Below are 126,266 nucleotides of genomic sequence, written 5' to 3'. Positions count from 1 at the left end.
GGGAACCCGGCGAGCCCCTCAGCCTGGTTCCTTCCTCTCGTTTTTCTTGGAAACACACACTCGTGTCCCGAAATGACTCAGCTGTAGTAAATCTGCAACACAACGTGCAATACGTTCACGTTCGACACATTGCACAGAATGCAAAATTTTACTTTTTTTCTTTACACACTCATGTTGATTGGCACTCACGTTTGTATTTTCTGCTGCTCTGCTTTAATTACGCAGAATGTTTCTGACAACCATGCCTTGGAATCCAGTAATCGTCATTTTTAAAACGTGGCGCACGGATGTAAAAGGCTGAGGCCATTTCAATTTTGCTAGTATTATTAATAAATGTTGCTTTATTTAGGAAGAAAAATGACTCCAATAGTTTGTTTTTAATTATCTTTTCATTGTATATCTAAAATTCAGTGGTTGGGGGACGGGCAGGGAGAATTTTAATCAGCAAAGAAGGATTACAAAAAAATTTTTAAGACAAATTAGAAACTACTGAAATAGTCAACTTACTTTCTAGTTGGTTTTGTGAACCTTGAGGTATCTATGGCAACTACTCATCATACAATGTCTTGGCTTAAATTTAACCAGGGACAATATGTAAATGGAATGATTGTGGCTGTATTACAAACATTTATTAAAATTATATAAAATTTTAAATGTATGTAATTTTCACATACCATGAAATATTATCTTTTCATTTTTTCCTCCATTTAAAAATGTAGGCCAGGCTGGGCGCGGTGCCTCACACCTGTAATCCCAGCATTTTGGGAGGCCAAGGCGGGTGGATCACCTGAGGTCAGGAGTTCCAGAGCAGCCTGACCAACATGGTGAAACCAGTCTCTACTAAAAATACAAAATTTGCCAGGCATGGTGGCGCACGCCTGTAACCCAGGTACTCGGGAGACTGAGGCAGGGGAATCGCTTGAACCCAGGAGGCAGAGGTTGCAGTGAGCCAAGATCGTGACAAGAGCCAAAGAAAGTCCATCTCAAAAAAGAAAGGGGGGGCTGGCACGGTGACTCATGCCTGTAATCCCAGCACTTTGGGAGGCCCAGATGGGTGGATCACCTGAGGTCAGGAGTTCCAGACAAGCTTGGCCAACATGGTGAAACCCTGTCTCTACTAAAGATACAAAAATTAACCGGGCATGGGATGGGCGTGGGCCAGGTGCAGTGGCTCATGCCTGTAATCCCAGCGCTTTGGGAGGCCGAGGTGGGCGGATCATGAGGTCAGGAGATCGAGACCAGCCTGGCCAACATGGTGAAACCTCGTCTCTACTAAAAATACAAAAATTAGCTGGGCGTGGTGGCGCGTGTCTGTAGTCCCAGCTACTCAGGAGACTGAGGCAGGAGAATCACTTGAGCCCAGGAGGCGGAGGCTGCAGTGAGCCGAGATCATGCCACTGCACTCCAGCCTCGGCGACAGAGCAAGACTCTGTCTCAAAATAAAAAAAAAAAATTTGCTGGCCGTGGTGGCACACGCCTGTAATCCCAGCTACTCCAGACACTGAGGCAGGAGAATCGATTGAACTGGGGAGGCGGAGGTTGCAGTGAGCTGAGATGGTATCACTGCCCTCCAACCTGGGCAACAGAGCAAGACTCCGTCTCTAATTAATTAATTAATACAAATAAAAATGTAAAGGCCATTGTAACCTCACAGGTGTACAAAGCAGATGCCAGCAGGGTTTAGCTTGCTGGCCACAGTTTGTAAACCCCTTACATAAAGTAGTAAAAGCAGAGGTGCACTTAAAAATAATGTAATGAACCTCCCTCACTAACCCCCTCCTCATAACTTTGCAAATGAAAGAAAAGGTCCAGAGAGGCAAGTGGTTTACCCAGAATTACACCTCTATGGAGTAGAAGTAGCATCCAGAGGTTCTGACAGCAAGCCAAGAGCTTTCTCACTTGCAACTCTTGCCTCTTCTTTTCTCTCTCCTCTTCCTCCTCCTTTTTTAAAGTTTATCCACATTTTCCCTTCACTTCGAACAGCTACAGAAGTTAGCTGGGTGTGGTGGCACATGCCTGTAATCTCAGCTACTTGAGAGACTGAGGCACGAGAATTGCTTTAACCTGCGAAGCAGAGGTTGCAGTAAACTGAGATCAAGCCACTGCACTCCAGCCTGGGTGACAGAGTGAGACTCTGCCAAAAAACAACAACAAGAACAAAAAACAAAACAAAACAAAACCTAGCTCCCACCTTGGATCTCTTGTTCAGGCGAAAGCTAGTCATCATGTTTCAAGACATTCTAGCAGCCCTGTGGAGAGGCCCACGTTGAGAGGAACTGAGACAACTCAGACCCCTTCCCAACCAAGGGAGAGCGGGTGTGGTTATAAAAGTACAACATGAGGGACACTTTTGGTGTTGGAACTGTTTTGATTTTTGACTGTGATGGTGGATACAGGAACTACAGGGTGGTAAACTGAATAGAACTAAACTTACCTATGATGTCAAGTTGATGGCTGGGTAAAAAAAGAAAAATAGAACCAAACTTACATACATATGCACAGAAGGGACCTCAAAAAGTTCATGGAAAAGTGCAATTAAAAGAAAAATTAAAACCACAAACTTTATTTCTCAACATAAGCTTTATCAAGTTCCAGGCACATTGAGAACATACAAGTGATACCACACAAATGATACTGGGCATTTAGTTCATCCCTAAAGAACTGAGAGTCCTGGGAATTTAGCCATGTCAATGCAGTCTTTTTTACATTATGAACTGAAGAAAAATGGGGCCCTTTACATATTTTTTAAACATTAGGAAACAAAAAGAAGGCAGAAGGAGCCAAATTAGGACTGCAGGGTAGCTGCCTAATGATTTCCCATCAAAACCTTTGCAAAATTGCCCTTGTTTGACGAGATTTTTTTTTTTTTTTTTGAGACAGTCTTGCTCTGTCACCCAGGTTGGAGTGCAGCGGTGCAACGTCGGCTCACTGCAAACTCCGCCTCCCAGGTTCACGCCATTCTCCTGCCTCAGCCTCCCCAGTAGCTGGGACTACAGGCACCCACCACCATGCCCAGCTAATTTTTTGTATTTTTAGTAGAGACGGGGTTTCACCTTTTTAGCCGGGATGGTCTCCATCTCCTGACCTCATGATCCACCCTCCTCGGCCTCCCAAAGTGCTGGGATTACAGCCATGAGCCACCGCGCGCGGCTATTAGAGTAATGAGCAGGAGCATTGCCAAGATGGAGAAGGAATCTCTGGTGAAACTTTCACAGATGTTGTTCTGCTGAAGCTTCAGCTAATTTTCTCAAAACACTCTCATAATAAGCATATGTTATCGTTCTTTAGCCCTCGAGCAAAATGCCTTGAGCATCCCAAAAAAACTGTTGCCATGACCTCTGCTGCTGACCAGTCTGCTTTTGCTTTGACTAGCCCATTGCTGTTTTCTTGGTAGCTATTGTTTTGATTGTGTTTTGTCTTCAGGATTGTACTCGTAAAGCCCTGTTTCATCTCCTGTTACAATTCTTTGAAGAAATGCTTCAGGATTGTGATCTCACTTCAAAATTTCCAATGAAAGCTACTCTTGTCTGCAGCTGACCTGGTTGCAGCAGTTTTGGCACCCATCAAGTGGAAAGTTTGCTCAACTTTAATTTTCAGTTAGAATTGTGTAAGTGGAACCAATTGAGATGTCTATGGTGTTGGCTGCTGTTTCTGCTGTTAATTGTTGGTCCTCTTCCATTAGGGCACAAACAAGATTAATTTTTTTGTTTTTGCAAACTGATGTGGATGATCTGCAGCTGTGGGCTTCATCTTTTACACTCTCTTGTCCCTTCTTAAAAAAAGTTATCCATTTGTAAACTGCTGATTTATTTGGGGGCATTGTCCCCATAAGGTTTTCATAAAGCATGAATAATTTACCATTATTCCACCCAAGCTTCACAAAAAATTTGATGTTTGTTCTTTCTTCAATTTTAGCAGAATTCATGTTGCTCTAATAGAGGCCCTTTTCAAACTGATGTCTTATCCCTCTTAGGGCCTCAAACTAGATCCTGTTTAGAAATGTTATAACAAGTTAGTATGAGTTTATTTCGTTAAAAACATTTGAAATCCATGCATAGTTTTTTCATAATACACATTTTCCATAAACTTTTTGAAGACTGTGTGTGTGTGTCTTCTAAAGGCCTATATGCAGAGACACACACACATGCAAATGAACACAAAACATGTATCAATGTCAATATTCTGGTCTTGAAATTATACTACAGTTTTGCCAAAAGTTACCATTGACTGGGTGTGATGGCAGGTGCCTGTGATCTCAGCTACTCAGGAAGCTGAGGTAGGAGGATTGCTTGAGTCCAGGAGTTTGAGACCAGCCTGGGCAACAAAGCAAGACTTTGTGTCAAAAAAATAAATGCTGCCATTGGAGGAAACTGGGAAGAGTGTGTGAGGGTTCTTTCTGCATTATATCTTACAACTGCATATGACTCTAGAAGTATCTCAATTTTTTAAAAAGTTGCTTCAAGGCTGGGCACGGTGGCTCATGTCTTAATCCCAGCACTTTGCAAGGCTGAGGCAGGCAGATCACATGAGATCAGGAGTTTGAGACCAGCCTGGCCAACATGGTGAAACCCTGTCTCTACTAAAAATACAAAAATTAGCCGGGCATGGTGGCACTAGCTGGGAGGCTGAAGCAGGAGAATTGCTTGAACCTGGGAGGCAGAGGTTGCAGTGAGCCAAGATCACACCACTGCACTCCAGCCTGGACAACAGAGCAAGACTCTTTCGGGGCAAAAAAAAAAAAAAAAAGAATGTTGCTTCAAGCCAAGCATGGTGGCTCATCCATAATCCAAGCAATTTGGGTGGCTGAGTAGGAAGATCACCCAGGAGTTCAAGACCAGCCTAGGCAACATGGTGAGACCCTGTCTCTACAAAAAATGAGGCAGGAGAATTGCTTGAGCCCAGGAGGTCAAAGCTGCAGTGAGCCATGTTTGTGCCACTTGGGTGACAGAGAAAGAACCTGCCTCAAATAAATAAATAAATAAATACAAAGTTGCTTCACACGACCACAGTGGCTCAAGCCTGTAATCCCAGCACTTTGGGAGGCTAAGGCAAGAGGATCTCTTGAGCCTAGGAGTTCAAGACCAACCTGGGCAAGATAGTGAGACCCCGTCTCTACAAAAAATTTAAAAATTTGCCAGGTGTAGCAGCGAATGCCTGTAGTCCCAGCTACTCAGGAGGCTGAGGTGAAAGCATCACTTAAGGCAGGAGGTCGTGGATGCTGTGAGCTGAGATCGTGCCACTGCACTTCAGCCTGAGTGACAGAGCCAGACCCCGTCTCTTAAAAAAGACAAAAATATTGCTTCACATGTTAAGAGCAGTGTCACCAGGGAGAAAAGGTTGAGAATGGCATCTTTAGGTGTGTGGTTACTGGAAATAGTCCTTGTCCCAATTTCCCAAGATCTTTATGTGTTCCCACTGGACCTGTGTGGGGACCCAGATCTGACGTCCTTGCAGATTATATAAGCATCCAGGAGAAATGTGGAAAGCTCCATGTCAGCAGTGACTGTTGGGTTTTCTTGGGCAGCGGGGAGGGGGGAATACAAAACAGCAGTAGTGGACTGACAAGACTCCCATTCCATCTGGTTATCCTTCTGATGTTAGAAGAGTCCACTCTGATGTTTAAAACCGTCCACTCTTCTTTGGATTAAATAAGCCCCTTGTGATTTAGACATATCAAATAAAAATAACTCATACTCATGTGTGCCAGGCACTCTGCCATGCAACTTTACATGAATTAGCCTCTTTCAGTTCCTGCATTGAGCCTTCCTTACCTTCAAGCAATATTGATTGAAATCTATCATAAGTAGAACACTATTATAGGCCCTGGGGATACAGCAATGAAGAAAATAGGCATTCTGTTGGAGATCTATTTCAGTAGCAAGATAATAATGACAAATAACAATATAATATATCAGGTGGGATACATTCTAAAAAGGAAAATAAGGCAAAATGAGGAGATAGAGAGTGACGGGGAAGGTAAAAAGACTGAGCAGTGGCTTGAAGGTAGTGTGGGTGTTAGCCATGTAGATATCTCGGATAGAGGCTTTCCAGGGAAGTGCAAAGACCCTGAGGCAGGAGCTGACTTGGCACGTTTGAGGAAAGGAAGGAGGCAATGGGGCTGGAGCAGAATGAACCAGGAAGAAACTGATGGTACATGAGTGAAAGAGGTAGTTAGATGCCAGATCATGAAGGACCATGTCATGGTAAGGACTTTAGATTTTACTTCTATGCCAGGTGTGGCGGCTCACATCTATAATCCCAGTATTTTAGGAGGCCATGGCAGAAGAATCACTTGAGTCCAGGAGTTTGAGACCAGCCTGGGCAACATAGCAAGACCCCATCTCTACAAAAAATGAAAAAACTAACCAGGCATGGTGGTGTGTGCCTGTGGTCCCAGCTACTCAGGAGGCTGAAATAGAAGGATCACTCCAGACTGGGAAGTCAAGGCTGCTGTGAGTTGTGATTGCACCACGCCTAGCCTGGGTGATAGAGCAAGATCTTGACTCAACAACAACAAAAAATTACTTCTGAGATTAGAAGACACTGAAGGGTTTTGTTTTTTGTTTTTTGAGATAGTCTCACCCTGTCGCCTGAGCTGGAGTGCAATGGTGCAGTCTCGGCTCACTGCAGCCTCCGCTTCCTGGGTTCAAACAATTCTCCTGCCTCAGCCTCCCAAGTAGCTGGGAGTACAGGCACGCACCACAACTCTCAGCTAATTTTTGTATTTTTAGTAGAGACAGGGTTTCACCATGTTGGCCAAGCTGGTCTCAAACTCCTGACCTCATGATCTGCCTGCCTCGGCCTCCCAAAGTGCTGGGATTACAGGTGTGAGCCACCATGCCTGGCCAGATACTGAAGGTTTTAAATAGAGTAATGAAATAATCTCATCTGCTGTTTTTTGTTTTTTTTTATGGGATCACTGTGGCTGCTTTATGGGTATCAGACTGAAGGGGGCAAAAGAGGAGGTACGAAAACTAGTTAGGAGGCTACAACATTAATTCAAGCAAGCAATGATGATGGTGTGGACTAGACTTATAGTGAGAAGTTAGATTTTGGGTATATTTTGAGAGTGGAGTCAACAAGTTTGGCTGATAGATTGTGGATATGAAAGATAAAGAGGAATCAAGAATGACACCAAAGTGTATGGTCTGAGCACTGGCTTGAGATTGGGAAAAATGAGGGATGAACAGATTCGGAAAACAGCTGGTAGATCCAGAATTCAGTTTTGAACATGAGAAGTACAAAATGGCTTTTAGACATTGTGGTAGCCAGTCTCAAGATGGCACACAATTATTTTTGCCTCTTATTATTCACATTCACTTGTACTTTCCTCTCACACTGGATTAGGGATTGTAACTTCTGACTTGGATCTCTTGTTCTGGGAAAGGCAGTCGCCATATTGCAAGACTCTCAAGAAATCCTGTGGAGAGGCCCACACTGAGCGGAACTGAGACCTCTTTCCAACAGCAAGGACTAGCTTTTCAGCTTGTGAGGGAGTCATGTTGGAAGAAGACCCTCCGGCCCCAGCCAAAGCTTCAGATAAATGTTTTCCTAGCTAACATCTGACTACAATCTCATGAAAACTCATAAACCAGAACCACCCAACCAAACTGCTCCAAAACCTCTAACCTGCAGAAACGCAAGAGATAATAAATGGTTATACTGCCAGGCGCAGTGGCATGTGCCTGTAGTCCCACCAACTTGTGAAGCTGAGGTGGGAGGATTTCTTGAGCCCAGGAGTTTGAGTCCAGCCTGGGCAACATAGTGAGATCCCTGTCTCTTAAAAAATGGTTATTATTATTATTATTATTATTATTATTGAGACAGAGTTTTGCTCTTGTTGCCCAGGCTGGAGTACAATGGCGCTATCTTGGCTCACTGCAACCACTGCCTCCTGGGTTCAAGTGATTCTCCTGCCTTAGCCTCCCAAGTAGCTGGGAGTACACGTGCATGCCACCACACCTGGCTAATTTTTGTATTTTTAGTAGAGACGGGATTTCACCATCTTGGCCAGGCTGGTCTCAAACTCCTGACCTCAGGTGATTCAGCCACCTTGGCCTCCCAAAGTGCTGGGATTACAGGTGTGAGCCACCGTGCCCGGCCCTGGTTATTAATGTTTTTAGCCACTAAGTTTTGGGGTAATTTGTTAGGCAGCAATAGATAACTAATATAAAAATTCAAGTGGAGATGTCAAGTAGGCAGTTGGATCTTAAGTCTGAAGTTCATGAGAGGGGTTGGGCCTGTAGTTAAAATTGGAGACTCATCAGCATGTAAATTGTGTTTAAAGCCATTAGCCTGGATAAGATCACTTAGCATATGAGTACATCTGGAAAGGAAGGGCCAGTAGAGAAAAGGTGAGGAATATTAAGTAAATTGAAGAGGTATGGCCAATAAATCAGGAAAGAATAGACAGAGAAGAAATATGTTTCAAGAAAGGAGTTTTCAAATACGTCAAATGTAGTTCATAGGTCAAGTAAGATGAGAACAGAGAATTGGCCATCGGATTTGACAGCATGGAGGTCATTGATGATCTGGACAATTCCATGGAGTACAGCAGGTAAAAGGTTGAGGAAGGCTGGGTGCGGTGGCTCATGCCTGTAATCCCAGCAATTTGGGTGGCTGAGGCAGGAGGATCACAAGGTCAGGAGTTCGAGACCACCCTGGCCAATATGGTGAAACTCCATCTCTACTAAAAATACAAAAATTAGCTGGGTATAGTGGCACATGCCTGTAATCCCAGCTACTCGGGAGGCTGAGGCAGGAGAATCACTTGAACCTGGGGAGTGGAGGTTGCAGTGAGCTGAGATCACGCCACTGCACTCCAGCCTGGGTGACAGAGCTAGACTCCCTCTAAGAAAAATAAAAATAAAAAAATAAATAAAAGGTTGAGGAGAGGCTGGGCATGGTGGCTCACACCTGTAATCCTAGCATTTTGGGAGGCCGAGGCAGGAGGATTGCTTGAGTTGATGAGTTTGAGACCAGCCCGGGCAACATATTGAGACCCTCATCTATACAAAAAACAACAAAATTAGCCAGATGGTGCACTCCTGTAGTCCCAGCTACTTGGGAGGCTGAGGTGGGAGGATCACTTGAGCCCAGGAGTTTGAGGCTGCAGTGATGTAGCCACTGCACTCCAGCCTAAGCTACAGAATAAGACCTTGTCTCAAAAAGATTTAAATAAATAAAATAAACAAATAAAATAAAATTAAAGGTTGAGGAGAAAAATGGAGAAGACGAATTAGAGAAAGCATGGTAGTTCTCCTAAAGAGCTTTACTGTAAAGGGGAGTAGAGCAATGAAGGTATTGGACGGTACTGGAAGGGTATTGTGGGATAGGGCAAAGGATAGGGTTTGTTGGCATTTTGTTCAGTTTGGTTTTGCTTGCTTGTCTGCTTGCATTAGGTTAGAAGATATGTGTGAATGCAGACAAGTATGATCTAGAGAGAAAAAATCTGATGATGCAAGAGGTGAGATAAGAAACTAGAGGAATAAAAGCTCTTAATGGGCAAAAGACAATGGGGTCTAATGTACCAATGGAGCATAGGTCTTAATAGGAGCCCTAATTGTTGTTCACTGTAAGTGACAAAAAGAGCACATATTAGTGGATAGAGGTGTGATAGTAGATGTAGTAAAAGGAAGTCATGAAAGTTGTATATTAATTGCTTCTATGCTGTCAGTGAATGAAGAAGCTATCCAGTAGAATGTGAGAAGCGGATGCTGGATGTTTGAAAAGAGAGGTATGAGGAGAAAAGTATATTTGATTTCTCAAACATTTTAAGCTCACTTGGGAGGCTGAGGCGAGAGGATTGCTTGAGACCAGGAAATCGAGGCTGCAGTGAGCCATGAGTGCACCATTGCACCCCAGCCTGGGTAGCAGAGTGAGACCCGGCCTCAAAAAAACAAAAACAAACAAAAAAATTAGGCTCTTTCCCACTTCGTGCCTTTGCACTTGCTAGTTCTCCTGCCTGGAACTCTTTTACATACATCTTTGTGTGGCTGACTTTTTTTTCTCAACTCAAGTATCACCTCTTTGGGATGGCCTTGACCATCCAACTTAAACCATCACCTCACTTCCCTCCCCTAGTTACTCTCTATTGCATCATCCTGGTTTATCTTCTTCATAGCATATCTCACTATATAAAATGTTTTTTTCATTTATTTGTGCTCTCTCTGCCCCACCCCATCTAGAATATAAATTTTCACGAGGTCAGGAATTTTGTGTTCTTTGTTAAGTTTGTTTTTCTGTTTTGTTTTGTTTTGTTTTGTTTTAGACAGTCTCTCTGTTGTCCAGGCTGGAGTACAATGGTGCAATCTGTACTCACTGCAACCTCCGCCTCCTGGGTTCAAGTGATTCTCCTGCCTCAGCCTCCCAAGTAGTTGGGATTACAGGCACGCACCACCATGCCCAGCTAATTTTTGTATTTTTAGTAGAGACAGGGTTTCACCATGTTGGCCAGGCTGGTCTCGAACTCCTGACCTCCAGTGATCTGCCCGTCTCGGCCTCCCAAAGTGCTGGGATTACAGGCATGAGCCACCTCGCCCGGGCTTCTTTGCTGAGTTTTATCTGTAGCACTGAGAAAGAAATCCCTAGGACATAATGGAGGCTTGGCCAGGCACAATGGCTCACACCTGGAATCTCAGCACTTTGAGAGGCTGAGGTGGGAGGATCACTTGAGACCAGATGTTTGAGACCAGCCTGGGCAACATAGTGAGATCCTGTTTCTCTAAAACATTAAAAAACAAGCTGGGCATGGTAGTGTGCACCTGTAGTCCTAGCTACTTGGGAGGCTAAAGTGGGAGAATTGCTTGAGGCTGGGAGGTCAGGACTGCAGTGAGCCATGATCATCCCACTGCATACCATCCTAGGTGACAGAGTGAGACCCTGTCTCAAAAAAAAAAAAAGATGGTTAATAAATATTTAATGGATAATCTAATATAATCATCTATTTACTAGAGATGATTACTAGATGAGTACCATGATTATCACCATGCTACAGGTGCAGACAGGTCAAGGTCACACAACAAGTTATGGATGGGGGCGGGGTTCATGATTCAAAGTCAGGCAATCCCACTCCAGAATTCACAGTCTCAGACTCTATATGGAATAGGATGTAGAGGAAGATACTAGACTTCTGGCTAATAAGATATTAGGGATCTGACCAATTACTAGGAAAAAAAAGGGTATGACCGTGGTTGTTTCTCCAGTTCATACAGTTTACACCAGTCTAATCTTATTGATACAATAGAGGCAGGAATCTTAAACTTTGGAAATGCACAAAAATAAATTCTAAAAAAACTCAGTGAGGTTGGAATCTCAATAATATATGATTGGCTGTCTTTACCTATTTCTTTATTTTATTTTATTTTATTTTTAGACAGAGTTTCGCTATTGTTGCCCAGGCTGGAGTGCAATGGCGTGATCTCGGCTCACTGCAACCTCCACCTCTCAGATTGAAGCGATTCTCCTGCCTCAGCCTCCCAAGTAGCTGAGATTACAGGTGTGTGCTCCCATGCTTGGCTAATTTTTGTATTTTTAGTAGAGACGGGGTTTCACCATGTTGGCCAGTCAGGTCTCGAACTCCTGACCTCAGGTGATCCACCTGCTTCGGCCTCCCAAAGTGCTGGGATTACAGGCGTGAGCCACCGCACCCAGCCTACCTGTTTCTTTTTCTCCCTTCTTTTCTTCCTTCTTTTCCCCTTTTCCTTCCTGTCTCCCTCTTTCCCTTTCTCCTTCCCTTCTTTCCTTTTTTCCTTCCATCTCTTGTAGAGCCTTTGGACTGCTCCATAATGGTGATGCTAATGGTGGAGACATTAACAGTAGTGGTGGGTAGGTTGGCTATTTAGAAACCACAAGCTGTGTTTTGATGATTCAGGTGTCACGTTTCCCATATGAGCCCATGACACAGCCTTCCATCCTCTGTGGAATGTTGATGAGATGGCAGGCTGAATCTTGTGGGTTCTAAGTCTGAAGTAGTATAGCATGAGTTAGTGATTTTTAATTTCTGGGAGTTACGAATATACCACTTTAGAAGAAATCTAGAAAACAGGGATTTCTTAAAAATTTGGCACCAGAGAAGTACAACTTCTTTAATTTGGTTACATTTATCTAAATAAAAAGGCAGTTTCTCTAATTATCATGGCTACTTGTTCTTGTTCCTAGCTCATGTCAATCAGATTTAGAATTTTCATTAATTAACTGACCAAACTGGCTTCCAGTAGTTTTAACCTTTCCCTTCTTCCCTCCCTCTCTTCCTCCCTCCCTTTCTCCTTTTCCTTCCTTCCTTCCTTCCTTCCTTCCTTCCTTCCTTCCTTCCAGCTTAATATTTCCTGAACACTTACCACATTCTAGGCACTGGGCTAATCATCTTGGCTGAGCTCCTTTTATTCTCATAGCAAGCATAAGAGGTAGGTATTATCATTATCTCGTGGGTCCCATGATAACCCAGAGGTCCGAGGGTTGAAAGAACTTGCCTAAAGCCATAGAGCTAGCCTGGGACACAGCATCAACGCAAACCCAGGCACCTGACTCCAAAGCCCGTGAATGCAACCACCACCCTGACCCTGCCTACCTCTGCTGACCCATTAGCTTTGTCTGAAGTTGCATGCAGAGCGACCCCAGCATCAGCTAAACCTGTAAGTCCTAAAAAATCCTACCTTCGAGCTGGGCGCGGTGGCTCACGCCTGTAATCCCAGCACTTTGGAAGTCCGAGGTGGGCAGATCACGAGGTCAGGAAATTGAGACCATCCTGGCTAACAGAGTGAAACCCCGTCTCTACTAAAAATACAAAAAAATTAGCCGGGCATGGTGGCGGACGCCTGTAGTCCCAGCTACTGGGGAGGCTGAGGCAGGAGAATGGAGTGAACCCCAGAGGCGGAGCTTGCAGTGAGCCAAGATCTCTCCACTGCACTGCAGCCTGGGCGACAGAGCAAGACTCCATCTCAAAAAAAAAAAAAAAAAAAAAAAATCCTACCTTCTTCTCTTTATTCTTCTACTCTTCGCTTGTGTCAATTAAAAAAGAAATCTGTTTGCCATTCAGGAAGCATACAGGTAAAGGCAGAACACAGATGTAGAAGAAAAAAACATTGAAAAACAAAAAGTCCCTAAAAGGGTAGGGAAATAACGCTATTCATTGAATGCCACACGCCTTAGGAGCAGAAGCATATAAAGAAGTTCCCACAATTTTTTCCTCAGAGAAAGAACCTTGTCATCTGAAGGTAGGGAAGCTAGGTAAATATGCACGAAAAACCAATACAAAAGGACTCACAGACAAGCTAAAACTAATTATAGCCTTAGGGATCTAAATTTAGAAATGCTAACAAATTACCAAATTGAGCAGAGTGACCAGTGGGATGGGTTTAAAAATAAATCGGGGGGGTCAGTCGCGGTGGTTCACGCCTGTAATCCCACCACTTTGGGAGGCTGAGGCCGGTGGATCACCTGAAGTCGGGAGTTCAAGACCAGCCTGACCAACCTGGAGAAACCCTGTCTCTACTAAAAATACAGAATTAGCTGGGTGTGGTGGCGCATGCCTATAATCCCAGTTACTAGGGAGGCTGCGGCAGGAGAATCGCTTGAACCAGGGAGGCGGAGGTTGCGGTGAGCTGAGATCGTGCAATTGCACTCCAGCCTGGGCAACAAGAATGAAACTCCGTATCAAAAAAATAAAATCAATCAATCAATCAATCGGGGGAGGCTGGGCATGGTGGCTCATGCCTATAATCCCAGCATTTTGGAAGGCCAAGGCAGGTGGATCACCTGAGGTTAGTAGTTCAAGAGCAGCCTGACCAATATGGTAAAACCCTGTCTCTACTAAAAATGCAAAAATTAGCCAGGCATAATGGCACGCCCCTGTAATCCCAGCTACTCAGGAGACTGAGGTAGGAGAATTGCTTAAACCCGGGAGGCAGAGGCTGCAGTGAGCCGAGATTGCACTACTGCACTCTAGCCTGGGTGATAGAGTGAGACCCCGTCTTGAAAAAGAAAAGTTAAAAATAAATAAATCAGGGAGGAATTGAGTTTTGTTGTGAGGTTTTGAAGAATGAATGCGATATGGTTTGAAAGTTGTAAAAGGTATAACACACAATTACATTGTGATAACTAGCTCAGTTAAGCCAGGGAAGAGATTATTATGGGGCACATGTAAGCTTTTTCCATTTTAATCAGACTAATGTTTATAGATCAATATTAAAAATAGCTGACATTTTAAAATGCTTACTATATGCCAGACATACACACATACATAAACAGAGTTTATACACATATTATTTCTTTAATCCTCAAGCAATCCTAAGAGTTACACATTATTATCCCTATTTCACAGAGTGGTTAGTTGAATTGCCTGAGGTCACCCAGCTAGTAAATGATGATCTCTGTCTGAATCACAGCCTAAGTTCTTATCCACTATGACATCTTTCTAAATTCTTTTGTCTAGAGGGTATTTTACATAGGCTAGCAAATAATTGACAGTTCCCAATTAAAAAGCCATATTACTAAGCTGTAACACAAATATTTTCTAAGTATCTCTTGAATCTGTCTACATTTATCTATCTTTACTGTCACCACCATAGTCCAAGACCACATCACCTTTCACCAGGACAATTGCAATACCCTTCTGTTTCCACTTTCGCTCTTTTTCAATTCTTCCTCAGAATGATTTTTATAAAATACTAATAGGGGCCGGGAGCAGTGGCTCAGCACTTTGGGAGGCTGAGGCTGGTGGATCATTTGAGGTCAGGAGTTAGAGACCAGCCTGGCCAACATGGTGAAACCCCGTCTCTACTAAAAATACAAAAATTAGCCAGGCGTGGTAGCAGGCACTTGTAATCCTAGCTATTCTGGAGGCTGAGGCAGGAGAATTGCTTGAACCCGGGAGGTGGAGGTTGCAGTGAGCCGAGATTGCACCACTGCACCACAGCCCGAGGGACAAGAGTGAGACTCCGTCTCAAAAAAAGAAAAAAAAATTCAAATAGGACCATGTCCCTTCCTTGCTTAAAATCCTTCGATGGCCTCCCATTGCTCTCACTGGTTTAATGTCTGTCCCTTCCACTAGACTGGAAGCTCTCTGAAGGATGTGGCAGTGCCTGTCTTTTTCTTTTTCTTTTTTTGAGTCTCACTCTGCTGCCCCTACCAGAGTGCAGTGTTGGGATCTCAGCTCACTGCAACCTCCGCCTCCTGAGTTCAAGCGATTCTCCTGTCTCAGCCTCCTGAGTAGCTAGGACTACAGGCGTGTGCCACCACGCCCGGCTAATTTTTGTTTTTGTTTTTGTTTTTGTTTTTTGAGACGGAGTCTTGCTCTGTCGCCCAGGCTGGAGTGCAGTGGCGCGATCTCGGCTCACTGCAAGCTCTGCCTCCCAGGTTCACGCCGTTCTCCTGCCTCAGCCTCCCGAGTAGCTGGGACTACAGGCGCCCGCCACTACGCCCGACTAATTTTTTTGTATTTTTAGCAGAGACTATGGTTTCACCATACTGGTCAGGCTGGTCTCAAACTCCTGACCTCAGGTGACCCACCTGCCTCAGACTCTCAAAAGTGCTGGGATTACAGGCGTATGCCACAGTGCCCAGCTGTGCCTGTCTTTTTCTTTTTTTTCTTTTCTTTTCTTTTTTTTTTTTTTTTGATACGGAGTCTTGCTCTGTCGCCAGGCTGGAGTGTAGTGGTGCGATCTCGGCTCACTGCAAGCTCCGCCTCCTAGGTTCTGGCCATTCTCCTGCCTCAGCCTCCCGAGTAGCTGGGACTACAGGCGCCCGCCACCACACCCGGCTAATTTTTTGTATTTTTAGTAGAGACGGGGTTTCACCGTGTTAGCCAGGATGGTCTCAATCTCCTGACCTCATGATCTGCCCGCCTCGGACTCCCAAAGTGCTGGAATCACAGGTGTGAGCCACCACACCCAGCCTATGCCTGTCTTTTTCAAATGTTGTGTCTCCAGCATCTAGAATAGTGCCTTGTACACAGGAGAAGCTAAATACATTTTGTTGAATGAATGAAATTCAAATGATCCTTAAAACAGGAATCTTGGTCACTTATGTTTTTGTTTGTGTGTGTGTGTGTGTGTGTGTGTGTGTGTTTTTGAGACAGAATCTCGCTCTGTCGCCCAGGCTGGAGTGCAGTGGTTCAATCTCGACTCACTGCAAGCTTCGCCTCCTGAGTCATGCCATTCTCCTGCTTCAGCCTCCTGAGTAGCTGGGACTACAGGCACCCGCCACCACGCCTGGCTAATTTTTTGTATTTTTAGTAGAGATGGGGTTTCACCATGTTAGCCAGGATGGTCTCGATCTCCTGACCTCATGATCCACCCACCTCGGCCGCCCAAAGTGCTGGGATTACAGGCGTGAGCCACTGCACCTGGCTGTTTTGTTTTTTGAGACAGACTCTTGCCCTATCACCCAAGCTGGAGTGCAATGGTTCGAACATGACTCACTGAAGCATCAACCTCCTTGGCTCAAGTGATCCTCCTGCCTCAGCCTCCCGCCTCAGCCTCTCAAGAAGCTGGGACCACAGGCATGCACCACAATGCTCAGCTACTTTTTTTTTTTTTGAGACGGAGTCTCGCCCTGTCACCTGGACTGTAGTACGGTGATGTGATCGTGGCTCACTGCAACCTCCACCTCCCGGGTTCAAGCAATTCGTCAGCTTCAGCCTCCTGAGTAGCTGGGACTACAGGTGCGCACCACTACGCCTAGCTAATTTTTGTAGTTTTTAGTAGAGGTGGGGTTTCACCATGTTGGCCAGGCTGGTCTTGAACTCCTGACCTCGTGATCCACCTGCCTTGGCCTCCCAAAGTGCTGGGATTACAGGCATGAGCCACCGTGCCCAGCCAGCTAATTTTTTTAATTTTTATTTTTGTAGAGACAGGGTCTCGCCATGTTGCCCAGGCTGGTCTTGAACTCCTCAAGTGATCCACCCACCTCAGCCTCCCAAACTGCTGGGATTACAGGTGTGCAACACCATGACCAGGCTCAGTCACTTAAATGGGAAAATTACAAAAGTTGAATTTGGAGACATGAAGGCAGGTGTTTCATAATTTCTAATAAAATACTTACTAGTTTATTTTCTAATTTAATGTCTCATGCCCTTTAGACTGTAAGCTCCATGAAGGAAGGGACCATGGTCTGCCTTGTTCTTGACTCCATCCTAGCTCTACGTCAGGTTTATGGGAGGTACTCAATAAATATTTGTTGTATGAATACTTTCAATTACCAATGTGGATTGGAAGGTGATGAATCAAAGAGATGAAAATAGTACTGGTTAGGGCAGAATTGGGACAAGAAATTATAGCTATAGTTATAAGAGCTGTGGAGGATGAGGATTCTTTCATTCATTTAATAAATATTTATAAGGCACCTGCTATGGGCATGACATCGTGCTAGGCACAGTCTCTGCTGTTATGCAGATTTTAGTCTAGTGATAAATAAACAGGCAATTCATGAGATGAAATTTCCAAGGCAAGGGGTGCTTCGGGGAACATCTAGTGGGGAGCATTTAACTCAGACTTGGGCTGTCAGGAAGTGATGACTAAATGGTTGGTAGCTAAAGGAAGAGGGTATGGAAAGTGAGGGAGGCAGCCTAGAGGCAGGAGAGCCACTGGTAGCCTAAGGTTCCTTCTTAACTTTTTCCTTTCATCCAACAAATTTGTATTGACCCCATATCATATGCCAAGTATTGTTTTAGGACATCATTGAATTTGTATTTCAAAACTAGTTGTTGAAAAATGTAAAAAAAAAAAAAAAAAAGTTCTGTGTGTATGTGTTTGTGTGTGTGTGTATTCCCTTCCCTTAAACCCTTAGGTAGACACGCATCTGGGCTGCGTTCCCCATCCCCTTAAAGGGTCCCCAATCCCTTAAAGTGCATTGTAGATGCTTAATGTTTTACTGTGTTAATAAATTATCACATGTGAGTAACTAATTTGTGGTTTTTTGTTGTTGTTTTTTTTTTTTGGAGCTGGAGTCTCACTCTGTCACCCAGGCTGGAGTACAGTGGTGTGATCTCGGCTCACTGAAACTTCTGCCTTCTGGGTTCAAGCAATTCTCCTGCCTCAGCCTCCTGAGTAGCTGAGACTACAGGCACATGCTGCTACGCCCCGCTAATTTTTTTTTTTTTGTATTTCCAGTAGAGGTAGGATTTCACCATGTTGCCCAGGCTGGTCTTGAACTCCTGAGCTCAGGCAATCCGCCCACTTAGGCCTCCCAAAGTGCTAGGATTACAGGCATGAGCCAGGGCGCCCGGCCATTTGTGTGTTTTGTTGTTGTTGTTGTTGTTGTTTTTTGAGATGGAGTCTCACTCTGTCCCCCAGGCTGGAGTGTAGTGGCGTGATCTCAGGTCACTGCGACCTCTGCCTCCTGGGTTTGAGTGATTCTCCTGCCTCAGCCTCCCAAAATTCTAGGATTATAGGAATGAGCCACTGTGCCCGGCAAGAAATGAATTTTAAATTTTATTTATTTTTAATTAATTTGAATTTAAATTGCCACATGTGGCTAGTGGCTACTGTATCAGACACCATATATCTCTGTATGGTAGCATAGTCTTTTTTTTGTTTTGTTTTGTTTTTGAGACGGAGTCTTGCTCTGTCGCCCAGGCTGGAGTGCAGTGCTGCCATCTTGGCTTACTGCAACTTCCACCTCCCGGGTTCAAGTGATTCTCCTGTCTCAGCTTCCCAGCAGCTGGTATTACAGGCGTGTGACACCACTCCCGGCTAATTTTTGTATTTTTAGTAGAGACGGGGTTTCACCATCTTGGCCAGCCTGGTCTCGAAACTCTGACCTCGTGATCCACCTGCCTCGGCCTCCCAAAGTGCTGGGATTACAGGTGTGAGACACCGTACCCGGCCAGTCTTTTTTTTTTTTCCTTGAGATGAAGTCTCGCTCTGCCGCCCAAGATGGAGTGCAGTGGTGCGATCTCGACTCAGTGCACCCTCTGCCTCCTGGGTTCAAGCAATTCTCCTGCCTCAGCCTCCCGAGTAGCTGGGACTACAGGTGCGCGCCACCATACCCAGCTAATTTTTGTATTTTTAGTAGAGACGGGGTTTCACCATGTCGGCCAGGCTGGTCTCAAACTCCTGACCTCAGGTCATCCGCCCACCTCGGCATCCCAAAATAATGGGATTATGGCCACCGCGCCTGGCCCTGTTTGGTAGTATTCTAAATAGTCTGAGTCAGGCAATGGGACCAGGTAGGCTTTCAGCCTCTCGCTTAAAAATGGAGATTGTTGGCCGGGCACGGTGGCTCACGCCTGTAATCCCATCACTTTGGGAGGCTGGGGTGGGCGGATCACGAGTTCAGGAGATCGAGACCATCCTGGCCAACATGGTGAAACCCCGTTTCTACTGAAAATACAAAAAGTAGCTGGGCGCGGTGGCGCGCGCCTGTAATCCCAGCTACTAAGGAGGCTGGGGCAGAAGAATCGCTTGAACCCGGGAGGCGGAGGTTGCAGTGAGCCGAGATCGCGCCACTGCACTCCAGCCTGGAGACAGAACGAATCTCCCTCTCAAAAAAAAAAAAAAAAAAAAAAAAAAAAAAAAAAAAAAAAGGAGATTGTTGGCTAGGTACGGTAGCTCACGCCTGTAATCCTAGCACTTTGGGAGGCCGAGGGAGGCAGATCACGAGGTCAGGAAATCGAGATCGTCCTGGCTAACACGGTGAAACCCAGTCTCTACCAAAAATACAAAAAATTAGTCGGTGTGGTGGCGCTCGCCCGTAGTCCCAGCTCCTCGGGAGACTGAGGCAGGAGAATTGCTTGAATCCGGCAGGCCGAGGTTGCACTGAGCCAAGATCGCGCCACTGCACTCCAGCCTGGGCGACAGAGCGATACTGCGTCTCAAAAAAAAAAAAAAAGGAGATTGTTAATACGCGGTTATACAATGTCTAAATGCTGGGCTGTTGAATGCCACTGACAGTAATAAATATCTGTGCATAGTGGCAAGCCATAAGTAGCACCTCAGTCACCGAATAGTAATTAACTGCGTATCCTGGCATCCCGACAAGCAACCAGCTCTACCGGGTGAAAAGGTTGATGGCCAAGGGACTCCAACCTAACCAGGGCGCACTCGCGGCATTCGGCGATCCCGCACTGCATCATGGACTTTGTAGTTCAACATGCCAGTGACGTCACTGCCGGTTCCCCTCTGAGTGGGCCTATCGGGTAGACTTCCGATAACCCGTTTTTCTCTGGGAATTGTAGTCAGTCAGCGCCTGCTGGGTGTCTGCTCGGGTGGTCTGGGAACTACAATTCCCGGCGGGCTCTGAGATGCCTTGGCTGTAGTTAGTAAGGAGCCGGATGATTGCCTCAGCAGGTGTGAAGCGTGTGCTTTAGTTTCGTGGGAGGCCTGGCATCCCCGAGAGGGAGGGGAAAGGTAACCACTCCTTTGTGGAGGTCGCCAGGGTCATTGTCGTGGATTTGCACAGTCGGCTGGGCGGTGCAATGGCGGTGAGTTTGAGCGGGAAGAGTCCGCAGGGGCCCTGGAGCCGGACTGGCCAGTCTCTAGGGGCTCTCCATGTGCTGTCCTGAAGGGAAAGTCTTTTCTAAAAGAGAGCCACGCTTAAGGCGTGCCTTTCGTAGAGACTTTGCTTTTTCTTGCTAGTTTATGAACCAGGAACTGATGTCTGTTAACTTTACGGAGTACTTGGATATTATATTTGTTATTTCTCTGGAGTTTCTAAAATCGAGGTGGAGAGCCGGGCACGGTGGCCCACGGCTGTAATCCCCGCACTTTGGGAGGCCGAGGCGGGTGGATCATTTGAGGTCAGGAGTTCGAGACCACCCTGGCCAACATGGTGAGACCCCGTTTCTACCAAAAATACAAAAATTAGCCGGGCGTAGTGGTGCGCGCCTGTTAACCCAGCTACTCGGGAGGCTGAGGCAGGAGAATTGCTTGAACCCAGGAGAGGGAGGCTGCTGTGAGCCAAGATCGCGCCACTGCACTCCAGCCTGGGTGACAGAGTGAGACTCCGTCTTAAAAATAAAATAAATAAATAAACAAACAAATAAAGCCGAGGTGGAGAGAGGAGTATGTAAGTTGATTCCTACTTACAGCAAAAAAAAAAAAAAAAAAAAAAAATTGAGCTCCTCTTCGTAAAACAGACAAAAATCTCTCTTTTCATAGTGTTTATGTGTGTGGGTAAAATACACTGTGAAATATTGTGTCAGGTGCTGATAAATGCTGTGGGGAAAAAATAGAGCAGGAAAGGGTGCTAGGGAGTGTACGGTGGGGTAGTACAGTTGCAATTTTTAAAAATTTTTTTAAATTTGAGAGATGTTCTCACTCTGTGACCCAGACTGGAATGCAGTGGCGTGATCATGGCTCACTGCAGCCTGGACCTTAGGGCTCAAGCGATCCTCACACCTCAGCCTCCCCACAGCTGGTACTGCAAGCGTGCTCCATTACACCCTGCTAATTTTTTGTATTTTTAGTAGAGACAGGGTTTCGAACTCCTGGGCTCAAGCGATCCTTCTGTCTCAGCCTCCGAAAGTGCTGGGACTACAGGCATGAGCCATCCCGCCTGGTTTTATTTTTTTTTGTTTTTTGTTTGTTTGTTTGTTTGTTTCTTGAGACGGAGCCTTGCCCTGTCGCCAGGCTGGAGTGCAGTGGCGCGATCTCGGCTCACTGCAACCTCCTCCTCCCAGGTTCAAGCGGTTCCTCTGCCTCAACTTCCCGAGTAACTGGGACTACAGGCGCGCGCCATCATGCCCAGTTAAATTTTTTTGTATTTTAGTAGAGACAGGGTTTCACCACATTGGCGAGGATGGACTCAATCTCCTGACCTCGTGATCTGCCCGCCTCGGCCTCCCAAAGTGCTGGGATTACAGGCGTGAGCCATGGCGCCTGGCCTGTTGCAATTTTTAAAAGGATGATCAAGCAAGGCTTTGCCAAAAAGGTGGCAAAAACGAGACAAGAGAGCAACCTATGCAACTATAGGAAGGAAGAGATTTCCAGGCAGGGGCAACAGTGTAAGTGAAAAGCAGGGATCCCGGGTAGAAGCCAGGGATGCTTCTAAACATCCTGCAGTGCACAGGACAACCCCTGAAAACAAAGAATTATTTGGCCCAAAGTGTAAGTAGTGCCAAAGTTTAGGAATATAGCCTTTTGTTACCAGTGAGGAAGTTGAGTCTCAGATTGATCAAATGACTTGCTCAAGGTTATACAACAAGTTGGTGTTTGGGCCAATATCAGATTTTATTATACTTGATCTTTGAGGTTTTGAGAAACAAGTTTTTCTGAGAAACAGAAAACTCAAAAGCTTTCTTGCATTTGGCATACTCAGTACAATGAAAAGAAACACATAGTTCTAAGTAATTTGTAAAAGACTTGTTTTCATAGTCTTCTTTACAATGGGTGACATGATCATATTTTTTATTTTTATTTTTATTTTTTTTTGAAATGGAGTCTCGCTCTTTCCCAGGCTGGAGTGCAGTGGTGCCTCCCAGGTTCAAGTAATTCTCCCACTTCAGATTCCTGAGTAGCTGGGACTACAGGTGTGCGCCACCACGCGCCGCTAATTTTTGTATTTTTTGGTATAGTTGTGGTTTTTACCATGTTGGCCAGACTGGTCTTGAACGCCTGACCTCAAGTGATCCGCCCACCTTGGCCTCCCAGAGTGCTGGGATTACAGGTGTGAGCCAATGCACCTGGCCATATTTTTTATTTTTTGAGACAGGGACTCGCTCTATCAACCAGGCTGTAGTGCAGTAGTGCAATCATAGCTCACTGCAGCCAGCCTTGACCTCCTGGGTTCAAGTGATCCTCTGGCCTCAGTGTTCCCATGTCCTGCTCATGGTAATTTTTAGGTAAAAGATATTTGTTACATAACTTCTGTGTCTATGGCATTGTACTTTGTGCTAAGGTGACTATAAACGATTTAAAAGTTCCTGCCTGTTGAGAATTTACAGCCCAACTGCATAAATGTCTTAAGATCATTGGTTGCATTTAACAGAAGTCAACTCAAGTTGGTTAAGGAGGAATTTAGTAATAAAGTGGAAGTTGGCCGAGTGTGATGGCTCAAGCCTGTAATGTCAGCACTTTGGGAAGCCAAGGCTGGTGGATTGCTTGAGCCTAGGAGTTCAAGACCAGCCTAGGCAACATGGTGAAACCCTGTCTCTACAAAAAAATACAAAAACTATCTGGGTATGGTGGTGCATATGCCTGTAGTCCCAGCTATTCAGGAGGCTGAGATGGGAAGATTGCTTGAGCCCAGTAGGTCAAGGCTGCAGTGAGCTGGTGCTTGCACCATTATGCTCCAGCCTGGGTGGCAGAGGGAGACCCTCTCTCTCTCACACAAACACACACACATAAATACAGTGAAATTTCATATTACCCATGACCGTAGGGAAGGAGATATGACTAGGCTTCATGAGGCCCTACATACTTTTGCCTTTGTAGGTGGGTCCTTTCCTCTGTAAAAATATTAGAAATTATATTTTACAGACCGGGCTGGGTGGCTCATGCCTGTAATCACAGCACTTTGGGAGGCTGAGATAGGTGGACCACCTGAGGTCAGGAGTTTGAGGCCAGCCTGGCCAACATGGTGAAACCTCGTCTCTACTAAAAATACAAAAATTAGCCAGGTATGGTGGCACGCACCTGTAATCCCAGCTACTCAGGAGGCTGAGGCAGGAGAATTGCTTGAACCCCAGAGATGGAGGTTTCAGTGAGCTGAGATTGGTCTTGCTGTGTTGCCTAGGCTGGAGTGCAGTGGCTCCATCTTGGCTCACTGCAAGCACTACCTCTTGGCTTCAAGTAATTCTCCTGTCTTTGCCTCCCGAGTAGCTGAGATTATAGGCGCATGCCAACGCATCCGGCTAATTTTTGTATTTTTAGTAGAAATGGGGTTTCGCCGTATTGGCCAGGCTGGTCTTGAACTCATAGCCTCAGGTGATCCACCTGCCTCGGCCTCTCAAAGTGCTGGGATTACAGGCATGAGCCACCACACCTGGCCAAAATAATTGTTTTTCTTTTAAAGAGGAAGTCTTTCTATGTTGCCTAGGCTGGTCTCAAACTCCTGGCCTCAAATAATCCTCCCTCTTCAGCCTCCCAAAGTGTTGGGATTGTAGACATGAGGCACTACATCCAGCCAAGTTACTTATTAAGAAGAGGTTTTGAAGTGAGAGGGGGCAGTGGCGTTGATAGTCTAAATGAAGGTGGTTAGTAGCAGGAATGGAAAGGGATGAACAGATGTGCAGGCTTATTATTTCTTAGAAAAGAAAATACCTTATACAATCACTGTTTTATGGAAACTTGAAAAGAGTCCAGGTATTTTTTTTTTTTTGGTGGGGGGATGGAGTTTCGCTCTTGTTGCCCAGGCTGGAGTGCAATGGTGCGATCTTGGCTCACTGCAACTTCCACCTCCCAGGTTCAAGCGATTCTCCTGCCTCAGCCTCCCAAGTAGCTGGGATTACAGATGCGTGCCACCTTGCCTAGCTAATTTTTGTATTTTTAGTAGAGATGGGGTTTCACCATGTTTTCCAGGCTTGTCTCTAACTCCTGACCTCAGGTGATCCTCTCGCCTCGGTCTCCCAAAGTGCTGGGATTACAGGTGTGAGCCACCGTGTCCAGCCTGTTTTATTTAAATTTCATATGAACCGTTCTTTAACAATTTTGGAGAGAAGTTCTCTATCAGTATCTTTGATATTCATGTATTTTAATTAAATAGAAACATTTGATGACAGTGTTACATTGTAGTATATAATTTTAAAAAAGCATATCAAAGCCTTTTACATATTTCAGTAATTGTTGAACCATTTCTTTGAGGTTTGAGGTACACAGGTCATGATAATCCTAATTTCTTTTTTCCGACGGAGTCTTGCTGTGTCACCCAAGCTGGAGTGCAGTGGCGTGATCTCGGCTCACTGCAGCCTCCGCCTCCCTGGTTCAAGCGATTCTCCTGCCTCAGCCTCCCGAGTTGCTGAGATTACAGGTACCCGCCACCAAGCCCAGCTAATTTTTGTATTTTAGTATAGATGGGTTTTGCCCTGTTGGCCAGGCTGATCTCGAACTCCTGACCTCAAGCAATCCACCCGCCTCGGCCTCCCAAAGTGCTGGGATTACACGCATGAGCCACCGCGCCTGGCTGATAACCCTAATTTTTAATGTTCATTTAAATTTCAAAATAACCATGGAAAAATCAGTCTTTATCAGTGAGCAGCTCAGTTCTGTGAACCCAATTCTTTTTTAAAGCAAGCGTGCTGAAATACAGAGTGGATTATTCTCTTTGTGTCCAATAGGAAAGAAAAGGAACAGCCAAAGTGGACTTTTTGAAGAAGATTGAGAAAGAAATCCAACAGAAATGGGATACTGAGAGAGTGTTTGAGGTCAATGCATCTAATTTAGAGAAACAGACCAGGTGAGTAATAGTTTGTGAAGTTCTGCACATTGTATTTCCATATATATATATATATATATATATATATATATTTTTTTTTTTTTTTTTTTTTTTTTTTTTTTTTGAGACCGAGTCTTGCTCTGTTGCCCAGGCTGGAGTGCAGTGGCGCAATCTCGGCTCACTGCAAGCTCTGCCTCCCGGGTTCATGCCATTCTCCTGCTTCAGCCTCCCGAGCAGCTGGGACTACAGGCGCCCACCACCATGCCCAGCTAATTTTTTGTATTTTTAGTAGAGATGATGTTTCACTGTGTTAGCCAGGGTCGTCTCGATCTTCTGACCTCGTGATCCACCCGCCTCGGCCTCCCAAAGTCCTGGGATTGCAGGCGTGAGCCACCGCACCCGGCCCTGCACATTGTATTTCTAAAACCGTTGGCTTTATAGTACAGAAACAGCTTGGTGGAACCCATAAGGTAGATTGTATTTATAATGCCTGAAACAGGGTGAAGGAGGTGACTTTCACTTTCTGCATATGAATTAGGATCTTTTTTCTTATGGGGTTTGTAAAGATTTTTTTTTCTAAATAAAGTTTCTTTTGTTTTAAAGACTACAGTATTTTAAATATTTAGACAAAGAAGGATGTTTTGAGATTTTTTTTCTTTGCTGACTGATAAAACGAAATTATTCTATTAGACTCATAGACGATTATTATCTCCAAAGACAGAAAATGTAAATTTTTATGTTTTTTCTTTACAAGTAAACCTAATGCTTATAAAAGTATAAATGTTGAAGATATTATTTCATAAATACTGCATTGCCTTGATACTAAAATAATACTGATTTAAAGACAAACATAGATCATGACATGATATTTGGGAAAATCAAAAACAAAATAACTCCCCCAAACATTGCCTCAATAAATGTATGCATCAATTATAAGATATATCCCAGATTCATATATGTTGAGATGTAAGAAAATGTGCTTTTTCAGATTGAAGAAATACGGTTATAATAACAACAATAATAGTAAGTTAACATTGAACACTTACTGTGTCCTAGCAAATGTGCTAGCAAATTTTTTTACATGTATATTCTTATTTAATCTTCTTTTTCTTTCTTTCTTTTTTTTTTTTGAGCAGTCTTGCTCTGTCATCAGGCTGGAGTGCAGTGGCGCCATCTTGGCTCACTGCAACCCCCAACTCCCTGGTTCAAGCGATTCTCCTGCCTCAGCCTCCTTAGTAGCTGGGATTACAGGCACGTGCCACCATGCCCAGCTAATTTTTGTATTTTTAGTAGAGACGGGGTTTTACCATGTTGGCCAGGATGGTCTCGATTTCCTGACCTCGTGATCCGCCCGCCTCAGCCTCCCAAAGTGCCAGGATTACAGGCATGAGCCACTGTGCCTAGCCTTTTTCTTTCTTTCTTTTTTTAGACAAAGTCTTGCTGTGTCATTCAAGCTGGAGTGCAGTGGCACAGTCATAGCTCACTGTAACTTCAAACTCCTGAGCTCTAGCAATCCTTCTTCCTCGGCCTTCCGAGTAGCTGGGACTACAGGCATGCACCACCATGCCTGGCTAATTTGTTTTTTCTTAGAGACAGGGTCTTGCTATGTTGCCCAGGCTGGTCTCAAACTCCTGGCTTCAAGTGATCCTTCTGCCTTGGCCTCTCAAAGCTCTTAAGATTATAAGACATGAGCCATCACTCCCAGCCTCATTAATTTTTTTTTTTTTTTTTGAGACGTTGTCTTGCTCTGTCACCCAGGCTGGAGTGCAGTGGCGCAATCTCGGCGCACTGCAAGCTCCGCCTCCTGGGTTCACGCCATTCTCCTGCTTCAGCCTCCTGAGTAGCTGGGACTACAGGCGGCCGCCACCACGCCCGGCTAATTTTTTTGTATTTTTAGTAGAGATGGGGTTTCATTGTGGTCTCGATCTCCTGACCTCGTGATCTGCCCGCCTCGGCCTCCCAAAATGCTGGGATTACAGGCGTGAGCCACTGCGCCCGGCAATTTTTTTTTTTTTTGAGGTGGAGTCTTGCTCTCGCCTAGGCTGGGTGCAGTGGCACGATCTCGGCTCACTGCAACCTCTGCCTCCCGGGTTCAATGATTTTTCTGCCTCAGCCTCCCCAGTAGCTGGGATTACAGGTGCATGCCACCACGCCTGGCTAATTTTTAATTTTTATTTTTAATAGAGACGGGGTTTTGCCATGTTGGCAGTCTGGTGTCAAACTCAAATGATCCGCCTGCCTCGGACTCCCAAAGTGCTGGGATTACACGCGTGAGCCACTGCGCCCAGCCATAATCTTTTTTTTTTTTTTTTTTTAATTTGGAGACAGAGTCTGTGGTGTCAGATGGAGCGAGCCTCTGTCACCCAGACTGGAGTTCAGTTGTGTGATCTCAGCTCACTGCAATCTCTGTCTCCTGGGCTCAGGTGATCCTCTCACCTCAGCCTCCTGAGTAGGTGGGACTGTAGGCGCACGCCACCACACCCAGGTAATTTTTCTATTTTTAGTAGAAATGGGGTCTTGTTATGTTGCTGAGGCTGGTCCCAACTCCTGGGCTCAAGTGATCTGCCCACCCCGGCCTCCCAAAGTGCTGGGATTATAGGCATGGGCCACTGCGCCCAGCATTTAAAAAATTTCTTTTGTAGAAATGAAGTTTTGCTGTCTTGCCCAGGCTAGTCTTGAACTCCTGGGCTCAAGTAATCCTCCCACTTTTGCCTCCCAAAGTGTTGGGATTACAGGTTTGAGCCACCATGCCTGGCCTTAATCTTCTCAATATACTTTAAGGTTAACAGCTTTTAAAATTTCTCTTTTACAGCTGAGGAAACTGAGGCACAGAGAGGCTAAGTAACCAGTTCAAGGTTACATCACTGGGAATTGACTGGGCCTGGGCTTGTTTTTAGGACTTTCTGATTCAAAAGTCTTTTTTCCTTGCTTATTAAGCTATATTCTAATGGAGATATATATATATATATATTTGAGACAGAGTTTTGCTGTTGTTGCCCAGGCTGGAGTGCAATGGGGTGATCTCGGCTCACCGCAACCTCCGACTCCCGGGTTCAGGCGATTCTCCTGCTTCAGCCTCCCCTGTAGCTGGCATTACAGGCATGCGCCACCACGCACAGCTAATTTTGTATTTTTACTAGAGACGGGTTTTCTCCACGTTAGGCTAGTCTTGAAATCCCAACCTCAGGTGATCCGCCCGCCTCCGCCTCCCAAAGTGCTGGGATTAGAGGTGTGAGCCACCAGGCCCCAGCTTTTTTTTTTTTTTTTTTTTTAAGAGAAAAAGAAATTGCTGTAATATAGTCTCTGGTGTTATACTTGAAGCTATAATTTGAAGCTTCTATTTTCTTCTAGAGGTTTGGTTAACTTTAAGGTAATTTAAAATAATTACAAGTGAACTGAAAAAGCTGCTTTGTTTAGTGAAAGAGAATTAACTATAGGTGTATGCAGTAACACTGCAGAAAGTAATATAATGTCAAGTGAAGAAGGCAAATTGCAGAAGTCTATATGAAGTTTGCCTTTTTTTTGTATAAAACTCACAAGTGAGTGAAACTAAATGATAAATAGTTTAAGGGTGCTGGCAAGTGTGCAAACTATTCAAAAACAAGGGAACGGTAAAAGCAAATTTCAGAATGTTGGTTATCTCTTGTGGGACAGTAGAGAGGAAACAGGTAGTTTCAGTGGGTTCATAAGTCAGATGGTGTGTTTACAAGTGTTCATTTTATTATGCTTCATAACACAGTATGTATGTTAGATATTCTTCATAAGAAAAAAGAATACAGACCAAGCATGGTGGCTCATGAGCTCATGCTCATGGTGGTTCTTATATTGAGAACCCTGTCTTTACAAAAGCAACTAAAAAATTAAAAAAAAAAAAAGATTTAAAGGATGCTTTTAAAGTGAATCTACCACATATCAAGTAATATTGAGGATGTTTTATATTACCTGAGGGACTTTGAATTGCTTTATATATATATCTAGTATCTAGTGAAAACAAATCTCATTTATTCGGTAAAAAATTAGCCTAGGTTCATAAGGGTATTAAAGAATTTTTTTTTTTTTTGAGATGGAGTCTCACTTTCGCCCAGGCTGGAGTGCAGTGGCATGATCTCAGCTCATTGCAACCTCTGCCTCTCAGGTTCAATGATCAGGCGATTCTTGATTCTCATGCCTCAACCACTAGAGTAGCTGGGATTATCAGCGCACGCCATCACGCCCGGCTAGTTTTTAGTAGAGACAGGGTTTCACCATGTTGCCCAGGCTGGTCTTGAACTCCTGGCCTCAAGCAGTCCACCAGCCTTGGCCTCCCAAAGTGTTGGGATTACAGGTGTGAGCCACTGTGCCTGACCTAGTATATTATCTTTACTCAAGTATTTTAGCTCAAATTAAACCTCTAGTATTCGTTACAAGGCTATTTAATTCTTAATAGCAACCTATCAATGTCTTATTTCTTGTAAATCTAAAGTAATTTTCAATTTTAGAGAGTTTTAAATTTCTAGATTTATAAATTTACTTTTAAATATTTTTTAAATAACTAAACTTAGTTATTTATATCAAGCATTTCCTTCACCCCACTTCCTTATTGTAAAAGGAACTTAACATTTATTCTTCTGTACTTTCTTTTTTATACTGTTGTTTTGCAGCAAGGGCAAGTATTTTGTAACCTTCCCATATCCATATATGAATGGACGCCTTCATTTGGGACACACGTTTTCTTTATCCAAATGTGAGGTAATGTTTCCCTATGTTTGCTATAATGGGGAGGAAGGTTTTTAACGAATATTGTTTTGAAGAAAATGGCAGCTATAGAATTTATTATTTCCTGTTAAGAGAACTTAAAATTCCTTAAAGCATAATTTTTATATTTAAGTAGTTTATTTTTATTTTTATTTATTTATTTTTGAGATGGAGTCTTGCTTTGTCACCAGGCTGGAGTGCAGTGGTGTGATCTCAGCTCACTGCAACCTCTGCCTCCTGGGTTCAAGTGATTCTCCTGCCTCAGCCTCCCAAGTAGCTGGGACTACAGGCACGCACCACCACGCCCAGCTAATTTTTGTATTTTTAGTAGACACGGGATTTCACCATATTGGCCAGGATGGTCTCAAACTCTTGACCTTGTGATCCACCAGTCTCGGCCTCTGAAAGTGCTGGGATTATAGGCGTGAGCCACTGTGCCTGGCCCATTTAAGTAATTTAATTTTTATATTTAATTTTTATGTGCCTTATGTGTATGTGTGCAAGGGTCTGGGCATGTATGCATATTCAAAAGTAATTCCTAGGTTGGTGAGTTTTGGAATGCCTAAAATCTAACTGGCATTCCAAAGGAGGATGTAAAGAAGAAAACTAATTTTTTTGTGTGAAAAGTTCACATTTTGTATTTGTCTGGCATTTAAATTTGCAATTTAAATTTAATTTTATTTCTGTAGTTTGCTGTAGGGTACCAGCGATTGAAAGGAAAATGTTGTCTGTTTCCCTTTGGCCTGCACTGTACTGGAATGCCTATTAAGGTAAGATTGCTAATAGGATTGGTTTCTACTCTTTTTAGTTGGAGCAAATAGTAATACCCAATTCAAGAGCTTGAAAGGATTTTTAAGTATTGCTGCCTTAAAGTATGAAATGAGTTGAATTTATTATAGTGAAAATTAATTTAAAAATAAACAACATTTGAAGAAGTGCTTAAATAAAGGGCATCCATTATGGTCTAAGTGATTACTAAGTGATTTTAATGTCTTTTGGTTACCTTGTGTATTTATGTCTGTATTACAGTTAGGTAATAACTGATTCTGTTTTACTAAAAAGAAAAATGTACAGCCATTGTGCACTTGTGACATATGTAAGATGGCGGCATAAAATAATAAACAGTTGCATTGTATTTTGATCATTTTTGCAAATATCTTCATTTGTCATAAGTTTGTATTAGAAATAATTCTCAATGAAGAATAGGAAAGAAAACTAGAGGTGAAAGGATTCCTTTATATAATAGGATTAGGAAATTTAAATCCTATTTCTTTTTATTTTCCAACATTTTATTTTATTTTACTTTATTTTATTTTTTTTTTGAGACGGAGTTTTGCTTTTGTGATCCAGGCTGCAGTGCAATGGTGTGATCTTGGCTAACTGCAACCTCCTTCTCCTGGGTTCAAGCGATTCTCCTGCCTCAATCTCCCGAGTAGCTGGGATTACAGGCACCCGCCACCATACCTGGCTAATTTTTGTATTTTTAGTAGAGACGAGGTTTCACCTGTTGGCTAGGCTGTTCTGGAACTCCTGACCTCAGTTGATCCACCCACCTCGGCCTTCCAAAGTGCTGGGATTACAAGCGTGAGCCACCATGCCCGGCCTTCTGCAACCTTTTATTTTAAAGAATGTCAATCCTACAGAAAAAATGGAATGGTAGTACAATGAACACCCTCCACCCTTCACCTGTAGTTACAAAGTCTTAACGTTTGCCATATTTGTTTTAGTTCTGTCTCTTAGCACACATGCATGCATGCGTGCTTTTCTCTTTCTTTTACTTCTTTTTTTTTTTTTTTTTTTTCTGAGTTGGAGTCTTGCTCTGTCGCCCAGGCTGGAGTGCAGTGTTGTACTTTTAGTACAGACGGGGTTTCACCATGTTGGCCAGGCTGGTTTCAAACTCCTGACCTCAGGTAATCTGCCCACCTCGGCCTCCCAAAGTGCTGGGATTACAGGCATGAGCCACCACGCCTAGCCCTTCTCTCTCTCTTTTTCTGTGAACTTTTTGAAAGAAAGTTGCAGATATCATGACGTGTCATTGCTAAATACTTCAGCATGTATTCTAAGAACAAGGGCATTCTTCTACATTATCAGAGTCCTGTTATCCCCTCCAAGAAATTCAACATTGATGTTATATTATCGTCTTCATCTAATCTGTAGTCAAATTTCTGTAGACTCAAAATGTCCTTTCCATTTGTTTCCCCCCGCCCTTTTTTTTTTTGAGACGGAATCTTGCTCTGTCACTCAGTCTGGAGTGCAGTGGTGAGATCTTGGCTTGCTGCAACCTCTGCCTCCCAAGTTCAAGGGATTCTCTTGCCTCAGCCTCCTGAATATCTGGGATTACAGGTGCCTGCTACCATGCCTGGCTAATGTTTTTTGTATTTTTAGTGTAAACAGGGTTTCACCATGTTGGGCAGGCTGGTCTCGAACTCCTGACCTTAGGTGATCCGCCTGCCTTGGCTTCCCACAGTGCTGAGATTACAGGCTTGAGCCACTATGCCCTGCTGTTTTTCACTTTTTATTTTGTGGAGCACACATTGCATGTAGTTATCCATTCTTTTCACTATCTTTTAGTTGTTTTTCGTGATATTGATGTTTTTGAAGTCTAAGCTAGTTATTTTGTAGAATGTCCTATGATATGAGTTTTCTGATTGTTTTTTCATGATTAGGGTTGGGCTAAATATTTTGACAAGAATACTTCATTGTTGAGGTATTAACTTACCATTGTATCACCTCAAAAGCATATAAAATGGTAATTTGTCCCATTTAGTGAAATTAAGTTAATCCTGCCAGGTTTCCTCATTCTAAAGGTGACTTTTCCTCCTATAAAATTAAAAAGTAAGGCCAGACATGGTGGCTCACGCCTGTAATCCCAGCACTTTGGGAGGCCAAGGCAGGAGGATCACATGAGGTCAGGAGTTCAAAACCAGCCTGGCCAACGTGGTGAAACCCCATCTCTACTGAAAATACAAAAATTAGCCGGGCGTGGTGGCAGGCGCCTGTAATTCCAGCTACTTCGGAGGCTATGTCAGGAGAATCGCTTGAACCCGGAAAGTAGAGGTTGCAGTGAGCTGAAACTGCGCCATTGCACTCCAGCCTGGGCAACAAGAGTAAAATTCCATCTCAAAAAAAAAAAAAAGAAAGAAATTAAAAAGTAATCTATAGGATAACACTTTGAGAGCCTCTGAATATCGTGTTACTCAATAACCCTGGTTTTATCATCCTTTAATCATCCTTGCCTGTTTTTATTATTCTATTAGTGGTTGAAAATCTTCTGAATAGAAGAGCCTTTTCCATTTAAAAAATTTTTACTTCTGTATTTCTTATTTTTCTCATAACTTTAACAGTGTTTACTTGGTGTCATCTTTGTTTTTGACAGTGGACTCATTGTGGTATAATTGATAAGAGCTAGAGTGGAAAGTCCAAGGTTAAGTCTGTAACTTTGCTAGCAGTATGACCTTCGGTAAATCACTTCATCTCTGTTTGTTTTCTGACTTAAAGCCTATCCTATCTACTTGGTAGGCTTGTGATGATAACTAATAGAGTATATGTGACAGTAATCTATCTTTCTTTCTTTCTTGCTGGTGGGATTTTATTTTTGTTTTTATTTATTTTTTATTATTATACTTTAAGTTCTGGGGTACATGTGCACAATGTGCAGCTTTGTTACATGTGTATACATGTGCCATATTGGTGTGCTGCACCCATTAACTCGTCATTTACATTAGGTATATCTCCTAATGCTATCCCTCCCCCCTCCTGACAGTAATCTTTAAATTGAGAAACAATGTTATTAATGTTATCCAAAATGATAACACATTATGTTTCCTACATCTTTATATATCTAATATATATGGTATATAGTATACTATATTGAATATTCTGAGTGTTGAATAAATGCTTTTGAGTAAATTAGGTAAAATACTACTTTATAAATTAGTGAATTTTGAGGTACATGATTTATACCTTTTTTTAATTTAATTTTATTTTTTTGAGACATGGGACTCATTCTTGCTTTGTTGCCCAGGCTAGAGTGCAGTGATGGGATCTCGGCTCACTGCACCCTCTGCCTCTTGGTTTTAAGCGATCCTGTCACCTCAACCTCCCAAGTAGCTGGGATTACAGGCGTGTGCTACCACACCCAGCTAATTTTTATATTTAATGGAGACATCATGTTGGCCAGGCTGGTCTCGAACTCCTGACAAGTGATCTGCCTGCCTCAGCCTCCCAAGGTGCTGGGATTATAGGCGTGAGCCACTGCTCCCAGCCTCCGTTTCAGTTTTCTGTAGTGGAGCCACATATGTATCAATATATTGCAAAAAATTTCAGAGTCAATTTTAGTTGGCAATAAAAACAGTAAAAAACTGAAATTGTGTCTACCTTGATTTTGAACTTCATTATCTCTAATATTCGTTGTAGGCATGTGCTGATAAGTTGAAAAGAGAAATAGAGCTGTATGGTTGCCCCCCTGATTTTCCAGATGAAGAAGAGGAAGAGGAAGAAACCAGTGTTAAAACAGAAGATATAATAATTAAGGATAAAGCTAAAGGAAAAAAGGTTTGATAGTGGTTGATATTTATGTTGGTTGAAGTTTTTTATTTTTCTGATTTATATGTGCATTCCCAGTACTAGCACAGTGCCCAACACATAAAATGTACTAGATCATTTTTTTAAAGTATCAAAGCAAAAAATTATCTTTCTGGCCAGGCACGGTGGCTCAAGCCTGTAATCCCAGCACTTTGGGAGGCCGAGGCAGGCAGATCATGATGTCAGGAGATCGAGACCATCCTGGCTAACATGGTGAAACCCCATCTCTACTAAAAATACAAAAATTAGCCAGGCGTAAGCCAGTCGTAGGCCAGGCGCGGTGGCTCAAGCCTGTAATCCCAGCACTTGGGGAGGCCGAGGTGGGCGGATCATGAGGTCAGGAGATCGAGACCATCCTGGCTAACATGGTGAAACCCCGTCTCTACTAAAAATACAAAAAAATTAGCCGGGCGTGGTGGCTCACGCCTGTAATCCCAGCACTTGGGGAGGCCGAGGCGGGCGGATCACGAGGTCAGGAGATCGAGACCATCCTGGCTAACACAGTGAAACCCCATCTCTACAAAAAATTAGCCGGGTGTGGTGGCGGGCGCCTGTAGTCCCAGCTACTCGGGAGGCTGAGGCAGCAGAATGGCGTGAACCCTGGAGGTGGAGCTTGCAGCGAGCCCAGATCACGCCACTGCACTCCAGCCTGGGCAAGAGTGAGACTCTGTCTCAAAAAAAAAAAAAAAAATTATCTTTCTGACTTTCCTATTTCCTTTTTCCTCTTTTTTGAAGTAATTTTAGATTTACAGAAGAACTGCAAGATAGTATATAGATGTTAAATCTTATATAACTATGATACTATTTTTCAAATTAAGGAATTAACATTAGTACAGTAGTGTTTACTAAACTACAGACTTTTTGGATTTTACCAGTTTTTTCACTAATGTCCTTTTCTCTTCCAATGTCCAATCCAGGATCCCACATTGCAGTTAGTTGTCATGTGTCCTTACTATGTTTCCTTAATCTTTTTTGTCTTTCGTTTTCTTCTATGACCTTTATACTTTTAACGAATACGGGTCAGATAATTATAGATTATGCCTCAGTTTGAGTTTGTTTGATGCTTTCTCATCGTTAGATTGAGGTTATTGATTTGGAGGAAGATTATTAGGTAATTTGTCGTTCTCAAGCATTAGGGAGTATATGATACTGATATGTCTTATTATTGGTGATGTTAACATTGATCATTTGGTTAAGATGGCATCTGCCAGGTTTTTCTCCTGTAAAGATTTCATTTTTTTTTATAATTAATATATATTTTGGGAGAGATCTTTTGAGGCCATGGAAATAATACTGTGTTTCTTTTTAAATATTTGCTCATTAATTTTAGCATTCATCAGTGGATCTTGCCTACAACAATTATTACTCTAGTCTTCTAATCATGATTTTCCATTTTCCTCATTCTTTTTACATTTATTATCTATAATTCTTCTGAAAAGAAGAGCTGTCCTTTCTCCCCCACTTACTTAATCTGTCCTTTCTATGTCATATGGATTCATGGATATTCACTTTATTCTTCAGGTTATAAGCCAATACCATTGAGCTTTTTGTTTTTTAAGAGATGGAGTCTCACTATGTTGCTGGTCTTCAGCTCTGGGGCTCAAGCTGTCTTCTCACCTCAGTCTCCTGAGTAGCTGGAACTATAGGCTTATACCTCTGTGTGTGGCTATTGGGTTGTTTTTGTGTGTGTGTGTGTGGTTGTTAACAACACCGTAATTTGTTGTCAAATTGTTCTTTTTTATTAGAATAAAGCTAGAATAAATAAATTGTTCTAGCTTTGGCCACTGGGAGTTTTTTCAGCTTGGCTCCTGTGTCCATTAGACATTCCCTCATCTTCCTTTGTTCAAAGCACTTGCTTTCTTTATGGTGTCACAAGCTGTTCCAGGCTTGTATTTTCCGTGATTCAACCAAGGAATCAACCACTTCTCCAAGGTTTCTTTTATTGAAGAATGGTGTTCAGAAACTAAGGTCTGAATGCTGGGTGTGCTCATTGCCTGGGGGTATCACTGCTTCTAGGCACTCTCAGTGGAAAGAGCAAGGAAATATATTTATGTCTGCTAAGCCATGCATACACATCTGTTTTTATTTCTTTATGTATTTGAATGTTTATTAAAAAACAAGTAAGTTCATATTGATACCCCTGGCTCCATTTTAGCACCATGGGTGTCATTCTAGCATTTTCCCTTGGCTTATTTGTGACTTCTTACTACAACAGTGAGAAACTTGGCTCTCATTACCTATAGTATATTTATTTATTTGTTCCATCCTAGACTACTAGTAAAGTAGTTTCAGAATTGCCAACCTATACCCCTGGGAGAAACAATTTTACTGACAAAAGTACAGTGTTTGTGTGTAATTCTTTCTGTCTTTACAATCTAATCACACTGTTTTCCAAAACTGCCTAGATCAGCTCCTTTCTTCCCTCCCCCTTGAGTGTGGTTATATCATATATTTGTAATGCAGTTAGACAGATTTGTCACAGTCTGCATTCCTCAGGTTCCTTCAGCATCGTGGTTGAATTTTTTAAAAATTTACATACCATAAAATTTACTTTTTTTGTTGTTTTTTTCAAGACATAGTCTTGCTCTGTCACCCAGGCTGGAGTACAGTGGTGGAGTCTTGGCTCACTGCAACCTCTGCCTCCTGGGTTCAAGCAATTCTCATGTTTTAGTCTCCCAAATAGCTGGGATTACAGGTGTGTGCCACCACGCCCAGCTAATTTTTGTATTATTGTTATTATTTTTATTGTTGTTGTTGTTGTTTGAGATGGAGTCTCTCTCTGTCGCCTGGGCTTTGAAGTACAGTGGCACAGTCTCAGCTCACTGCAACCTCCGCCTCCCGGTTCAAGTGATTCTCCTGCCTCAGCCTCCAGGGTAGCTGGGATTACGGGCGCTCGCCACCATGCCCGGCTAATTTTCGTATTTTTAGTAGAGACGGGGTTTCACCACATTGGCCAGGCTGGTCTCGAAGTCCTGACCTCGTGATCCGCCTGCCTCGGCCTCCCAAAGTGCTGGGATTACAGGTGTGAGCTACTATGCCAGGCCCAAAATTTCCTCTTTGTGATGTATAATTCTGTGAGTTTGAAAATGCCTGGAGTCATGTTTCTACCAGCACAGTATCATATAGAGCAATTCTGTCATCCTCAAAATTTTCTTATGCTGCCTCATTATAGTGTTACAGTTTAACCAAATTTCCTACCTTCAACTTCTGGTATTTGGTTGTCTCTTGGATATTCATAATTTTTGGAAAAGGAGGAAAGTCTTATGAGTAGCCTCTTTTTAGGTAAATAAGGTAAATGTGGTATTAGGATAAAAGAAACAGAAGGTTTGGTATTGAGATCTTATCTTCATGATGGGTAGTTCTTTATGTTGCCATCCATTTAGTTATTATTGGTGCCAGTGTCTTGGCGGATATCTTGGCTATATAGTTTGACAGACTAAATTAGTACTATTTAGTACAGACTAGTACTTTTAGTACAGACTAATAGTACAACTAATTCCTGCAGTGTTCTGATGTATCAGCATTATTTTAGAATGTAAAAAAATTACATTCATTAATATCTTGGGTCATTTTCCTGGAGCGTTGGTTATTCTTTGATCGAGTTTATTTTTCTCCATTATTTTCAGAGTAAAGCGGCTGCTAAAGCTGGATCTTCTAAATACCAGTGGGGCATTATGAAATCCCTTGGTCTGTCTGATGAAGAGATAGTAAAATTTTCTGAAGCAGAACATTGGCTTGATTATTTCCCGCCACTGGCTATTCAGGATTTAAAAAGAATGGGTTTGAAGGTATGTCTATAAAGGAAATATGAGGAAAGCATTTACAAGTATGTGCTTTTTTAATTGTACTTTGCTTTATTGTGCTTTCCAGACATGGATTTTTTTTACAATTGAAGATTTGTGGCAACCCTGCGTTGAGCAAGTCTAGTGGCACCATTTTTCCAACAGCATTTGCTTACTTCATGTCACATTTTGGCAATTATTTTAATATTTCAAACTTTATTATTATCTGTTATGGTGATCTATATTCACTGATCTTTGATGTTATTATTCTAATTGTTTTGGGTTGCCACACACTGTACCCATATAAGGTGGCAAACTTAATTGGTAAATGTTTGTGTTCTGACTGCTCCACTGACTGGCTTGTTTCCCTCTTTCTCTCCTTGGTTTTCCCTGTTTTCTAATAAACAACAATCTTGAAGCCAGTTATTAACCTTATAATGGCCTCTAAGTGTTCATGTGAAAGGGAGAGTCACATGTCTCTTATTTTAAGTAAAAAGCTAGAAATGATTAAGCTTAGTGAGGAAGGCATGTTGAAAGGCAAGATAGGCTAAATGCTAGGCCTGTTGTGCCAAACAGTCAGCCAAGTTATGAATGCAAAGAAAAGTTCTTTTTTTTGTTTGTTTTTTGAGATGGAGTCTCGCTCTGTCACCCAGGCTGGAGTGCAGTGGTGTGATCTCGGCTCACGGCAACCTCCGCCTCCCAGGTTCAAGCTATTCTTCTGCCTCAGCCTCCTGAGTAGCTGGGATTACAGGCGTCTGGTTGCCTGGCTAAGTTTTGTATTTTTAGTAGAGACGAGGTTTCACTATGTTGGCCAGGCTGTTCTTGAACTCCTGACCTCAGGTGATCTGCCCATCTCAGCCTCCCAAAGTGCTGGGATTATAGGCATAAGCCACTGTACCTGGCCCAAAGAAAAGTTCTTGAAGGAGATGAAAGGTGCTTCTCCAGTAAACACATGAATGATAAGAAAATGAAGTGACCTTATTGTAGATATGGAGAAAGTTTGGTCCATATAGAAGATCAAACCAGCCACATTTCCTTCAGCCAAACCCTAATCCAGAGGAAGGCCCTAACTCTTCAATTCTGTAAAGGCTGGGGGAGGTGAGGAAGATGCAGAAGAGAAGTTGGAGGCTAGCAGAGGTTAATTCTTAAAGTTTAAGGAAAGAAGCCATTTCCATAATAGAAAAGTGCAAGTTGTAGCCTGGGTGTGGTGGCTCATGCCTGCAATCCCAGCATTTTGGGAGGCCAAGGTGGGTGGATCACCTGAGGCCAGGAGTTCGAGACCAGCCTGGCCACCTGGGGAAACCCTGTCTCTATTAAAAATACAAAAATTAGCTGGGTATGGTGGCGGGCTCCTATAATCCCAGCTACTTGGGAAGCTGAAGGAGGAGAATTGCTTGAACCCAGGAGGTTGCAGTGAGCTGAGGCTGCGCCATTGCAACCCAGCCTGGGCAACAAGAGCGAGACTCTGCTGCAAGGTGAAGCAGCAAATGCTGATGTAGAAGCTGCAGCAAGTTATTTAGGGGATCTAGCTAAGATCATTGATGAAAGTGGCTACGCTAAACAACAGATTTTCTATGTAGACAAAACAGCTTTCCTCTAGTGATTAAGATGCTGTAAGACTTCCATAGCTAGAGACAAGTCAGTGTCTGGCTTAAACGATGGGCTGATTCTTGTTAGAGGCTAATGTGTCTACTGACTTTAAGTTGAAACCAGTGCTCATTTACCAATTGGAAAATTTTAAGGCCTTTAAGAATGGTGCCAAATCTACTCTATGCTCTGTAAATGGAAAAATAAAGCCTGGGTGACAGCACATCTGTTTAAAGCATAGTTTGGTGAATGTTTTAAGCCCACTCTTGAGACCTACTGCTCAGGAAAAAAAAAATTTCTTTCAAAATATTACTGTTCATTGACAATGCACCCAATCACTCAAAAGCTCTGATGGAGATATACAAGGAGATGAATGTTTTTAAGCCTGCGAACACAACATTCATTCTGCAGTCCATGAATCAAGGAGTCATTCGACTTGTAGGTCTTCTTATTTAAGAGATACATTTTATAAGGCTATAACAGTCATAGATGGTAATTCCTCTGATGGATCTGGGCAAAGTAAATAGAAAACCTTCTGGAAAGGATTCATTGTTCTAGACGCCATTAAGAACATTCATGATTCATGGGAAGAGGTCAAAATATCAACATTAACAGGAGTTTGGAAGAAGCTGATTTTAACTCTTATGGATGACGTTGAGAGGTTCAAGACTTCAGGGGAGGAGGTTAATGCAGATGTGGTAGAAATTGCAAGAGAACTAGAATTACAAGTGGAGCTTGAAGATAAGCCTGAATTGCTATAATCTCATGAGAAAACTTGAATGGATGAGGATTTGCTTCTTATGGATGAGCAAAAAAAGTAGTTTCTTGAGATGGAGTCTTCTTCTGGTAAAGGTGCAGTGAACATTGTTGAAATGACAAAGATTTTGAATATCACATAAACTTTAGTTGATAAAGCAGTAGCAGGTTTTGAGAGGATTCACTCCAAATTTTTTTTTTTTTGAGATGGAGTTTTGCTCTTTTTGCCCAGGCTGGAGTGCAATGGCATGATCTCGGCTCACTGCAACCTCTGCCTCCCGGGTTCAAGTGATTCTCCTGCCTCAGCCTCCCGAGTAGCTGGGATTACAGGCATGCGCCACTACACCTGGCTAATTTTGTATTTTGTATTTTTTGTTTGTTTGTTTGTTTTAGTAGAGACGGGGTTTCTCCATGTTGGTCAGGCTGGTCTCGAACTCCCGACCTCAGGTGATCCGCCTGCCTTGGCCTCCCAAAGTGCTGGAATTACAGGCATGAGCCACCATGCCCGGCCCATTCCCAGTTTTGAAAGTTCTATTATGAGTAAAATGCTATCAGACAGTATCACATGCTACAGAGAAATCTTTGTGAAAGGAAGAGTCAATGGATGTGGCAAACTTCATTGTTGTCTAAGAAATTGCCATAGCCATCACAACCTTCAGTAGCCACTTCTCTGATCAGTCAGCAGCCGTCATCGAGGCAAGACTCTCCACCAGCACAAAGATTACAACTCAACTGAAGGCTCAGATGATTATTAGCATTTTATAGCAATGATGTATTTTAAAATTAAGGTATATACATTGTCTTTTTAAATATAACTTTATTGCACACTTAACATAATTCAATATAGTATAAACATAACTTATATATGCCTTGGGAAATCAAAAAATTTGTGTGACTTGTTTTGTTGTGGTGGTTTAGAACCAAACCCACAATATCTCCCAGATATGTCTGTATATTTGTGTGATTATATGAGATTTGGACCAACTCCTAATTTTAGAATAATATATTTCCCCTGTATGCCACTAAAGAATTAGTACTGTTATTGTTAGACTAGAACCTAACATTGCCTGTGGGTCTCATAACAATGAATACTTCACTATTTGTTGAATTAGAATGTATATTGACATACTAACAATTAGTAGAAAGGAGCTTTATTCAAAGAATATGAAGAAGCCCAAGTTTAACTTGAATATTTAGGAATACATAAAGGTAGGATTAAATGTTTCTTCTTAATTTATTATAGCTTCTATATGTTTGTTAATATGTATATGTATATGCTTAAAAATATACTTTAAGTAAATTAAAGTAATAATTGTGATATACTTTTAATAGTGGAACTTGGAAAATTATTTTTAATAGTTGATCTGATTCTAAGTTAGAAGAGTAAATAATTGATTCATAGGAATTCTTATTCAAACAAAATTTGTGTATTTCTCAGTAGTTGCCTTTTAAAATTTTCCTTTTATAGGTAGACTGGCGTCGTTCCTTCATCACCACTGATGTTAATCCTTACTATGATTCATTTGTCAGATGGCAATTTTTAACATTAAGAGAAAGAAACAAAATTAAATTTGGGAAGCGGTAAGTTTGTTATACTTGAGCATAATAAAGCAAAAATCAGTTGGGCACGGAGGCTCATGCCTGTAATCCCAGTGCTTTGGGAAACTGAGGTGAGGGGATTGCTTGAGGCCAGGAGTTTGAGACCAGCCTGGGCAACATAGCAAGACCACATCTCTTTATATAAAAAAAAAAATTAGCCAGGCATGGTGGCATGCACCTGTAGTCCTAGCTACTTGAGAGGATGGGGCAGGAGGATTGCTTACATGAATAAATAAATACCTTGTAGCCTACCTTTTCCCATTACCTTTCTGTTTTTAAAATACGTTGTTTCTATTCTTTTGTATCCTTTGTTTTCCTTTTTTCCTTACCAGTGTCTTAATTTCTCTGAGCTGCTTAGTGTTTATGACAGATATAACCAGGGAGAATGGGAGGGTGGGCTTTTATTATCTTACTAAAGATTATGTTCAGTATTCCCTGCCAAGCAGAAAAAGTAATCATTTGATTTGTGTTTTATTTTATACTTTGTTCTACAAATTAAGATTCTTCCTTGATTATGTAGATTAATCAAGGAAGATAACTTAAGAAATGAAAATAAGTTATCTTCCTTGATTAATCTACATAATCAACTTCCTGATAGTTTCATTTGTTAAGTCAATTTATGTTTTATAATCTTTTGTTCAATACCACAGAGCCAAGATCAGTGTGTATTTTTCAGTGGTATTACCTTTGACGAAGGTAGAAAGCTTTCATTAAATAAGTAGGTTGACAGTGGAACTACCATAAGAGTACACATAATAGATACAGATATCTACTCAGAAATTCTAGTTGCAAGACATGTAAGAAATTAGGTGCAACACAGGCAAATATGGTAGGATAAAACGTGAATATTATAATAATGTTTGTCACTTTTTGTTTATTTTTTAGGTATACCATTTATTCTCCAAAAGATGGACAGCCTTGCATGGATCATGATAGACAAACTGGAGAGGTGATTATTTGTGAGACAGAGTAGCTATTATAATAATCCTTAATATGACCATAGAGTTTAAGAAATAGAAACCTAAAAATAACTTCTTTGTAGTGCTGAGGGATGTAGTCCTGATACTCTGGTGGATATGAAGAGGAGATAGAATATTAATACAGGTACCTGTATCTTGTGTAGTACCTCGCTATCCTAAGAGTCATCTGAGGACAGCTGCATCAGTTTGTTACAGGAAAGCACATTGTTTAGCCTCACCCCAAAATTGCTGAATCAAAAGTTCTGGGGGTGGGGCCCAGGAATATCTTTTTTTTTTTTTTTTTCAGTTGGAGTCTTGCTCTTTAGCCCAGACCGGACTGCAGTGGCGCTATCTTGGCTCACTGCAAGCTCCACCTCCTGGGTTCACGCCATTCTCCTGCCTCAGCCTCCCGAGTAGCTGGGACTACAGGTGCCCGCCACCACACCCGGCTAATTTTTTGTATTTTTAATAGAGATGGGGTTTCACCGTGTTAGCCAGGATGGTCTCGATCTCCTGACCTCGTGATCTGCCCGCCTTGGCCTCCCAAAGTGCTGAGATTACAGGCGTGAGCCACCGTGCCCGGCCTCCAGGAATATCTTTTTACGAGCTCTCAATGTGATGTATATGCATGCTAATGTTGTGAAGCACCATCTGGAAAATAAACAGCTCTAAAAAGAAAGCATGGGGAGAGGTAATAAGATATGTGACTAAGATTTGATGTACACAGATTCCAGTTATATTTGCTTTGATCATGTGCCTTCTTGCTTATTTCCAAAGTACTTCTAGCCATGCCTAGAAGTTCATTCTAATTCCTGTAGAACACATTATTAACATTATTCTCTGAAATACTTGAATAAATCAAGAGTAAGTGATTTGGCTAAATCCATGGCACAGTAAAAATCAATGACAATGCCAGCATCTGAACTTATGATTCCCTATGATTGCATCATTCTTTATTACCATCTTTGAACATATTTTCAAAATCAGCCTTCAATTTTGATGTAACTTATCTAAGTGAGAGTTGATCAAAATTTTAAAAGATTTGAGAGACTTAAGACCCAGTAAAGTTTTAATATAGCCAATGGCAGCAATATCCTAGATTTCAGTAATCCTTTGTAGATTTTTCAAAGCATTTTTCATCTGTTATCTTGTGTGTTCCTCAGGACAGTCCTATCTGAGACACGACATCCTTATTTTACCAATAAGGAAAGAAAGGCTTAGAGAGATTATGACTACCTTGGGTCTAACCATTAGTAAGGGAGCAAACTAAGTTTAGGAAGCACATTATCTTTGACCTCTGGTCTAGTGTCTTCCTTTGATGACTACTATGTTGGGACATGCCATGGGATGGAATTAGGGTTGATTGTGTCTTCTCACCTTCATTTTGGCAAACACTATTTTGGGCGATTACTCCAAATCTCTCCTAACATACTAGACTTCTGTGTGGGTATAGTTAGCACACCACTGGCAATCTCTTCTCTGCAAAAAAAAATTAATAATGCGAGAACCCATTTTAGGGACTTGAATCAGATCTCTCACATAGATTAGTAGGTTTAAGGCAAGTCTTTTTTTTCCTTCAAATTTTTGTATCGTTTATTTGCTTAGGGTGTTGGACCTCAGGAATATACTTTACTCAAATTGAAGGTGCTTGAGCCATATCCATCTAAATTAAGGTAGGTTTGCCAGAGTAATTGCTTTATCATTTCTGAACCATCAGATAGTTGTTACAGAGTTGACATGTTTTTACATCAATATTTGTTTTTTTTTCTCAGTGGCCTGAAAGGTAAAAATATTTTCTTGGTGGCTGCTACTCTCAGACCTGAGACCATGTTTGGGCAGACAAATTGTTGGGTTCGTCCTGATATGAAGTACATTGGATTTGAGACGGTGAATGGTGATATATTCATCTGTACCCAAAAAGCAGCCAGGAATATGTCATACCAGGGCTTTACCAAAGACAATGGCGTGGTGCCTGTTGTTAAGGAATTAATGGGGGAGGTAAGTTGGATAGCAGATTTTTTATTTTAATGCGTAAATTTCAAGGAAAATTTCAACAATGAATATTGAGAAAAGAGCGTTACAACCTTAAAAAATGAGGTGTACATGCAGTAAACTGTGTAAGTCTTGTGTGTTTTGGTGCGTTTTCATATGTATATACACTTATGTAAGCACCACCTAAATCAAGATATAGAACAGTTTTAGCACTCCAGAAGGCTCTCTCATGTCCATATCATTAGTACTCACCTCTCTCCTCCAAAGGTAACCACTGCTCTGACTTCACCAAAGATTAGTTGTTGTTCTTGAACTTTACATAATGGAATTGTGTAGTCTGACTGTTTTGTGTCTAGCTTCTTTTGCTTAACATTATGTTTGTGAGATTCATACATGTTGTAGGAGTAGTTCTTTTTTTATTGTTGTGTAATATTCATTGTATGACTGTATCATTAAGATAGCATATTTTATTTTTAGGTTTCAACTCGGCAAATATCTGGTTGAAAAATATAGGCAGTCCTCCCCAAGAGAGTTAATAGCTGCATTAGTCATTATATTATTTTAAAAATACTATTACCTGAATTCCTGGTAATACTAAATTTGGAATTGTAGCTGCCTTTTTTTTTTCATGTGAAGAAAGTCTTGGTTGATATTAATTAAATATGGATGGTTACACAGCTCATCTACTTTATTTTATTTTTATTTTTTTTTGTAGACAGTTCTGCTCTTGTTGCCCAGGCTGGTGTTCAGTGGCGCGATCTCAGCTCACTGCACCTCTGCCTCCTGAGTTCAAACGATTCTCCTGCCTCAGCCTCCTGAGTAGCTGGGATTACAGGTGCGGGCCACCATGCCCAGCTAATTTTTTGTATTTTTAGTAGAGACAGGGTTTCATCATGTTGGCCAGGCTGGTCTTGAACTCCTGAACTCGGGTGATCCACCCACCTCGGCCTCCCAAAGTGCAGGGATTACAGGCATAAGCCACTGTACCCAGCCTTATCTACTGTATTATCAATATTTCTGAATGTGTTTAATTCCATTTAGTGAATGCTGATCTTTGGTATCTTAAATAATTTTTTAAAAAGAAAAATATGAGTAGAGTACCATCTCAATTCTTTTAAATTGAACTATTTTATTCCTTATTTAATACTTTTTATTTGATTGCAGTATATTTACAAGTCCCAAAATTCAAAAAACGCAAAAAGATACAAAAGTTCCCCATTCTAGAGGTAGTTAGTAATATCTGTGTCTTGTGTATCCTGGTAATATTTCATGTATACACAAGCGAATACGCACATACTCTTTGTCCCTCTGTTTTTACACAAATGGCAATATACTTTATATGCATTGTACCACATCTTGCTTTTTAATTTGTATCTTGGCAATCATTTTGTCAGTACATAAACAGCTTCTTTATTCTTATTTTTTATAGCTACATAGTATTTCATTGTTTGGTTGTACCACAATTTACTTAACCATTCTCTATTAATGGATATTTGAATTGTTTCCTGCCTTTTTCTGTTAAAAGCAGCACTGCCACATCTCTTTAGTTCCTAATGTTGGAATTTTGTCTGAGAAGTTCTTGGGAACAGTATTAGGGACATACATGTTTTCCTATTCTTAATGCAACTTTTCTCCCTGTTAATTTGAGCAAATTCTGGCGTGAGGGACATGGATGTTATAAATTGCAAAATAGTTTCAACCTTTAAAATGGTTATAATATTTAGCTGTCATCCATATGACTGCAAATTCTATAAAGGCAGGTTATATGTACATATATGAATAAAGAGGGGTGGGTGGGAATTATGTGGAAAGGAAAAGTGTGTTCCTTAGCTAGAGCAAGCAGCTGCAAACTCTTTGTTGCCATCTGAGAATTTGGGTCTAAAATTGCTTAATCTTTTGGATTTTTTCAAGTGAAATTAGAACTATCCTTTTACTTTGTCTTCATAACTACTATTTTAAATAGATAGGTAGTACCCATTCTTGTTCCTGTAACATATTTTGTTAAATCATTTTCTCTATCATTGAAAGCTTTAGTTGTTTCCAGGCTTTCCTAGTATAATTAACTCAGCATTGGGTAGAGTTGTTTAAGGAAAAATAATTAGTTGTTGTTGAGTCTGAGTTACATGAACATTTTGTGGCTTTTGCTGTGGATTCCTATATTTTCTTCAAGGAGTACAATGTCACAAACAATGTATTAGTGTACTCATGTCATCATAATATTGACAGATTTAGTTATTATAATTATTAAAAATTATTTTTCCGGGACGGGCACGGTGGCTCATGCCTGTAATGCCAGCACTTTGGGAGGCAGAGGTGCGTGGATCACCTGGGGTCAGGAGTTCAAGACCAGCCTGGCCAACATGGTGAAACCCTGTCTCTACTAAAAATACAGAAATTAGCCAGGCGTGGTGGTGCATGCCTGTAATCCCAGCTACATGGGAGGCTGAGGCAGGAATCGCTGGAATCTGGGAGGCGGAGGTTGCAGTGAGCCGAGATCGTGCCATTGCACTCCAGCTTGAGTAACAAGAGCAGAACTCCATCTCAAAAAAAAAATAAAAATAAAAAAATTATTTTTCCTCTAGGAGGTATAAAAGAATGTGTTTTGTTTTACTTCATATGTATTTTATTTATATTCTTTTCTTTATTTTTTGAGATGGGGTCTCCCTCTGTCATCCAGGCTGGAGTGCAGTGGCACGATCTTGGCTCACTACAACCCCCACCTCCCGGGTTCAAGCAATTCTCCCGCCTCAGCCTTCCAAATAGCTGGGACTACAGGCGCATGCCACCACGCCTGGCTAATTTTCCGTATTTTAGTAGAGACGGGGTTTCACCATGTTGCCCAGGCTGGTCGCGAACTCCTAAGCTCAGGCAATCTGCCTGCCTCAGCATCCCAAAGTGCTGGGTTTACAGGCGTTAGCCACCGCGTTCAGCCTATATTCATTTTTTAATTGACAGAAATTGTATTTATGGTACGCAGTATGTTTTGAAATATATATACATTGTGAAATGGCTAAATTGAGGTAATTAACAAATTCATACCTTACGTACTTACCATTTTCTGTGGTGAGAAGAGTTAAAATTTAAATCAGGTACAGTGGTATGCACCTGTAGAGCCAGCTACTTGGGAGGCTGGGACCTCAGGAGGCTTGCCTGAGCCCAGGAGTTTGAGCCTGTAGAATGCTATGATAGCACCTGTGAATAGCCACTACACTCTAGCCTTGGCAACATAGCAAGGCTCTGTCTCTTAAAAAAATCTACACAGCAGTTTTCAAGTATAAAATGCATTGTTATTTCCTATAGTCACCATATTGTACAAAATAGCTCTTGAATTTATTTCCATATATTTTTGATTACTAGCTTCTCAGGGCTTAAAATATTAACATAGTTTTAATTCTAATGGTCACAATGAATTCACCTTTTATATTGATTTTTTTCTTATGCAGGAAATTCTTGGTGCATCACTTTCTGCACCTTTAACATCATACAAGGTGATCTATGTTCTCCCAATGCTAACTATTAAGGAGGATAAAGGTAAAGAGTTTATTTCTAGAAATATTTTGATAATCACGTTTTGGTTCTAGTTATTAATTCCACACTTTGTTTTATAAGGCACTGGTGTGGTTACAAGTGTTCCTTCCGACTCCCCTGATGATATTGCTGCCCTCAGAGACTTGAAGAAAAAGCAAGTAAGTATCTGAGTTTCATGTTTGTATTTCGTCCTCACCATCTCATTGCTTAGGTACTGCTGAACTACGCTGTGGGACTAGGCTAAAAAGCTATGCATTTATCTTTAAACTGCTATCTCTAACTTGTTTCTTGATGTTAATATATTTTCTGTGGTTTGAATTTTAAATATGTTTCACAGAATTTTGAAAAAGCTTTCTGATATTCACATTTTCATTGAAATCTGGCATATGAACCTCAATTTAAGTGATATGTGTATGTCTATGTACATTTTTGCTTTTGGCTGTATGGTTTCATTTAGGCTATTCACTATAACTTTAGCTATTAAATTTTTGAAGGTTACAGATCCCTTTTGAGATATTTGGCAAAGTTAGAAAATTGCTCTCTATGGAGAGGAGAACAAATAGAAACTTTGAAGAAACTTTTAAGAAACTTTGGAGGTTGCTTCTCTCAATGATTCTACCAGTAAAGTGTTGATCATTAGTGTTAACTTGCAAATTTTTCTGTAGGCCTTACGAGCAAAGTATGGAATTAGAGATGACATGGTCTTGCCATTTGAGCCGGTGAGTACATAGATAATTCAGAATATTCACATCCATGTCTTTATCAGAGAAAAAGAAGAGCTAACATGTTTTCCTTATAACAAAATTAATTGGTGGAGTATGAAAAAGAGAGTTTGCTTAAGGATTTACTCACTTTAATTTGATACCTGCTATGGTAGATAAGAGCAAAAGGAAAGCTAACAAGCATTTTCTTACCACCTGGCACCTGCAGTTCTGGAACAAATAGCTTTTTAGCATCACCAATTTTATAGTAGCTTGCTTTGCTAGTGTGATCAATTTCCTGGCTTCTAAAGATAAAATTTTGCCCTTTTCATGAATGTTTATATGTAACCATAATAACTTTAACAAAGTCCTGTACAACTCTGTTTTATGTTTCTTGTATTTTCATGTTAGTATCTATAGAAGAAAAACTTTTAAATTACTAGCAAATGATTTTCATTTCATGAAAGATCCAGAGGAATTAATATAAACCAAAAGCACAACCATCCATGAATCTAGTTGTTTACATCAGCAGTCCCCAGCCTTTTTGGCACCAGGGACTGGTTTTGTGGAAGACAGTTTTTCCATGGACCAGCAGGGTGTGGTAGGGGAATGGTTTTGGCATGAAACTATGCCACCTTAGATCATCAGGCATTAGATTCTCATAAGGAGCAAGCAACCTAGATCCCTCCATGCACAGTTCACAATAGGGTTCGTGCTTCTATGAGAATCTAATGCCACCCATGATCTGACAGGAGGTGAAGCTCAGGGGGTGATGCTCGCCCGTTCCTCACCTCCTGCTGTGCAGCCTGGTTCCTAATGCCATGGACTGGTACCGGTCCACATCCTTGGGGTTGGGAACCCCTGGTTTACATCATTTTGCTAGTTTCAGTATGAATTACTTAGGTAATTATATGCCAGTGGAGGATAGAGTGTTGGGAAAGGTGTGTGTGGTGGGGGAAGGGCATTGGGGGTGTTGGTACACAGAGTATGGGTGGTTCCTGTGGAGAGTAGAAGGACAAATTTACATCTGGAAGTTAGTCACTCTGTGATTACTTAATGTGTGGCAGTGTCGTAATGACATATACAATCTGAAATGACTTAATTGGACATTAGAGGCAAAAGGACTTGTGCCCTACAGAGCTGTGTGTCCAGTCAGTGTGAACACGTTCCTGATTGCTGTTTGCTGCAGGTGCCAGTCATTGAAATCCCAGGTTTTGGAAATCTTTCTGCTGTAACCATTTGTGATGAGTTGAAAATTCAGAGCCAGAATGACCGGGAAAAACTTGCAGAAGCAAAGGAGAAGATATATCTAAAAGGATTTTATGAGGGTGTAAGTAAGAATTTTTTTTAGTTTTTATTTGATTTACTCCATGCTCTGTGATTTTCTTAATTAGAAAAAATGTAGAAAAATTTAACATAATTTCAGCTATACATTGATTTGAGAGCTTAATATGAGAATGTATTCTATTTCCAAATTTCTAATTTTTGTTTTTATCATGTCCTTTGCCTAAAAGCATTTTCAGAAATTGTCTTTTTCGTGCCCTCTAGGAATCTCTATGGAGTGAATTTCTTGACAAGATATTTCAAATTAGTTCATATTATTATGCAGTAAACTTGAAAGATTTATTGAATGGAGAATACCTGGTCCCTTCTTTTGCTCTTTTAGTTAAGGAGTTCATATTTTAGATAAGCAGTTTTATTCAGTCCATTAATTTATTTATTAATGTCTACTAAATGCCAGGTGAGTTCAACAAACATGTTCTGAACCATTCTTTTCTCCTAATTGTGCATATGTTAATGTGGTTTATATTTCCATGGAAAGAAGGCTAGGCTAGAGAACATAAAAATCCAAACAAGTTATTAGGTGCTTCAGAGTCAAATGAAGATTTTTAAGGACATCAACAAGAATGTTTTTTAGTTTAGCTTTCCTACATTTTTCTGGATAACCAAGAATTGGTTACATTTCTTTTTTTTGAAGTGACACATATTTTGAATGATGATAAAAGCAACACTTATGTAGCACTTATATATTAATTTACTTAATTCTGAAAATAACCCCATTCTGAAGTAGGCACTCTTATCTCCAATTTACAGATGAGGAAATGGAGGCACAAATTGATTATTAACTGATTTACTTGAGATTAGCCAGATAGTTAGCCAGTGGGAACTGGAATTCAAACTAGGTAGCCTGGCTCTGGGATTTGCATTTGTGTGTGTGTGTGTGTGTGTGTGTCTGTGTGTCTGTGTGTCTGTGTGTCTGTCTATGTCTTTCTGACGGAGTCTTGCTCTGTCTCCCAGGCTGGAGTGCAGTGGCGCAATCTCAGCTCACTGCAGCCTCCAACTTCCGGGTTCAAGCGATTCTCCTGCCTCAGACTCCTGAGTAGCTGGGACTACAGGCACGTGCCACCATGACCGGCTAATTTTTGTATTTTTAGTAGACACGAGGATTTCACCATATTAGTCAGACTGGTCTCGAACTCCTGACCCCAAGTGATCTGCCCACCTTGGCCTCCCAAAGTGCTGGGAGTATAGGCTTGAACCACTGCACCTGGCCAGATTTGTGTTCTTTTTTTTTTTTTTTTTTGAGACGGAGTCTTGCTGTGTCACCCAGGCTGGAGTGGAGTGGCTCAATCTTGGCTCACTGCGACTTCTGCTTCCTGGGCTCAAGCAGTTCTCCTGCCTCAGCCTCCTGAGTAGCTGGGATTACAGGCCCCGGCCATCACACCCAGCTAATTCAGATTTGTGTTCTTAATCACTGCACTCATTAAATATAACTTTATAATGCTGGATTAAATAGATATTGAAGTATTTTGGTATGTTAGAGGTTTAGAATGTCAAAAGAGAATGCATGTCTTTTCTACCTAAGATAGAAACAATTTGAGAGAAATATAAGAGTCATGTAGATGAAAATAAGAGTCATGTAGGTGAAAATATCTGCTTTATTACCAGAGAAAGCTGGAAGGTGATTGAGGCTTAATTGATGGCAACAATGGATAAGCTAATACTTTGCCCTAGAATGTTATTGGCCTACTGAAAAAAAGATAGAGATGAAAGAGTAGGCCTCCTTCTAAGAGCAAGCTTTATCACATGGCCAGGCAAAGAATACTCACCTGCAGCAGGTGGGGTTAGAAAGAGGAGCCTAATTAGATGAAGCCAAATGTACTTAGTTCCTTCAGAAACCACCAGGAATGAGGTGAGTGAGTGTAATTGAAGTCTGTCCATGTGGAAACTTAAGAAGTGGAAGTGAGTATTCCTTCCTAATCATGCTCACACTAGGTATCTTCGTGATACCTAGTGAGATGTGGGTATCACTGACAGAACGATAAGTGTGTTATAAATATTAGTTATCCATGCTATACCAAAATGAAAAATTATCGTTGTAAATATGATAAATTTCATACTAAAAATATTTCGGTGGGCAGAAGCAAATTTAGTTAGGGAAAATTAGGAAAGAAACTCAAGGCAGATTCTAACTGTTTTATATGTGGTTTTTCTCCCCTCTCATCCTTTTAGATCATGTTGGTGGATGGATTTAAAGGACAGAAGGTTCAAGATGTAAAGAAGACTATTCAGAAAAAGATGATTGACGCTGTATGTGATAGGCTATGCTCTGAAGGCTGTTTTAGAAGAGCTGTTAATAGACTTGACAGTGTTATTAGTAGTGAGTTCTACAGTAGAACCTGGAGCTATAATAAAAATATCATACAGTTTTGCGGCAGAAAATAGACCTATTTAGCAATTCATTTAACTTGAACATCCCATCTATAATGTTGATAAAGGTAGTGTTCTAAAGTCGATGTGTGCATAGCATGTGTAGAGAACTTTGATGATATTTCTGGCAGTGGCCATTTTAGATACTGGTAGTTACAATCCTTTCTTTCTGTGGTGTTTCTGTCATCCTCCTCTCATCCCTCCATTTTTGTTATAACTCTCTTCTATTTAGCTGAGTTAACCCTTTACATTTTTATTTTTGACAACTTTGTATACCCATAATACTATGAGAGACAATGGTCTGTTAGGCTTGTTGAAATAAAAAAGCAGCAATTTCCTCATCACTTTTCCATAATTTAAATTTCTCTTCCTTGGAGGGGGTAACATGTAATCGTTTTAGTATTGATCTCCAGCTCTTTTTTTTTTGAGACGGAGTTTCGCTCTTGTTACACAGACTGGAATGCAATGGCGCGATCTCAGCTCACTGCAACCTCCACCTCCTGGGTTCAAGTGATTCTCCTGCCTCAGCCTCCTGAGTAGCTGGAATTACAGGCATGAGCCACCATGCCTGGCTAATTTTGTATTTTTAGTAGAGATGGGGTTTCTCCATGTTGGTCAGGCTGGTCTCGAACTCCCGACCTCAGGTGATCCACTCGCCTTGGCCTCCCAAAGTGCTGGGATTACAGGAATGAGCCACCATGCCCGGCTGATCTCCATCTCTTACAGATCTCTGATCTAAATGCTTGTAATGTGATTTTTTTTTTCAGGGTTAGGTATCAGCCACTAACCTCCTACTCTTGGAAGGAGTAGGAGGAAGATCAAAGTTACACTCTTTCCCCTACTTTTTGTTTTCTCTAACGTCCCACATTTATTGGTATATACTACTCCATACCCTGTCTTCTCCGTACACTGTAGTTATAACAAATGTTAGATCAATAGTTATTATTTACATTTTTGAGACATGGCTTATCCATAATGTAGTAGACAATAATTTTTCATCCTCAGCTTTTGGTTTTCCCTGGGATTAATAGTTAGGTTTATTTTTAAAAAATTCTTAATTAAAATACACTCGTCAGTACTCCATTTCTCAACTCTTTTCCAACTGTCTATTTCTTTTCTTACTCAGTTCAAACACATCAGTGTGCTTTCAGTTCCATCTCAGAGAAAGCTCTTCCAGAGCTTTCTGGCTTTAGTCTGAACTGGTTGCTTACTGTCCTGATGCACAAATCTTGGATGTTCCTCCACTATTACTAAGAATACCCTTTGCTCCTCTTGAGCTGGATCTCCTGTTTCCTTAATCCCATGTCTATGTCCTTATATTCTTTCTCATTTTGGTGAAACTCTGCCTCTGATAGCTTTTCTGAGAAAGGGTACCTGGAAGGTAAATTGTTGTGACTTTTCATGTCTGAAATATGTCTTCTATCTTTATATTGGATTGCCTGAGTATAGATTCTGGATTGGAAATAATTTTCCCTTAAAAACCTGAAGGTATTACCTCATCATCTTTTGGTTCATTGATGCTATTAAGAAGTTGAAAACTCTTCTGGTAGTGACTGATGTTTTTGTAACTAACTTGTTTCCCCTGATTTTGGAGGCGTATATAATCTTTTTTTCTCCCAGTATCCTGAAATTTCATGATTTGCCTTCGGTGTAGGTCAATTTTCATTCATTCTACTGGGTGCTTGGTGGGCTCCTTCAGTCTGGAAACTTGTGTACTTCAATTTGGGGAACATTTCTTGACTTTTTTCTTGATTATTTTATTTTTTTCTTATTCTCTATTTTCACTTTTTGAATTCCTATCATTCAGATATTGAACCTCTTAGATCCTGGCAGTCCTGTTGGTCCTCTTTGTGGGATAGTCCCTCATCATTTTCTTCCTTAGCTTTTCTTTACTATGTGCTTTTATTTACTATTTGTGTGTGTGTATGAATACAAATTTATAAGAACTTATTTTTAAAGAATCGTATGGAAAATTTCAAATGTATAAAAAAGTAGAGAGTAGAATGATAAATTCCTGTAATACCTATCACCCGGATTCAATAATTACTAATTTTGGGCCAGTTCAATAATTGATTCTTGTTTTCTGATTGGTGTTTTTTTTTTTTTAAAGAGACAGGGGTCTTGCCATATTGCCCAGGCTGATCTGGCTTTGGGCTCAAGTGATTGTCCCACTTCAGCTTCTTGAGTGGCTAGGACTACAGGCATGTGCCTCCATGCCTGGCTGATTTGTTGTAGGATGCTGTTCTTGTTTCATAGATGGGACATCTTAATCTTATTTCTCTGAGGAAGACCGTTGATATGTAATATATTTGGGTGTAAAAAGAAATGTTTTTGCATATGGGTAGGACTTGTCTCTAGGCTTCACTGGGGGAGATCTAGAAAGGGCCATTTGGGCCTTGGTGACTCCCGGTTGTTAAGTTTTTTTAGTATTTGCTTTTGTGTTTGTTAGATTTCCCTACAGAAGATTCTGCCAATCTCTAGCTCAAAAGGTCTAAGTGGCCAGGCACAGTGAGTGGCTCATACCTGTAATCCCAGTACTTTGGGAGGCTGAGACCGGTGGATCACTTGAGGTCAAGTTTGAGACCAGCCTGGCCAACATAGTGAAATCCTGTCTCTACTGAAAACACAAAAATTAGCCGGGCATGGTAGTGTCTGCCTCTAATTCCAGCTATTCGGGAGGCTGAGGCATGAGAATCGCTTGAACCTGGGAGGCAGAGGTTGCGGTGAGTCGAGACGGCGCCACCACACTCCAGTCTGGGCGACAGAGCACTGTCTCATAACAAACAAAAAAGTCTAAGCAACTGAGCATTTTGGAAGTTGGATGGGAGAAGATAGCTAGGAATGTGTACCAACATCTAGTATGCTGACTTTCACTTAATTCCCCTATTTTTACTATGATAATTGTAACTTTGTCTCTAGTTCAGAGACTTTCTTTTACCTTTTCCAGAGAATTAGCCTTTTTTTTTTTTTTGTGCTGGCATAGGTAGGGGCAGTATATGGGGTTCTAACCTCTATTTTATTTTATTTTATCTTTTATTATCTTATGTTATTTTTTTTACCACCTCCCAGATACCCACTTCTTTAAATGACTTTAGTTGGTGATCTTCTTTTCAGTCTCACCTTATCTCTCTCTCTCCTCTTTCTTTTTTTTTTTTCGGAGTTTTGCTCTTGTTGCCCAGGCTGCTGGAGTGCAATGGCACGATCTCAGCTCACCGCAACCTCTGCCTCCTGGCTCAAGCGATTCTCCTGCCTCAGCCTCCCAAGTAGCTGGGCATTACAGGTGTGCGCCACCATGCCCAGCTAATTTTGTATTTTTAGTAGAGACGGGGTTTCTCCATGTTGGACAGGCTGGTCTCGAACTCTTGGCCTCCCAAAGTGTTGGGTTTACAGGCGTGAGCCACCACACCCAGCCCTTATCTCTATTTCTAGAGCTATTTAATGCCACCAATTTCTGAGTCTCTTTCTATTTAATGCCACCAATTTCTGAGGTACTAGAGTGCAGAGTAGATTGCTTTTCAGCTTTTTCTATTAGGATTCAGATAGCTTTTTAATTGCTGCTAATATATTTGTCATTCATGTTGCTTTTTTGTTTGCAAAATTCAGTTAATATTTTTTCTTCTCATTCATTTTGACTTTGTAGGTTCCTGCCATTTGTAAAACCCTCTGTTGTCTTTTTATTGGAATTTTGAGAGGGAGTTAAATGTCTGTTTTTAATCTACCATCTTTAAACCAAAATTCCAGCTATTTAATTTCAGCATGAAGAATTGCATTAAAAACAGAGCAGTGAATCATTTTATGAATAATAATGCTGGATTTTATTTTTAAAAATTATCCTAGCCTAAAATGTTTAGGATCATCATAGCATTAAGAGAGATTTATATTTGGTAAGAAATCAAAAACATCGTCAATTTTCATGCTTAAAGTATTTAGGATCATAATAGCATTAAGAAAGATTTATATTTGGTAAAAAATCAAAAACATGGTCAGTTTTCTAGTGGAAATTTTTCATGGCACCATAAATCTTTAGTAACAAGATTTTCTATGTTTAGTCTTTGTATATCTTTTTTTTTTTAAGCAGTAGTTTATAAGAAGGATAAAAAGCTGCCATAGGGCTGTGCACAGTGGCTCACGGCTGTAATCCAAACACTTTGGGAGGCTGAGGTGGAATACTTGAGCCCAGGGGTTCGAGACCAGCCTGGGCAACATAGTGAGACCCTATTTCTATAAAAAAATTAAAAAATTAACTGGGTGGGTTGACATGTGCCTGTAGTCCCAGCTACTCAGGAGGCTGCAGTGTGAAGTAGAAGGGTCACATGAGCCAGGAGGTCGAGGTTGTAGTGAGCCATGATAGTGCCACTGCGCTCCAGCCTGGGTAACAGAGCAAGACCCTATCTGTCAAAATAAAAACAAAACAAAAAAAAATAAAACCCCAAAAAACTGTCATAGGAAGCCCAACGTTCAAACCATAGGATTCGAAACTGCTGACCATCTTTTGTGTTTTTTTTCCTTTTTGTTCACTTTTTAATTTTTCACTGAAACGAAATAATCAGTAGCTAGAGAAAGTGATCCACTTGATGAAGATTCATGCCTTTTGAAAAGCAGGTGTTACATAGAAGGAAAGGTAGAAGATGACTGACCCTGGGAAGGCGGGGAAGACATAATGAAAATGTGGGGTTTCAGTTATTGGTGGTATAGCATTTTTTTAAAGTAATTTTTATCCTTGAGGAATGAAGATTGATTTGACATAGTACCTAATGTATGTTTGTTTACCTTCCTTTAGGGAGATGCACTTATTTACATGGAACCAGAGAAACAAGTGATGTCCAGGTCGTCAGATGAATGTGTCGTGGCTCTGTGTGACCAGTGGTTAGTCTCTTATAGCAAGAAAATTCCCCTAGTCAATTTGCTCACCTTTGACTTAAAAAAAAAAACATATCAATTTGTCCACTCCCAGGTACTTGGATTATGGAGAAGAGAATTGGAAGAAACAGACATCTCAGTGCTTGAAGAACCTGGAAACGTAAGATGGGAGAAAGTGATGAAGGAGGAAAAAGGAGATGAAAAATGTGGAAACAGTAAAGTTGAAATGCAACAAAAAAATGAACCAGTAAAGATACACTTTGTCTTTTGCTCTTTTCTAGATTCTGTGAGGAGACCAGGAGGAATTTTGAAGCCACCTTAGGTTGGCTACAAGAACATGCTTGCTCAAGAACTTATGGTCTAGGTAATTTTTCTGTTTGGATAACTTTGCCAGTTACACAGAAAATATACATTTTTACCTTCCCCCCTGCCCCTCAATTCTAGTGTTTTCTGAATTGAAAGCAGTAAGTTTCCTTTGGATGGTCATGAAAACTAGGATATAGTCCACTATCATCTACTGTGTGGTAGAAATATGCCCTCTCTATATAGATTTTGTGGTGTGACTTTTTTATGGAGAGACTCCAAGCTTCAATCATTTGTCTTTTTTTTCTTTTTTAGAGACAGAGTCTTGCTCTGTCGCCTAGGCTGGAGTGCAGTGGTGTGATCTCAGCTCACTGCAACCTCTGCCTCCCGGGTTCAAGCGATTCTCCTGCCTCAACCTCCTGAGTAGCTGGGATTGCAGGCACCCGCCACCATGCCTGGCTAATTTTTTTTGTACTTTTAGTAGAGACGGGGTTTCACCATGTTGGCCAGTTTGGTCTTGAACTCCCGACCTCAGGTGATCCACCTGCCTCGGCCTCCCAAAGTGCTGGGATTATAGGCGTGAGCCACCGTGCCTGGTCCATTTTGTCTTTTATCTACCATTTTATTTTTATTAATTATTCAAGAATAATTTAAGAGCTTCCTAAATAAGTAGCTTTGTAAATGCTATAGCCCCCTTCTTAAAAATGTGGATTCTATAGATGAAATGTCTCTCAGGTTCCTCATGCGTTACTTTTTATTTTTCAGGCACTCACTTGCCTTGGGATGAGCAGTGGCTGATTGAATCACTTTCTGACTCCACTATTTACATGGCATTTTACACTGTTGCACACCTATTGCAGGGGGGTAACTTGCATGGACAGGCAGAGTCTCCGCTGGGCATTAGGTTGGTAAACAGATAAGGGAAAGGAGCATAATTTGTCAGTAAGAGTTGTGATATTTGATTTACGTATTGAAATGTTTTAATAAGATTTATTTCACAGAATTTTGTCATGATATTTTTGCTTTTTTACTGTTGAACTGGGAAAAATTAATAAATAGCCCCTTACTGTCATCATCTATTCTTCATTCTTATGGAAGCTGTTGTCCTTATTTGTTCCTGTAACTACATTAAGAAAGAGATTCCTAATCCATGGTTCGATTCAGGTATTGATTCTTCCAAAGAAATTACATATATATATATATATATATAATAGTTTGTTTTATTTTTAATACAGACCGCAACAGATGACCAAGGAAGTTTGGGATTATGTTTTCTTCAAGGAGGCTCCATTTCCTAAGACTCAGATTGCAAAGGAAAAATTAGATCAGTTAAAGCAGGAGTTTGAATTCTGGTATCCTGTTGATCTTCGCGTCTCTGGCAAGGATCTTGTTCCAAATCATCTTTCATATTACCTTTATAATCATGTGGCTATGTGGCCGGAACAAAGGTGAATGATAAAATAGGTGTGGACTAGAGTTATTGATTGTCAATAGGGGTGTCTTGTGGCTTCAAATATCTAATAAATTATTGTGGAGGGGATGGTATAGATTTGCCAGTTACATTCTTTTTCTTATCTTAAATATGTGCTAAAGCAGAAAGGCCACCTCCTATCTCTTACATCCAGAAATCCACATACCTACCCCAGGCACCAAAGCATGTCATATCTCAGGTGCATTGCTGGTCTGCTAGTAATTCATTTGACCTGTCAAATGCAGGAATAATTCTAGATCATTAGAATTGGAAAGAACTTTCTCTTTAGAGCAGAGAGCCCCAAGGTTCCAGCATTAGTTGTAGTAACATTCTGACTAGAGTTTGTTTCTTCAGAGTAATCCTTCTGTCCTTTTCCCTCTTTACCCAGACATGTCTACTTTTCCCTCTAGTTCCTCAAGTAGCTGAGGAAACAAACCTCTCAGTCTGTTAAAATTTTATTTCATAAAACCAAAACAATTTCTTATGCCTTCTTGTATTTAGAATAAAATTACATTTTTTCCTTCAACAATAAAACAAAGATTTTGAAGTAGAGGAATAAAATAATTTTTTTTTTTTGAGACGGAGTCCAGGCTGGAGTGCAGTGGCACGAACTCAGCTTGCTGCATCCTCTGCCTCTGAGGTTCAAGCAATTCTCCTGTCTCAGCCTCCCGAATATTTTTTATTTTTTTTGAGACAGAGGTTTGCTCTTGTTGCCCAGGCTGGAGTGCAATGGTGTGATCTCAGCTCACTGCAACCTCCGCCTCCTAGGTTCAAGCGATTCTTCTGCCTCAGCCTCCCGAGTAGCTGGGGTTATAGGTGTGCACCACTACGCCTAGCTAATTTAGTATTTTTAGCAGAGACGGGGTTTAACCGTGTTAGCCAGGCTGGTCTCGAACTCCTGACCTCAGGTGATCCACCCACCTTGGCCTCCCAAAGTGCTGAGATTACAGGCATGAGCCACCATGCCCAGCCCAGAGGAATAAAATAAATTTAATGTGGTTCTTACACTACTTGTCATCCACTATTGTTACTTACCTAATTTATTTATTTATTTTTCGACAGAGTCTCACTCTGTCATTCAGGCTGGAGTGCAATGGCATGATCTTGGCTCACTGCAGCCTCAACTTCGCAGACTCAAGTGATCCTCAACACTTCCGAGTAGCTGGGACTAGCCACATGTCACCTTGCCTGGCTAATTTTGTTTATTTTTTGTAGAGACGAGGTCTCACTTTGTTGCCCAGGCTGGTCTCAAACTCCTGGACTCAAGCGATCCTCCTATCTCAGCCTCCCAAAGTACTCAGATTACAGGTATGATCCACCGTGCCTGGCCCTAGTATTTTTCTCTATTGTTTACAATGCATTTGTAGGCAAATTGGTATCTCAGAAGTATTCTTTACCAATAAGTTGAATCTTCATTCCTTTGCACCAATTTTTTTCACATTTGTTAGGTTTTTAAAAATTACAAATAAGTATTGACATCAAGAGCTTATACCAGGTACTTTTAAAATCACTTTTAATAACTCTTTTTACTATAGCTTTTCGAGGAAGGTCTTTAATATCCATGTCTGTAGGCAGGGCAGTGTACTGAGGAATAAAGAGGAAGAAATCATAACCCAAAGCTACCCAGCTAATGAAGATAGTACAAGTATGCAAACCCAGAGAGATTGGCTCCACAACTCTTGCTCTCAACTCCCCATATGATCTCATTGCTAGAATGAATGAATGACATGTACATAGTTTGAAAATTTAAAGAGTACATAAAGGCAAAAAGTTAAAAGTGAACTTTCATCCTTGCCTGCACACTACTCTATTTCCCAAAATTCATCATGATGCTATTGGTTTCTTGTGATTTTATATACCAGCATCTGATATCTCTATTTGTTAATGTATATAAAGATACCACATTGTTTATACTGTTCTGTCTTATGTTTTCACATGTATATGTGTGTGTATATCTATGTGTATATATGTGTGTATATATGTGTATATATATGTGTGTGGGTATATATATGTGTGTATATTTATATATGTGTGTGTGTGTATATATATACATTTTTTTGAGAGGGAGTCTTGCTTTGTCGCCTAGGCTGGAGTGCAGTGGCGCGATCTTGGCTTACCGCAACCTCCGCCTCCCAGGTTCAAGCAACTGTCCGCCTCAGCCTCCCCAGCAGCTGGGATCACAGGCGCCAGCCACCACACCCGGCTAATATTTGTATTTTTAGTAGAGATGGGGCTTCACCATCCTGGCCAGGCTGGTCTTGAACTCCTGGCCTCATGATCCACCTGCCTCGGCCTCCCAAAGCGCTGGGATTACGGGTGTGAGCCACTTCGCCCAGCCTTCACATATATTTTTAAGATCTTTTTATATCCATACGTGTAGCCCCACCTAAGTAGTTACATCATTGTATACCTGTATCCTAGTTTATGTAGCCAGTCCTTTGATTTGTTTTCACTTCCCATTACAAAAAGGACTATAGTATATATCCTTGCACTTTTATCTTAGCAAGCTTTTATGAATCTATTAGCTTTTACCTCAAAATTTTAAGCCAGAACTATCATCTTTGTTTCTTATTTTCTGTCTTTTTATCTGTGAAGTGACAAATGGCCTACAGCTGTGAGAGCAAATGGACATCTCCTCCTGAACTCTGAGAAGGTAAGGCTTATTGCATCTTAAAAGTTTAAAATTCTGTGGAAGGCTTTTCAGATTTAGGTTGTTGCACTTTTTTTTTAATGTATGTAAGAAATAATGTGTCCAGGTGTGGTGCCTCATGCCTGTAATTCCAGAGCTTTGGGAGGCCAAGGTGGGAGGATCACTTGAGGCCAGGAATTCAAGACCAGCCTGGACGATATAGTGAGACCCCATCTCTACCAAAAAATCAGTAAATAAATAAGAAATAATATGAATTAATCAGAGTTAAAAACCTTCTAATTAGCGTATTTAGGACTAGGCATAAATTAATTTTTTTTTTTTTTTTTGAGACGGAGTCTCACTGTCTCCCAGGCTGGAGTGCAGTGACGCCATATCGGCTCACTGCAAGCTCCGCCCCCTGGGTTCACGCCATTCTCCTGCCTCAGCCTCTCGAGTATTTGGGACTACAGGCACCCGCCATCACGCCTGGCTAATTTTTTTTTGTATTTTTAGTAGAGACGGGATTTCACCGTGTTCGCCAGGATGGTCTCAGTCTCCTGATCTCATGATCCGCCCTCCTCAGCCTCCCAAAGTGCTGGGATTACAGGCGTGAGCCACCGCACCCGGCCTATAAATTAATTTTTATCTTTAAAATTGAGCAAGGGGAGTAGATAGTATTAATTGAAGAGAGAGATAGGGAAGAGTTACCTATTTGTAACATTTGTATTTAGAGTGGCCAAAGGTGACACAAATTGCAACTGAAGTAAAGAGAGAAAGAGAGAGACAGAGACAGGGACAGGAATCATAAAGAGCTTAGCATTGTGACCCAGAAGAGTTTTCTTTTCCTTTTTTTTTCTTTTCTTTTCTTTTTTTTTTTTTGTGTGTGTGACGGAATCTCACTCTTTCGCCCAGGCTGGAGTGCAGTGGCACGATCTTGGCTCACTGCAAACTCCACCTCCCAGATTCAAGCGATTCTCTTGCCTCAGCCTCCTGAGTAGCTGGGATTACAGGCGCATGCCACCATGCCCAGCTAATTTTTGTTTTTTTCCATAGAGATGGGGTTTCGCCATGTTGGCCAGGCTGGTCTCGAACTCCTGACCTCAAGTGATCGCCTGCCTCGGCTTCCCAAAGTGCTGCGATTACAGGCATGAGCCACTGCACTCGGCCTTTTTTTGTTTTTGTTTTTTGTTTTTTTTTTTCACAAATCCACTTTTATTGACTTTTCATTAGTTTAAATCCTTCAGGGGTACAGCATCACTCCGATTCTGTGTCCAATAGCCTTAGCAGGAAGATTGTTCAGGAATTTGGCATGAACCATGCTACTGTTCCCGTGGGCCTGAGTTACCTTTCCCCAGATTACTCTGGTTTTGTTTGGTTTGCCTCCAGGGGTCACCGTCTGGTTCTTTGCTTTGTATACATAGCACATCTCTTGCCCAAATAGAATTCTGTTTCATCTTAAGCATAAACACCTTCAAATTTTTTTTCTTTTTTTTTTTTTTCTTTTTTTTTGAGACAGAGTCTCGTACTGTTGCCCAGGGTGGTATGCAGTGATGCGATCTTGGGCTTGCTGAAACTTCCACCTCTTGGGTTCAAGCGATTCTCCTGCCTCAGCCTCCTGAGTAGCTAGGATTACAGGTGCCTGTCACCACACTCGGCTACTTTTTTGTATTTTTAGTAGAGACGGGGTTTCAGTATGTTGGCCAGGCTGGTCTGGAACTCCTGACCTCAAGTGATCCACCCGCCTTGGCTTCCCAAAGTGCTGGGATTACAGGCATGGGCCACTGCACCCAGCCATTTATTTATTTATTTATTTTTTCCTTTTTAACAAATCCACTTTTATTTATTGACTTTTCATTAGTTTAAATCCTTGAGGGGTATAGCATCACTCAGATTCTGTGTCTAATACCTTTAGCAGGAAGATTGTTTAGGAATTTGGCATGAACCATGCTACTGTTCCCATGGGGCCCGAGTTACCTTTCCCCAGATTACTCTGGTTTTGTTTGGTTTGCTGCCAGGAGTCATAGTCGTTCTTTGCTTTGTATACATAAGCACATCTCTTGCCCAAATAGAATTCTGTTTCATCTTGAGCATAAACAGCTTCACTTTTTTTTTTTTTTTTTGAGATAGAGTCTCACCCTGTTGCCTGGGCTGGTATGCAATGACGCAATCTCAGCTCGCTGCAACCTCCGCCTTCCGGATTCAAGCAATTCTGCCTCAGCTTCCTGAGTAGCTAGGACTACAGGTGCCTGCCATGATGCTCGGCTCATTTTTTTGTATTTTTAGTAGAGACGGGGTTTCACTATGTTGGCCAGGATGGTCTCGAACTCCTGACCTCGTGATCCGCCCACCTCAGCCTCCCAGAGTGCTGGGATTAGAGATGTGAGCCACCATGCCCAGCTAACACCTTCAATCTTAAGAAGAGCTGTGTGTTCTGGAGACATTGCTCATAGCCAGCAAAAATGGCCTTGGACCACAGCCTTCCAGCCATATTTCCTTTTAGAAGTCCTGCTCCCAGCAGGCCTCCATAGGATCCAAGATGATGGGAAGAGCTATTTTTCTTAGTAAGTTGAGAAAATGGCTCAGTGCTTTTTGTTTTATACTGTGACTGGCCACTAAATTAGTAGAATGATAGAATTTTGGAGTCTGTAAGATTTTTAGATGTCACGTAATGCTCCTTCCCAAGCAGTATAGTAGTCCTCTCTATGCTTCTGCTGTTACTATCACTACTGTTACTATTAATAATATGGGTGATTTTTTTTAAAACAGACTGCATAGTACTTTATCTTATTAATCAATATCCTCAGTAGGAGATTATGCAAACTTGACAGACCCCTCACTTGCCCCTATGATACTTCTGTGCAAATTAGAGAAGGGCACCCCTACTTGACTTAAAAAAAAAAGGTACAAAATTATTTATTTCTCATTAATAAAAATGGTAACAAATTAGATTTGTTACAACCAGTGAATTTTGCTGTAACCAACAGAATAGCAATGACAGTATTAGTTGTCATAAGTGTCTATATGTCATAATGAAAATAGTTGTAGGAGACTGGGCGTGGTGACTCACGCCCATAATCCCAGCACTTTGGGAGGCCAAGGCGGGTGGATCACCTGAGGTCAGGAGTTCAAGACCAGCCTGGCCAATGTGGTGAAACTCCATCTCTACTAAAAGTACAAAAAATTAGCCGGGCCTGGTCGTGGGCGCCTGTAATCCCAGCTGCAGGCTGAGGCAGGAGAATCGCTTGAACCCGAGAGGCAGAGGTTACAGTGAGCTGAGAACATGCCATTGCACTCAGGCCTTGCGTGACAAGAGTGAAACTGCATCTCAAAAAAAGGAAAAAAAGAGAAAATAGTTGTAGCTTTAAACAAACGGCAGCTGATGTAAATTGCATTATGTAACATCAGACTTAGCCTGTGCCCTAATATTGAAAGATAATAAAAAATGTTCCTTTAAGATAATCTGTGGCCGGGTGCGGTGGCTCACACCCGTAATTGCAGCACTTTGGGATGCCAGGGCTGGCAGATCACGAGGTCAGGAGTTAGAGACCAGCCTGACCAACATGGTGAAACCCCGTCTCTACTAACAGCACAAAAATTAGCTGGGCATGATGGCGCGCGCCTGTAATCCCAGCTACTCAGGAGGTTGAGGTAAGAGAACCCCTTGAACCGAGGGAGGCGGAGGTTGCACTGAGCCAAGATTGCGCCACTGCACTCCAGCCTGGGTAACAGAGCAAGACTCCATCTCAAAAAAAAAAAAAAAAAAAAAAGGTAATCTGTATATTAGACTGAAAAATTGCTGTTTAGAAGCACAGGCGATTTTAATAGATTTTGTTAGCTCAATAAGATACCTTTGATTATTGAATTCATTTCTTCTTTGTAAGTCAAAGGAACAGTACATTTATTATTCTTGTTAGAACACGACATTTTCTTTGACTGTCTGAAAGTTGTTGTACTATCCTGATTTTATTAGAACAAGATATGTATTGCCATGTAGTATAATAGAAAACTGATATAATCATCATTTCCTTTTGATATCAGCATAGTTAAACTAATGACATACAATTTTAAAGCGATAAAGATTGCTAGGCTGTGAGTGGTGCCTCTTCCGATGCATTGCCCTAAGGCAGAGCACAACTTGAACAACCGATTTTTGTGACCCTAATGATAGGAGGGTTCCTAAAATCATAACTCCAACCTCATGAGCTGGTCCATTCCATTTCTGAATGATTCTAATTGCCGTAAAGCTCTTTCTTAGGTAACCAGGTGGTGTTCTAGAGTTATAGTGGAATCATTACACATGTCTAACCCAGACAGTATAGGCTACATCACAGTGGACTGAGTGTGAGTCTGGAGGTCCTCTCCTAGCTGTGTCACTGATAGCTGAGTAACCCAAACAAGGCACTTTATCGGATGAAATTCAGTTTTCACCTCTCTAAAATTAGTATAGTATCTTTTCCTTTCCATATTTTGAATTCTTTTTTGTTTTTATCTGGTCATGGCCAACCTAGTTAATTTTATTTGGCTCATTTGGTTTATTTATATTACTGTTATTAATGATTGATCACTGACTCTCTATTTCAGATGTCAAAATCCACAGGCAACTTCCTCACTTTGACCCAAGCTATTGACAAATTTTCAGCAGATGGTGAGTAAACATTTTTCTTATTGCTGTTCTGTAGGGTCCAGTTCTCAGATTATAGAAGACACATTAAAATTGGTGTTTTAATTTTACTTTCTGTTTTGCTTTTAACAAAATTTTAAAATCTTAATGTTTCCTTTGTGGATGAGCAACATAATATTTAGTGTATAAGAATTGCTGACATGATGTGTTCAGGAACAAATCAAGCTGAAGTTAGTTTGAGTCTTCCTTTAATGAACTCAATATCATTGCTAAGATTCAAGACTTGTTTTGTAGAGATGTTGAGTATGGGCCAAGCGTGGTGGCTCACGCCTGTAATCCCAGCACTTTGGGAGGCCAAGGCAGGTGGATCACCTGAGATCAGGAGTTCAAGACCAGCCTGGCCAACATGGTGAAATCCTGTCTCAACTAAAAATACAAAAAAAAAAAAAAAAAAAATTAGCTGGGTGTGGTGGCGGGTGCCTGTAATCCAGGCTACTTTGGGAGGCTGAGGCAGGAGAATCGCTTGAACCTGGGAGGCGGAGGTTGCAGTGGGCTGAGATTGCACCATTGCACTCCAGCTTAGGCAATAAGAGTGAAACTCTGTCTCAAAAAAAATGTTGAGTATGTAGGAAGCTTTTCCAAGATATTTCCTCTGTATTTGGTATTCTATTCTTATTAACTGAGAAAGAGTCTTGCTCTGTCATCCAGGCTGGAGTACAGTGGCATGATCTTGGCTCACTGCAACCTCCATCTCCAGGGTTCAAGCGATTCTCGTGCCTCAGCCTCTCAAATAGCTGGGATTACAGGCATGTGCCTGCACGCTTGGCTAATTTTTGTATTTCTAGTAGAGACGGGGTTTTGCCATGTTGGCCAGGCTGGTCTTGAACTCTTGGCCTCAAGTGATCCACCCTCCTTGGCCTTCCAAAGTGCTGGGATTATAGGCATGAGCCACCATGCCTGGCCTGTATTTGGTATTCCTAAATGTGTCTTGAACCTGAGAACATTGATTTTTTCAGAAAATTGTTTTTTTGTCTGACCTCAGTCCTATTACATTTTATTATTATCGTGTCAAGAGAAGAAATGCACTATCCTGAAAGAACCATTCATTTCTTATATAATTAGTCATTGGTCATCATGATACTTCTTTTTATTGGTCATGGCTAACTCAATTTGTGTTCTCAGTATTTTGACTGGACACCAAAGCCAAAGATGGAACTGTATCCAAATAATATAGTTAGTCTGTTTCTTACAAGATATATAAGCAATTATGAAACCACTTTATTTATATGTTAGGATTGAATAAATAAGTAAACAGGTAGATAATGAGAACCTCTGCCTCACAGAGCTCACTATCAGAAAAAGAAGCTATAAATAAGTAAAGAGAAAATGCTAGAATGAGCCCTATGGGGTCAGATTGGATTTGGTGATAAAAGTATGAGCTCATGATTTTTATTTTGTGTATAGATATGTAGATATAAAACTAAACAGCTGGGTGTGGTGGCTCACACCTGTAATCCCAGCACTTTGGGAGGCTGAGGCGGGCAGATTACCTGAGATCGGGAGTTTCAGACCAGCCTGACCAACATGGAGAAACCCTGTCTCTATTAAAAGTACAAAATTAGCCGGGCGTGGTGGCGCGTGCCTGTAATCCCAGCTACTCAGGAGGCTGAGGCAGGAGAATTGCTTGAATCCAAGAGGCGGAGGTTGCACTGAGCCGAGATCGCGCCATTGCATTCTATCCTGGGCAACAAGAGCGAAACTCCATCTCAAACAAACAAACAAAAAACACAGATATGTGTATGTATGGGTTAGTATACAAATATGAACTGTTAAGTGGAAAAGGCAAAGTGCAGAACCTGAATGCTTTGATTGGACACCAAAGCTAAAGACGGAAATAACTACATAATGAGTTCCCTCTTTTTTTTTTTTTTTTTTTTTGCAACCATATAGTGTTCCATTGTAGGGATATCCTACAGTTTAATTGATGGACATTTAGGTTCTTTTTTTCAATATTTTAGAATGGAAGATTTTGGTAGTACTGAGAGATGAGAATTGAAAAAGTAAAGTTTTATTAGTGGTAAACTTGTAAGAACCTAGTTTCAAAACTGAGAAAAATTCATATGCATTTGTACACATAAGGCACCAGTGTGTATTCTCATGCATTAAAATGTATTTTGCTACCTCTAAATGAGGCTGAAATGTCGATAAGAAAACCACAATGAAATGTGTATCTTTATCCCCAGTTTATCATTTTCTATCTCTGCCTCATTAAAGATCACTTTATCTCATTAACTCAGCATGCCTGAGAAGAAACACATATTGGTGCTTAGTGGATGCAAATCAATATGGATGGTTCGAATATTTTAACATCACGGTTAGGGATGCTACTTTTTGGTGATTTTAATTTTTGTTGTTGATCCAGGACAGTCCTTTAAAGCATTTGTTAATTTATATATGGGCTTTGCAAGGTATCCAACTGGACACATAGGACACAATTGATACTCAGTAACCATATTTTTAATGCATTGAATTTTTTTTTCTTCTTCCAGGAATGCGTTTGGCTCTGGCTGATGCTGGTGACACTGTAGAAGATGCCAACTTTGTGGAAGCCATGGCAGATGCAGGTATTCTCCGTCTGTACACCTGGGTAGAGTGGGTGAAAGAAATGGTTGCCAACTGGGACAGCCTAAGAAGTGGTCCTGCCAACACTTTCAATGATAGAGTTTTTGCCAGGTAATCTGTAGATCCCAATCATTTTGTGTTTTAGAGTTACTTAGTCCTGGTGCATTTTTAAGTTTTCTTTTTCTTTTCTTTTTTTTTTTTTAAATAAAATAAACTAATGATAATAATAGCTAGTATTCATTGAAGGCTTACTTGTGCCAGGTACTATGCTAAGTATTTTGTGTCCATTATCTGACTTTAACCTCAAAGCAACCTTATATAATACAGATATTATTAGCTCTATTTTATAAATAAAGAAACTGAAGCTTAGAACAATTAAGTATTTCCTTAAATGCCTTAAAGCTAGTAGTTGCAAACTTGGAATATGAACTTGCTTCTGTCTGTCTTGAAAGTCTGTTCTCATAACCATTTTACCATGTTGTCTTGTTTTCGAGTAGGGCAAAATGGTTAAAGGAAAAGTAGATTAAAAGAAAAGGATAAATATCTTTGGAGTCATCCTATGCACTGGTATTATAAAGATGAATGAGACCTGATCCTTATTGTCTAGCAAGAGAGACAAACACCCAGTTTCTAAGCACAATAATAGAGATAAGGAGAATTCAGAGGTGTCATGTGACTTCTGGGTTTCCTTTTTTTTTTTTTTCCTGAGACAGAGTCTCGCGCTGTCACTCAGGCTGGAGTGCAATGGCACAATCTCAGCTCACTGCAGCCTCTGCCAGGTTCAAGCTATTCTTCTGCCCCAGCCTCCCTACTAGCTGGGATTACAGGTGCCTGCCACCACGTCTGGCTAATTTTTTGTATTTTTAGTAGAGACGGGGTTTCACTATGTTGGCCAGGCTGGTCTCGATCTCATGACCTTGTGATCCACTTGCCTCAGTCTCCCAAAGTGCTGGGATTACAGGCGTGAGCCACCACGCCAGGCCAAATTCTGGGTTTCTTGAAAAATAAACAATGTTTTCAGGGAGAGGAGAAAGTGTGGATAAGCCATGGAAAGGGTCTGATATTTATTTGAAGTACATTATCTTGTGGGCAGAGGTAGGAGATGAAACAGGTTGGGGCCAGATTAGGCCAAATGAAGAAGGACCTGGATTGGTATGAGAAAATTTTTTTCTGATATCCAGTATTAGTTATTGTAAATGCAATAATTAAAACCTGGCTATGGCCAGGCACTGTGGCTCACGCCTATAAACCAGGCACTTTGAAAGGCTGAGGTGGGAGGATTGCTTGAGCCCAGGAGTTTGAGACCAGCCAGGGCAACAAAGTGAGATCCTGTCTCTACAAAAAAAAAAAAAAAAAAATTAGCTGGGTGTGGTGGCTTGCGCCTGTAGTCCTAGTACTTGGGAGGCTGAGGTGAGAAGATTCTTTGAGCCTAGGAGTTCGAGGCTACAGTGAGTTGTGATCATACCACTGCATTCTAGCCTAGGTGGCAGAGAGAGACCCTGTCTCAAAAACAAAAAAAAAAACAAAACTTGGCTACAACCTTAGTTAAGCTATTTTCATATTGCATTTTGGGCTTTATAAGAATAAAGTGTCCATCAGGAAATTTCTGAAGAAGCATCATTTATTGTCATAAACAGGAGCCCTAAGCAGTGTCAGATGACAGTACTTAAGGATGGATAGACAATAGAGAGATTGCAGTAATTTGTTTTAAGGAACGCAAAGATGGTGTTGTGTTGAGCAGTTTTAAATGTTCCGGGCATTGTTCTCATTTTACTACTTAAATGAGCAGTATTTCAAATTTGTATATTAAAAAGCAGTATTTTAAATTTGTGTATGCAGCAGTTTTTTATAGCTATGTATAAGTGCCTTTAAACTCAATAACCTTTTTTTCCCCGTATTCAATAGTGAATTGAATGCAGGAATTATAAAAACAGATCAAAACTATGAAAAGATGATGTTTAAAGAAGCTTTGAAAACAGGGTTTTTTGAGTTTCAGGTAGGCTGTTGATTCTTTTGGTAGCTATAAAACATGTCAATGTGAACATTATGTATTTTCCCCCTTTTTTCTTCCTGCTATAGCACAATTACTCGCCTAAAGTGTAGACTGAAAATCCTGCCAGAAAAATTTTAAATTCTTCAATAAATTGTGATTTTAAGTTATTATCTTTGGTATTTTTTCTATTGTGTCCATTTGATTTAATAATTCTGCTCCTAGTTAAGCTATGAGCATTAATATAAAGGAGATTAAATCTAAAATTCAGCTATACTTTCCAGGAAAACATTTCAAAATTGATAAAAACGAAGGCAAAATTGTAATTAATTGCCATTAATTTGAGAGCAAGCGTTTTCTGAGGTTTTCCACAAGGTGTCAGTATTTCCTCAAGTTTGGCATTTAAAGTGCTTAAAGTAAAAATGTAGCTTTACGCAATGAGCTGTGTAAAATATCACATTGAGATTTATATAACTTGGTTTTCAGAGTTGTGGTTAAATAAGGATAAATGGCTGGGCATAGCAATGTGTTGTATTTATAGTCTTTTTTTATATTTAATATCCTATATGCTGCTAAGAGCAGTCACCCTTAATATACAGTTAAAGTTGTTCAACTTTTATGTCTCAGTTACAAACTGTCTGTAAAAAAATTCTTTTTTTGAGAATTATTAGTATAAAACAGCCATGTACTTTGGACAAAGATAAATACTTGCAGATTCTTAAAGTAAAACCTTTACAGTAATTTGTTATGGATTTTTAAAAGACTAGAAACTTAAAAATGTGTTAAAACCAAGATAAAATTTTTCCCTTTATTTTTATTTTAAAGAAGGTGAGGGAAATGGTAAATAATTTCAAATTTTATAGGCCGCAAAAGATAAGTACCGTGAATTGGCCGTGGAAGGGATGCACAGAGAACTTGTGTTCCGGTTTATTGAAGTTCAGACACTTCTCCTCGCTCCATTCTGTCCACATTTGTGTGAGCACATCTGGACACTCCTGGGAAAGGTACCTTTATGCGTTTAAAATGTTTTGAGTGGTTTTGATTTTGGCTTCATTAAATAAGTGTTGTGCTAATATTGTTACTTAAGAGAGAAAGTCTGAAAGTGAGTAATTCAAGAGTAATGCTGGATTCAGCATCATAATTATGACAGGTTAAACCAGAGCTATCTCCTATTCAGATGGATATATGTGCCCTTATTTATATACACAACAGTGCATACATATTTTTAAAAGGGGAAAATATTGAGAAAGATATAAACAATTGTTATGAGCTGCTTAAAAACAAAGATATAGGTGTATATTTGCGTAAGTATTCTTGTTTTATATAAAACTTCTGGCATATATAGGACTTAATATTCAGGGATAGTAGCATTCTTACTATGAATATAAATTCAGTTATTTCTCACAGGCTTGCAGATAAATAGATTGGCTGGTTTAATAACTCCTTTCCAGCCATATTAGCTAGGCTCTTTTGTATTTTTAAATGCATGAACAATACAGAAATGTGCTCATGATCTATATACCAAATAACCGTACTTGAATACTGGATGTAATAGCAGGATAAAAACTGAGTGTATGCATAATTTATATAATAATGATTAAATTTAGGCAAATTAGCATTGCATAATTTTCTTTGAAAGTGAGCATATGTGTGTGGGTATTAATATGCTTGTACAAATGGATGCTAATTAAGAATGTAGAGTCAGACTTCACAGCTTGAATTCTAGGGAACATTAGATCAGGGGCTGTGCAAGTGTGTTATGTGTAGTCAAGTTTGAACTCTGAGCACACAATTACAGATGGTATCCTTGGTATGAAACTATAATCAAGAACCATAAAATAGTTATATTGTCTAATCTCACTGAAGGTTTTTTTGTTTTTCTTTTTTTAAAAGCCTGACTCAATTATGAATGCTTCATGGCCTGTGGCAGGTCCTGTGGATGAAGTTTTAATACACTCCTCACAGTATCTTATGGAAGTAACACATGACCTTAGACTACGACTCAAGAACTATATGATGCCAGCTAAAGGGAAGGTAAAGTTTTTTTTTTTTTTTTTAAAGGATTATTCCTTAAAAGTTATTGATCAGATAACATTTAACTATAATGAAAGTTAAAAAGATTTTCATTAATGGTGAAGATCGTGGTGGTGTATGTTGGGGGAGGGTTCTTCTCATTTTTGGTTTATATAAAAGCTATTGAATGTTTTTCCTTTCTTTTACCGTCTAGAAGACTGACAAACAACCCCTGCAGAAGCCCTCACATTGCACCATCTATGTGGCAAAGAACTATCCACCTTGGCAACATACCACCCTGTCTGTTCTACGTAAACACTTTGAGGTGATGCTCTCAGTAGACTTTTCCCCCCTGATGGTGTTGTATGCTCCCTATGTTGTTTTTGTTTTTAGGATGTTGGCAATGTCTGGGAGAAGAAAGATAGGCAGCTTTGTTTCATTCCCTCTAGGCAGACAGCATCCTTTTGTTATTCTTGGTGGCTCTTAAATGGATGCTAAGGGAAAAGCTGCTGTTTTCCTCTCATTTCCGAAAAATTTATACAAAAATACATTGGATCTAGTTGAATGTAATCAAAAGAATTGGGGGTTTTCATATGTGTAGTTGAAATGATGAAATAAAAGGACAGAGTTTGCCTTTGGAATTTGTTGTAACTTGAGCAGTGGGAGTCATTCATTAAATTTATTCATTCATTATATTCATTCATTAAATTATTTCAAACTGTAACCTTGTTTATTGTTTGGAAAAAAGTGAAGCTTTGTTCTTGAGTACTTTAAATGTTGTTTGGTTTGATAATTACCTATAGAAATGTAGAGCTTGAAGACATTTTTGGCTGTGCCAGGTAATGATAAATCCACTTAAAGGGAACTCAATAACTTAGATCTAAGTTTTCCTGAAAGAAAAAAATCTATTTTTCCTCTGCATTCAAAATGTAGAAACAAAGTACATTTATGGACTTTGGCTTTTTTGCTTAGGTTATTAAAACAGTTATTGCTAGATGCAGACCACTAAGGTGCACTTTAAAAAGAGAGACAAAATACGGATTGTGGTCAAAATGTAAAGAAGAAACGTAAAGGAAAAATTCTTAGCTTTGATATTCTAGACCATTATTGGAATTTTGCCTCAACACTTTTCATAGTTAATTAAGAAATGCTAAGAAAAGCTGCTTTTACATTTGTGAAATTTGATAGAGAAGAGCAAATGTTTTTGTATTTCTTGTGAGTCTATTTTTATGGAGAACTATTTCCACCTTTGAGTATATATGATAGAAATAGAAGGTGGCCTTTAGAATCTGCTTGCAGATTTTGAATTAAGGTAAATAAAAGATAAAAGCTACTTTGGTTGGCACAAAAGTGAAACTACCTCAGTGGATTATATATTCATACCAGCAATTTCAAGGAAGCAGTGGAAGAACCCAAATATAATATGTAATGTCTTAGGTATTAAAAAATGCATCACCTCTGTTCTTTTTGAAGTTGTATTTTTACTTAGTATTCATTTGCTAGATAATTGAAAACAGTGGTATCTTTTGGCATTAGCAGCTGTCTTTTAGATTTTTGTATGTTTTCATCCACAAGAATGAAAAGAATGTTCATTTATAATCACGAAGAGTGTTCTTATGTTGAATGTGGCACCATTTTGGTGACATAAGGCAAAGGAGTGTTTCCCACCCTTTTTCTTTTTCGTGTGTTTCAGAGGAATATATTAACAAGTAGAATATTTTTTTCCCATGTACTTTAGTAAAAGTTAGAATTGAAAATAGATTATTTAAAATTGTATTATATGTTCCTTTTCATTTAGATTCATTCCCAGCCCTTCTTTTACAATAAAGAGAAAACAAGTCGCCCAAAACTTTGAAAAGACCAATTGCTTTATTTCTCACTCTATCGAGGGGACCGTTAATATTTGTAGAAAGAAATGAATTTAGATTCATTTAAAGCACACTTGGATTGTACTCATTAGTGATACATGATATGGACATTTATTTTTGAGTAGATAGAAATGATTCTGTTTTTAACAGGTCAATAGCTAGGGATTCTTTTCACAATTGTGGTAACAGTTTCTTCCAAGTGTCCAAAAGCAGACATTATATAAACTTGTATGATAGTTGTGTAATTTTTTATTTTAATATGACTAATAAAATGCTTTTAGAAATTTGAAAACAAGTTTTTGTGAGACCATTTAGTTTCTGAACAGGAGAAATATTCAACACAAATCACTTCTTTTTCTCTTCTAAACTAAAAAGTATGTGTTGTTGATTTATAGAGAATAGGAGAGTTCCTTCTGCATTGTTCATTCAGCTTTCACTTCCCCATGATGCTAGGGCTGGACACTTTTCTGCTGTTCTCTAAGGATTGATAGAGGCCACCATTCTATGCCTGGTCACATCTACTATTCTGCCTTATTCTTGAGACTTTTTTTTCTACATTACTCTTCCTCCTTCCTTTTTTTAGGCCAATAACGGAAAACTGCCTGACAACAAAGTCATTGCTAGTGAACTAGGCAGTATGCCAGAACTGAAGAAATACATGAAGAAAGTCATGCCATTTGTTGCCATGATTAAGGTAAGCTGTGGACCTTATGCAGCTGTGACCACATGAGCAATGGTTAGATGGGACAATAGAAGGATGGGGAAAAGCCTTGGACATAGTCTCCTGCCAGAAATCTGCTAAAATAGCACTTTTCAATCAATGACTGAGAGAAATGATCTATCAGATTTTGGGTTTACTTGCGGAATTGCTGAGTATGTGAAAAATATTATTGTGGGAGAAAAATTGGTTTAGAATTGCTGCACTGAACTATTCCCTTTATATTCTACCTTCCCTTCTTTCAAACTCTTTTGGCTTACATTAGGCTTATAGAGGCTTGCATTTCCTAGACCCTATTCCTGGAACCAGGATTCAACATTTGTATAGGTATAGCTTAACAGGGTAAACATTGGTTATAGTGGTTAGACCAGGGTGTCTCAGCATAGCTCCGTTAGTATTTTGGGCTAGATAGTTCTTGTGGGGCACTTTCTTGTGCACTGTAGGATATGTAATGGCATCCCTAGGTTCTACTCATTAGAAGCCAGTAGAACTACCTTTCCTGCTAGTTATGACAATGAAAAATATCTCCAGACATTGCCAAATGTCCGCTGGGGGCAGAATCACCTTCCACTTCTTACCATTGAGAATTATTGGGTTAGACCCTTAGTTTTCTTCATATACGTCGCTGATGTATTATTGGATTTCTTGACAAAAAGAAACCAAAAGAAGGCTTATATTGCTTAAGATCTCAGGCTATGGGGCCAGAAAAATCTTGGTTGAAATTCTGTGTATCAGTCACTCCTTAGTTTTGAGACCTTGGACAAATCACTTAAATTTTCTGGGCTACAGGATTTTTCATCCATAAAATGAGGATACTATAGAACCTAACTTTTTAGGAGTGCTGTGAGGAGTAAATAAAATAGTGTACCTAACACACTTAAGTAGCACCAGTCAAGAAGTAGGCTCAGTAAATGTTGTTTAAAAATACAAATTAGTATCTTCCAGCCTACTAAGCATATCGTGGTTATTCTTGTACTGTCCTTTAATTCTTGTGTCTTCTTGGCTGCAGATGCCTGATGGAGACCAGACCTCTTAACTTCTTCAATATTATAATAGATTGGTATTCTTGGAAAAGGTTTTTAATTCTCTTAGACCAAAGTCACTATTTGATCCTCAGGGTATTTTAAGTTTCAGAAGTAATTTAGAATCCTGTGTTGACCTACACTAATCAAGTTGTAATGTAAGTGCTGGTATGTTCATAGTTCATTGGTTCCCCAGTGGCTAGTGTCATTGGTCATAATGCCAAATCTCTGTCAACATGTGGATCCAACAAAATATTCCACTGGTGGTTGCAAAGGCAATTAATTTTGATGACATGTTTTAAAAGAATCCAGGGAAACCTATTTGAAAAGTAGTTACGTGTATATGTATATATAGAGAGAGTGTGTGTGTGCGTGTGTGTGTGTGTATAAAATGATATTAGATTCAAGAGTTGGCTTCTTTAGGATCTCATTTAAATTTGAAGAACCAGCATCAGACCGTTTGAGTGGTAATATATTTTTAAAATTATGTTGGTGATTTGCCAGGCAAATTAGTGGTTTTGCAAACTTTGGAAGGGATTAATAAATCTGGGAATAAGAAAATGACTTTCTAGCACTTCCATGAGAAAAAGAAATAGAACTTGCATAGTAAGCTAAAACAGTGAGTAGCAGGAATAATATCAGGTCACTTTCATTAAGTATAACATGTTCTAGGTAGTTATATCTGCATATGTACTTGGATCTCTAGGATTCTATTTTGCACAGCAAATATTGACTACCCAAGAAAATTAAGAATAAGAAATTATTTTTTACATGCCATGTTTGAGTACTCATGTAGTATGAGTTTTTTTTCTTTAAACTTTGCAGAAATATCTTTGGGGATTTTTTGTTTGGATATTATTAATTCACTATTCTCTGAAACAGCTTTAAGAAGGTGGTATCTCAGAAAATTAAAATTTTGTTTTTTTTGGGTAACTTAAAGGGATATTTTCACACATTTGGCTGATTCCCTGTAAAGTGAATTCTTTGGGCTTGCATGTTAAGTCAGTCTAAATAAACAATCATAAAACCGTATTTATTTTATAAATCTGAAAACCTTGTGCCTTCCCATCTTTTCAGTGCTGCCATAATCTTATAATACTTTAAAAGATAATTATTTGGAGCTAGTAAATTTCATTAACAAGCAAATGTAGGTAAAGGAAATCATGAGTCCAAGGCCTTTCCTTTAACTCCTGAAATCTGAAGATTTTATCAGTTGAGAGAAGAATGATTACTTTGGAGGAAGTATGTTTTCTAACATATTCTTACTGTGATTTTGTTTTTCCATACCATTTTGGCTCTTAGGAAAATCTGGAGAAGATGGGGCCTCATATTCTGGATTTGCAATTAGAATTTGATGAAAAGGCTGTGCTTATGGAGAATATAGTCTATCTGACTAATTCGCTTGAGGTAAGAGGGCCAGGGATTGTAATAACCAGTTAACTGTAGTTAAACCATAATCCAGCTCTTTTATTTTATAATAAACCTTTTTATAAATTTCATCTTCTGTGTTTAGTATCTTTGTTAAATATATCAGTCGAAAATATTTTTGGAGAGAAGAAAAATGGGTGAGTATAAAAGTTGCAGGAAAAAAAGTGATATGTCATCTTATTTCATCAATTCTTAATTTACATATAATCAATTATACATTAAAAAACTATGTCTGGCTATTCTACTGCAAATTATTTTTAAGAGACCTTATATTCAAATGCTTTCCAAGCCTCTCATGTTATGGAGTACTCTGAATTGTTGCCTTTTTTCCCCCCTCCCTTTTGATTTGCAGAATTGGATTAATTATAATCTTTGGTTTAGAATTGCTGCACTGATATATTGGTTCATGATATATTATGGTTCATGATATATTATAATTTGGTTCATGATATATTATGATTGTTCCATGTCTTGCCGTGTTTTTTTCCTCCCAATTTATAATAAAATGAACATCCCTGAATTTTCTACCCAATCCAGGAACTAGAACAGTACCAATAGCTTTTACATATCTGTGACGTTCTCCCCATCCAATCTTTGTGCCCCACTCACAACTTTATATATAGATCGTAAATAAGCTGGTCTCAGACAACTTAGGCAAAAGGAAAAGTCATGTGCTCTAGAAAACTGTTAGAGCACTCAAAACATGGTCCTAGTAAAATGAAGACACTCAAGTAAAAAATATAGGTTTGGAATTTAAGTAAAATTGTTTTGTGAAATACGGAGATGGAAGAAAGTTGTTTCTAATTAAGTATTTTATTTTAAATGAGTTAATGAAATTAATAAATATTAAATGACATCCATTTTATGTATATCTAAATGTTCATATATATTCATTTAGGTCAAAAAACTTCTTGGATCTTTTCACTTGGACCATGCAGACACACCTTATGTTTAGGGTCATCTTATATTCAGACATATGCACTGTGCTATATTTCTGAGCTTTTCTTCCATTTATTTAAGTGGAAGCCTTTTATTCTCAAATGATAAATTTCTGAACTTCTATTTGTCTTAAGTGGAAGCCTCTTATGCTGATTTTCATTTTGTTTTATATGGCAGATAGATGCCAGATTTCATTATAGAAAATGATAAGCATGACTATATAAATAACAATACTATGAGACATCTAAAATGAATGTTAAATAACTGATTACAGATTTCATTTAATATTTATATGGAAAATAATAAAATTGCACAGACCATTTCATGTTAACTGGAGAACCTAGTTTTGTTCTTGGTGAAATGAGGTGATGATTAATTTGAATCACATTAAGTGATACTAATAACTTCCATTTTTTCCTCTCTGTTTAGCTAGAACACATAGAAGTCAAGTTTGCCTCCGAAGCAGAAGATAAAATCAGGGAAGACTGCTGTCCTGGGAAACCACTTAATGTTTTTAGAATAGAAGTAAGTTGAAGGAATCTCACTGAATCATTGCATTTTAAAACCAGAAGAGACCTAGAGATCATTACATCTAAACCCACATTTAAAAAATAGAACAAAGTAAGGTCCAGAGAAATTAAGTGGTTGGTTTGTTGTAGACCCCATAGATTATTAGAAATGGGGATGTACCTGAAATGTCCTAATTCCTTGGTCAGTGCAATACTTACTTTTTCCTCAGTTTACTATTACAGGAACTATCAGATATTATTTGTGGGTTTTAAAAATAAAAAGTATGATTTTCAAAATCTGGTTTTTATTTAAAAATACTGGAAATGTAGGACCTTTTTAGACAGTTAAAAGGAGCTTTTAAACCTCAGATGAGTCTTGGTTTGATTGTTATTCAAGGCTGTTTTGTTTTTAGTATAAACTGGATTGATGCATCATCTTAAGTTATGCTGGAATAGCTTTTTTTAACCTCTTAGTTTTTGGCTATTATTGGTGAAGACGAAAAGGTTTTGGATATTCTGGGTTTTTTTTGTTTGTTTGTTTGTTTTTTAATTTAAGTTCTGGGATACATGTGCAGAACCTGCAGGTTTGTTACATAGGTATACACGTGCCATGGTGGATTGCTGCACCCATCTACCCGTCACCTACATTAGGTATTTCTCTTAACGCTATCCCTCCTGTTGCCCACCCTACCCTGACAGGCCCTGGTGTGTGATATTCTCCTCCCTATGTCCATGTGTTCTCATTGTTCAACTCCGAATTGGGAGTGAGAACATGCAGTGTTTGGTTTTCTGTTCCTGTGTTAGTTTGTGGAGAATGATGGTTTCCAGCTTTATCCATGTCCCTACAAAGGACATAAACTCATCATTTTTTATGGCTGCATAGTATTCCATGCTGTATATGTGCCACATTTTCTTTATCCAGTCTATCACTGATGAGCATTTGGGTTGGTTCCAAGTCTTTGCTATTGTGGCCCGTGCTGCAATAAACATATGTGTGCCTGCGTCTTTATAGTAGAATGGTTTATAATCCTTTGGGTATATACCCAATAATGGGATTGCTGGGTCAGATGGTATTTCTGGATCTAGATCCTTGAGGAAGGACATTCTGTTTTTTTAGTCTCAAAGAATCTATTCAGATTGGCAGCATTTGGCAAAGTCCAGGGGACTGCAATTGGGAGAGTCTGTAAACTGCCCTCCTTGTCTTGATAAGCAGAGGACTTAGATATGTTTTTTTACTTTTGCCACATTTGAAAACCCAGCAAACAGAAAAGGCCTATTTTGAAAGAATAAGGAAATCGTGATTATGGATACCTCCTGAATTTAGCATCATGTAAGGAATATGCTCATTGCATTAAGATGTGGTAGCTTTTAATAGTTCAGTCATTTGAGCCATGGAGATGGGTATATGAAAATATTCCTTATACAAATATATTTATTTCAAACCATTTTCAAGTATTCTATTAAGATACTATGTATTTAAGTCTTTCACAAGACTCATTTGACTTTTTTCCACTTAAAAATAATAAACAGGGTTCTGGACTATGTAGCTTCTATAAGTACAACATAGGTTTATGTTTAATCTTGACCTTGCCACTTACTAGCTGTGTGACCTGGTGCTGATTTTTAATCTTTCTGGTTCTCAGCTTCTCTTTTGTGAAAAAGGGTACAAAAGAACTACTTCAGGGATATAGAACTAACGTCGATAAAGTGCTTAGTACAATGCCTAATACATAGTAGAGATTCAGTGAATGATGGTGGTTGTGGAAGAGAAAATGTAGTTATTGTTAGTGTCCATCATTGGTGTTGATATATGTAGTTGTAGTCATCTTTACCTAGGCATTTGGTTATAAGCATGAGCTTGTACAGCTTTTCTTTCATATTTGAGTACTCCTTAGTCATGATTTTAAAATACCAGAATTAGATCCGTCTTTCATTGGGCATTGAAAACGTAGCAGAGATTCTTCCTCCCTCAGCAGTATTCAAGTTAAACAATCATTTTCTTGTTGTTTTCCTAGCCTGGTGTGTCCGTTTCTCTAGTGAATCCCCAGCCATCCAATGGCCACTTCTCAACCAAAATTGAAATCAGGCAAGGAGATAACTGTGATTCCATAATCAGGCGTTTAATGAAAATGAATCGAGGAATTAAAGGTAAGTTGTTCCCCAAAACTCCCATTTGTCAGTAGCTTGTAGATTTGGCGAGTTCTAAGCAGAAAGGAAAAAGAAAAGAAACCGGCTTGCTTATGGACAGCTGTGTATTATTATGGAAAAAGTACTGGGATCAGAATCAAGAAAACTATTCTTTTTGGGACTCTGTGGCTAGGTAGCTTAGTGGCTTTGCCATGTCACTTAAGCTCAAAACTGATTTTTCATTTACTAATGTGAGGACAATAGAGGGATTAGATAGTTTTCATCTTTCTTTCTAGCTCTAAAATTGTAATGAGTGATTTCTGTCTCTCAGAGATATTCAGAATCAAGGAACACATACCCTTAATATTCTAAACTAACCTGTCCAGCAGGTCTGTTCCTTGAGAAGGAAGAGAAACAGAGTAAAAGTTATTGCATGTCTTCCATGTATTAACCATTTAATCCTTTTACAGTTATATAATGTAGAGGGTATTCTTATTATTTCCCTTTTATAGATGGTGAACTGGAGGCTAAAAAGGCTAAGTAACTTGCAAAGTTTGTTTAGCTAGTAAACTCTAGATCTGGAATTCAAACAGGTCTGTTTGACTCCAAAGCTCATATTCTTTCTTCTAAACAATGTGCCTCCAGGTAAAATATGTCAGTAATCTTAACTTATTATCAAGAATAAGTCTGCATCTTTTGTGATTAGATTCAATGTAATAATTTATGGCTTTTCTTTTTGTCATCCAGCCAGGTCCTACGGTGAGCAGAGTGTGAAGGGAGATAGTGTGTCTCTCTTATTTTTCTTCTGAGCTATGAAAACAAATTAATGTTGTGATTCTCTATTTTGTATTATCTGTCTTTTTTCTTTTTGATAGCAATCAAAAGTTGATTGGCCACTTTCCATCACTACAAAAATTTTCTAAAAAGATTTATAAATCCCTAACAATAACCTAATTTATGGAACTATATTAGGGTAGTAACATGAATTAAAATAGGAGACTTGAAATAGCTCTTTGGAATTCATTCTGTCATTTATTTTGTGTTCTCTTGAAGTTGTTTCCCTTCTGTGGATACTTATTGAGACACTAATATATGTAGTGTTTGTAGAGACAACTGTGTATGTAGAGACTCCTTTGTATGTACTGGGGCTTTGGGGAGTCCACAGAGTGCTGTTCATTAGGAGCTACATCTAGTAAAGGAGTAGGGAACTAAGCTATTGAAGTGTATGATAACGTAAGGAGAAATTGCTGAGTGTAGTAAGAAAGGTACAGGTAAAATGTGTAGCACAGAGGAACGTGAGATTATTTCCACTTGCAGCGATCAGGGACTAATTTATGGAGAAAATACTGTTTGGATGGGGCCTTGAACATTATACCCATAAAGGTAAGGGGAAAGGGTATACTAGGAGGGAAATACCAGTTGCTTTTGTTTCTCTGTGTACAGAGCATCAGCAGGAACAGTATACTAGGGTTAGGGATGTTGTTGTTTATAGATGTGTTTTTTAATTGTGGTAAAATATACCTAACATAACATTTACTATTTTAGTCATTTTTATGTGTACAGTTCAGGAGGCTTGAATACATTCACATTGTTGTGAAACCATCACCACCATCCATCTCTACAACTTCGTCATCATCCCAAATTGAAACCCTATACCCATTAAATAATAACTCCCATTCCCTTCCCTCCAGTCCCTGGTAATCACTGCTCTACTTTCTTTTTTTCTTTTAAGTTTTATTTTTGACACATAAATATACATATTTATGAGTACAGTGTGAGGTTTGGTACATATTTACAATGTGTAATTATCAAATTAGGATAATTAACATATCCATCACCTCAAACATTTATCATTTCTTTGTGGTGAGAACATTCAAACAGCTCCTCTTACAGCAATTTTGAAATGTACCATATATTATTATGAACTGTAGTCATCTACTATGTAATGGAACAGTATAACTTATTCCTCCCATTTAATTATAACTTTGTACCTGTTGACCAACCTCCTTCCAGTCCCCTCTCTTCTATCCTTCCCAGCCTCTGATAACCATGATTCTATTCTCTACTTCAATGAAATCAACTTTTTTAGATTCCACATGTGAGTGAGATCATGCGATATTTGTTATTCTGTGCCTGTCTTATTTCACTTAATATAATGTCTTCCAGCCTCATCCATGTTGTCACAAATGACAGGACTTCATTCTTTTTTATGTCTGCATAATATTTCATTGTATACCACATTTTCTCTTTTCATTCATCCGTTGATGGACACTTAGGTTGATTGCATATCTTGGCTATTGTGAATAGTGCTGCAATAAACATGGGAGTACAGATGTCTCTTCAACATACTGATTTCATTTCTTCATTTCTTACTGGATATATGTCCAGTAGTGGGATTGCTCGATCATATTGTAGTTCTATTTTTAATACTTTGAGGAACCTCGATACTGTTTTTTATAGTGGCTATACAAATTTACATTCGCACCACACTGTTCTACTTCCTACCTCTAATTATTTGACTGTTCTCAGTACCTCATATAATTGGAATCACACAATATTTTTCCTTTTGTGTCTAGCTTATTTCACTTAGCAAAATATCTTCAAGTTTCATCATGTTGTTATATGCATTTATTATGTCCTCTCAGTGAACTAGGTACCATAGAATGATAGCTTCATCCTCAGAACTTATAGGCCACAAGAAGCAGAAAGAGCATGATAGTGGCTTTTAAAGAAAATAGATATTTGTGTGGACCCACTGGATAGGATTATATTTATTTACTTATTTTGAGATAGAGTCTCCCTCTGTCACCCAGGCTGGAGTGCTGTGGCACAATCTTAGCTCACTGCAACCTCCATCTCCCAGATGCAAGCAATTCTCATGCCTCAGCCTCCTGAGTAGCTGGGATTATAGGCATGAGCCACCACACCTGGCTAATTTTTCTATTTTTAGTAGAGACAGGGCTTTGCCAACTTGGCCAGACTAGTCTTGAGCTCCTGGCCTCAAGTGATCTGCCTGTCTCAGCCTCCCAAAGTGCTGGGATCACAGGGATGAGACACCGGCCCTGCCTGGATGGGATTATTATGATGTTATAGCACATAAAAGGATGTATTTCTGTATTGAAAATTGTATTATATTATGTTAAATCTACCTCTGTTTTAAATGTACTCAAATATAGCACTGACTAGGTTCTGCAGAATTGTACTGAAATGTATTTCCTATTTCTTGTCTTTTCTCATTGAGCCTTTGGCATAATTCTTATCTGCTTTGTCATAGTAGCTGTGAAAAATATTATCTAAAGTGTCTTAAGTTTGATGTTAGTAGCTGTTGTAAACTTTAGAAAATAGAAACATTAGAGAGAGTTTGAAATTGCTATTCCTATAAGTATCTGCAGAAGAGATCTAACCTTGATACTTTACCAAAAGCCCTCAGGATGCCTTGATATCTAAAAGGCCTGAGTATATTGAGTATATGAGATGGAAGAGGAGTTAAATTCAGTAACATAGTTATTGGTCTGTTTGCTGCAATAGACAGCAAATTGTCCAATTAGTGCCAGTTGTATTGAGGGTAATTATGATCTGGGTCCGGGAGGAACTGAACTAAAACTATCATTTCATTCCACAAAGGCCACTGAGTAAACTATCTGATGATAATAAATTTGAATCACTCACAACCCATGCCATATGTGAACTGATAACTTGGAAGTGAAAGCCTTCATTTCTCGTTATCAGTCCCTAGGGACTTACAATCACTCTCATCTTTTCTCTAAGAGCCTTAAATCTTATGTAGTTGCAGGCTTAAATTTCAACAGTTTCAATGATAAGAGAAGTCTGGGATAAAAGACAGTAAAACCACTAAGAAAGCTCTACCAATCTATGGACAGTAATGAACTACATGGTGAAACATCAAAGCAAATATGTTTTGTCACTTAGAAGCCTGATTGAGTATTAAGGTTTCTTTGAACTAGTTTGATTCAGAATTGCTTGGAATGATGAGGGAGGTCTGTTTTAGACAGAGAGAAAGAGTGTGTGCGTATGAGAGAGAGAGGCAGAGGCAGATCCTCAGTAAAAGGCCTTATGCATAAAATCTGCTGGCAGAACTTGTCACTGCATCTATAGCAAAATATTTGGTACCACTGATGTGTAAGTTGAATTGCAATAGCTGTTAAAATTAATTGTATTCTTCCCCAAAATAAGATCGTGGCTGTCATGAAGATTGTGCCTGCTCTCTTCCCATTTTAATTTTCAGGGCTTGTACTGTGTCTGGGAATAGATTGTATGGTCCCTGCAGAAACTCTCCAAAGACTCTTAGACAGGGTTTGCTTTTGTGGTAGTCGCAGGTAATCGTTCTATAAGCCCCTTCTCTAAACTTCGGTCTTTGTTTCCCAAAGAGGACAGAATGCATGGATAACTTGTATTCTTGGTTGGCATGGCCGCCAGCTGCATTAAAGTCTTCTTTTATCTCTTATCCCTCTTATGCTAGGCTTTGTACTCTCAAGTCAACATGAGGGAGGGTAGCTCAGGTGTGTTTCAGAAAGAAATGGGAAGTAATTCAGAAAATATCTTCTATTTCTATGGATCAGGTTAAGGATAACTAGCCATGCTACACTTCGAATGAGATATAAACCCAGAATCAGCATTTGTAGTCATTTCTGGTGTTTTTCTGCCATATGAAATAAAACCATTTGATGTTGGGAAGTCTCAGAATTGCTGAAATAAATATACTTCTTTTGGGCTCAGTTGTTGGCAGGATTGTTGACTTACAAAGTTGTTCAAGAGACAGGTGCTTTTTTTTGGGGGGGTGGGGGTCAGGCGCTATTTTTTTCAGCTTGCATAAGAGCAGATTAGGAAAATCTCAAGCAGGGTGGGTATTAGAGCTCATCCTAAAGCTAAAAATTCTGAAAGCTTAAATTTCTGTCCTTTCTCTGCCTTGTCTCCACTCTCCTTGTCTCATCAACTTGTTAATACAAATACTTTCATCTTTTGAGCAAATGAGAAACTGATAATGCCATTTCTTAGAGTAGTCATTATTTATCCAAAAGTATCTCTGAGAAAAGCTACAATTCTTGCAGGTTTAGTGTATTCCAGGGAGCTCAAGAAAGGGATAAGTTTTAGATTTTTCGATATTCTGTACAATGGTTAATTGAAGCATATAAAAATGATTTGAGAGACCATATAGGATAATGCTAAAAAATACACACAATTCTTTCTCTCTCTTAGTTTGTAATTCCAGGAGATGTCAGAATCTCTGACACTTTGAGCTGGGTAAAAGCTGAAAGGGGATGAAGATTTGCTACATTTTAGCTTTGCTCCTGGGATTGTTTTTTTTTTTTTCCGACAGAATCTTGCTCTGTTGCCAGGCTGGAGTGCAGTGGCGCGATCTTGGCTCACCGCAACCTCTGCCTCCTGGGTTCAAGCGATTCCACTGCATCAGCCTCCCTACTAGCTGGGACTACAGGCATGCACCACCATGCCCGGCTAATTTTTTGTATTTTAGTAGAGATGGGGTTTCACCATGTTGGTCAGGATGGTCTCGATCTCTGGACCTCGTGATCTGCCCGCCTCAGCCTCCCAAAGTGCTGGGATTAAAGGCATGAGCCACCATGCCCGGCCACTGCTTTTTTTGTTTGTTTGTTTTTTTGAGATAGAGTCTCACTTTGTTGCCCAGGCTGGCATGCAATGGTGCGATCTTGGCACACTGCAACCTCTGCCTTTCAGGTTCAAGCGATTTTCCTGTCTCAGCCTCCCAAGTAGCTGGGATCACAGGCGCCCATCACCAGGCCCAGCTAATTTTTTTGTGTTTTTAGTAGAGATGGTGTTTCGCCATGTTGGTCAGGCTAGTCTCAAACTCCTGTCCTCAAGTGATTCACCCGCCTCAGCCTTCCAAAGTGCTGGGATTACAGGTGTGAGCCACCGCACCCAGCGTGGCTTTTATTTAATAATCTGAAGAAAATATTTTTGTTTAGATATAACAACCAGCGTATTTAAAACGTGAGTTCTCAGGCTGCTCCAGGGTTTGAGTGACTGTAATTAAATGCTTATATTGATAATTTATTTTGTTGTAGACCTTTCCAAAGTGAAACTGATGAGATTTGATGATCCACTGTTGGGGCCTCGACGAGTTCCTGTCCTGGGAAAAGAGTACACCGAGAAGACCCCCATTTCTGAGCATGCTGTTTTCAATGTGGACCTCATGAGCAAGAAAATTCATCTGACTGAGAATGGGATAAGGGTGGATGTTGGCGATACAATAATCTATCTGGTTCATTAAACTCATGCACATTGGAGATTTATCCTGGTTTCTTAGGAATACTACTACTCTGATTGTGTCTACTGATTGGCTATCAGAACCTTAGGCTGGACCTAAATAGATTGATTTCATTTCTAACCATCCAATTCTGCATGTATTCATAATTCTATCAAGTCATCTTTGATTCCTGGACCTAATAAATTTTTTTTCCCTTTCTTTGGGTGTCCAAGAGAAATGGTTTTTGCCAAACTCTTTTTAAAAAACAAATTGTTGCTATTTCCTAGAAGTTTCTGGTTTTTAACATGAACATAAAAGTGTCAGTATGCTTCTTTTATGAGGTGTACTTTATACTTTGATGAAGGCTAAGGTGTACCTAACAGCTTTTTATAGTATATTCATTTATGGAGTTAGCTGTATTTTTTTTAAAAAAAGAAAAATAGTAAATTAGCAGCTTTTTTTTTTAAATGAAGAGAACTTCATGATGATTTAAAAGAACTAATGAGAATATTTTGACTTGACTTCAATTACTAAGTATTTTGTATAAAGAACAAATAGGTCCTGCATTTTATAAGACTTTTTAAAGCTTTAATTTTTCAACTAAGAACCAATAATGGCTTCTTCAAGGCTAATATCAATAGTTTATAAGCAGTATATTTCACCTACACTAAATATGGGCATTTTAAAAGAAGATTCCCCCCTTCCCCCCCAGAAATCTGCATTTACTAAATTTGTCTTAAGTCCAATTGTGTTTAAAGGTCATGCTGGTCGGGTGTGGTGGCTCACGCCTATAATCCCAGCACTTTGGGCGGCCGAGGTGGGCAGTCACCTGAGGTGAGGAGTTTGAGACCAGCCTGACCAACATGGTGAAACCCCGTCTCTACTAAAAATACAAAAATTAGCTTGGCATGGTGGCGGGTACCTGTAATCCCAGCTGCTTGGGAGTGTGAGGCAGGAGAATCGCTTGAACCTGGGAGACCGAGGTTGCAGTGAGCTGAAACCGTGCCATTGCACTCCAGCTTAGGCAACAAGAGTGAAACTCTGTCTCAATCAATCAATCAATAAAATAGAGGTCATGCTGACTGTATTATAGATTTATTCTTTTATTCTTGTTGGAGTGTCTTTTAATATCTGCACCATCTGTCTTCATATGAGGAAAAAATGTAAGGCATTGACTAACAGGAGAAACATTTCTAATTTTGATGGGTTTAATATGGAGAAAGAACAATTTTGATAACCCAGAGGAACCTGAATTCTAACTGAGGTTATGTAAATAGAGTTTATTGAGCTTCCTTATTTTGCTCTCCGCAGTTAGGGACCACTAGGCCTAGTCATATGGTTTATCACAGATTTATTGAAGCCAATCATAGGATGTTAGAACTGAAAATCCTTAGAAATCATCAAGTGCAAATAATCACTTATCTACTAGGGACAGGCACTATAGCATAGTGGGGTAAGAGCGCATGCTCGGAAATCAGACTAGCTAGGTTAGATTTCCAGTTCTTTTTGCTACTAGGATGCTCTTGGCCAATTACTCGGAGCTGCAGTTCTTCATCTATAAAATGGAACTAATACTGGTACCTTGTAGGCTTATTGTGAGATGTTTAGATGAACTGATCTAGGAAAATCATAACACAGTGCCTGGCAAGTAGTAAGTCTTTAGTGAATGTTACCATTGAAGAAGAAGAAGATGATGGATACCAAGGTATATTGGCTTCAGATTACTGTAGTCTGTAATCATGTACTTTGTGTTGGTTCCTTTGGGGCAACTGATTCTTTCTTTGCACTCCTCTAGGTTCTTTTGCTGTCCTCTCTGATCTGCAAAGCCTTAATTATTTCTGAAATTAAGTAATACTTTCTGTTGCCTAAACACAAACCTACTTGTGTTTAACTTAGGAAAATTAAACTATGTGTGCTTGGCCAGAAAAAAAAAAAAGAGAAAGGAAAATGATATTGTGATTGTGTTCATCTTAAGAACCTGTACTGTTTTGGATTAAGTGTGAGTTGAGATTCATGGATCCTTTGTTTTTTCAGTCTCGATTTCTGTGTGTCTCTCTTAGAATAAGCTTCTTGCTGTGCTGAATATGTTTCTTATGTGTAGAGATACAAATGTTTTGTATAAGGAGTCGTCTGAGCATAAGCCCATTACTTCATCTGGTACTCAACAGAAGAACCAGCAGTTAGTTGAAATGCTGAAGGAAAAACAGGCTACACTGGACTTATTCTATTATTAACAATAATATAATTGGGTGCATAATAATAATGTTATATATAACTTATTATGTTAGTGCCTTCCTAGAGGATTTTAACTCTTTTTAAGTTTTGAAATATAATGCACATACACAAAAAGTGAGCAAAAAATATATAATATACACACAAAAAAAATGAACTTCCTTTCTCTCCCCACCTCCAAAAAAAGAATTTATTAATAAAGCAAACACCTGCACAGTCACCAAACAGTTGAAGAATGGCACAGTGCCAGCACCACAGAGGTCTGCCTTTTGCCTTCTCTGGTCGCTAGAGATAAGCTTTCTGGCCCAGTATATGTCAGTTTTTATAAATGTTGCATTTGAGCTTGAAAAAAATATATATTCTGTAAATGTAAAAGTACTGTATGTGTCCATTAGGTCAGAGTTGTGGATTGAATTGTTCAAACCTATATCCTTACTGTTTTCTCTCTTTCTGTTTTTGAGAGGTATACCAAAATCTCTCATGACAATGAAATTTACCTGTATCTTGTTATAATTCTGACAGTTTTTGTTTTATATATTTTGAGGCTGTTTTGTTAGGTACATATAAATTCAGATTATATTCCTTCTGGTAAGTTGAACTTTTTCTAGTTAGAAAGTGTTTCTTTTTTGCCCAGGGTGGAGTGCAGTGGCACGATCTCGGCTCGTTGCAACCTCTGCCTCCCAGGTTCAAGCGATTCTCCTGCCTCAGCCTCCTGAGTAGCTGGGATTACAGGCGCTTGCCACCACGCCCGGCTAATTTTTGTATTTTTTTCTTTTTCTTTTTATTATTATTATTATTATTATACTTTAAGTTTTAGGATACATGTGCACAATGTGCAGGTTAGTATACATGTGCCATGCTGGTGTGCTGCACCCATTAACTTGTCATTTAGCATTAGGTATATCTCCTAATGCTATTCCCTCCCCCGCCCCCCCACAATTTTTGTATTTTTGGTAGAGACAGGGTTTCACCATTTTGGCCAGGCTGGTCTCGAACTCCTGACCTCGTGATCCACCTGCCTTGGCCTCCCAAGGTGCTGGGATTATAGGCGTGAGCCACTGCGCCCGGCCATTTCTCTTTATTTTTAATTAATTTATTTTTTGCCTAGAGACCACTTTGCCTAACAATATAGTAACACCAGCTATCTTTTGGTTAATGTCCATGCGGACTATCTTTTCCATTCCTTTACTTTTAACATTCAGTAGTTTTATTTTCTTTTAACACTTCATTTCGAGAAATTTTAAGCCTACAGAAAAGTGGAAAGAATTGGCCAGTAAACATCCATGCGCTTGTCACCTAGATTTGCCAATTGTTAATATTGTGTCATGTTTACTTTATCTCTCTAAGTATTTTTAAAATAAACTTTTAATTTTTGAATCGTTTTGGACTTACATAAAAGTTGCATCTTTAATATGGAGAGATCCTGTACATCTTTTACCCAGTTTCTCCTGTTAACATCTTACTTAACCTTGGTTTAGTTGTTAAAACTAAGTAATTAACATGAGTACATTATGATTAACTAAATTGTGTACTTTGTTTGGATTTCACCAATTTTTCTACTAATGTTTTTTTTACTATTATGGGATCGTATCCAGGATAACACATTGTATTTAGAAAATACTTTTTAAAAATTCAGAACCATTTGACAGTAAGTTACAGACACCATGACACTTCATCTTCCCATAGGTTATCACACAACTCCTAAGAACTTGGACATTCTCCTATATAATCACAGTGTTGTTATTATGCCCAATAAATTTAACATGATACAATAATATTAGGTAATAAGCTTTTCTAGTAAAACTTCCCCGATGTCTCATCAATAATGTGTTCTTTGAAAAACTCTCAGGATTCAAAGATCAAGTATTACATTTTGTGGTTATGTCTGTTAATCTCCTTTAAACTAGGGTAGTTTCTCTGTTCTTTTTTTGATCTTTCATGACAGTAACATCTTTGAAGACATCAAGCTGGTCGTTAGCATGATGCTTACAATCTGGATTTCTGTATTTTCTCATGGTTGTAATCAGATTTAAAATTCTTGGCAAGATTACTACATAGGTGATATTTCCCACTGCATCATGTCAGGATTAACATATTGTGGATTTGTTCCGTTATTAGTGATGCTAAGTTTGATTAGCATCATATTTCTCAGTTGAAAAGCTACTCTTCCTTTTTGTAATTAAGTAGTCTGTGAGCTGATACTTTGAGGCTTATATGAATATCCTGCTGTTATGATCTGAATGTTCATGTCCCCCCAGAATTTATATGTTGAAACTTAATCTTCACGGTGTTGGTATTAAGAGGTGGGGCCTGTAGGAGGTGATTAGGTCGTGAGGGTGGCTTCCTCATAAATGGGATTAGTGCTCTTATAAAAGAGGCTTGAGGGAGTCCTGTTGCCTTTATGCCATGTGAGGACACAGAAGGCATCAGGTATAAGGAATGGGCCCTCACCAGAAGTTGAATATGCTGGTGCCTTCCTCTTGGACTTCCTAGCCTCCAAAACTAGCAATACATTTCTGTTGTTTGTAAATTACCCAATTTAAGGTATTTTGTTAGAGCAGCCTGAAGGGACTAAGACATTTGTTTATCAGCTAACTTTCATGAAGTGGTAGCATTCGTGGATAAGCTGTCAGTTATTGCATTGATGGTTGTAATATGGTGAGTTCTTAAAAATGATAAAATTATTATTTCTTTTACATTTATTAGATATAATTCTTTTGTGAAGAAGATGTTTCCTTTTTGCTGCCAATTTTTTTTCTTTTCTTTTTCTTTCTTTCTTTCTTTTTTTTTTTTTTTTTGAGACAGGGTCTGGCTCTGTCGCCCAGGCTGGAGTGCAGTGGTGCAATCTCAGCACATTGCAACCTCTGCCTTCTAGGTTCAAGCCATCCTCCCTCCTCAGCCTTCCTAGTAGCTGGGACCACAGGTGTGTGCCACCGCGCCTGGCTAAGTTTTTTGCGTTTTTCATAGAAATGGGGTTTCACCATGTTGCCCAGGCTGATCTTGAACTCCTGAGCTCAGGTGATCCGCCTGCCTGAGCCTCCCAAAGTGCTGGGATTATAGGTGTGAACCACTGTGTCTGGCCCCAGTGTTCTTTCATCATTCTTTTAAAATCACTGTGGACTGATGGATTTCTTTTTTCATATGTGCTATAATCTATTACCATCATTATTCTTTGAACGCTCAAATTCTGAGTTAACCAGTGGAAGCCCCATTCAAGCTGGCTGCAGCACAATATTTGTCCTTTTTATAACTCCACATTAATTTTGGGGCATTTCTTTGTATAATGGCATAAGAAGTTCCCAACTTGCCTTGTGTTTTCTGTTTCAGAACTAGAAATCAGTCTTTTCTCCAGAGAGCCTTGCTTCATTTTAATGGAGAGTGTTATTAAGAAACCAAGATCCAGGCACTACTAGGACATTGTTTTTTAGGCCCTTCCAATAGACAGAGCTAAGAAATACATACAGTAGTGTTTTTTAAAATCATAGTTTTATCTAATACCACTGAATTCTCTCTCATCTTTTCCCCTTTGCAATTGTATTTCCCTTCTCACACAGTGAGAACTCTAGTTCTCAAGAACCTCAATATATTTACTCATTTAGTCTATTAAAAATTTCAGAATTGCCAATCCAATTCTGTTAGCAATAAATAAGTACAGTATTTGGTTTTGTTTGTTTTGCAATTCTTTGTGTCCTTAGAACATATCTCTCTAAGGGATATAGTCAGAGCACTATTTAAATATTTCCTGAATTCTTTTTTGTATGTGGTTGCTTGCTTATTTTTTATTTTTTTATTTTTTTATTTTTTTATGACAGAGTCTCACTCTGTGGTCCAGGCTAGAGTGTAGTGATGCAATCAGAGCTCACTGCAGCCTTGATCTCCTGGGCTTAAGTGATCCTCCTGCCTCAGCTTCCCAAGTAGCTGGAACTGCAGGCATGCACCACCATGCCTGGCTGGTTTTTTTCTTTAATCAAGAAATGTTTCTTGGATTCTTTCTTGTATGTGCTTTTAATATAAAATTAAAGCCATTCATTTCTCTTTATATTCAGTTTTATGGTTTGCTTTTTCTTTTTATCTGATTTTTGAGTAGGTAAAAATACATGATTCAGCCAGATGTGGTGGCTTGTGCTTGTAATCCCAGCCCCTTGGGAGGCTGGAGTGGGAGAGTTCAAGACCAGCCTGGGCAATATAGTGAGACCCTGTCTCTAAAAAAAAAATTTTTTTTTTCAAATTAGCCAGTTGTAGTGGTTCATACCCGTAGTCCCAGTTACTTGGGAGGCTGAGGCAGGTGGATCACTTGAGTCTAGGAGTTGAAGACTGCAGTGAGCTGTGATCATGCTCTTTAAAAAGAAAAAAATCTGCCAGGTGTGGTGGCTCACGCCTGTAATCCCAGCACTTTTGGAGGCCGAGGCAGGTGGATCACAAGGTCAGGAGATCAAGACCATCCTGGCTAACATGGTGAAACCCCATCTCTACTAAAAATACAAAAGAAATTAGCCGGGCGTGGTGGTGGGTGCCTGTAGTCCCAGCTACTCGGAAGGCTGAGGCAGGAAAATGGCGTGAACCAGGGAGGCGGAGCTTACAGTGAGCTGAGATCGCACCACTGCACTCCAGCCTGGGCGACAGAGCGAGACTCCATCTCAAAAAAAAAAAGAAAAAGAAAAAAATCTTTTTTTCTCTTCCTTTTTCTTCCCTCCTTCCTCTTTTGCTCCTCTTCTTTCCTTGCTCATGTAATACTATTGTAAAGGTGTACCTTAGTTTATTCAACCAGTCTCCATGGATGGACATAGAGGTTGTTTCTAAGTTTTTAATATTTTATAGAATGAGTATGGAATGATATAGTGAGTAACCTCATGAATAATGTCATTTCACTTTTGTGGAGGTATATCTTCAGAGTAAATTTGTAGAAGTGGGCTTGTGGGTCTGAGGGTAAATGCATATGTAGTTTTGTTAGCACGTATGTGGTCAAAAGCATTTTTTGCTCTGAGGCAGGGGCATGTAGCTGGTGTGCTGAAGGAATAGCAAGGAAGCCACATGAAGAAACAGGTCAAAGTCACTGGCTCAAGATCCTATATATTAGCAGCAGAGTTGAATTAGAGCCCTGGCCTCCATCTTCATTGCACTTAGACAACAAAGAATTCGTGCATGGAAAACAGGAATGTATTTGACCAAGGCCAGTGTTACCAGGGCCATTAGGAGGTCAGAGAAAGGAGAAGTTTATATGGACCCCAGTCAGGTAGAAAATACTTCACCCCAAAATTTACAGCATCAATAAGATTTGTAATGGCCCTCTGCTGTGCATAGAGCTTGTATTAGTGTGTTTTCTTTTTTCTTTTTTTTTTTTTGAGACAGAGTCTTGCTCTGTCATCTAGACTGGAGTGCAGTCGAATGATCTTGGCTCACTGCAACCTCCGCCTTCCAGTTTCAAGCGATCCTCTTGCCTTAGCCTCCTGAGTAGCTGGGATTACGTGCCTGCCACCACGCCTGGCTAATTTTTGTATTTTTAAGTAGAGACGGGGTTTCACCATGTTGGCCAGGCTGGTCTGAAACTCCTGACCTCAGATGATCTGCCCGTCTCAGCCTCCCAAAGTGCTGGGATTACAGGTGTGAGCCACTGCATCTGGCCTAGTGTGTTTTTATACTGCTATAAAAAACTACCTGAGACTGGGTAATTTATTTAAAAGAGAGTTTTAATTGACTCAGTTCCACAGGCTATACAGGAGGCATGGCTGGGGAGGCCTCAGGAACCTACAATCATGGAGGAAGGGTGAAGGGTAATGTTAAAGATACATTTTGATCACTTCTAGGACCTTCTGATGTAAAGGCATATTTGTTAAAATCACACCCAGAGCTTTTATTGTAAGGGTACTTTTTTTTTCTTACACTTTCAGAACTTTCCAATGTAAATATGCATTTTGAGTACTTCTGGAATTTTTCATAGTTAAGGTACATTTTCTCTTTTGCAATTAGAAATATGTGGAATAGTTATATTTTTGCACCTTGAGAATATTTGGTTCCTAATCTTTTTTATCTAATGGTTTTAATGCTTCTGAATTTCCTTCCTGATATGTTGTTATGCTGGGGCTATGCAAAATGGTGATATTCTAATGCTATTATTTCTTTTCATAAATATTTGGCATTCTTTTGTAAAGCACATGCCTTTTCTATTCATTTTATTTTTAAATGAAAAAGCTGTGTAGCATGTGGATTAGTCACTTCATACAATAGACGTTTGATTAGAAAAGTTGGGCACAAATGAAATGTAAAAATATGGAGTCATAGCTTATATGTACCATGGTGGTTTACTCTTCAAAGGAATCTTACTGTAAATCTTTTTTTTTTTTTTTTGCAAAGCTAGTAATCACCTCTTAATTTCTGTTATTCTTATAAACCTGAATTTTCATGTAGGGCACATTTATTCAACAAATTATTGAATAACAACAAATGCTTTTTATGTGCCAGACACTGTAGTCAGCACTTGGAATAGAGTAGTAAGCAGAAAAAACATACCTGTCCTTAATGTAGGGTACATCCTTACTGTTAAGAAGACAATGACAGTTGCCCAGAACCCCATGATTGCAGGCAGTTATGAAGCTATGTCTGAGGAATCTTGATTTGGAAGGTATTATAGGCTTTTCCTAACAACCTGGTTCAATAAATGCTTTGAAGTTCAGAACCCTAAACAGCCATTCTCTATGGGTCTGATGAAAAGAATATATGATATAATTGGCAGTATTCTCCTGATGTCTTTCTAATGTAATGTCAAATTATGATTGCAGAGCCCTTTCCTCAACGTGAAATTTTGCCTAATTTTTTGTCTTAGGATATTTCCTAATATTTCTAGAGTCCACACCTCCATAAGACATGTGCTAGAGGCATGATTCAGAGGCTCCTGAGACCTCGAGGATTCAGAGCTGTTGTGAGGACATCACCAGGCAAGCCTTGCTTCGGTTACTAGATTCCGTCTGGACTGGGTAGGAAAGAAATGCCACTTTCCTGGCATTAGCAATGAAGTTAATGGAAGAGCAGAGAATTTCTAGAAGTTCTGAAAAGGCTTTGAGGCTTGTGGCAATCTACCATAGCTCAAACTTGAGGAGACCACCTTTCATAAGATGGATTCAAATACAATACCTGCGCTGAAAGACTTTTTTTGCTCCTGCTTTTGGGTTGGCTATGGGACTTGCATCATCTGGCTGAATTGGACCAGCAGTTCAGGGGATGAAGAGAGGTCCCTGCTGCTTCTCAGTCACATGGCATGGCAGAAATTTTCAGCCTTCTGAATCTTCCAAGGAACGGTCAAGTGGCACTTAGCTAGATAAATGTTTACTAGAGGCATCTCTTAAAGAGTTTTCCACCAAAGATAAGTCTTTTTCTTCTTCTACTTACTCTATACTCCAGCAATATCTCCCTACAGTTTAGTAAGATGAATGTGTCCACAGTTAGGTGTATACCTGTCTTTAAAGAAAAAAGATGTCTGTTAGTTACACTGCTATGACCTCAGGTTCCAGAATATTAAGGGAACATTCTTTCAAGAGATGTTTCACTTTGGACTAATCCGAAGTTTAGAAACCAGCTTATTGCCAAAGGGAAAAGGGATAGCCCAAGGGACAAGAAAACACTTCTCACTATGAATTGGTTTGGAAGTAACTTCTTCAGATGTCCTGAGGATCTTTCCTTACTCAACATATACTCACCTCTGTTGTCACCCATATCATCTGAAGATGAACATTTTATTTCCAACTTGAGGTAGGGAATAGGATGAGTTTTTCCCCTAGCTTTTGCTCTTTAGTTGGACTATCGAGTCAACCTCTACTTATAAGGAGCCAGGGAAAAGAAAACTGGGCTTGGGAAGAAAGTGGTTGCTATCTGTTCTCCATGCAAACTTGAAAAGAGGGCAACTGATTTGTTCCTTCTGGCCTTTCTTGGCTGGTGACAAGAAAAGGGCTGGCTTGGGTGAAATGGTATCTCTTTATTCTTAACTTAAAATATTGAACCCTGACCAAGTGGAACTTTATTTTTAGAGACTGCCAATCATTTCCACCCTTTTGAAATGAAAACTCAAGGGTTTTGGCTTCAGCTGAGTTTGAAATAATCAAGGAGGCTTAGGTACAAGGCAGAATGATTTCTCAATACTCCAAGTGTGATAACGGAAGAATGACATGTAACACCCTAGGCTGAAGAACCAGGCATGTGGGAGACATGGTAGGGCTTGTGCTAGAAGAGGAAGAGGAATGGAGTGAGGTCAAAAAGAGGGAAAAGTATGTATCTCATCCATCAAACTTTAACAGGAGTTAGCCTCCTGCCTCCTGAGTTAAAGCCTCCCTCAGCTTCTGAGGGTTAGGATCACCAACCATCTTGGTTTGCCTGGAACTGTACTGGTTTTAGCACTAAAACTTCCCTATCCTGGGAAAACCCTTGGTCCTGGGCCAACTGGAATGGTTGGTTACCCAGACTGAATCTTTTTTTTTTAAGAGATGGTGTCTGAGGCCGGGCGCAGTGGCTCATACCTGTAATCTTAGCACTTTGGGAGGCTGAGGTGGGCAGATCACCTGAAGTCAGGAATTCGAGACCAGCCTAGCCAACATGGTGAAACCCTGTCTTTACTAAAAATACAGAATTAGCTGGGCGTGGTGGTGCATGCCTGTAATCCCAGCTATTAGGGAGGCTGAGGCAGGAGAATTGATTGAACCCTGGAGGCGGAGATTGCAGTGAGCTAAGATCACACTACTGCACTCCAGCCTGGGCGACAAGAGCAAAACTCTGTCTCAAAAAAAGAAAGAAGAGATGGAGTCTTGCTCATGGATTTAAGCAATCCTGTCACCTCAGTCTCCCTTGTGGCTGGGATTATAGGTGTGCATCACCGTGCCTGGCCATCACTCTGACTGAATTTTAAGGCATTTGGGTAGCACATATGACGACTGAAAACCTGGTCCAGTTCTCCTTTCTCCTTCCTTTGTTTCTGAGAAAAGTATACAGAATGCCCTAGAGCATACACAGGATCCTGAAGTTAGAATAATAACAGTGGACATCGACTTCATGCATACTACGTGTCAGGTACATGATCTTGTTTAATACTCTGGCAACTGAGGAGCTAGGATATTTTAAATCCAATTTTATGGAGGAGGAGGCCAGAGCTGAGGGTTGTGACAAGTTGTATTTTCTAAGATCAAACAACTAGAATGTAACTATTTGAACTTTTTTGTGTCTGAAATGAAAATCTTTGCTTTTTCTACTAAATGAAGAACTTGTGGAATTTGATAGGTAAATGAGCATCTTCTCTGGTTTAGCAGAGCTTTGTGGCCATAAGCTTCATCCACTGTTTGCATACTCATTCCTGTTCTTCATGGTAGCAGAAGATTCCCTGGGCGTAATATATAGAAAAGCTGTCTAGGAAGCTACAGGAGCTACTTGAGTCTGATACCTGTAGCAGCCCCTGAATAATCTTTCAGTTGTTAATGAACTACTGAGATCCTGGTACATGGAAGGTACTCAGTGAAAGTTAGCTATGGTTGTTATTTCAATTACAACACATGAGCAATCATTTTGAACTGAAATGTCTCAGCCAATGTATGTCAATTCAAACATTTTAATATAAAAATAACTGAAGACTCAGGGTATTAAGGAAATAAATAACAAATCTATCCTTGAGTTCAAAATTAGACAAACAGCCTAGGCAATAAAGCGAGACCCCTATCTCTACAAAAAATTAAAAAAAATTAGCTGGGCATGGTGGCATGTGCCTGTGGTCCCAGCTACTTGAGAGGCTGAGGCAGGAGGATCTCTTGAGCCCAGGAGTTCGAGGTTGCAGAGAGCTGTGATCATGCCGCTCAACTCCAGCCTGGGTGACAGAGCAAGACCCTGTTTCAAAAAAAGACAAAAGACAAAAAAAAAAAAAAAAGGGTAAACACAGAAAAAAACCATTTTCTTTTTCCATTAAGGAAAAGCTATCCTGTTAGTTATTTGATTTGGAATGGATAGAATACAGCATTCCTTGCTATAATAAAAGGTGTCACGCACATAATACTGAGTTAGAAGCAAACATTCTATTCTTAGGCTGCCCTAAGAAATCCCTCTACTAAAAGACGATTGAAGCTCTTAGCCTAATGATGGAAGCCCCAGCTTGTGGCCATCACATTGAGAGGTAAATGCTGTTGTATGGAGGAATGCAGAAAGCTTTTAGGCTACCCTCTGCTTGTATTTCACCAATTCATGCCCAAGACTTGTGGCTTTACTAGAGAATGAAACACAGTAAAGTTCACATAAATTTGTAGCTAGCCTTGAGGAGGACTCAAATATAACAGAAGAGACAAGTGAATCTATTTGGTCCAGTCCAACAAATACTTATCATGCACCCATGAGGTTTCAGGGTAGTGTGCGGGATACTGGGTATACAGGGAGGAACAGCATATGCCCCCAACCTCAGGGAGCACACATGGAGGCAGAGGAAATAAGACATAGTAGTTTCTTCAGGGCCAATTTCAAATCAGCAAAGATGTCTTAATCTGTTCCAGTTGCCGTAGCAAAATATCATAGGCTGTGTGGCTTAAACAAGAGAAATAATTTTCTCACAGTTCTGGAGAATGGAAGTCTGAGATTAGAGTGCCAGCCCAATTGGGCTCTGGCGAGGGCTTTCTTCCTGGTTTGCAGTGTGCTCATGTGGCCTTTCTCTGTACGTGCATGTAGAGAGACAGCGATTTCTCTTATAAGGCCACCTATTTTTTTTTTTTTTTTTTGAGACAGGGTCTTGCTCTGTTGCCTAGGCTGGAATGCAGTGGTGCAATCTCGGCTCATTGCAGCCTCTTCCTCCCAGGCTCAAGCAATCCTTCTACCTTAGCTTCCCAAGTAGCTGAGACCACAGGTGCGTGCCACCATGCCTGGCTTTTTGTATTTTTAGTTGAGATAGGATTTCACCATGTTGCTCAGGCTGGTCTCGAGCTCCTGAGCTCAAGCAATCCACCTGCCTTAGCCTCCCAAAGTGCTGGGATTATAGGCATGAGCCGCTGTGCCTGGCCTAAGGCCACCAAACTTACTGAATCAGGATCTCACCCCTACAACTTCACTTAACTTTCATTACTTCCTAAGTGCCCTGTCTCCAAATACATTCACACTGGGGGCTAGAACTTCAACATATATGCGTTTTGGGGGATGCGATGCAGTCTACAGAAATGGGCCCTAACTTACATCATAACAAACATATTAAAATATACCCATACATTTGTTATATCCATATATATTTTTTTCTGTACAATACTTGAAATAATTTTTATAATTTTGTTTTTGAGATTATTTGACTATGAATAACTCATTTATGTCTAGTTGCTGCTTCTTAGCAACCATTCATATTTGGGAATTTTTGCAAAATGAGAACTTACAAATTTTCAAAATGTTAAATATTTGTGAATTCTAAATTTGGCAATTAATAAAATTGACATAATGCTAGATTTTTGTGTTTAATTGAGCATTAATTTATTTGCAGTTTTAATATTTTGGAGCCAATTTTTTTTTTCCATGGTAGGTTCCTGGAAAGCTCATTAGACCATGAGAACTGTCTACAATGCCTAATGGATAAAAGGGCTGGGGGTATTTCATAGTTCCACTTCATACCTCCAGACAGGTCGCTTCCAACCCTAACCTCTCTTCCAAGCTCTGGTACATCATTTCCAGCCGTTTGTTAAGTATTGTCTCGATTCTCACTGACATTGAGACTGGATATGTTCCAAACATCCCTACCTCTTATTCTCCTATTTTTCTACTTTTTGCCATCTCTCTTGCATTGACATCACCACCTAGCTAGTGGGAGACTACTGCAGTCACCATCACTAGTGTCCAAATCTACTGGTATCAGGTTTCAGAATGGCATGAGTGCTTAAAAATTACCTGAAAGCCTTGTTTTCATATTAATTTATGTACCTCATTCTTGGAAACCTGTGCGGTTGGTCTGAGGGAAGGCTTGGGAATTCCTTTTTTTAACAAGCTAATGTGCTATCATCTTTGGGAAGGTGTGGACATGATCCATATTGGTGGGATGAAAAAGAGATGTGGATCTTAATAAGATCCACAATGCAACTTATACTATAATACCATGAAATTCCATTGGCTTTATTGCCAGAAATCAGAGGTAATGGGCTCCACAGCTGTTTCCAAGATGCCCCCAGGATGTTGTCTTAAGGGTAGTTAGGAATGTTCTGCTTTGGCCTCCAGGCCATGTGTCCCAGCTACTGAATTTTGGCAACTATTACTGCAACAACTTTTTTTTTTTTTTGAGACGGAGTCTTGCTCTGTCACCCAGGCTGGAGTGCAGTGGCGCGATCTCAGCTCGCTGCAACCTCTGCCTCCTGAGTTCAAGTGATTCTCCCGCCTCAGCCTCCTGAATAGCTGTGACTACAAGTGCACGCCACCACGCCCAGCTAATTTTTGTATTTTTAGTAGAGATGGGGTTTCACCATGTTGGTCAGGCGGTCTTGAACTCCTGACCTCATGATCCACCCGCCTCGGGCTCCCAAAGTGCTGAGATTACAGGCATGAGCCTCCGCACCCTACTGCAGCAACTGTTATAGGAAGAAATGCTGCTGTCTCTTATTTTGTCTCAACTATGAGGCAGGCTCTTTCTTTAATTCTTCATAGCACATCAGAAAACAGGTGCAAAATCGTAATGAGGCTTGCTGAAAGAGAAGCACAAAACAGAATAATTACCACACTGCACAGGCTCAGATTCATTCTAGGGCCCTTCTACCCCACTCTTGACCCACCCCTTCTATGAGGCCAAGTGCAACTTACCCTTCACTATGGAAATCACTCCAGACATCCCCATGGTTGAAATTCAGGCACAACTGATTTTCAGCCTCAGAAAGAGAAGTTTTTCCTTACTTCGCTTTTGAAGCCCAGCCACCAGGTTTTCATTTTCTAATTCAGAATGATTGATGATAGGAATATTCATTCCTTTCTGGGAAAATCAACCCAAAGTATACTTTGTGGCACCACTAGGTCAATCATACAGTAATTTGATATCAAGACATATTCTGAAGTCTGGGCAATTCACTTAAATGATACCCATGTCAACTTCAACAGCCTAGTCCAGGTTTCAGTCTGCCCACTCAGTCCAGTTCCTTCTCAGTATCACTTCAGCAAAGGTTCAAAATCCTTGGGATGCAGCTCACTCAGAGTTACTTTGTCACACATCCCCTGGGCACAGTAAACGAATCAGATGTCCTTCAATAGACACAATAATCTCATGAGGTAGTTTTTTCATCAGAACCAACGGAAAGCAAAGAGGTAAAGTCATTTAACCAAGGTCAAGCCTCCAGGAATGTCTGGATTTGAACTGAGGCCTCGATTCCAAATTTGTGAATTTAACTATTTGAAACACTGAGGAAGTAGACTGGACATTGAGCTTGAATTTGCGTGTCAGGATTTAGAACAATAATTCCATTAATAGAGATGAGGCAAAAAGCCAGAAGAGAAGGTATGATGGAGGAGGAGGAGGGGGGGAGATGGCAAAGTCGATTTGGGCTATGAGCCCCTTGGCATCATTGGGTCCCTATCTCTTCTTTATGGTTCTGACTTGGCTTAATGGTTATTGTTCTGAAACACCTTTGTTTCCAAGTTAATCATCATCCTTGACTCTCCAGGGGCCACGTACCAGCCAGCGCTGTGGTGAAGCAGCCTGTTCGGGGAGCCAGTGGCAGGACGACAATCACAGCAATTGTCCAGACTGGCGGGGGCTGGAGCACCGGTCTCTTCAGTGTCTGCAGAGATAGGAGAATTTGTAAGTTTTTCCTCCTTATTTAAGTTCCTCCTTACTATTTTCTTTTCCAGGACATCAGTGAGTGGAAAAGCTACAGCAGGCACAAGGACAGAAATTAAATGTTTTCAGAATAACTGGACTAATCTTTCAGTGACTCAAATGTACTCCTTGTCTGGAAAAATCTTGCTTTTCAGAGATATGGATGTTTTATAGAATAAGTGGTGCCTTCAAAGATTTCTAAATGACAGACTCCACTATTGGCAAAGTGCACAAAATGAGCTTTCTTATCCACTGCTGGTGGGAGTGTAAATTGGTACAACTCTTCTGGGGGATGGTTTAGCAATCCATATAGAAAGAACCTCAGCTGTTGCATAGCTTTTGACCCAGTAATTACATTTTTAGGAGTTTAAGGAAATAAATCATGTGCAAAGATTTAGCAGGAACATTAAATTTTGCAGCATTAGTTATTACAGCAGAAACCTGGAACAACTTAAATGTTCAACAAGAGGAATCCACACAATGAATTATTATACAGCCACGAAAAGTCATATTGTAGAATAATATTTAATGAGATGAAAAGATGATTTGGATACATTTTTACGTTAAAGAAACACATTGCAAAACTGTGCACAGTAGATACCGTGTTTTTGGAGAGAGGAAAACATTTCTTAAATGTCTGGAAGAATACAAATACAAATATTTATAGCAGATGTTTCCAGATGGTAGGTTAATGGATAGTGTTTATTTCCTTTTTGCTTTTCTTTTTTCAATTGTCTTGGAAGAATATGTAGTACTCCTATCAACAAGAACAATCACAAAAAGAAACTCCCTTCCTTGATTGAAATCTTTTCAGACACTGGTTTGACACTTTTCAGCTATAAAGAGGGGCAAATAACACTGTCTTCTGGCTACATGATTCTCCCCTGGGCTTAGAGTTCAAAGCTCATTGATTCTATTTTTACCTGAGGACATTCTGACCCATCTTTGGTACCACATGTCAGGATCCCCTTCCAGGACCTGATGGTCTTGCCCTAGGGAGCAATTGGATCACAGAGTCTCTCTGGGAGGAGGGAGGGTATGTGTGATGGATGACGGTTAGTCTCTTAAGTTCCAAATCCAACAGACCCTGGGTAAAATATTTTTGAAGGATATATCAGCCTTTTAGGAAGATCTGAATTTGTCCTAATGCCTCACAGGACATATCAACCAGAGAACTCTGAGCAAGTCCTCATTCAGCTGAGAGTCTTCCCCGTGACCCATAGTTTGGCAAGTCTCTTCCTGTCGCGGCTACCCATGTGGATTTCTGACCAGACAATTATGGAAGCTGTTCTCTGGTTCTCTCAGAATTCTTCCTGATTCTCTGCTCTTTTCATGACTTTGGTAGTCACCCAGTACTAAGGTACAGAGAGCTAGAGTAGCCATGCATGAATGTGCAGATCTGGCCCCAGAATAATAAGTGGACCATTTTCCTTTCATAGCTTATGGTTGGGGGTTGGGGGAACTTCAGTGCACTTTTAACTAGGGCAAAGCCTGGAATATGGTGTAGTGGTTAGGAGAACAGGTTCATATCACATATACACCTTGAATCCTAACTCTGGCTCTTACTGGCCATGTAACGTTGAACAAGTCCTTTGGGTCTTCATTTTTCCACCTCTAAAATGAAGATAATAAAGGTGCCTACCTCAAGGTTTACTGTAAAGATGAAAACAGAAGATGTATAGAACCCACTCTTAACACTGGTTTGGGCATAACTGGATCAGTTAGGGATTTAGGGTTGCAAACTATACTAGGTTGAGTAGTGTCACTTTAAAATCCATGTTCACCTGGAACCTCTGAATGTGACTTCATTTGGAAATAGAGTCTTTACAATGTAGTCAAATTAAAATAAAGTCAATCCTTATTTATAAGAAGAGAGAGATTTGGACACAGACACACAAAGGAGAAGGCCATGTGAAGACAGAAGCAGAGACTGGAGTGACACATCTGCAAGCCAAGGAGCACCAACGATTGCCAGCAACCCCCAGAAGCCAGGAAAGAGACAGGGAACAAATTTTTCCCTCGGACCCCCCAAAAGGAACCAACTCTGCCAACACTTTGGTTTCACACCTCTAACCTCCAGAATTCTCCCATGAGAAAATAATTCCTGTTGTTTTAAGCCACCCAGTTTGTGGTATTTTTCTATGGCAGCCCTAGGAAACGAATATATAAGCCAACATTGAATTTCATTAGAAGGCCATGGGATAGCTCCCGGAATCAATGAGCCAGGTAAAAGCCAAGCCCAGAAAGGGACAAGACGCACTGTTATTAGGTGCTAGCTGACAGTCCAATCAGCTTTAAATGTTTTTATCCTTGTGTTATCCCCATCTGAGAATTGATGTTTCAGTGGAAGCAGCTCAATTTGCTCAGCTTGTATCATGTGCCTACTTCTTGACCAGGCCACGGTTCTCTGAATGATAGTCCTACCAATATGGTGCATAATAAGGAAGGGATAATTTCCTAAATTTACTATTGGGGTGCAGTTACCAGGAAAATTCAAAAAAATATCATTACAATGCACTTAGTAAATCTTAGCTATTAATACTACTGTTATTTAAAAAAAAATTATCCTTCAGCATGTTGAGAGCAAAGAGTAGATGAGTCAGAAGGCTTATATTAGATGCTGCAGAATGATTTCTACATAATCCTAAGAGCACCTAGAAAAGCTGGTCAAGGAATTCTCACTCCTCAGCCATGCTGTTTGCCTTAAGCATTACTTCACTGCTCACCTCTGCTCTCAACCCGCATCAACGCTCAGGACACCAACCACACTTCCTGAGGATTCCCTGGTTGTCCACTTGAGAGCCCATTCTAGTGACAAGGGGAGGAAAAAGGATATGGGGAGAAATACAATATTCTTTACAATTGGCATGAATTCTGAACGAAAGGCCATGGATAGGGTTCAAGGTGATCTCGAATGTTGTGTTGTAATTTTTGTTCCCTAGTCGTGTTTCCATGTTGTGACTGCTCATAGTGTTTTAAATTAATTGTCTTAGAAGAAAACTTAAAGGTAATATATTACTGTGTACACTCATTATCTGCACTGTAATTCTGAGAATGCTGCTGGAGTGTGAGTGCTACGAGTCTTGGATTTCTTCCACTCCTTGTTTAGAAAGACTTTTAATTGGGGATTGTTTTATCCACAAAGTTTTATTTAGAGTAAATCACTGTGTCCATTGTTTTGACAGACTTGGGAACAAAGGGAGAGCTTCTTCTCATGACTGTTCCATGCCAGATTCCCATCCTGGGACATTTTTCCATCAAACGCTGAGAATTATTGCTACAATTTGTCATCCATTAAGCAAAGGGTACATTATGAACAGCAGTGATTTCCATTTCTTTTTGACATTTTGCTTCTTAATTTTATTGTAATTATGTATTTTAAGTGCCTCTTTCTTCCCACCTCTGTGCTTTCATCTGAATTCACACTGCACTGGGATTAGCAAATGGGTGTCTCTGTGTCCTTTGAAGACAGGGTAGCTGAGAGCTCAGATGTGAAGATTAAACTGAGGTGAAGTAAGTGGCTGCTAAGTGGCATTGTGAGTGAAAGACTGGGCAATCCAGCTTTGGGAATGTTTGTGATGTGGCCTCAGAGAAGGTTTATGTGGAAGGTGTAATCAACTCATAATTCAGCTCATGATTCAACCATGTTTACTGAGTTTCTTCCCATGTATAGGCACAAGGTAGGTGATATAGACATATTAGTGAATAGGTCAGAGACAGTGTCTTAGAGGAGATGGATAATAAACAAATCTATAGGCCGGGTGCGGTGGCTTCACACCTGTAATCCCAGCACTTTGGGAGGCCGAGGTGGGCAGATTACCTGTCAGAAGTTTGAGACCAACCATAGCCAACATGGTGAAACCCCATCTCTACTGAAAATACAAAATTAGCTGGGCATGGTGGTACATGCCTGTAATCCCAGCTACACCGGAGGCTGAGGCAGGAGAATCTCTTGAACCCAGGAGGCAGAGGATGCAGTGAGTCGAGATTGCACGACTGCACTCCAGCGTGGGCGACAGAGCGAAACTGTCTCAAAACAAAACAAAACAACAACAACAACAAAAATCTATAAACAAAATAATTGCAGTTGTGATAAATGCCATGAAGAAATTAAACAGAGTGTTATGAAAGGAAATTATAGGAGAATGGGGTAAAGGACAGTCTCTCTGAGGAGCTGACTTCAGCTGTTACCTGAAAGATAGGAAAGAGCCACTCAACCAGCTTCCCTGTAGTGAGCATTGTAAGCACCAGGCAGTAAAGAGACTGATGTGTACTAGGAACTAGTAGATACCCAAGGTAGGAAGAAGAAAGCAAGCCAGAATTTTCCCTGGTTTTCTGGAAAAGGAAGGAGGCATGAGAAGGCATTGGACTGGGATTCATGTCCCCACACTGCATCTCAGGTAACCTGTAGACTCCCTGAAGCAGGGACCAGTTTTCTTGTTCAATGCTCTGACGCCCAGCAGAGCACTTAGACCATAGGAGGCACTTAAACGTATCTGCTGAATAACACATAAATGAATTTTAACTTGTATTCTCATTTGCTTCTTTGTCAAATTTAATTGAAAAACTCAGAGCCTCAGAGTTAGAAGGGATATTGCGAGTCAGCTTGTCTGGTCCCCCATCTGTTTGCGTAAATCCCCTCTGCAACGTGCATGGCAAAGACCCGACAGCCTCGACTTTCTGAGCACTTCCAGGGAGGAGGGCTCATTTCCTTTGGACCCAGTTCAGCACCTTAAAAAATTATTTTGTGACGACTGCCATGCACATAATGCAGAATTCAAAAGTACCTACCTTTTTTGTATATGAAAAGCAAGTAGTACTCCATCCTTGCTCTCTATCCACCTGGTTTTTCTCTTCAGAGTCAAATACCTTTACTTGAGTCCAGATATAGTCTATATACTTATACAGATATAGAAATCTAAAAACTTAAAATAGATGTTTAATTATAAAAGTATTATATAATAATTATAAAAAAGAAAAATGCAAAAAACTATAAAAGAAAAAAACAGCATCCTGTAATCCCAGCTCTTGGAGATAAATATTGTTAATATTTTGGTATCTATCCTTCTAGATGTTTTGCTTATATGTGTGTGTGTGTGTAATTTATACAAGTGGTAGCACTGTAAACACATACTGTCTAGTACCTTTGGCTTATTTTAATTTAATAATATATCTCACATCACATTCTTCTGAAAGAAGTATAAAAGGAAAAAAAAACATATCTAGGTGATCAGACCATATCAACATATCTGGAGCTAATTTCTTAAAATTTGGCAAATTCGGCTGGGTGTGGTGGCTCTCGCCTGTAATCCCAGCACTTTGGGAGGCCAAGGCGGGCAGATCACAAGGTCAGGAGTTTGAGACCAGCCTGGCCAACATGGTGAAACCCCGTCTCTACTAAAAATACAAAAATTAGGCGTGGTGGCGGGCTCCTGTAATCCCAGCTGCCTGGGATGCTGAAGCAGGAGAATCGCTTGAACCCGGGAGGTGGAAGTTGCAGTCAGCTGAGATCATGCTACTGCACTTCAGCCTGGGTGACAGAATGAGACTCTGTCTCAAAAAAGAAAAAAAAAATCTGCAAAGATTCCATTGTATGAATGTACCATAGCTTATTTATCTGAAAATCTCCATTGATGGACCTTTATATGGTTTCCAGACTTTGCCATTCAAACCACTGCTATATGAATATCGCTGCACAGATGTCATTTTGCATGTGTGTGAGTATATCTGTTGGATAACCACTAAAGAGTAAACCTGCTGGTCAAATAGTATGTGCTATTTTAAATATTGATAGATGTTGCCAAATGGCTTTCCATTTGGAAGTTGTACTAATTTACACTCCCACCAGCAATGTATGAATATGACCCATTTCTTTTCTGAGCATCTCATTGTTAGAAAGTTCTGCCTCTTTTGCAATAATTGATCTGAAATGTGCCTTGCTGCAATTTCCACCCACCTTTCCTACTTCTACTCTCTGGGGCTCCACACTCTGGTTTTGTGTAGGTTTCTTTTCTTTCTCTTGACTCTCCTATGAGTTAGAAGGATGAATAATGAGCAACATTCCACACATGCTGGTGGAACCCATCTCAGAGAACAGACCTGAATCATTTATACTGTGGGTGCTTACATAACCACCAGGCCTTTAGGTGTAAGAGGAAGAAGCTAAATTTATCCCTTTTGAACCTGAGCTTCTTAAAAAAAAAAAGACAACATTTTTTTCACTAGTAACAGTACATTTACCTTGCAAAAAATGAAACATTACAGAAAAAGGAATCATGTCCCTTCTTTTAATTGTATTTATTTATTTATAGAGGTAGGGTCTTACTTGTTGCCCAGGCTGAAGTACAGTGGCATGATTACAGCTCATTGTAACCGCGGACTCCTAGGTTCAAGTGATCCTCTTGCCTCAGCCTCTAGAGTGGCTAGGACTACTGGTGCATGCCACCATGCCTGGCTAATTTTTTAATTTTTTTTTTGTAGAGATGGAGTCTCGCTATGTTTCCCAGGCTGGTCTCAAACTCCTGGCCTCAAGTGATCCTCCTGCCTTGGCCTCCCAAAGTGTTGAAATTTTAGAGAGTTTCCTTCCTGATCTTTTTCTCTATATTTCTCTATATTTATAATATAAATGGTATTATGTATTATGCTGTGCATATCATTATGCAGTTTGATTTTTTTAAACTCAAAATTTGTCTTAGAGATTTAACTCTGTTGGTTCTTAATTGATCTTTTGTATTCCACAGTATGTATAGTTATACCATTATAGTTTATTTGTACTTCAGCCTATTAATATACATTCATGTTGTTTCAAATTTAAAGTTACAAGTAATGCTGCAGTGACTATTCTTGTACCTGCTCTTTATGAGCATGTATAAGCATTGATCCAGGGTGGACACTGATAAGTGGAATCACTAGGTCCTAGATGATGTAACATTGTCATAGATTCAGCAAAATTGACTTCCAAAGTGGCTGTGCTAATTTCTACTTCCATCTGTCTGTGGAGTACTTATTTCTTCATGACTCCCCACAATATATCATATTAACAATTTTTTTTTTTTTGAGACAGAGTTTTGCTCTTGTTGCTCGGGCTGGAGTGCAGTGGTGCGATCTCTGCTCACTGCAACCTCCGCCTCCTGGGTTCAAGCAATTCTCCAGCCTCAGCCTCCCGAGTAGCTGGGATTACAGACACCTGCCACCACGCCCGGCTAATTTTTTGTATTTTTAGCAGAGACGGGGTTTCGCCATGTTGGGCAGGCTGGTCTTGAACTCCTGACCTCAGGTGATCTGCCCTCCTCAGCCTCCTAAAGTGCTGGGATTACAGGTGTGAGCTACTGCGCCCGGCCTGACAAATTTTTAAAAATTGGCATTATCATGGATAATAAGTAGTTTCTGGATGTCTTAATATTCATTTCCAATGACATTGAGCAACTTTTTGCCTTCATTACTGGCCATTTGTATTTGCTCTTCAGTGGATTACCTGCCCATATCCTATGCCCATTTTCTTCTTTTGTTTAATCTTCTATATGTTGATTTGCAGGAGTTTTTTTTTTTTTTTTTTTTTGAGACGGTCTCATTCCTTTGCCCAGACTGGAGAGCAGTGGCCCGATCTCGGCTCATGGCAACCTCCACCTCTCAAGCTCAAGGGATTCTTCCACCTCAACCTCCTGAGTAGCTGGGATTACAGGCACACGCCACTACCACCTGGCTAATTTTTGTATTTTTTGTGGAGATGGGGTTTCACCGTGTTGGCCAGGCTGGTCTCAAACTCCTGACCTCAAATGATCTACCCGACTCGGCCTCTCAAAGTGTTGGGATTACAGGCGTGAGCCACTGCGCCCGGCCAAGAGTTCTTTATATATTCTACATACTTATCCCTTGGCCTGTGATATGTGTTGCAAAGTTTTTTCCTAGAGAGTCTTTGGAACAAAGGATCCCATCATCCTGATTTTGTGCATCCCTTCTTGGGGTGTGACCTGACAGTGTTTCCATATCCCACTGCATTCCTCACAGTACAGAGCAGCAATACTTGATGAAAGGATCTTCCTTAAAGAAGTTGAGACTGGGCACTGTGGCTCAGCCTGTAATCCCAGCACTTCTGGAGGCTGAAGCGGGCAGATCACCTGAGGTCAGGAGTTTGAGACCAGCCTGGCCAACGTGGTGAAACCCTGTCTATACTAAAAATACAAAAATTAGCCGGGCATGGGGACAGGCACATGTATTCCCAGCTACTCGAGAGGCTGAGGCAGGAGAATCTCTTGAACCCAGGAGGTGGAGGTTGCAGTGAGCTGAGGTTGTGCCATTGAACTCCAGCCTGGGCGACAGAGGAAGACTTCATCTCAAAAAAAAAAAAGAAGAAGTTGCCTGACTTAAGACTACCCCACAGGAATAAATGTAAAGTAGTGATAGGATACTGTCTACTGTCTAGCACACCAATCCACAACTACTGTGGCATAATAGATAAATACATAAAACATGAGAACATATAGTAATATGTATAGTAGTTCAGACTTTGGGACCAGACTACCTGAGTTCAATCTCTCCTCTGCCTTTCACTGATGATTGTGTGAATTTGGACAAATTACTCAAATCTTCTGGGCCTCAGTATCCTCATCTGTAAAATGGAGATAAGAAGAATACCTATAGGATTGTTGCAAAGATTAAATGAGTTAATAAGTGCAGAGTGAGTTTAACAGGGCTTGGTACATAGTGAACTCTGTATAAATATTAGCTATTATATAATAAAAATTTGTCCTTCATAGTGTTTTTTAAAAATCACATCTGATTTCTTCTTCAAAGTACAGTAGTTGAATTTGAGGTATGTTTCTTTCAGCATCTAGTACTACCTCCTAATGAACACTTAGATAACATGATTATATGACAAAAAAGATTAAAAATAAAAACAAAAGCATGTGTTTTTTTAAAAAAGCATATGAGTCATAAAAATATGGTGCAAGAGTTCAAATGCACTTAAACAATTTCTGTACAATATACTTATTGAGAATGGTGGGCATTTCTCTTTATCAGTTAAAGTGGTGCAGCTGCGGCAATTGTGTAAACACTATTTATTAGTCACTTAGTTTGCCAGCTTTACAATTAAGCAAGTTTTGATTAATTTTTTTTATTTACAGGGATTTACACTATTTTGTAATCCACTCATAAAGTGAGAGTTGATTGATTTTTATGTGCCATTGATTTCAAAATCCCCTGATTCAAGGTTGCATACAGTGTGAGTACTCTGTACTCTCAGTAAATTTACTGGACCATTTGCTGTCCTCTAACCTGTTCATACCAGGTATCCAGGCTAGGTGGGGCCTGCTGATCTACTTGAGATTACTTTTTAAATGTAGGGTGAAATATCCCAGTCTTATTTGAGACTGAATTCAGAGTTTGCTTTGGGCCAAGAGATGTCTACAGTAGATGATTGAGTGACTAATTGAGTGACTATCTTGAGACTTCCAAATAGATGAAATAGATGTTCCTTCTCTGCCCCCATCCCTCATGCCCTTTGTATGCTTGTGCTACTTCATCCACTATTTGAAGCTGAAGTCCAGAGTCCTGGAGCCTTGGAGAGTCTAAGATACAGAATTCCTAGTTTTTTGCCTCTTTGTCACTGAATTTGGGAGTGGGACTTTGAAGTGCTCACTGTGGGAGAACAAGGGGTAGCCAGAGACAGACCATTGTCAGGAAGTTCTTCAGTGTGCTGGTGTCATGGTATGTGAGCCTTCGTGTCTGGTGCACTAAAAGACAATGGTGACTACTTCACACTCACAAGAGTAACTAAAATAAAAATGACTGACAATAGCAAATGTTGGTGAGGATGTGGAGCAATCAGAACTCTTGGCCAGAAGTGGTGGTTCATGCTTGTAATCCCAGTACTTTGGGAAGCCAAAATGGGAGGATTGCTTAAGCCCAGGAGTTCGAGCAACATACGGAGACCCCATCTCTACAAAAGATAAGAAAAAAAGTTAGCCAGGTGATATGGTTTGGATCTGTGTCCCCACAAATCTCATAGGATTGTAATCCCCCATGTTGGAGATGGGGCCTGGGATTATGGTACCAAGGGGGGATGGTGCCAAACCATTAGAAGCTGCCCCTGTGATCCAATCACAATTGGATCCATCCCCCCTTGGTACTGTATAGTGAGTAAGTTCTTATGAGATCTGGTTGTTTAAAAGTGTGTAGCACCTCTGCCTTTGCTCTCTTCCTCTTTCCCTGGCCATGTAAGACAAGCCTGCTTCTCCTTAGCCTTCCACCATGTTTGTAAGTTTCCTGAGGCCTCCCCAGAAGCAGAAGCTGCTATGCTTACTGTACAGCTTGCGAAACTGTAAGGCAATGAAACCTCCTTTCTTTATAAAGTACCCATTCTCAGGTATTTCTTTATAGCAATGTGAGAACAGACTAATACACTGGATGTGGTGGTGCATGCCTGTAGTCTCAACTACTCAGGAGGCTGAGATGAAAGGATGAGAGGATCATCTGAGCCTGGGAGGTTGAGGCTGCAGTGAGCCATGATCGTGCCACCGCACCCCAGCCTGAGTGACAGAGCGACACCCTGTCTCAAAATCAATCAATACATAAATAAATAAACAAAATATAACTCTCATGCATTGCTGATGGGAGTTTAAAATGGTACAAATACTTTGGAGAACTGTCTGTCATTTCTTGCAAAGTTAAACGTATATCTACCCCATAACCTAGCAATTCCCCTTCCAGGTATCCATCCAAATGAAATAAAAACATACGCCTGTGTAAACACTTACAGATGAGTCTTCATAGCAGTCAAATTCATAATAGCAAAAAAATGAAATAATCAAATGTTTATCAATGGGAGAATGGAGAAACAATTTGTGGAATATTCATACAATGGAATATGGCTCAACTCTAAAAAAAGAGACAGATTCACGCAACAGCATAGATGCATCAAAAACATGATGTTGAACGAAAGAAGCCAGATACAAAAGCAAACATGATTTCATTAATATGAAGTTGAAGAAGAGGCAAAACTCATCTATAAGAATAGATACTGGAACAATGGTTGCCTCTAGTGGGCAACGAGAGGGCTGGGATTGATTGGAAAAGGACACAGGAGCTCTGAGGTGAGAGCAATGTTCCACACATTTGGTTACTTGGGTGTATGTGATTGTTGACACTCATCCCACAGAATACTGATGGCCTGTGCATTTTCTTATATATAAATTATGCCTCCATAAAATATTTTTAAAAAAAATTTTCAGAGATTATGGTTAGCTTGGAATTTTTGCTGTTTCACAGTCCTAATTATTTGCATTCATCAGAGTTGTCATCTTTTATGATGCTAGATGACATAACATCTTAACTGTATATCAGGGGTTCTTAACCTGTGGTCTGTTAATAATTTTCAATGGATACATGAACTCCGTGAAATTGAATGCACAATTTTGCATGTCTATATGCGTGTAGTTTTCTTTTCCCTTGTGGACTGAGTTCATAGCTATCATTGTACTCTCAAAATGGTCTGTGACCCAAAACATATTTAGAATAGAACCTCTGTGTTGGAAGGTTCATGCAGAATATGTAGAAAACAATATCAGTAAAGATGAGTGAACTAATAAATGACAAATTGTTTACAGTTGATGTTCAAGGAACCAAGCCCCTAATAATTTGCAGATTAAAACTGGCAGATGTCAGTGGCTCCAAGACACTAACATAAATTTGAATAACTTGGTCTGAGAAATAGAATAAAGCCCTGATAAGAATAGGAGGCAGAATCAGTGTACTATAAAAGACCTTTCAATTACACTTATAGAAATAGATGTCTGTTATTCAAAAATATCCTGTATACCATGTTTATTTTAAATATTAAAATTAGATAGATGAACATAATGAAAGCAACAGTTATGATTCAACTGTAAAAAAATTATTTGATGCTTTTTCTCTTAACAGGAACAAAACAATTACCATAGTCAACGCTAACAGAATTTCATCTTTGCCAGTGTTTAACAAAAGAAGGCAATTTTGATGTGGCTCAGTTATGGCAATTTTCATACAATGAGTTTTGGGAATTGGTTATTTATTCTCAGTCTGATAGCAGGGAGACAGTGCAGCATTAAACTGGTGGCATAATGTTGTAAATATTCTTTGAGATGTGAAGTTGCTCCAAGAAATCTGAGAACCTTGGCTTTTTTGGATGTGGTTATTGACAGGTTTCTGTGGTCTATTCTGTCCTATGTGTCTTGAGTGTGACATCGCCAGGCATTATGGAGAGTGTCTTTGTTGGCCGTTGTTACCTGGGTCCACCTTTGCACTGAGAATTGGCACCAGGGAGAGACATAAAATACAGGTAAGTGTGTTTGAAGGTATATGTGAACCCGAATCTGTATGAAAACCTAGATGCCTTCCAAACCTGTGATTTTCCAAATAAAAGAAGGGTGGGTGAGGATGTTGAAACATACCATGCTTAGTGGGAAACTTTGAGAAAGGAAATACATTTAAAAATTTTATTCTTTACCAGGAAATGTAAGTTAACTAAAATACCATATTATTTTAGTAGAGATGGGGTTTTGCCATGTTGGCCAGGCTGTTCTCAAAGTCCTGCCCTCAAGTGATCTGCCCACCTTGGGCTCCCAAAGTGCTGCGATTACAGGTGTGAGCCACCATGCCTGGCCCAGACTGATGTATTTTTAAGTGGAAAAAAAAAAAAGTAAGGCACAGAAGTATGGAACTATTTTAAAAGACTATATATGTATATGTTTATGTAGACATAGAATGTATCTGGAAGTGGTTACAAGAAACTGGTAACAATGATTACTTCCAGGCAGGCAACTGGATGGCTGGGGACAGCTGGAGAGAGGGATTTACTTTTTGCTTCCTATCCCTTCTTACACTGAAATTTTAGGCCACGTTCACTTATTACCTACTCCAAAGAAATAAATAATTATAAATATTAGGTTCTAAGAGAAAGAACCAAGAAATTGATAGAGAAATCAGTGGTTCAGTTATAAAGGCCCATATCAGAGGTCCTAAGGGCAGCGCTCTGAATCGCGGTATTGATTAGCAATTCAGCTGCTTGGCACTTATGCAACTTAGTGTCCCTGGGCATTGGCTTAAGGATGTTGGTGAACCTTGGAAGCTGTGGTTGAAGGGCCAGGAGGTAACATTGTACAGGTCCCTGGGGAAGAAAAATGAGCCTGTGTGACTACAACAGAACAGATTCTGGTCTTGCCCTAGGGCACACTGTGTGAAGACTGGCTGGCGGTGCACTGCTGTTGGCCTTTTTCCATCTGCCAGGTGGCCCGGGAACTCAAGATGAGGACCTCCCAAGTCTATGAAATCTATGCAGTCCCAATGACTAAGGACACCCTGGTTTGACAGCAAGATAACTCCTCCTCCTTACTCCCCAACACCCTCCTCTCAAACCTCTCAGTGGAACAATTGCTTTTTCCTAAGTTTTTACTGAAATGGTATGAAAATAAATGATTTCCCCCCTACTGTCTCTACTGTTCTTCTTTCTTTACACATTTCCCTGTTGATGACTTTATCATTTGTCTGAATTTGCTATTCTAGTCCAGCCATATAAAGCAGATCTAGAGGTGAGTTTTCTTGTTTGTTTATTTTTTGAGACGGAGTCTTGGCTCTGTCACCCAGGCTGGAGTGCAGTGGCGCCATCTTGCCTTCAAGCAATTCTCCTGTCTCAGCCTCCTGAGTAGCTGGGATTACAGGCATGCACAAACACACCTGGCTAATTTTTGCATTTTTAGTAGAGACGGCGTTTCACCATGTTGGCCAGGCTGGACTTGAACTCCTGACCTCAGGTGATCCACCCGCCTCAGCCTCTCAAAGTGCTGGGATTACAGACGTGAGCCATCGCGCCCAGCCTAGAGGTGAGTTTTGTGCCTCCCCTCCCCTGCTGGAGTTTTGGAAGCTTGCTTTTTCCCCTCCAGATTTCTACTGCCATCCTTTCACGAGGGATGTCTGAGAAGCTGGAGGAGTTGTTATGTGGCTTTCTTATGTCAAGCCACCTTCCTCAGAGTATCAGGGATGGGGCAGGAGGTGGCTAACTTTAGTTAGCATCTAGACTGGCTGGAAATGTCACTGAAACACATCAGCCATTGTCTTTCCCTTGTCCCAACTCTTCAGGTCTGATTGCTTGAAGGAGAAAGTCTCAGGTTGGTGCTCATCTTGAACACTTCTGTAACACTTACAAATCTTCTTCAGGCCCCAGGTTCAAAACCTCAGGCAGCAACAGCTATGGGTGGAATTGTGTTCCCCACCTCCCACTCCTCCACCAAAAGATATGTTGAAGTCTCAACCCCTGGTAACTGTGAATACGATTTTATCTGGAAATAGGGTCTTTGCCGTTGTAACTAGTTTAAAATGAGATCTTCAGGGTGGGTCCTAATCCAGTATGACTGGTGTCCTTACAAGAAGAGGAGAAAAGACACAAAGATAGAGACACAGAGGGAAGACGGGTATGTGAAGACAAAGGCAGAGATGGGAGTGATGCTGCCACAAGCCCAGGAATGCCTGGGGCTACCAGAGGTTGGAAGAGGCAAGAGAAAACCCTCCCTCAGAGATTTTGGAGGGAACATGGCCCTGCCAACATCTTAATACTGGACTTCTAGCCTCCAGACTGTGACAGAATAAGCTACCCAGTTTGTGATCATTTATTTTAGCAGCCCTAAGAAGTGACCATCTACCATGTTTGGTAGATGTTTTTGTTAGGGCAGCAGCACCGAACAGTGCCAAAGAACCTGGGTTCTGCAGCCTGAAATGCCTCCTCTGTTTACTAATTACACAACCATAGGCAAACTTGCTAACCTTTCTCTGTTTCAGTTTCCTTATCCGGAAAGTGGGATGGTGATAGTACTGACTTTGCAGGGCATGAGAATTGTACATCAAGACATTTAGCACACTGCCTGGCAGGTAGGATGGACTCAGTAAATAAGTGAGATTACTGTTTTATGGCTACTTTATATTTGTGGAAAATTATACTAATTTTCCTTTTTTTTTTTTGAGACAATCTTGCTCTGTCGCCCAGGCTGTAGTGCAGTGGCATGACCTTGGCTCACTGCAACCTCCATTTCCCAGGTTCAAGTAATTCTTGTGCCTCAGAGTAGCTGGGATTATAGGCGTGTGCCCCCACGCCTGGCTAAGTTTTGTGTTTTTAGTAGAGACAGGGTTTTGCCATGTTGCCTAGGCTGGTCTTGAACTCCTGGGCTCAAGCGATCCACCTGCCTTGGCCTCCAAAAGTGCTGGGATTACAGGTGTGAGCCACTGCACCCGGCCAAATTTTACTAATTTACTATTGGAACATAAAGTTTTCCTTTAAATTAAATTCTAGATGAAAGTTGATACTAGAGATGAAGTTGCCCCCACCTCAAAAAAGAAAACTGAGTCAATTAAAATAAGAATTTTAAGTAAATAATAACACAGGTGATAGATGGATATGGCAAACATTGTGAAGGTGGTAAAATACTAATTTTATTAAGCACTTATATGTGCCAGGCACTGTTCAAAGCACTCTACATGTTTTAAGAAATTTATCCTTAACATCCCTTAGAAAGGTACTATTATATCTCCATTTTCTAGAAAAGGGATCTGAGCCACAGAGAGGTTAGGTAACTTACCCAAGGCTAAACAGCTGGCAACACAGGAAATCAGGCACTTGAGGCTGTGCACCTAACCTTTGCACTCATCAGGCAGAGAAGACTTCCAGCCAAGAGGCCTTTGTGGGCCCTCATGGTTATACAAACCAGAGTTTGCTCCACAGAGGTGAATTCAGCCTGCTGAGCATTAAAAGGAAGTGTTTCTTGCCTATTTCTCCACCTACCTCCACTGAAACTTAGCAATTCCCATCCGTCAAAGTGATTTCCTCTCCTCCCAACCCTCCCTTTTGGATGTCCAGAGCAGCTGCCAGGAGTTAAACCCCTTTGGGAGAAATCAAATGCTCACTGTTGACAATTTATGATGAAGTGTTGCCCTCTCCAAATCAACTACTGAAAAAAAAAAAAAAAAATCCAGGCCTGGGGAATAACCTATTAAGTGAAAATAAACATGTTTTTATTGTTTCATGCTAAAAGACATATTTGGCTTCACACGCTTACAGCTGGGAAGAATGCATATTTTTGGCAAAGAAGGCTTGAGTAATCTCTGCACTTTCACACGGTTGACCCCTCCCTGCATGAAGAGCAGATGGTGTTTCATGCACAGATTTCTGGCACAGTCCTCCTCTTGTCTGATGTAAAAGGTGCGAGTGGACCTCTAGCCCCCTTTCCCCTTTTGCTTCTTCTGATCAGTCTCGCGGTAAAGAGCAAATTTAGCACTTCATTAAGGCCACTAACCCAAGTCAAGCTCTGGACTCTGAAAGCACTGAGTCTACCACAGAATCACAGAACGTAAAACAGAATTAACATGTGGATAGTTTTTTGAAAACCGATGGTAGAAAGTGGTCCTGAAGGGAGGTGGCTTAGGGTCATGACTTCTGGTGTCTTCTAGAAGAACATGTTAAGTCCAGGAAAAAAGGACTTGAAAAAAAAATACGTGCTCCCAGGAGAAACATTATCCAGTACTAGATATTGAAGTGAGAGACAATAACTCTGACATTAAACATCCCATTAGCACAGTTTTACAAAAAATTCGGATTGCTACAAATTTGAGAGTTACCCAACAGTGAAGACATATTCTGTATGTTTTTCTTCTTACTAGAAAATTCCAGGCCGGGCATGGTGGCTCACGTCTGTAATCCCAGCACTTTGGGAGGCCGAGGCGGGCAGATCACAAGGTCAGGAGATCGAGACCATCCTGGCTAACACGGTGAAACCCCGTCTCTACTAAAAATACAAAAAATTAGCAGGGCAAGGTGGCACGCACCTGTAGTCCCAGCTACTCGGGAGGCTGAGGCAGGAGAATCGCTTGAATTCGGGAGGCGGAGGTTGCAGTGAGCCAAGATGGCACCACTGCACTCCAGCCTGGGCGACAGAGCGAGACTCTGTCTCGAAGAAAAGAAAATTCCTTTTGGTTTTCCAGGATACAAAGTGTGGAACAAATCTCTGATGACTCCATGTGGGTAAACAACACCAACACCAACACACATGCAACAGACATTTTACAGTAATCCATACAGATTATTACAAATTACAAAACCAGAAAACAAGCCCCCACACCTCTTGGCTTTACAGTGGAATATACTAAGGAAATAAGTTGCCAGCCCTGGAACGCTCTATTTTTGGGGATGAAGATATGAAAGGTTTGGAAGTCCTTAAGTGTCCACTGCCCTAAGCAATCATTTTTTATATATTTTATATATGGAAGGTTTATTTATACAATATTCCATAATGACTAACACATTATACCCCTTTTATAAACATTATTCACATACATATTAACTCATAGAGATTCTCTTTGGTCTATTAAAAACACTGTACTTAAAAAAATAAGCAGAGACACAAGAGTCTATAGTTTTTCTGCTTATGTTTCCTGGAGGCGTGAATTTTTCTCTTTATCTATTTGCTCCTTCCTCTTTTTCCCCTTAACACCCCTTCCCCCGACCCAAAGTGTAATAATAAGAAACAATATTTCCGGGAGATGCAACTCAGATGTCACCATTAGCAAACTATTCTACTGCACATTTCTGGGTTGACTCACTGTGATCATTCAAGCCCATCCTTGCATCCTTCCTGACATCCCCAACACTTTTTGATCCTTGATCATTTGGAATCTGTATGCTGTGTTTTAAAAAAATATCTGGTTTATCGGCTAAGCAGGTTCGAAGGAAGAGCTAAATCCTTATGAAACCCTCCACTATACCTCATGGAAAGTTCCCAGAGACTTAAAAAGCAGCACGTGCAAAAATTAGGAGTGGTGGTTTCCTATTGCTCAATTGTAAGGCAGAAGCCAATGCATGAAGATGGAAATGTGACTAAGAGGGCTTTGAAAACAAGGTATAAATAGCCAGTGTGCTCAATCCCACCTCTTCCCTTCTCACCTACCACCTGGCAGATAAAGCCAGAACTCTGGGGCTTCTTGTGGTGTATTGTCACCTCCTCCTGTGGCTAACCGAGATAAGGGTGTGGCTAAGAAGTCCAAATTATTCATCGCATTAAAAGATGGCTGCCTGTTTAACCCCTGCATGTGATAGCTTCACATAGAAGAAAACATTTCTGTAACCTCCAGATGCAATCCTTACTCTGCTCATGGTCTGGCTGATGCTGGATCCTGTTTACAAGCAGGGCTGGATGAAAAACTGAGGATGCTTCCTCAGTAAAATTAGGATCTGAACTTTAAAACAACTGACATTTCCCAGTGATGCTGCATTTGTGTTATTGTCTTTGATAATCAGAGCAGCATGTGCCTTTAAAAATCAAATTCTTATTGATGTCTTAAGAGAGGAGGAGAAGATGAAAATATATGGTTCAAATAACATCATAGTATTTATGAATTTCATTTATGTGAGCATGTCTCTTGCAGGTTAGCACAGTAATTTTAAAATTGTATTTTAGATTATAGTCTTTTTTTTTAAAACAAGGAGTAGAATGTCTTCTAATGGCTGGTTCTTTATGATGACTTATTTATGAACATAAAGGATGCATGGTTATAAATGATATTTATATCTTTCTACTTGAAATAGCCTCTTTGTAAGCATTGCAGTTTGGTATCTTTCATATAACATCATGGATTTTTTTTCTGAGACTCTTTATGTACCAGGTCTTTATTTTCTTGATCATTATGCTCTATTAGAAATCCCTGGGGTCAGAAGGTATCAGGGGAAAAGACAGAATGGAAAAGAATGAAGATGTGGCAGAGGGATGCAGGATGCTTGGTGGGGAGTTGGGCTGGGGGTGATGGCTAGGGGACATTGTGCTGAAGCATTGGCCTCTTTGGATTGAACACCAAAGAGAATATTATGTCATCTGCTACATCACTCTAAATCTGATCTGGAGAGACAGGCCAGACCACAGAGCTCGAAGGCATTGGATGTCCTGCCTTGTCATTTGTTACGTGCCAAGCTGTGAGAAATTAGCAAGATAAAGTTTGGCTTTGACAACAGCAGTGAGTAACAGAGGGATGGGAGTTTGGTGTAACCTGTAGCAGCACATGACTCACTTGCTTTTCTCCATTCTGGCCCACCACCCATTAATACTGCAGGTGAAGACAGATTTGCTCTTCCTCCTATTACTCTCCTGTCTTGGAGGCCAGACTATTGGTATCCCTGTACCATCCCTGATGTTCAAGGAATATCATGCAGTCCACAAACTCTCCATTGAGCAGTTTCCATCCCGGCAGATCGTTTGCTCTCTTCTGCATCCCAGTTGTCATGAACTCCTCCTGGGAAGATGACCAAGGCAGGCTCTGTAAGGTAAAAAGGATTTCAGAGTCTGTTGTGTGCGAATGCAGCTGGGAAGAACTATAGTTCTTCAGAATTCTTAACATCTTTTGGGCAGAAATTTATCTTCTCCCAGAAGAGATGCTGTGTTCTTCTGAGTGCATCATATCAGGAGGTACACAGTATCTGTTTCCCCATTGCTTGTGATGCTAACTTTGGTGTTTTGGTTAAGGTGATTGTCTACTGTAAAGTTGTGATTTTTTTTTTTCCTTCAGTGACTAATAAGTATCTTGTGAGGAGATATTCTGAGACTTTTCAAGCTTTCATCCACTAGTTTTAATATTCATTCATGGTTATTGCCTGAACCAATTACTACTGAATGGTTGCCAAATGTTTTTTTTTTTAATTCCATAATTCCTTTTACACTTAGAGGTTGGCACTTGACCATAAGGGAGAGCTTTTCCTTCTCCTACATTTATTTATTTATGTCAGTATAGGCTCAGGGATTCCTATTTCATTCTACCGGTTATCATCCGTTACTGCCAAGCCCCCTACTCCTACTCTAAACCCTGAATCTAATGATGAAGAAACAACAAACACAAATTGAGAGACATTCCATAAAATAAATGGCTTACAATATTCAAAATTCCAAGACCATGAAAGAAAATGAATCTTGAGGAACTGTTCCACATTAAAGGAAACTAAAGAGGTATGACAACTATATGCAAGATGTGGTCTTGAAAGGGGTCCTAGAAAAGACTTTTGAAATAATTTTTCTATAAGGGAAAACAGGACAATTAAAAAATAGTAGGGCAATTGAATAAGACCTGTAGACTAGTTAATAGTACTATATCAACATGATTTTATTATGGCTATGTAAGAGCATATTCTAATTTTTAAAAAATACACACTGAAATGTTTAGGGATAAGTGAGCATTTAGTCTCCAACTTACTCTCAAATGGTCCAGAAAAAATAAAAATGAACCTGGTAAAATGTTAACTTTTGGGGAACCTAGTGGGAGAGTTTACAGGAACTCTTTGCACTGTTTTAGCAAACATTTATAAAAGTCTGAAATTATTTCAAAAATAAAAAGTTAAAATCCATGAGCCCCCAGAATTTCTCTGAGGTCTCAAATATTGTATTTTGATGACCAAACTCAACCTGCATTCCTATGATCCTCACACATGTAATCAATATCCTCCCCTCCCTGGCCAATCTCTTGCCTCCTTTCTCTTCCTAGGCTGAGGATGCTCCAGAGGAAAGTGCAGCCAAACCTCTCTGGCAGCCCCTTGTGAGGGGAGGGCAGGTGGTTTGATTGCACATAACAGGAGTTCGCTCTTTATGACTTTGTTGCATGGCTTCTGGCCCTTCTGAGTACAAATAAAGTCCAAACTAACCATGCTGGAGGAGGAAAGGAGAAAGCTAAAAGGATGATGGGAAATTGGTTCGATAATTTTCTATCTCCTGTCCAATTTTCTTTCATCTAGACCCTGATTTCTTTTCTGTCCAGGGACTTGTGCTGATGTAACAGGCTAGTTTTCTCTTTGGGGAAACTTTAATAATGATCACAGCCTCATTCTTTGTGGGGGTGGTGTGGAACAGTCAGATCTTACAAGCCGTTTGTGGAAGTTTTATCACATCAATCTGGGGAGTCTTACCTAAACTCCCAACTTACAAAGGCAGAACTAAGATCTTTGGCTCCAGAGACTGAATGTACCAGAGGAGCCCCAACTTTCAAGCAGACAACCACATTTGGGCTCAAAACTGAGCTGCTCTGAGCTCCCAGGGCCTGCAAATGCAATGCAGCACTTCCTCATTAGCTAATGTGCTCCATTCAGCACAACAGCAAGTAAGAGCTGTCAGAGGCTCCAGGTGGCTGCTTTGCATTCAGCGGGAGAAGCAGGCATTCCTTGATAACGAGGATGCATTCTGTGTCTCACCATGTCAATAAATTACACAGGATTTGGAGTTATGCTGTCTTCACTACATACCACTGAACATGGGCGGGAGGTTCATTTTGTTATTTACCAATTTTAGCCCTCAAAAGGAAGGCGGTCTGCCTTAGACATATCCTGCCTCTCCTCCCTGTGCCTAGGTTGGTGCCAGTGCTGATGCTGGGTGTCCGCCTATGGAGAAGGTTCAACCTGTTAATATCACAATGGGCCCAGAGATGGCCACATTGATCTGTATTATCAGTCTTGGTGTCGGCAGCTGTGAGAATGTCCCTCCCAGATTACAGCATCCGCATCCCAAGCGAGTAGCAGTGGTTTGTTTGCTCTTTTTAACGACATTTATTGTGATGTAACATTTCTGAGAACAAGTGAGGGGCAGGGAAGTAATAAGGAAGTAAC

General features: G+C 40.3%; 3 protein-coding genes across 6 annotated transcripts in view; 2 read left to right on the top strand and 1 right to left on the bottom strand.

Moving 5' to 3' along the window:
* The first annotated feature begins 20,113 nt into the window (after positions 1-20,113).
* On the top strand, positions 20,114-88,824 carry LARS1 (leucyl-tRNA synthetase 1). Of its 3 annotated transcripts, none has more exons than XM_003829083.5 (32): positions 20,114-20,419; positions 25,211-25,329; positions 29,949-30,036; positions 30,732-30,812; positions 34,459-34,596; positions 38,253-38,414; positions 42,220-42,332; positions 43,236-43,299; positions 44,915-44,982; positions 45,082-45,307; positions 48,745-48,832; positions 48,911-48,987; positions 49,495-49,548; positions 50,720-50,860; positions 53,044-53,121; positions 58,022-58,107; positions 58,196-58,261; positions 58,383-58,465; positions 59,170-59,308; positions 59,640-59,852; positions 62,471-62,528; positions 67,086-67,149; positions 69,675-69,858; positions 71,653-71,743; positions 72,601-72,741; positions 73,631-73,771; positions 73,965-74,075; positions 76,202-76,312; positions 78,661-78,765; positions 80,155-80,250; positions 82,250-82,382; positions 88,424-88,824. In XM_003829083.5, the coding sequence occupies exons 1-32, from the start codon at positions 20,414-20,416 to the stop codon at positions 88,627-88,629; spliced, it is 3,531 nt and encodes a 1,176-aa protein (XP_003829131.1). In that variant the 5' UTR covers positions 20,114-20,413; the 3' UTR covers positions 88,630-88,824. The 3 variants fall into 3 exon arrangements, with proteins under 3 accessions (XP_003829131.1, XP_054968722.1, XP_054968721.1); XM_055112747.2 differs by having other exon boundaries at positions 20,326-20,345; XM_055112746.2 differs by lacking the exon at positions 20,114-20,419 and adding an exon at positions 24,765-24,903.
* A 1,696-nt stretch (positions 88,825-90,520) lies between these two features.
* On the top strand, positions 90,521-118,080 carry PLAC8L1 (PLAC8 like 1). Its single transcript, XM_003829087.5, has 4 exons — positions 90,521-98,580; positions 104,463-104,599; positions 116,797-116,933; positions 117,821-118,080. Exons 1-4 carry the CDS (start codon positions 98,462-98,464, stop codon positions 117,959-117,961), a joined length of 534 nt encoding a protein of 177 aa, XP_003829135.2. The 5' UTR covers positions 90,521-98,461; the 3' UTR covers positions 117,962-118,080.
* Positions 118,081-120,025: 1,945 nt separating this feature from the next.
* SH3RF2 (SH3 domain containing ring finger 2) overlaps positions 120,026-126,266 on the bottom strand; it is a 145,585-nt gene continuing 139,344 nt past the window's right edge. Inside the window, exon 11 of one of the 2 annotated variants that reach the window (XM_063604663.1) lies at positions 120,026-123,940. The gene's annotated coding sequence lies outside the window, so the exon portion shown is untranslated. The remainder of the gene's footprint in view (positions 123,941-126,266) is intronic. The other variant, XM_008954496.4, reaches the window with a different exon arrangement.

Source organism: Pan paniscus, chromosome 4, assembly GCF_029289425.2.
Source record: "Pan paniscus chromosome 4, NHGRI_mPanPan1-v2.0_pri, whole genome shotgun sequence".
Lineage (NCBI taxonomy): Eukaryota > Metazoa > Chordata > Mammalia > Primates > Hominidae > Pan > Pan paniscus.
Note: the sequence above shows the minus strand (reverse complement) of the source record. Positions and strands in the feature narration are given on the sequence as shown.

What these genes read in the sequence shown, in the direction of transcription:
- PLAC8L1 (XM_003829087.5), top strand. Translation starts at nt 98,462, where the DNA reads ATGAATTGGTTTGGAAGTAACTTCTTCAGATGTCCTGAGGATCTTTCC. An exon ending in CATTTTATTTCCAACTTGAG is followed by an intron (nt 98,581 to 104,462) that starts GTAGGGAATAGG and finishes TTGACTCTCCAG; the next exon opens with GGGCCACGTACCAGCCAGCG. An exon ending in CTGCAGAGATAGGAGAATTT is followed by an intron (nt 104,600 to 116,796) that starts GTAAGTTTTTCC and finishes GGTTATTGACAG; the next exon opens with GTTTCTGTGGTCTATTCTGT.
- LARS1 (XM_003829083.5), top strand. An exon ending in TAAAAAGAATGGGTTTGAAG is followed by an intron (nt 38,415 to 42,219) that starts GTATGTCTATAA and finishes TTCCTTTTATAG; the next exon opens with GTAGACTGGCGTCGTTCCTT. An exon ending in AATGAATCGAGGAATTAAAG is followed by an intron (nt 82,383 to 88,423) that starts GTAAGTTGTTCC and finishes ATTTTGTTGTAG; the next exon opens with ACCTTTCCAAAGTGAAACTG.